The sequence below is a fragment of the Coffea arabica genome, chromosome 2c (genome assembly GCF_036785885.1).
Source record: "Coffea arabica cultivar ET-39 chromosome 2c, Coffea Arabica ET-39 HiFi, whole genome shotgun sequence".
Classification (NCBI taxonomy): domain Eukaryota; kingdom Viridiplantae; phylum Streptophyta; class Magnoliopsida; order Gentianales; family Rubiaceae; genus Coffea; species Coffea arabica.
In genome coordinates this window covers 32,639,609-32,783,787 of record NC_092312.1, presented here as the reverse complement: position 1 = coordinate 32,783,787, position 144,179 = coordinate 32,639,609, and the positions used below count along the sequence as shown (strand labels likewise).

The following is a 144,179-nucleotide window of genomic DNA, read 5'->3' as shown; positions in this document are numbered from 1 at the left end:
AACGGCTATGGAAATGAGATGATTTTATGTTTGACTTTGGGATTGACTGAGGAAAAGAATGAAGCTATAAATGGCTGGAAAATAGGTAAATACAAAGGGCGTGCTGCCCAAATTTACGCTCGAGAGTTAGGTAGATTTACTTGCGACTCGAGTAAGGCTTGAGAGCAAATACCACATGAACCATCTAGGATATTTGCGTCTTCTTTTATCGAGATATATAAATGAGAACTTGACTGAACTTGTACCCTTGGAAAAATGAAATTTACGACTAATAGAAATACGTTTTCTCCATTTCTTTGACTCAAATGGTATTTCAAAGTATAATTGATTCAAAGTTTCAAAGTTTTAAGAGAGAGCATGACCTTTTCGGAATTTGATCAGTATTTTGAATACTACTTAAACGAGTCGCATTTACTTGATTTTCTTGAAGCGAAACCCTTATGTGTCGAACTCTAGAGAGTTTTACATTCACAAATGATATTTTATCGTAGATTTGGAGTCCAACCAAGGAGTTGGACCTGAACGTGACTTTTGAGAGGCATTAGACCTTTGGTGAGTGCTTCCAAATACCTGATTGAACTGGACACTTGTTTTCAATACTTGACCAATATGATTTAATGATATGTAATCTGTTTGATCGAGTCGAGCCAGCAAGGGTTTGGTCGATTGGGTAACGAACCCTGGGTCTTTTGTTTTGTCGAGTGGAGTGATATCTCCTCGACTAATCGGTATACTCGAGTATTACCACCAGTGTATATTGAGGATTTTGGGCCCAGTAGGGGGTTTGGATGGTGGACGGAAAGTAGTTTAACTAATGCTCTACTGGATTGGTTACTTACTTGAAAGTTGACAGAGTGTCAACTATTACTTGATCAAGCTCTGGTGATGCAATGGAAATTTGGCTCCTGAGAGCCATCCATATCCTTATACTTTGGAATGATTAGTACTTATTGTGTTATTGCTTCATGTTAAAAAGAAAAACTTTACACTCGCTCAGTTTGAGATTTGCTACTTGAAGTGTTATTGCTCACTTTTATGAACTTTTCATACTCACTACTTTGCCACGTGATACTTACATGTTTAAATAATGGTCAATTTGCTATTTAGAATCTCACTAGGCTTTTAGCTCATTCCATGTCATTTGTTTTCCTTATAGGGGGTACGAGCGAGGCGTGAGACGTGTACAGACTAGCGTAATTTAGTTGTTTTGAATTTTGAATTTGTACTCGCGCTAGTACCCGACTAGGGTTGATTGTTACTCGAATTGTAAACACTTTGAAGTATTTTGGTGTGTAGAAGTTTTGTATCTGGATTTGAGCATCAATGTATATATTAAGTTGAAGTGGATGTGTTATTTATTGTCTATGGATATACGTTATTTTTCTTAAGTTATGAGTGAGTGAGTCCTGGCGAGAGTTGGGTAGGCGGTCTGCCGAACCCTTTGGTTCCCTTTAGGGAAAGGTAGGGTCGTCACAGAAATTGGTCTCAGATACTGGGTTGGTCATTGCAAATGCAAGCCTTAATCAATGGAAAGGAAACAATCGTGCAAAGAAGACCATTACACAAGTTTCAGTGAGTCAAGAACACCAACTTTCAAGAAAAAAGGGCTAATACATCTGTTATTTACTGCACAAGAATAATGGTACCAGATAGGTAAAACCAAATGTAATAACTTTAGAGCTTCATAGGCAGTAACAAGCATCTAGCAGCTTATATTTACACTGGAAATACTTCATGCAATAATTAACTCCTTCACTTTACCAACTAATTTCACATGCATAATTAAAGTCATGAATCTATTGACTGTTTTCTCTCTCTATTATATGTATTTATTTATTTATGGTTGGTTGCATGTACATAATTTGAGGTTTCATAGTGTTTCAAACAAAAATCGAGATCTATTTCCTCTCTGCAAATTGAGCTCAATAATTTTCTCTTACCTCTCTCCACATTGATCTCTAATTGTTTGAAATGTTTCTGCCAACCCCTTTTATTTAAGGATGGATTTCTCTTTTCATGCCATGAGAACATTTTTTAAAAGAGATCATGATACATCAGGAGTAAATCCACTTTAAAAGCACTATTTCTCACTTCTACATATATACCATAAAAAAAGGAACAACAAAGCAGTTAAAGACGACTTTGTATGCAGTATGGGAATGAGAGCCTATTGTCAATTTTCAAAAGAGATACAAAGAACAACAATCATTGTTAACTTCAATTAACTTCAAAGTCATGGAAAAAAAAAAACACAGCCTCTGAAGATTTTCATCACAATAAAGGTGAGTAAAAAGATAGTCTGCTATGGCACAAAAAGGTAAGAATTAGTTTCTTCATCTAAATTATAACTAAAAATTCACTTGTTCACTACACTATTACCCCATATGTTAAACCTTACACATTGACAAGCACAAATTGGAAACAGTGACAGATTTTCAAATGCATCAGTGACATCTAGTGTATCAGATGAAATTCATCAATGGTGTTCATCAAGCAAAGATAAAACCATCTGTAAGATACTGCCACAATTTGAACATCAGATGGACATTCAACACATGAATCTTACAATAAATGCCATCATGTAGACAAATGCAGTGTAAAATTGAGAATGATGTCAGAAACAAACAACCTGATACCCATTCCATTCAGCATTTGAAGGCACGCCTAGGGCTAGCAAAAATATTAATGATGCCGAAGAGCAGGGTGAAACACTTGTCTAGGCAGCACCATGCAATTGAGCAGGTCCATCGGTAACAAAACCCGAAGTATGGTCATTTCCTGCTACAAAAATAGGATCAGGATTAGATGTACCCCAATAATAACATATTCATACAAAGAAAAGAACCTTTAAAGTTGCTTAGAAGTAAGAAGAATTCATAAAGAAAAAATGGTGATAATAGAAACAAGAGAAGAAATCTACTGAGAGAGTATAAAAGCAAGTCTTACCAACAAAAATCAAACAATAAAAATAATGTCACTGATGAAATTTCCCCAAAGGGAACAAAATACTGTATATTTATGGAAGCAAATTCTAGAGAAGTTTCTATGCATTATTTTTCAATTTTTCTTTTTTTCTAAAAATGCAAAATTGGGTCCAACATCAAAGGTCAATACTGTGAAGCATAGGGATACTGTTTTCTGAACATATTTTTTCCAGGCAAAGATCAAGCCAAGTTTCTTTAATAATTTAAAAGAGGAAAGATGGTATCTTCATAGTAGATTACATGGATTTTGCTTTTGAAACTTCATTTACCTAATTTAAATAACTACATATCTTATGAATCATGAACCGATGAAAACATCTTTAATAATGATTTCACTTTGCACGTTTAGACCACAGAAGTAGAAAAATCAACTATGAAATAAAGATTTCATCATACAACTTCCCAAATCTTGACATTACCAAGAATACCAGGTACTTTAAATAATAGATTCATAATGTTCACCAACCAAGGAAAAAGAAGAAGATAGAGAAGAAAAAGATACTCATATCTAATTTACTTTGACAAACACAATAAAACCCAAAACACAAAACACTGGAAGAAATCTGCTCATTCTTCCAATCACTTTTACCTTTATCCTTTCTCTGACAAAAACCTCAATAAACAAAAATAGACTAAATTAGGTGAGAGAAACTGTTTATGGAAAAAGACTATGGTTTATAGTATAAATAGTAGAACAGAAATAAATATTACCAGCTTTAACTACTTCTTAGAGACGTCAAGTTCAAGTCTTCATATTTCTTCCTGTAACAACAACTAATAATATACTCAGAAAAGTAATACCAAAAGAACAAAAAAAAGGGGAAAAAAACATCGTCCATCAAATCCTAATCGGGAGTGGAGGGGAAAAAATTAAATTAGAATGATACAACAAAACTTATGTTTTTCCTTATCAGTTGTTTTTCACGGGTGGCCATTTTTCCTCCTAGCTCCAGAACAATCCAAGGAAGACAAGAACAAAAAATGGAACAACAAAACACTAAGTAAATAAATATCTAAAAGCTAGCTAATCATCAATTATTAAAATTTTTTCTTCTAATTAAAAAAAATCAATGATAAAATAGAAATGAAACGAAGACATTAATCATGGAAAGAAAGGGGAAGAAAAACAACATATCTGCATTCTAGAAATTCACATTAGATAGCGGAGATGAAATATTGACCTTTCCCTTCCTCATTGTTTCACAAAAGGACACGAAGGAGATGGGAAAAAAATTGGCTGCTTTTAGCCAAGAAAATAGAACAAAAAATCTAGCTAATCAAAAAATGGAATGGAACAACAAAACACTAAGTAAATAAATATCTAAAAGCTAGCTAATCATCAATTATTAAAATTTTTTCTTCTAATTAAAAAAAATCAATGATAAAATAGAAATGAAACGGAGACATTAATCATGGAAAGAAAGGGGAAGAAAAGCAACATATCTGCATTCTAGAAATTCACATTAGATAGCGGAGATGAAATATTGACCTTTCCCTTCCTCATTGTTTCACAAAAGGACACGAAGGAGATGGGAAAAAAATTGGCTGCTTTTAGCCAAGAAAATAGAACAAAAAATCTAGCTAATCAAAAAATGGAATGGAACAACAAAACACTAAGTAAATAAATATCTAAAAGCTAGCTAATCATCAATTATTAAAATTTTTTCTTCTAATTAAAAAAAATCAATGATAAAATAGAAATGAAACGGAGACATTAATCATGGAAAGAAAGGGGAAGAAAAGCAACATATCTGCATTCTAGAAATTCACATTAGATAGCGGAGATGAAATATTGACCTTTCCCTTCCTCATTGTTTCACAAAAGGACACGAAGGAGATGGGAAAAAAATTGGCTGCTTTTAGCCAAGAAAATAGAAAATGTCAGAAAAACAGAAAAAATTAGCCCTAACTACTTGAAGGATGGAGCTAATCAAGAACAAAAAATGGAACAACAAAACACTAAGTAAATAAATATCTAAAAGCTAGCTAATCATCAATTATTAAAATTTTTTCTTCTAATAAAAAAAATCAATGATAAAATAGAAATGAAACGGAGACATTAATCATGGAAAGAAAGGGGAAGAAAAGCAACATATCTGCATTCTAGAAATTCACATTAGATAGCGGAGATGAAATATTGACCTTTCCCTTCCTCATTGTTTCACAAAAGGACACGAAGGAGATGGGAAAAAAATTGGCTGCTTTTAGCCAAGAAAATAGAAAATGTCAGAAAAACAGAAAAAATTAGCCCTAACTACTTGAAGGATGGAGGAAGATGAAGAAAAACAAGAGGGAGAACCGGAAGTGGAAGGGGAAGAAAATTGCCAATCATTTTTTGTCTCGAGCCCATCGTCTATCAAATCCTAAGCACCCACTCCTTAGAAGAAGAAAAAAATCTAGACCCCCCAATTGAGATTGGAATCTCATCCAAGTACAATCAAATGCCAGAAATTGAGGGGAGACCTCAGGGTCTCATGGAAAAAATGGAGTTTTGTCTAGAGGACAAAATGGAGTTTTGTCTGGGAACCGGTCTTCAAGAGATCTTGTCATTGATTGATGCTGCTACGTTTTGAAAGACAGAAACAAAGAAGAAGGAAGAGAGGACATCGTTTGGTTTATCTTATCGGGGGAAAGAAGAAGAAAAGCCCTCAAACAAGTACACAAGAGGGAGGACAACCAAGTGCCATATCACCTCCGGCCAATTGCCAGCCGCTACGTAGATGGACGACCAAAGCTCGGACAACAACCAAAATTCCACTTCTTCTCCTGGCGGAAGCACGCGACTCCCACGTGAATGACGACCACCCTCCAGCCAATAAAACACAGCCACATCAGCACAACAGCCACCATCTTAACAAACCCATGTTTTAGCTCAATAGATTGTTTGAGGATTAATACTCCATTGTTTATCTTAACAAAACAGAATGATGTTGTATCATTCTAATATGGAATAAACAATGTATTGAGGTTAATATTTGATCATCTTTTAATTTCCATTTTTATACAAATTAGTTTGAACATTTATTTGTGGTGTATTATAAACATTGTTTATTCCTAATTTTGATGTATAAAATGTTAAGCATGTAAAGAAAGGAAAATCAAACTTTTGTTTATTTATTTCATTTTTCCATTCTATAATTAATTTTTCTTTATATTGTGATTCCAGTTGAAAAAATCAAATTCTTTTTTCAGTATTTTGTTCATCATCAAAATCTTCTTGTAAATATTTATGATTTATTTTATATGGTCTATCTATAACATTTATTTCTCCTTTCATTTGTGAATGAGTGGGGAATACTCTGATTGATTCTGATTTATAACTTCTGGAACAGGAGTTTTATATTTAAAAGTTGAAGTATTTTCTACCGGAAAATTTATTTCAGTAGATTCATAATTAGAATGTCTAGCGGGTAACCATGAATAACTTGAACTAGGTCTTTCTCTTAATGAAGCAAATCTTATTAAAGTATTTCCATCAGGTTTTTCTATAATATCTTCAGCAGTAGTTTGTTCTATATTTCTTGCTATTTGTGGATTTTTAATTTCAAATTCACTTTGTATAGTTATTTCATTCCACTTTAATCTTTTTGGAGTGTAAGTTGTAGGTTTATCTGCATCTACTTGTAATAAAGTTGTTTCTTCTTTAAGAGTTGGAGTCATTATAAATTTTGGATTTAAATGTGAAGATAAAGGTCTGTAATATATCCTGTATATTATAGCAAAATTTTTTGTATGTTTTTCAAATTCATTTCCTTGTAAATGAATATCTAATATAACTGAATTTAGAATATGTGGGTCTGTTAAGTCTATTGAAAAATTTGGAGCACAGTTAAAATATATAGGTCCATTACAAACATTTGTTTGAATCATAGAAAGTAAAGAAGTTTTATATCTTTTGAGTCTAGTATCTCTTAATGCTAAATATATAGGAGCATCTACTCCTAGATGAAATAAAGGTTTTACAGCAATTTGTATTAAACCTATATGAATATATCTATATCCTTTACTTAAATATTTTTGAATTGTACTATGATTTAATAATGGAATTGATTGATATTCTTCTTGAATGGATATTGTTTCTTCATGAGTTTTAACTGATAATGCTGTTTTGAAATCTAACGGGCCTATTCTATAAATATGTTCTATTTTTTCTTCTGGAATAGTCCAATCTGAATTATTTATAGGCATATGATATTCATGACTTTGTACTATATTAGCTTGTTTTGAATTAGATCCTATTTTAAATTGTCTAAGAAATGCAGCCATGTTTAATATTTAATTAAAATTTTTACCTAATCGGGAACAACCGAGCACTATGCCTGGAACATCCTATTCTGAACTTACCAACGGTCTTACAAGGCATCAAGTCTTACCAACGATTTTAGCAAAAGTTTAATGAAATATGTAAACATAAATGCATGAATTAGCAAATTCAAAATAAAAGCGTAATTCAAACCAAATAATAGTAGTTCAAAATCTTAAATATGCAGGTGCGTATAAATTTGGGTATGGCTCTGATACCACTTCTACCCAGGCAATACAACATAAGCAATTATCTGATCAACTTAAAGATATTGTTTATTAATATTGCAGGATTATGGATTCAAAAGCAGGAAATTCCAGGCCAAAGACTCCTCAAGATTATGAGATGAGTCTAACTCCTGTTACTCAAAACAGATTCCAACTTTTATCAGATTTCCCAGCACTGACTTATAGTCAAGCTGCTTGTACTCCAACTTCCTCTCAAATTAGACCACTTCAACAACTACCAAAATCCCCAGAAAAATCCACAGAAAATACCTATTTTACAAAATCATTTACTCAACATATCACTCTAACCAAATTCCAAGAGATACCTTTATACTCTACCCTCAATCAGATTACTCAAAGAATCTTTCCTCAAAAGTGTTTTTGGCAACCAGATGATCTTTCAAAAAATTTGGATTATTATGAATTAATTCTTACAGATACTCAATCTGTAGAAATATTCCCGATCCCAGACCGAAAAAATCCAAATATAATTAGCCACTCAAAATGCATAATAAAGAAAGTTTGTTCTCCAAACGAATGGACTTCTCTTTATTCTAAAAAGTCCTTTTCAGTAAGGTTCATTCCAGATGGATTCACATACCAAGATTACAAAATGACATGGTATCGTGCATTCCTTTTTAGACCATTCAATCATTTATGGTTCTTCACATTCAAAGAAAATTGCAGCAGAGAATTTCCAATTTGGTTCAATCACTGGTGGAAATGGTTTGGACCACAACCAGAAATACTACCTCCAAATGTGCTTATGGGATTTCAAACATATCTAAAAAGAGAAAGGGGGGAAGAATATACAAGACCAATTTTATTTCATATGAAGTTCAAAGTTCCGTGGATATTTTGCTGGAGTTTCAAAATTCATCAAGAACTTGAAAAACCCCTTCCAATGTCATTAGTCAGAGAATTCAAAGTTAAATGGTGGACAGGATTCAACCAAGAATTCGAAGATCAAGTAAATGTTATCAGATTTCTAACTACCGGAGATAAACTCAAATGGAGCAAACCAACATCTACTCAAACAACTTTTGTACCTACTACAACAAAGTCTTCACCAACTCCAACCACTACGGCACCAACTCTAACCACTACTCCAATAAAGAAAGAAAAAGATACCGAGATGGTATCCGAGGCAACTTCAAATGACTTTTTGATGAAAAAGATGATGCAAGATCCAAGACTACTCAAAGAATATCTGGATTATTTACAAAAGTCAGATAAGAAAGAAGAAACCGACAAAATTGACGAGTCAGCAGAATTATCCGAATCAACTTTTGATCCATTCGGGGGACCATGCGGACAAGATCCAAACGACTTTTGAAAAAGATGATTGAAAAAGATGTCGGCCACAAGACTTTTGAAAAAGAGGATTGAAAAAGAGGTCGGCTACAAATAAAAAGTAAATGAAACTCAAATGAAGAAGAAATGAAATTCAAATGACAAAGTCCCGAGCCTCTATAAATTGAAAGAAGATTGCAGAATGAAGGCATCGGCGAAAATTAGCAGACTAGTTCTTGTAAAGCCTTAGAAAAATCTCTCAACCACTTTCTCTTATTTTCAACTTCATCTCAACCACTCTCAACCACCCTTGACTTCAAGGAATTGTAAGAAGATTCAATTTGTCAAACCTTCCGTGTGTAACTCAAGATCAAAATTTCATTGTAAGTCCATATCTTTAATTTCATTATAAGTCCAAATCTTTTGCTTATTACAAGCTTATATCCTCATTGCAAATTATTGCATGCTTATATTGTATTGCCTGGGTAGAAGTGGTATCAGAGCCATACCCAAATTTATACGCACCTGCATATTTAAGATTTTGAACTACTATTATTTGGTTTGAATTACGTTTTTATTTTGAATTTGCTAATTCATGCATTTATGTTTACATATTTTATTAAACTTTTGCTAAAATCGTTGGTAAGACTTGATGCCTTGTAAGACCGTTGGTAAGTCTAGGATAGGATGTTCCAGGCATAGTGCTCGGTTGTTCCCGATTAGGTAAAAATTTTAATTAAATATTAAACATAGCTGCATTTCTTAGACAATTTAAAATAGGATCTAATTCAAAACAAGCTAATATAGTACAAAGTCATGAATATCATATGCCTATAAATAATTCAGATTGGACTATTCCAGAAGAAAAAATAGAACATATTTATAGAATAGGCCCGTTAGATTTCAAAACAGCATTATCAGTTAAAACTCATGAAGAAACAATATCCATTCAAGAAGAATATCAATCAATTCCATTATTAAATCATAGTACAATTCAAAAATATTTAAGTAAAGGATATAGATATATTCATATAGGTTTAATACAAATTGCTGTAAAACCTTTATTCCATCTAGGAGTAGATGCTCCTATATATTTAGCATTAAGAGATACTAGACTCAAAAGATATAAAACTTCTTTACTTTCTATGATTCAAACAAATGTTTGTAATGGACCTATATATTTTAACTGTGCTCCAAATTTTTCAATAGACTTAACAGACCCACATATTCTAAATTCAGTTATATTAGAGGCAATACAATATAAGCATGCAATAGTTTGCAATGAGGATATAAGCTTGTAATAAGCAAAAGATTTGGACTTATAATGAAATTAAAGATATGGACTTACAATGAAATTTTGATCTTGAGTTACACACGGAAGCTTTGACAAATTGAATCTTCTTACAATTCCTTGAAGTCAAGGGTGGTTGAGAGTGGTTGAGATGAAGTTGAAAATAAGAGAGAGTGGTTGAGAGATTTTTCTAAGGCTTTACAAGAACTAGTCTGCTAATTTTCACCGATGCCTTCATTCTGCAATCTTCTTTCAATTTATAGAGGCTCGGGACTTTGTCATTTGAATTTCATTTCTTCTTCATTTGAGTTTCATTTGCTTTTTATTTGTGGCCGACCTCTTTTTCAATCCTCTTTTTCAAAAGTCTTGTGGCCGACATCTTTTTCAATCCTCTTTTTCAAAAGTCGTTTGGATCTTGTCCGCATGGTCCCCCGAATGGATCAAAAGTTGATTCGGATGATTCTGCTGACTCGTCAATTTTGTCGGTTTCTTCTTTCTTATCTGACTTTTGTAAATAATCCAGATATTCTTTGAGTAGCCTTGGATCTTGCATCATCTTTTTCATCAAAAAGTCATTTGAAATTGCCTCGGATACCATCTCGGTATCTTTTTCTTTCTTTATTGGAGTAGTGATTGGAGTTGGTGCCGTAGTGGTTGGAGTTGGTGAAGACTTTGTTGTAGTAGGTACAAAAGTTGTTTGAGTAGATGTTGGTTTGGTCCATTTGAGTTTATCTCCGGTAGTTAGCAATCTGATAACATTTACTTGATCTTCGAATTCTTGGTTGAATCCTGTCCACCATTTAACTTTGAATTCTCTGACTAATGACATTGGAAGGGATTTTTCAAGTTCTTGATGAATTTTGAAACTCCATCAAAATATCCACGGAATTTTGAACTCCATATGAAATAAAATTGGTCTTGTATATTCTTCCCCCCTTGCTCTTTTTAGATATGTTTGAAATCCCATAAGCACATTTGGAGGTAGTATTTCTGGTTGTGGTCCAAACCATTTCCACCAGTGATTGAACCAAATTGGAAATTCTCTGCTGCAATTTTCTTTGAATGTGAAGAACCATGAATGATTGAATGGTCTAAAAAGGAATGCACGATACCATGCCATTTTGTAATCTTGGTATGTGAATCCATCTGGAATGAACCTTACTGAAAAGGACTTTTTAGAATAAAGAAAAGTCCATTCGTTTGGAGAACAAACTTTCTTTATTATGCGTTTTGATTGGCTAATTATATTTGGATTTTTTCAGTCTGGGATCGGGAATATTTCTACAGATTGAGTATCTGTAAGAATTAATTTATAATAATCCAAATTTTTTGAAGGATCATCTGGCTGCCAAAAACACTTTTGAGGAAAGATTCTTTGAGTAATCTGATTGAGGGTAGAGTATAAAGGTATCTCTTGGAATTTGGTTAGAGTGATATGTTGAGTAAATGATTTTGTAAAATAGGTATTTTCTGTGAATTTTTCTGGGGATTTTGGTAGTTGTTGAAGTGGTCTAATTTGAGAGGAAGTTGGAGTACAAGCAGCTTGATTATAAGTCAGTGCTGGGAAATCTGATAAAAGTTGGAATCTGTTTTGAGTAACAGGAGTTAGACTCATCTCATAATCTTGAGGAGTCTTTGGCCTGGAATTTCCTGCTTTTGAATCCATAATCCTGCAATATTAATAAACAATATCTTTAAGTTGATCAGATAATTGCTTATTTTGTTTTCTGTGATATTGAATAAATTCCTCACTTCTCTCAATTCTTTTCATAACTTTGATTCGAATGGTGTTTCTCTGAATCTCTCTTTGAATAAGAAAGGCTTTTTCTTGAGGAGTGATAGTAGTGTAAGGGCTTTTTCGAATGTGTATGGTGTCATATTTAGGAATTTGATGAGTTGGAATAGTTTGTCTTCCATAGCTGGTTTGGGCAAAATATTGATATCCTCTGGATTGAATATCTTTTTCTTTGTTTTGGAGTGTGGGAGAATCCCTTTGAGCTCTCAAATAATTGGTATATTCTCGTTCTTCTCTTTGAGCCATCATTTCACGATCCATGTCCTTGTAGAAATTCTCTAGTAAGAAAATCTGGTAAAGAATTATTTTCTCCTTTGATAAATTCTATGTCAAAATCGAATACAGATAAAATAGCTTGCCATCTAGCAAATATTTGCTTTGAAACTATATTTTGAACATCTTTTTGTAAATTTTCTTTGGCAGATTTACAATCTATTCTAATTAAAATTTTTTTATTATATAAATCATTTTGAAATTTTGATATGCACAAAACTATGGATAATATTTCTTTTTTAATTGTTGAATAATTTTTCTGAGGATCAGACCATGTTCCTGAATGAAATCTAACTAATTCTTCTTTTGAATTATCTATTCTCTATTTTAATATTCCACCATATCCTAATTCTGATGCGTCTGTTTCAACTATCATGAATGCTTTAGGATGAGATAAACATAAACATGATAAGGATTCAATTTTTTCCTTTAAATATTTTATTTTTTGAGTATGTTCTTCTGTCCAAGGTTTTGGATTTTTCTTTAATCTATTAAATAATATAGAACATTCTTGTCTTAATTTAGGAAAGAAATCTGATATATAATTTAAACATCCTAGAAATCTTTGTAGTTGATTTTTATCTTTTATTTCATTTGGAAATTTAGTAGCAAATTCTAAAGCTCTATTAATTGGTTTTATTGTTCCTTGATATATATTATGTCCTAAAAATCTTACTTTTGTTTGAAATAATTTCATTTTTGGAGCAGAAACAACTAATCCATTTTTCTTAACTACTTTTAAAAATATACTTAAATGTTTAAAATGTTGTTCTATTGATTCTGAAAATATTAATACATCATCTATATAGACTATACTGAATGAACTGTAAGGATTAAAAATATCATTCATTATATTTTGAAATTCTGATGGTGCATTTTTTAATCCAAATGGCATAACTTTCCATTCATAATGTCCAAAAGGTGTTGTAAATGTTGTTTTATATCTATCTTTTGGTTTTATTAGTATTTGCCAATATCCTGATTTTAAATCAAACTTGGAAAATATCTTGGCATTAAACAATCTATTGAGCAAATCTTTTTTATTAGGAATAGGATATCTAATCCATTGTAATACTTTATTTAAAGGTTTATAATTTATTACTAATCTTGGAACTCCTCTTTCTTTTTCACCTTGATTCATAACATAAAATGCAGCACAACTCCAAGGTGATTTTGAAGGGGTTATTAATCCTTTATCTATTAATATTTTTATTTCCTTCTTACAAAATTCAAGTAGCTCAGAATTCATTTGTATTGGTCTAGCTTTTGTTGGAATATTCTTTTCGTCAAAGTCTTTTTCATAAGGTAATTCTATCATATGTTGTTTCCTATCCCAAAAAGCATTAGGAATATCTGCACAAATTTCTTTTTGTAATAATTCTTCTAATTCTGATATTCTTTTTTGTATTTTAATATCATTTAATTGTTTTTCAATTTTTAAATAAGATTTTTCTTCTTTAATATAACTTATTTGTTGTTGTACTTTAGTAATAGTATTTATTGTTTTATATATTGAAAATGTTTGTAATTCCTTTTGTCTTATAGGGGTTAGGAATTTAAAGATAACAATTTTCCCATTATATTTACTGAAATTCCTTCATTACTTACTGAAAATGGGTATATTTGAATTAAAAAGGGTGTTCCTAATATTACATCATGATTTATATTATTTACAATTATAAAATTATGTCTAATACAATATTCATTATTACATATTGATCCTTTTGTAAATTTATATTTTACTTCTAAATCTTCTCCATTTGCAGCCATTAGTTTTTCTTTTGTTCTTTCACAATATTTAGTGGGGATTATTTCTTCTTTAATACAACTTGTATCAGTTCTACTATCTATTAGAGCTACAAAGGTTTCTTTGAAATCTTCTACTGTGATGGTTACTAAAGCAAACCATTTTTGAAAAGTCATTTTCTCTATAGTATTTAAGTATTGTTCTTCTTTTACTGGGTTTTCTGCTATTGACATTTCGTTTGTTTTATTAGAAGTTGAAGGTTGATTGTTATCTTTTAATGTTATTTTGGCTTCTATTTCTAAGTCTTTTGTCTTTAACTCTATAATCTCTTGTTGTAATTGTTTTACTTGTATTTTAAGATTATTAATTTCTGATTGAAGATCTTTAGTAGTTTCCTTTTTCATTATATTTATATTAGGATATTTATCTATTAATTTAGAAATGCTAAAGGGTTCTATTATCTTTGGCATTTTATCTTCTTGAATAATTAAGCTTTTTAATCTTTCTAAATATTCTTTTTTAGCTATTGGATCTTCAATTTTGTCTATTATGTCTAATAAAAATTCTTTATCTTCTTTTTTAGTTATAACATTTATATATTTTGGAGTACAATTACAATCTTCTTCGCTTTCAGAACTAGATATATCATCATAATATTCGTTTTCAGAATGGTTATTTTGCTCATTTATTAATAAATTTATTAGCTTGTTTTTAATTTCTTCGTCGTTTTCACAGATTTCTGTAATTTTTTCTTTTAATTTACATTTGTTTGCTTTATGACCTATTTTTCCACATTTATAACAAACAATTTTCTTTCTAATAAATTTTTTCTTCTTAGTTGGTTCATTTTCCTTAGAGGTTTTATATCTTATTTTCTTAGAATATTTTTTCTCTTTCTTTTTGTATGCTGATGGTGACTTAATTCTTTTAATTCCAAATGCATCACAGAATGATCCTACTTCTTTTCTTTTTGATCCATATTTTATTTGTAATCTTAATTCTGAACATAACATTAATCCGTCTTTTTTCACAAAAACAAATAATTGTCCAAAAGTAATATTCTCGAATGAAATGACATCTGTTCCCATTTCTTTTTGTAAATTATCCATTATTCTTTGTGAAAATAAACTTGGTAATCCAGTTATGAATCTTTCTTTCCAGAATGAAGCATTACAATCTGGTCTTCTTAATACATTTGTTAAAAATATGTCTTTATACCATCTAAAGTCTGATAATGTTGGACATCTTAAATTTGTTAGAAATGTTTTATTAGAATTTAATTCTTCTTTTGGATTTCCTATAAAATACATAACTATTGTTACAATTAAAAAATCTGCAGCATCTGACTGTATTTGAATATTTCCTTGATCATCTTCTATTTCTTGTGTATGATCTAATATTGATAATTTATCTTGAAATGTTAAAGCATTATCCCACCAATTTTTTTATTGTCCAGTGAATTTTGAGACTAATAAGGTTGCAATATTTCTTTCTTGAATATTTTTAATTTTGTAGGCTAATCTAGCCATTCCCATTTCTTGCAAATTATTTAATACTTCATATTCAGCTTTACCATCTATATTCCATTCATATATTGAATCTCCATCATATTTAGTATTTCTAAATTTTGATCTTTCCTCATATTGAATATCCGGAGGACTTGGTCTAGGATAATAATTTTTTGAACTTACCATCTTCCAATTATTTCTTTTATTATAATTTTTTCTTTTTATTCTATTTATTTGATTTCCTTCTGTTTCTTCAAATTGATTTTCTATTGGTAAAATTATATCTTCCTTTTCTGTTTCTGATTCTGTTGATTTTTCAGATAAATCTTCTATTTCTTCCGTTGAGTTTTCTTCTATTATTCTGTCTAATGTATTTATTTTTGGAGTGGAAGGTTTAGATTCTGTGGTTAAATTTTGTAGGGCTTGAGATATTTTATTTAATAAATTATCTGTAGTATTTATTTTTTGACTATTAATATTTTGTACTAAGTCTTGCTCTTTTTCTCTTGTCAGGTTTCTAGGTTTAAAATGGGGTGCTGAAATATCATTTGGAAATTTTAATTCTGATTTATTTATTGTATCTATCTTAGTATTTAATACTTCCATATGTTGAGATATTGTATGAAGGATTTGATTTGTATAATTATTTTGTTGATAAACTTTTTTAATATCATCTAAATTTACATTATTATTTGTACTCGATTCAGCTTCTCTACCCTTTTTAAAAGGTGAGGCTATTATATCTCCTTGTCCTATATTAATTTTTACTTCTTGTAATGGGGGATGTATTGAGGTTAATATTTGATCATCTTTTAATTTCCATTTTTTATACAAATTAGTTTGAACATTTATTTGTGGTGTATTATAAACATTGTTTATTCCTAATTTTGATGTATAAAATGTTAACCATGTAAAGAAAGGAAAATCAAACTTTTGTTTATTTATTTCATTTTTCTATTCTATAATTAATTTTTCTTTATATTGTGATTCCGGTTGAAAAAACCAAATTCTTTTTTCAGTATTTTGTTCATCATCAAAATCTTCTTGTAAATATTTATGATTTATTTTATATGGTCTATCTATAACATTTATTTCTCCTTTCATTTGTGAATGAGTGGGGGAATACTCTGATTGATTCTGATTTATAACTTCTGGAACAGGAGTTTTATATTTAAAAGTTGAAGTATTTTCTATCGGAAAATTTATTTCAGTAGATTCATAATTAGAATGTCTAGCGGGTAACCATGAATAACTTGAACTAGGTCTTTCTCTTAATGAAGCAATTCTTATTAAAGTATTTCCATCAGGTTTTTCTATAATATTTTCAGCAGTAGTTTGTTCTATATTTCTTGCTATTTGTGGATTTTTAATTTCAAATTCACTTGGTATAGTTATTTCATTCCACTTTAATCTTTTTGGAGTGTAAGTTGTAGGTTTATCTGCATCTACTTGTAATAAAGTTATTTCTTCTTTAAGAGTTGGAGTCATTATAAATTTTGGATTTAAATGTGAAGATAAAGGTCTGTAATATATCCTGTATATTATAGCAAAATTTTTTGTATGTTTTTCAAATTCATTTCCTTGTAAATGAATATCTAATATAACTGAATTTAGAATATGTGGGTCTGTTAAGTCTATTGAAAAATTTGGAGCACAGTTAAAATATATAGGTCCATTACAAACATTTGTTTGAATCATAGAAAGTAAAGAAGTTTTATATCTTTTGAGTCTAGTATCTCTTAATGCTAAATGTATAGGAGCATCTACTCCTAGATGGAATAAAGGTTTTACAGCAATTTGTATTAAACCTATATGAATATATCTATATCCTTTACTTAAATATTTTTGAATTGTACTATGATTTAATAATGGAATTGATTGATATTCTTCTTGAATGGATATTGTTTCTTCATGAGTTTTAACTGATAATGCTGTTTTGAAATCTAACGGGCCTATTCTATAAATATGTTCTATTTTTTCTTCTGGAATAGTCCAATCTGAATTATTTATAGGCATATGATATTCATGACTTTGTACTATATTAGCTTGTTTTGAATTAGATCCTATTTTAAATTGTCTAAGAAATGCAGCCATGTTTAATATTTAATTAAAATTTTTACCTAATCGGGAACAACCGAGCACTATGCCTGGAACATCCTATTCTGAACTTACCAACGGTCTTACAAGGCATCAAGTCTTACCAACGATTTTAGCAAAAGTTTAATGAAATATGTAAACATAAATGCATGAATTAGCAAATTCAAAATAAAAGCGTAATTCAAACCAAATAATAGTAGTTCAAAATCTTAAATATGCAGGTGCGTATAAATTTGGGTATGGCTCTGATACCACTTCTACCCAGGCAATACAATATAAGCATGCAATAGTTTGCAATGAGGATATAAGCTTGTAATAAGCAAAAGATTTGGACTTATAATGAAATTAAAGATATGGACTTACAATGAAATTTTGATCTTGAGTTACACACGAAAGCTTTGACAAATTGAATCTTCTTACAATTTCTTGAAGTCAAGGGTGGTTGAGATGAAGTTGAAAATAAGAGAGAGTGGTTGAGAGATTTTTCTAAGGCTTTACAAGAACTAGTCTGCTAATTTTCGTCGATGCTTTCATTCTGCAATCTTCTTTCAATTTATAGAGGCTCGGGACTTTGTCATTTGAATTTCATTTCTTCTTCATTTGAGTTTCATTTGCTTTTTATTTTTGGCCGACCTCTTTTTCAATCCTCTTTTTCAAAAGTCGTTTGGATCTTGTCCGCATGGTCCCCCGAATGGATCAAAAGTTGATTCGGATGATTCTGCTGACTCGTCAATTTTGTCGGTTTCTTCTTTCTTATCTGACTTTTGTAAATAATCCAGATATTCTTTGAGTAGCCTTGGATCTTGCATCATCTTTTTCATCAAAAAGTCATTTGAAGTTGCCTCGGATACCATCTCGGTATCTTTTTCTTTCTTTATTGGAGTAGTGGTTGGAGTTGGTGCCGTAGTGGTTGGAGTTGGTGAAGACTTTGTTGTAGTAGGTACAAAAGTTGTTTGAGTAGATGTTGGTTTGGTCCATTTGAGTTTATCTCCGGTAGTTAGGAATCTGATAACATTTACTTGATCTCCGAATTCTTGGTTGAATCCTGTCCACCATTTAACTTTGAATTCTCTGACTAATGACATTGGAAGGGGTTTTTCAAGTTCTTGATGAATTTTGAAACTCCAGCAAAATATCCACGGAACTTTGAACTCCATATGAAATAAAATTGGTCTTGTATATTCTTCCCCCCTTGCTCTTTTTAGATATGTTTGAAATCCCATAGCACATTTGGAGGTAGTATTTCTGGTTGTGGTCCAAACCATTTCCACCAGTGATTGAACCAAATTGGAAATTCTCTGCTGCAATTTTCTTTGATTCGAAATTCTGGAGAAATAACTCCAGTGGATTTAAAATCAGGATATTTTCCAAATATGGATTAATATTATATAATAAACAATGTATTGAGGTTATCTTTGAGCAATATTATATATTAAACAATGTATTATATAATAAACAATATGGATTAATATGGATTAATATTATATAAAAAAAAAACATCGTCCATCAAATCCTAATCGGGAGTGGAGGGGAAAAAATTAAATTAGAATGATACAACAAAACTTATGTTTTTCCTTATCAGTTGTTTTTCACGGGTGGCCATTTTTCCTCCTAGCTCCAGAACAATCCAAGGAAGACAAGAACAAAAAATGGAACAACAAAACACTAAGTAAATAAATATCTAAAAGCTAGCTAATCATCAATTATTAAAATTTTTTCTTCTAATTAAAAAAAAATCAATGATAAAATAGAAATGAAACGGAGACATTAATCATGGAAAGAAAGGGGAAGAAAAGCAACATATCTGCATTCTAGAAATTCACATTAGATAGCGGAGATGAAATATTGACCTTTCCCTTCCTCATTGTTTCACAAAAGGACACGAAGGAGATGGGAAAAAAATTGGCTGCTTTTAGCCAAGAAAATAGAACAAAAAATCTAGCTAATCAAAAAATGGAATGGAACAACAAAACACTAAGTAAATAAATATCTAAAAGCTAGCTAATCATCAATTATTAAAATTTTTTCTTCTAATTAAAAAAAATCAATGATAAAATAGAAATGAAACGGAGACATTAATCATGGAAAGAAAGGGGAAGAAAAGCAACATATCTGCATTCTAGAAATTCACATTAGATAGCGGAGATGAAATATTGACCTTTCCCTTCCTCATTGTTTCACAAAAGGACACGAAGGAGATGGGAAAAAAATTGGCTGCTTTTAGCCAAGAAAATAGAAAATGTCAGAAAAACAGAAAAAATTAGCCCTAACTACTTGAAGGATGGAGCTAATCAAGAACAAAAAATGGAACAACAAAACACTAAGTAAATAAATATCTAAAAGCTAGCTAATCATCAATTATTAAAATTTTTTCTTCTAATAAAAAAAATCAATGATAAAATAGAAATGAAACGGAGACATTAATCATGGAAAGAAAGGGGAAGAAAAGCAACATATCTGCATTCTAGAAATTCACATTAGATAGCGGAGATGAAATATTGACCTTTCCCTTCCTCATTGTTTCACAAAAGGACACGAAGGAGATGGGAAAAAAATTGGCTGCTTTTAGCCAAGAAAATAGAAAATGTCAGAAAAACAGAAAAAATTAGCCCTAACTACTTGAAGGATGGAGCTAATCAAGAACAAAAAATGGAACAACAAAACACTAAGTAAATAAATATCTAAAAGCTAGCTAATCATCAATTATTAAAATTTTTTCTTCTAATAAAAAAAATCAATGATAAAATAGAAATGAAACGGAGACATTAATCATGGAAAGAAAGGGGAAGAAAAGCAACATATCTGCATTCTAGAAATTCACATTAGATAGCGGAGATGAAATATTGACCTTTCCCTTCCTCATTGTTTCACAAAAGGACACGAAGGAGATGGGAAAAAAATTGGCTGCTTTTAGCCAAGAAAATAGAAAATGTCAGAAAAACAGAAAAAATTAGCCCTAACTACTTGAAGGATGGAGGAAGATGAAGAAAAACAAGAGGGAGAACCGGAAGTGGAAGGGGAAGAAAATTGCCAACCATTTTTTGTCTCGAGCCCATTGTCTATCAAATCCTAAGCACCCACTCCTTAGAAGAAGAAAAAAATCTAGACCCCCCAATTGAGATTGGAATCTCATCCAAGTACAATCAAATGCCAGAAATTGAGGGGAGACCTCAAGGTCTCATGGAAAAAATGGAGTTTTGTCTAGAGGACAAAATGGAGTTTTGTCTGGGAACCGGTCTTCAAGAGATCTTGTCATTGATTGATGCTACTACGTTTTGAAAGACAGAAACAAAGAAGAAGGAAGAGAGGACATCGTTTGGTTTATCTTATCGGGGGAAAGAAGAAGAAAAGCCCTCAAACAAGTACACAAGAGGGAGGACAACCAAGTGCCATATCACCTCCGGCCAATTGCCAGCCGCTACGTAGATGGACGACCAAAGCTCGGACAACAACCAAAATTCCACTTCTTCTCCTGGCGGAAGCACGCAACTCCCACGTGAATGACGACCACCCTCCAGCCAATAAAACACAGCCACATCAGCACAACAACCACCATCTTAACAAACCCATTCGTGCTTTTACTCTATAGGTAGACTAGGTGGTGGCAGTGTGGTGGTATATATGCCTAGTTAATGCTTAGTTCATAATGTTGGTGAGAATGAAAATTAGTGAAATGGAATACAATCAAATGGAACCATAAAATGGAACTATATTATAAAGGCATATTAGTAAAAATTAGTAATGTTAGAAAGAAGTTTTAATTATACAGGCATTCTAAATATGAAAATCAAACAAGTTTAATTTTAATCTCGAATGTTTAGGTTGTGGAAGTTAAGCTGATGAACGCCTAGAAGATCATCCAAAAAGTACGAAGTTATAGTGTTTAACGCAATTGCTCGAGACAGCTTGAATGTTGAAGAACAAGGTTGAATGCAGCAAATAAGTGTTCTTCCGTGCAAATTTGGTGCAATGAGGTTGACAATATTAAGATTCTGTTTGACAGTCAAAGAAGAATGAATAATGTTAATACTTAGAATGAAAAAGGAGGGTAAAAATTTTGTGCGTAAATAAAGGGAATAAATAATTACTTGTTGGCTTGCATAATAAAGTTCACATGTTGAATATCTAACCAATTTTTTACCTTCAATATCCATGGCAGCTGCATATTAGAAATCTAAGAGAACATCATGTTTTGTAAATACATACTTAAGTAAACCAAAACTGATTTTTCTAATAAGAATTTCCAAACTATTAAACATCACAATCTATCATTAAAGAGGCAAAACTACAGTTATGCAACAATTTAATTCTTTTTTCAATCGAGGAATAGAAAATTTAAGGTGTTTAATTAAAATAGCAACTTACTCACAATCTCAAGTGGGTGCTTAGAATCTAATATTTGAGATATAGAAAGGGACCAAAAAGTACTCAAAGTGCTGAACTAAGACCAGAGGTTTTCTGGATTATTATGAAATGAAGGGCTAAATGGATACCTAAACCCACTTGAAGTAATTGACTGTAACACCTCCGGAATTTGCCTATATGTCTGGGAGTATAACAACTCCCTTCTTTGTTAATATCTGTAAAGTAAAGCCAAGGTTAGTTAAGTTGCTTCCCTGCACAATTTATAAGTGATTTTATTGTAAAGCAATTACATAAAAAAGTTGGAAAAAGGGAATGGGTACTACTTTTGGCATTTTTTCATTTTTCAAATTGTCCTCTATGCCTTGAATCATGACAATATGTTATAAGATAGCTTTCTACTCAACTCATATTTACCCACTAATTCTTCATAATCTATTTATTTCACACATAGAATTCCCTTTTTCACAGTACATAAAAATGAAGAACATCGATCCATCTGTCGGTGACTTCTTATCTCCAATCTTAAACATCTACAAGTTTTCATATCAACCACCAAGTTTATATTCACAACCACCTCATGTCACAAATATGGTATCTAATGAAAAATTACTTTATACCAGCAACCAGTCATAGATAATTATATTTACTAAATCACATAAAAAGTAACCTTAAATGCTGAGTTGAACCAGGAGACTAACTGGGATAAAGAACAAGCAGGATGTCCTCAAAATGAAGACCAAATTAGAGAACGAGGCATAATTTGCTGTTCATTATTACCAAAAGAGGGATCAGTACCTCTTCATCCCGGTGCATGAAGTTCATGAAATCATCATAGTGATTGTTGTGATGAGCACACTTGGGAGCATTTACTGGAAGCTGCATATAGTTCAGGCCAAGACGGTGACGTTGGGTATCACCATATGCGAATATACAAGTCTAGAGCAGCTTGTCCTCTGAATAATATATTCCAGGTACAACAAAGGCAGGGTTAAATGCAAGCTACTCGGTCTTGGCAAAGTAGTTGTCAATATTCTTGTTCAATACTTGGATGAATGGTCTTGACGGAGAGTATGCATCCTACTGGGAAATCTTCATTACTGTTATGAGCTTCCATGGATTTAGGCTTCTTTTCTTTTCGGCCTGTATTTCACCTGATTTGAGGTTTTTGTAATGGAGCATCAGTTTTTGAAGAGAAAAGACAGAAGAGAGGGAAAAAATGGGGGAGAGAATGTACGGAAGCTCAAAAGATAAGACTAAAGCCATCGACCAAAAGAAAAATCGTGTGGTTTGGAAAAGGGAAAAGTACAAAAAAAGGAAAAGAAAATGAAGGACAAAGAAGATAGACCACAATCGGTGCTCTACAAAGGTACAACCACTCCTCTCAGCTCACATGCTCTCTGACAACAAAGGAACAAGCAAGAAACAAAGAGGAATAGAAGAGCAAAATTGAAGATGAAGTGAAGGCAACCAAACTTGCCACCAATCTCTCAGTGAGGACGTCTGGAACTGAAATGGGTAGCGTTGGTGGAGCAGTTGCTCGTTTCAGCAGAAGTTGCTAAGCAGACTGGATGTGACAAAACGTACATTACCAACACACCCTTCAAAGGACAAAGGAACTCAAAAATACAACAAAAGGTCGGGATGTAAATAGCTGAGACCAAAGGGCTAAAATCGTAATATCAACAAACCTCCGAGCCCAACAAAGAGAAGAAGACAAGACATTACGAAACAACTGCCTGACTGTTTGACCAGGAACCGGGCCACCACATCAACAAACGAAAGGAAAGGCTAAGGGAAAAAGTTCAGACTAATCACATCATGTCACGTCACCAGGAAGCCAATCCCCTCTCGCCACGTGGATGACAACCACGTCCGACGTGGATCCCTTGCATTCACCTTTAGTTCTATATGGTTAATAAACTCATTTCACATATCACATGCATATTTTGTTGGAACAACAACAAAGAGAACACTATGAAATAGCTTAAAAATAACAAGAAAAAGGCTTCAAATCATGATTACAAATCACTTTTCTTAAAGCTTTATTCATTCACTATATTGTGCAAAAGATCAAGAATGAATATGCTTCAGGATAAAAAGAAATTTGGTTACAAAATTCTACACTAAGTTGTTACAACCCCTAAAGAACAAAGTAGAGCAGAGTAGAAATTTTTCTAGAATTTATCGATCATTTTGTTTGCAGCCAAAAGACCACAAATTGATCCATATAAATAGGAGTATGCAAAATCGAAAAATTCTGATTTACAGACCGAATTCGAAATTTTCGAAATCGGTAATTTAGAATTCGGCACTGGAATTGAAATTTTCGATTTCGAATAAGCGAATTTGGTTCGAATTTGGTAATGGAGTTTTTAAAATTGGAATTTTTTATTTCAATTTCATTTTATAATATATATATTAATATACATTTATTTATATATATAATAATATTTTTTATTTCAATTTCGTTTTATAATATATAGATTAATATATATTTATATATAATAATAATATTTTTTATAATATATGTAATATAAAATTTATGTTATATAACAATACATCTAACAAAAAAGAAAAAAAAGGAAAAAAAGGTTTCCGAATTCGGTGAATTCAGAATTTACCGAATTCCAAATTGAATTCGGAATCGGAATCGAAATCGGAACTGGTGAATTCGATATCGAAATCGATTGGTAATTCCTATTGCAAAATTCCAAAAAAATTTGAATTCAAACTTCTGAATTACCGAATTCCAATTCGTTGCACACCTCTACATATAAATAAGATTTCATGTCCCCTAAACAGTTATTAACCGTTAGAAATATGTCTAGAGTTGTATCTTTTCAAATGATGGTTGAAACCTGAAAGGTAATGAAATGCAGAAAACTACTTCTAGAATTCTGTTCGGATTTTCAATATTTGAAAATATTCTAGCAATCCCCAGTCATTTTCAACATATTGAAAATTTCTTTATAGATCACTGAAAAATTATGATAATCTATGCATAAATAATGGTATCTTTCAATTGAACCTCCATCTTAGTGCTAATTAAAAATAACTTGTTAATACTACTTGGTAGACAAGCTTTGAATCAAGAGTTTATGCAACAAGCCACATTAATTAAACACACAGATTCACTTCTTTTCAATTTGTTTATACAAGTAATACATTAGGTCTTGTATCCCTATTCTTTTATGAATGTGTTCAAAGTTAAGTCCTAAAGTTTGTGGATGCCATCAATCTAGCATTCATATAGGCAAGCTCTTAATGCCCCCACCATTTGTATCATTTTACAAGACTTTTTAAGAACTTTAAGTTCAACCTTCCAATTTCAAGCGGGAAAAATCACACTACTCCTTTTAGGATGTTTTGTAGTGTTCAAACAAACCACAATATCAATGTACTTGTACTCATTGAATTCAAGGTTAGTTGTTATAACTAGCATTAAATCAAGGTTCCATTGTTAGTGATTCATGGATTGGACTTCAACCCATCCCTTTAGATGTTTTAACCATCACTTTCTTTGTTAATCATTTGCTTAAAGAATAGACTAGGTTCTCTTTTGATCTTACAAAATCTATGGTTATCATACCATTTGTGATCAAATCTCTTATTAGATTGTCTTAATGCAATAACGAGCGCGGGGTATGCATATAATAATTAAACTCAATCAACAATCAAGTTGTACATTTATAAAATCCTAAATATCGCACACATGATTTTTTGCGAGTATACAGATTGAGATTGAATATAAGGTATTAAGGGTCGAACCCACAAGGAAAATTGTCAATTACCGACGGTTTTTTAACTCTTTTATTATTTACACTATCACAAGTGCAAGCAATTAACTTTACCTTATAATATGAAATAAAAGTAATACAAATAACTATAGAAAGCTTCTAGAGGTATGAAATTCCTAACTACTCTTACAAGTGAAACCACCGGTTAATTGAATGTTACTATTTTGGCTACTTATGACGTAATTTTCTAATGTACGTGAAATCTCTCTCGTAGTGAATCAACTATATTTGTAACTAAACCATACCTACTCTCCTGGTTATAAAATTAACTATAAATTCATTTCTTCTATGAAATTTTATGGAATGAATCACCAAAATCACATAGGTGCACCTCTACTTTCGTGAGTGTACTCTCTAGATTTATCACTTTTTGAACTAGTACTAAATTCGAATTCTCATTGCAAAATTAACATCTTAAGAATATCACAATTAATGGCTGGTTAATCATGATTTTTTTTCCAAAAGCGGCAAAAGGTATTTCATTCAACAAACTGGTACTACATCAGCTTGAGCGACTGCCCACCATATCTTCCCTGGCTGCATTCATCAGCCAAACAGGGAAGATATCTCTGCATTCATTATGATTAAATAAGCAAAAATGATAAATCCAGAGAAATGCAATTTTTGACACTTAAACCACAAAATGTCAATCTTCACTAGAAACCTAATTCATTAGCTATAAAAATGACTAAAATATAGCAAAACCAAACAATAAAACATACTTAAAGTAGTTAAAATACTCACTTATCAAATTTTCCAATATTTGAACGGTTGCTTGTTCTCAAGCAATTAAGAATTACAAACCAACATTTGAAAATTAAACATATGTGCACAATTCAAATTTATTTCCTCAAAACAAGGTAAATAACTATTATACAATCACTCAATTAAACTGAAGTACTTATAATATCAAGTAAAAGAGAGCCAATTATACCGTAATTTTAACTAATTCATTTCAATTTCTCATTTTCGTCCAATTTCACAAGCAAGTAGTTCGTATGGTCAATAAAATATTTCCTAAATCCATGATCATCTCTTTATCAAATTTAAAGAGGGATTTATTCATACAATATAGCTAAATGTTTACTTAAATTGTGAAAGTGTCTTTTGCCATGAAAATCTACATTTTTAGATGAATATCACCAGTTTTTCAACACTTCACATTCTCAAATTACCTTGCATACTCTAAATTCAAGTATCGTTTTACGTGAAAGTCGATATTTGTAAATGAAGACTTACGGTTACTAAGTATAAGAACCATTGGAGTAAAACAACTCTTATTCTCTTTTTCTTCTTTTTTCTTTTTTTCCTTTTTTTCTCTTATCTTTTTTTTTGAAAGAAAAGTAATAAACATTCTGGCAAAAGAATAATCATGAGAAGAATAATGCAATTAGTGATCATATTTATCACTTAACTTTGTAAAATCAAATAAAGAGAAGAAATTTCATCAAATTTACAAAATTTAGACATAATTTTCTCCACTTTTCAAGATATACTTTCCTATAAAGATAAAAATCCTAATTGCATAATAGTTATTTTCAAGTTAAATAAAAAATGAAGTTTTCAAAATCACATATATTTTTCTTAAAAGTGGAAGAAATTTGAGTTACTAATGGAATGGAACTTGTTGCCCTTGGATAAAATTAAAAAAAAATAAAAACCTTTTAGGGTAACTTTGCAATTTTGCACAAGATTTTAAAAATTTTTAGCAGAGTTTCCCCTTATAAATGGATGAAATTCCCTGCCAATAAACCCAAGTTTGAAAAATTTCTAAGCACAATAACATTTTCAACTACAAGTCCAATATTTTCAACCAATAAATCAATCATATACAATGCATATAATCTCAATTCTCCCCTCACACTTAAAATATACGTTGTCATTACTGTGTAAAAAAGAAAATCAAGATAAAAAAAAAGGAATACTTCTCTTTTGATGTGATTGAAGTTTGCAAAGATGAAGTTCCACAATCTATCATAAAGTTTATGATCCATGTGCCGCAATTCTATAAAAAGGAAATTTCATGAGTTCTATCTGTAAACATTAGTAATAGAAATGTAAGAAGTGAAAATAAGAAACAAACTACTATGGATCAAGAAATGCAAAGGTAATAACAAAGACATTAATAAACATAAAATGACGATCCATAACTTTATGCCTTTGTCTTGGTGACGTACCCATATAAAATTGACAAGAAACCTCTCAAGGTACAATGAAACACTTCACTTCACACAATTTATCCTTCACATATTCAAATTTCTTCACATATTCAAAATTCATCATCTAATCATGCTTTATATGAAGATTAAGCAATAAACTTTCATTTAAGTGTATCATTTTATCTAACTACATAAACTAGCCATTCTTTAGAATTTACATATTCAAATTGTCTAAAATGTCATCATATAATGAATGTATATATGTAAGTATCAGATACAAGTCATATTTTGGCAATTTGAACCATCCAATTATACGTAACAAAATTTCAAGACCAATTATCACATTGATCATAAAATAGGAATATGCATAAAATTAAACATCTCATAGGTCATCACATTCCCATATTTGATCATATAAACACGCTTAAAAATGTTAAATAAGTATAATGGAACTCCTAAATATAAACAAACATCATCAATTCATCATTTGAAAATTCTCAAAAATTTCAAAAAATGAGAAACTTCAATCTACTAAATCATGTTTAAGAACTTATCTCAAATTGGTAGAGTGATATTTAGTTATGCAAATGATGCAAAAATATCTTATGAAAATCGACCTCCAATTGATGGAATTAGAAACTATGAACCCTAACCTTCAATCTCTTGAAAACTGATTTTTGAGGGGTTTTCTTGAATTCTAATCTGTTAGAATGGTTGTATGAAGGTCAAAAGATGTTTGGTTGATGATTTTTTGTAACAAAATGGGGTAGAAGAGAAGATTTGTGAAGTGTGTGTTTGTGTGGTTGAAAACATGAGTTTGAATAAAGAAAAGGAAGAAAGAAAATGAGGCCGCATTTTGTATCTTGAATCAGAAATTCGAATACATGAATTGAATACATGAGTTGGAGCTCATGTATTCAGCTTGTGTATTCTATTTTAAAATTATGGATCACAATACGTGACCTATGAAAAATGAGTTGGAGCTTGCGTTTTTTGTATTAAAATTATAGAATACAAAATGTGACTTGGTAAAAACATGGCATGAAGCCACGTACTCTGAGCCTGCATTTTTATGTTGCAATTTTTCTATAGAAATTTTTAACTTTTTCAAAATTACGCCTTTTACCCTAATTGCTCAAATGCATTATACATCATTTTTTTGTCAAAATAATCAATACGTGCACATGTAAAATAATCAAAAACAATAATTATTCAAATCAAGGGATTGAGTTCTTTGATAAAAATGAACTTTGATCAAACTTCACTTTTTTCATTTCATTTGGCCGTTTTTGCTTCCATTTCCTAAACCTACAAAACAAACATAACAAAATAATATCAATACATAATCTACACCCTAAAATCACACTAAATTAACATAAAATATCAAAATATTAGGTTGCCTCTCAGCAAGCGCTTCTTTGTAGTCATTAATTTGACTATTTCACCTCACTTTTCAAGAAGGTTTAATCCATCATTTTAGGTTGTGGTGGATCCACAAATGGTGACTTCATAGCAAAAGCAACATGTTCTAATAATAAGAGGAATGAAAGAAACTTACCTATCTTAAGTAATTCATAAATATTATCTTAAATGTATGTCACTTGAATACTCATCAAAGAAATGTCCGCATGGCTTTCTTGGGCTATTATAACCTTGGAACTTTCATTTGCAACACATTCCTCAAGAGGAATTATATATACATCATTCATGCTTGAGGTTCAAACTTCATTCCAAAGGCATTATCATGTGAAATAGGCATTTCTTCATTGAAACTCAAATTAGATTTATCATTTTGATCAAAATACAATCGATTTTCACATACAACATTCCCACCATTCACAATAAGGTCAACTTGCATGCATATCATTAGAAAAAATAACTTCACACAAAATATGTAATTGATCTTGTATTCTACCAAAGTGAGAAGTTAATGCATCTAACTTATCTTCAACCCAAGCAAAATGATCGGAGGTTGCATTAACTAGTTTTTCTATAACTAAATCAAATTGATTAGAAAATTTTTCTATGGCTAGCTCCTAAGATAGTTTAGAATCATTAGCTAATGTTTCATTGTCTAGCTCCCAAGGTAATGATGCATTGACTAACTTTTCTATTACTAATTTCCAAGATAGTTTAGATTCATATTGGACAAATTCGGGTTGGTAACCATAAAAATATGGAGAGTCACTATAATTACATTGACTATTCTAACCACAAGTATAAGAATTACCCCAATTAGACTATATTGGTCAAAATAAGGAGTGCAATGCCCAATTTTATCATAATAATTCAAATTTTGTGCTTGTCTACATTCATAAGTAGCATGATAAATTCCACATAAGTCACAAATTATATGATTAGAATTAAAAGTATTGTTATTCCTCTTTTGCTTAATCACATGCATCATATTGTCCAAACAAGTATTTAATGCACTAATACCATCATTTTCATACATATATGCAGATTTTCTTTAGTTACCTCTATTGTAGAAGTATTGGAAGTAGTTGGGGTCGATTGTCAAGCTTCCTTCTCTTAAGTCTTGATCTTTCTTTTTGAATATCTTTTTTAAAACCTAAAAATACTTTCAAATACTCAAAAAGTAAAAATTGGTCGAGAAGAATAGCTTTAATAGCCACATATAAAAACAAAAAATAAACAACTCAACAAGACACTAAAAATAGCAATTTAGACACTAGACAAAACAAAAATAAGAAAATAAAATAAAAATGTCTAAACTAATAAAGTTGTTCTTAACACCGATATTGAACCAAATCTTTTCCGGCAACAATGTCAAAAACTTGATAAGTTCGGGGTATGCATATAACAATTAAACTCAATCTACAGTCAAATTTTATATTTATAAAATTTTAAATACCCCACACGCGATTTTCTACAAGTATACGAGTTGAGATTGAGTATAGGGTATTACGGATTGAACCCACAAGAAAGACTGTCAATTACCGATATTTTTTGAACTTCTTTATTATTTAAACTATCACAAGTGCAAAAAATTAACTCTACACTATAAACATGAGAAAAAAGTAACATAAATAACAATACAAATCTCCTAAACTTATGGAATCACTAACTACTCTTGCAAGTGAAATCACCGATTAATTGAATGTTATTATTTTGATTAGTTATGATGTAATTTTCTAATGTATGTAAAACCTACTTTCACAATAAATCAACTATACTTGTAACTAAGTCATTATGCTCTTGTGGTTATGAAATTAACTACAAATTCATTTTTTTATGAAATTTTATGAAATAAATCATCAAAGCCATATAGGTGCACCTCTACTCTCGTGAATGTACTCCATAAATTTATCACTTCTTGAACTAGTGCTAAATTTCAATTCTTATGCAAACTTAACATGTTAAAATTATCACAATTAATGGTCGATTAATTATGATTAGATAAGTAAAAGTAATAAATAACTTGCTCTAAATAATATCACTAAATAATCAAATAAACATCACAAATAAGATATAGAATGTGAGAACCCTGGAATTTTCATATTTTATTAGCCTATTGTTTATTCTCATTTTCCCTCATAAGTGAAAATTTGTTAACTAGTCGTTTAAAACAAAGGAAGGCCTTGTTGTTAGGTGTATTTGTGTGTGAGATATGTATATATGTGCATGTGTTAGAAGTACGAATGAGCGCAGCGTTTGAACTTGAAAAAGAAGAAGAAAAAAATTTTGCAAAAAGTGAAAGGGCCAAATCCGGCCGAAAATCCGGCCAGATCTTGGCCGGATTGTTGGCCGGACTGCTTGAGATTTTTGAAAAAAATGGTTTTCGTCTCTGGTCTGAATCCGGCCAGATTCCGGCCGGATTTTGACGTGGCACCGGCGGCCACCAACTTTGACCGCCTGTTTCCTTCCATTTTATATACCTTTTGGCCCAAAAATATCTTCATTTCCTCCTTGCTCAACCGTGAGTCTTGAGAGAAGAAAAAAAAGCTCTTCATTTTCCAACTTTAATTTTTACTTGAATCTTGATATTTCACCGTTGGATTTTCAAACCGCTCCGTACAAGTGCTAGCTAGGGTGGACTAGAGGTCTTGGTGGAGTTATTTTTGGAAGAGAAGCCCTAAGTTTCTACCTTTGTTGAGCTCATAAGGTGAGTTGTTGAGAAATTCCCTTTTTGATTCTAATATTGGTTAATTAGTGACTTGTAAAGGCTAGAGGTGCTATATTGTGGATGATTTTATGGTTTTAAGGCAAGTTGGTTCAATTTCTGATTTATTGGGTATTTTTCCGATTTTATATGAAAGTCATGGATTGGTCTTGGATTGATGGATTGAAATGGGGTTAAATGGAACCTTTGTGCGTTAATTTCGTTTGTTTGCGGAAAATTTACGCTTGTGGGATAATTTCCGGTTTTAGGGTTTCAATTTGGGGGTTTTCTTATAGTTGGCTCTTAAGTTTCTAATTGGCTTTGATTAAAAGGTATTGTGGCCTAATTGAGTGTGTTTTATTGCTTGTTAATTGTATATGTGATAATGGTTAATTGCTATGAGTAATGGGTTTTTGATTGTTGGGTGAAAGTGAAGAAAATTAGGGGAAATGCTATCCGTTTCTTTTCTTGTCTTGTAAATGAGTTAAAGTGGTTTTTGCAAATGTGTTTTGTGTCGAGTTGAATGTATTTCCTTGAAAATTGCATCGATTCTTTCAAAAGGTGTTCGAGGGCTAAGTTTCTATTTGAACTTGTATATATCCGTTTGGCAAATAATGTGACCGTTTTACCCTTCCAAAACATGATACCTCTTCGATTTGAAACGCCAAATGTTTACTTACTCCGTACCCAAAATATAGAGGTATGAGTTAGGGTTTTATCGGCCACAAGTGAATTACTTTTAAGCGAGGTTTTAAGTGTGGAAGTTAACGTATTTTTGTCCTCCTTTTCATATGATTTTCGTCAAGGCACTGGTCATATAATGCCCACTTGAATATATATTGCTTTTGAGTCATATAAACGATTCCGAAACAATATCTCTTAGCTGATCCAGTTGGATTTCGATTTGACGTTGGTCCAAGTGTTTCCCGCCGGAAATTTTATAACGCTTTTGAGTTTGGTTTTGCACTTGGTTTATGAAACCTTAGTTATTTCCGTCCTCCGAACCAAATACTCTCTTTTCACTAGAAGTCGTCTTTATACGTTTTACTTGTTATTTGTCGGATTTTCTTCGATTCACTTGTTTTGCTAGATGAACTGTAATATTCTTTCTCGTTGAATCTTAGGTTTTCTCGGTGACCGAGGGTAATATCCGTTAGGACATTTTGGACGTTATTTTGCATAATTAGGTGAGTGTTCTTTGTTTGCTATATTTTCCTTGGCTTCATGGCTGGTGTTATTGTTTGACAATGTGTTAAGTGCTTTCAAGGATTTCCAAAACGAGTTTTTTTTAGGCGAGTGTGTACTTTATCGCACTCGATCTAAATGAAATGTGAAATTTTCAATGATTTAATGATTGAAACGTTACGTGTGCATGATGTAAGCCTTTTGGCTGAACTGGGCCCTGCCCTTCGTTACCGATCGACTCAAACCAGAAGCGGACTCGGTCAGGCGATATGGTGACCCTGGGTGTAATTTGGTATGCTCGAGTATTACCTTGAATTCTGGTGGAGCTTGGCCAACGTCCAGAAGGGGGTGAATGAAATGAACGAATGAACGAGGGTTTTATTTACAAAAATGCATTTTCAAATGATTGGAGGAATAAGGGGAAATGACAGGAGAACGAACGAATGTCCGTATCCTTTTAATAAATGTGTTATTATCGCTTTCCATTATAAATGTTTCTTGAATTATTGATACTCTATGTTTAATGTATTTGATTGATTGTTTGATTATGTGTTCGGAACCTCACTGAGCTTTTAGCTCATCCCTTTAGTTTTGTTTTCCTTAACAGGGGAAGGCGAGCCAAGACGGGAGCTCGGTATAGACTAGTTTAGTCTAGCTTTTTGATTTTTGTAATGGTTCTCGCCCTAGCGCTTGGCATGAGCTGGTTGTATGAAGAATTGAGAATCTTTGTATATTCGAGGTTATACTTCCTCTTGAGAGAGCAATATATATAAGTTCCGCTTTAAGTTTTGGATTCTCGTGTTATTTATTTCTGTGGTTGTATTCTAGTTTTGATTGAAGACTGTAATGAACGACTGAGTCCCGGCGAGAGCTGGGCAAGCGGTCCGCCGAACCCTTTGGTTCGCCTTAGGGGGAGGTGGGGCTGTCACATAGAATGTTAAAACTCTAGACATAAACTTTAGATAAACATAAAGAGAATGAAAAAAAAGACCATACTTGTATTGTAACTAAACATCAGATTCAAATATAAGAGTTGATGAATTAAAGAGATGGAAGCCTTTGTCACTTGTGAGCAACATCTTCTCTATCTTCAAATCTCAATCATTATCCTTGTTTAGCATGATACAAGATAGAATAAAACTATACTAACCTACCTAAGCTAATGTACTAAACTAATGAACTAAAAAAAACTAGTGAAAACTATATTTTGATAGTGTTTCTAGCCTTCCAAAGTTGTTAAATAAGCTCTACAAAGGCTCTATGTATAGAGGAATTCAAGTTACAAATGAGTTATTTCTAGTTGACAAAGTTGGCTCTTCAAACTCTCAAAAGTTACTTCTTGAAGTTTCCACAATTTTCTTTATAGCTATAGCCAAAATTCTGAGTTGGGGGATAGTTGGAAAAGCTGTGTAAATACAAAACAAATTGATGTGAAAGTTGCATCTATAGAAGAGAAAACATGACTATTGAAAATGTGGGCTCAAGTCGTGCATTTACCCTATGTTTTCCTTTTTGCGGGTTTTCTTATTTTTGGTCAATCTCCAACTTTACTTTGTTTTTGTACCAACTTTAACCGATATTTTTTTAATGATAAAGGTCAAACCAGTTCTTGTGAAAAACATGAAAGTTGTATTCCTTTGAAAATACCTTTCCAATACTTTAAGAATCATCTAATTTGAATCTCTGTAGGCTAAGAAATGATCAAAATACCATTGAATGGTTAGAACTCTATTCTAGCTTTTGACAATAAAAATGACCGATTGTATTTTGATTTTATGACTAGGAAAACTCATAAACTAGATTTCAATTTCTCATATGAAATGTAGAGCTATATGCTAGATTCAAAATGACTCAAGAATCACCTCAATCTGATACTTGTACTTCAAGATATAGTCGAAATACCAACCGGTATCAAAGCTAGAAAACTCCTAGTCTTTAGAACTTGATTGCATTTCCTTTTTGCACATCATATTCTCTTTAAATCACTTCAAATTATCAAAAATCATTCAGTTATCTTCTCAACTCACTCTATTTGATGAGTGAATCATTAAATCTACAAAAATACGAAGTTTTCACTATTAAAATCCATAGAAATGCAATTTTCGACACTTAAACTACAAAATGTTAATTGTCACTAGAAACCTAATTCATTAGTTATAAAAATGACTAAAACACATCAAAATTAAATAATAAAGCATACTTAAAGTAGTCAAAATACACACTTATCATCCAACATATCTAAATTTGTCATTGTATATTTGGCTATAAGTTTTAGCAAGGGTAGCAGCACTATCACAATGTATGGAGATTGGTGAAATTGGCTTTGGCCACATTGGTATCTCGTGTAGCAAATTTCGTAACCAATCAGTTTCTTTGCTAGCTGAAGCCCAGGTTATAAATTCAACAGCCATGATGGAGTCAGTTATGCATGTTTGCTTCTTAGATGCCCAAGAAATTGCTCCTCCACCTAATATAAAGACCAAATCACTCATAGAAGAATGATCATCTTTATTTGTTATCCATGGACTTGCTCAATGGTCCCTCTTCAACCATGTTCACTTTGTTTGTAGGATTTGCAGCCTTTTTTTCCTCCTTCGATTGAACATCTTTGTTCTCTTGCATTCTAAACTCTTTCTCAACATGAAAAGAGTTAGCAAGTCTTTCAAGAGTGATCTCTTCCTTTTTGTGTTTGAGATCTCTTTTGAAATCCTTCCAAAAGGGTGGTAGTTTATCAATTATAAAACTAATAACAATTGTTTCATCCATAAACATATTGTGTTGGAAAAAATTATTAAGCATCTTTTCAAGTTTAGCAAATTGATCCATAACAGGCCTCTTGTCTGCCATTTTATAGTTAAAGAAACTAGAGACAAGAAATTTATTACTTGTTGCATTCTCCCTCATGTATCTTGATTCTAACTTGTGACAGCCCCACCTCACCCTAAGGTGAACCAAAGGGGTCGGCGGACCGCCTGCCCAACTCTCGCCAGGACTACGGAGTCGAATCACGCAAACCCGATATAGCGCACAAACGAATCCCCAAGAGAACAATCAATCGAAGACTACTAAGTTGAGAAGCATGAGTTCTACACCGTAAGGTACCATCTCAAATGAATACACTTAATATACATGATAAAACACTTATATACATACATCGAAAACTTTACAATTAAAAGCGGAATACTTCATTAAAAGACAATTAGGGTTTTGATTACACAAGAGCTAACAAAAGAACATTTTACACCAGTTCAATCCTTTTTTCAAAATCATGGCTCAAAGTATAGTTCCCTGTAAGGAAAACAAAGATAACGGGAAGGAGGTGAGCTTACGCTCAATGAGGTACCAAAATAATAGCAAGTAAGAATCATGGAACTTCATATTCAATTAGTCACATATGCAAATCAAATAAAGAAATGAACAAACACCATAGATAGAAAGGATACAGGTGGCTCTCAGGAGCCAAATTCTCACTTGCTTCACCGAAGCTTAATCGAAATAATAGTTGACACTCCGTCAACTTCCAAATAAAGTAACCAGTCCCGTCCAGTAGAGCACCACTTTACACCAAAATCCGTCCACCAAACTTACCCCTACCGGGCCCGATTTCCAAACAGAAATAGAAGTGGTAATACTCGAGTATACCGGAATTAAGAATTTCAATACCCAAAGATTCCTGAAACAGACTACTGTGGGTCGTTATCTAATCAACCAGGCCCTTGCCAGCCCGACCCGAATAACTTGCCACAGGTGTTGAGCTCAGAGGTCACAGAAAGGTCGTTGGATACAAGCTTCCAAACGACGTCAGAACAGATACAAATACAGATAACAGATTCAAATTCGCACAGTAAATTGGCATATGAACAGACAAGAGAACGAGTGTGATAAAGTACACCCTCGTCTCAAACAGAATAAACAGATAGTACATTCGTTCATATCACAGATTGCATATATAGATCCCAAGTTAAACAACAAGTAAGGGGAGTGGTACACTCACCAGTTCAAGTAAAATAATTTCAAACGTTCCCCCCCGAAGTACTTCCAGGATCACCAGCACGTCCTAAAATATTCAAAGTAAACAATTATAGTTCCTATGGGAACGACATTCACAAATGAAACTCAACTATGAATCGTATGCCTAACCCAACAAACTACAAATGCAAGGGTGCAAAAGCGTGATTTTGGAAACAAAAGTAATGAGAGGACCTAGGGTTTGAACGATCCAAAAGCCCTTCATTTCTTTCAAAAGGCAACTCAAACCTAAAGAGACTAAACGGCCTAGAAAATTGGACAGCATTTTCCCTAAATTTGCTTACTTTTCCAGCCATCATGGCTTCATTTTTCCTCAAATCAGCCCCAATGTCACACACAAAATAATCTCATTTCAATAGCCGTTCAATAGGTTCAAAGTGGTACAAGTACAAATTCAAACTAGGAAAATGTCCGGAAAGGAAAGCAGGTTTGACGTTGTTTTGTGTAACGGACACAACGGAGGCTACGCTTATCGGATTGGAATGCAATTTATACCGTTTCGAAACTAAGACAAAGTCCTATAATTTTGATGAAGACCACTTAGTCCAGTTCACAGTGTAGCTAGGTCAAAAGTGCAATATACGAAATCAGAATCTCACAAATGGGTTAGCTAATCGCACTATGGTTAAACGACAATAACTCAGGCTACCGAAGTCCGATTGAGGTGTATCTTATGAAGTTTTGAAGCCAAGACATATACCTACATTTCTTATGAAGATCTCCAAAGCCAAATCATGCATTTTCATGATCAAAAATGGAAGTTCCCACGAAAACAGAAATCTGGGCGCGAAACAGGATTCATGGACAGTCAAGGGTATTTCGATCATTTCACAAGCTATAGTCCTAGGATTGAGCTGAAATTTTTCAGGAAACTAGTTTATACCATTGGCTACAACTTTCATGTTTTGGCTAACATATAATTCAATAAGGATCAGGGTAAAAAGTCACGGTCAGATTGGGTGAAATGACAACCCTGTTCGCTGAACTCCTACCTAGGCCAGTCTGGGTATTTCCGACTTTTCACAAGTTACCGAGCTCAAATTGGGTTGAAATTTTACAGAAAACTATAAAATATCATTCTCTACAACTTTCATGTTTTAACCTAAGGCTAATTTGGCCTCTAACATGCTCAAAAAAAATCCGGACAGAACAGGCCTGCTTGGAACCCTAATCTGGAATTTTAGTTTCAAACCAACAATTTTTTCACAACCAATCATTTCCACCACATACCAACTCCATCTTACACTATAACAAACCATTAATCCATGACTAAACAATAATTTATATATTAAAACAGAAAATCCTCAATAAATAGGAAAATTTGCACATCTCAACCATAAGTCATGAAATAATCCACAAACTAACATATTCAACCTTTGTAAACCTCCAATTCCACATTATTAAGGACAAAAGAGAATTTCCTTGACAACTTACCTTTGTAACTCCAAGAAGCAAGACAACTAGAGCTTGTTCTTCACAAATGGCTCCACTCAACACCTTAAACTAGCTTAGCAACTCACTTTTGTGGAGAAATTTGGAATTTAACCGGTAGGTTTGCAAGATTCAAGCTAGAAATGGAGGAAAATTGAAGAAGCTCTCTCTCTCTTTTCTCTCCTCAATGGCCGGCCAAGATGAGCAAATGAAGATGATGTTTTGGGTCAATTTTAGTATTTAGTAAAGTTGGTGAATAGTGGTCAAATCCAAGGTTGAATCATAAAGTGACACATGTCACCTTTTTGAGTTACACTTATCCTTTTGTGTCTCCAACTCTCATCCATTTGGGTAACCTCTAATCATCTCTTAACACCTAGTAAATTAATCCCTGAATACCAAATTTAACCTAATCGGCCGAATTTTACCGAACTTTTCGCACTAGCAGGTCCCGCGTCCGGTATACGTTCTTAATTCCTCAAAGACTAACCGATACTAGAAAAATAATTTAAAAACTATATTTACTCATAAAAATTATTTTTAAAATTTTTCGTATAAATAAAATGTAGAAAAGTGTGCAATTAAAAGAAAATAAAACCTAGTAATTAAGAAAATTACGGGTTCTCACATAACTTGTCACGAAGTTCCTTGGCTGGTGTCACCAAATGATAGACATTAAAAATCCCGTCACTCATTGCATTGACAATATGTCCCCTACAAATCTTATCATCCATGTCCCATTTGTGCTTATTGCAGATGTCATCCAACATCTCTTCTTCATCATTTGTTGCAAGTCTTGAAGTAGTTAAAACATATACCACTTTGAGGGCCACAAGAAGGAAATGCACTTGCTTCTTCCAACGAATGAAATTCCATCCATCAAAATGGCCAAGTTTAACAATATTGGAAGCCAAATCTTTTATAGTGCTTGCCATTTCAAGGGAGGAATAAAGTCTTAAAATTGTTGGAACAAAAAGAACTCTATAAAATAGCTACAAAACTAACTATAAAATGCTTCAAATCGTGATTACAATTCACTTTCCTTGAAGTTTTATTCATCCACTATATTGTGCAAAAGATCAAGAATGAATACCCTCTATGATAAGATGAAGTTTAGTGGCAAAATTCTTCACTAAGTTGTTACAACCCCTAAAGAACAAAGAAGAGAAGAACAGAAATTTTGCTAGAATTTGTAGATCATTTTGTCTTGTTTGCAACCAAAAGACTTCATGTCCCCTAAATAGTTATTAACTATTAGAAATATGTCTGGAGTTGTATCTCTTCAAATGATGGTTGAAATATGCAAGGTTGCAAATGAAACGTAGAAAACTACTTCTAAAATTATGTCCGGATTTTCAATATTTGAAAATATTCCAACATATTTCTTTCATTTCATAAAAGTATGCCACTCAATTCATATTTCATAGCCTAACATCAAATAAGTATACATGATCCATTTGTCATATAACAAAGTAAGATTTTCAAGTTAAAAAAAACTCATATTTAACATTACAGAAAATACAGAGAAGTAAGCATTATCTACCTCAGATTGATCGCTTAAAAAGATCTTAACGTACCTTAAAATTGCCTCAAATCTATTGTTAATAACATGTATACCATAGTTAGTTCACTTATCTTATCCCTAACGCATGCAAACCTACCTTAAATAACCCTAGAAAACATAATTGAGCCTTCTATAAAAAGTATTTGAAAAGGTTTATAAAATGGAAGTATTCTCTTTTGAGATAGTTTCTAAATTTAGAAACCTTCCCATTTTTGGAAAGTGCCTCAATTCAATTATCTTTGATAGTAAATGTTATTTATTTATCTATCTAATTATTTATGTACTTTTATAGAAATGGGCTCCTTATTAGTTTGGACTGGATTTGGATTTAGGTTTGGCCCTAAAACTAAGCTCATATGTGATATAGACTCTTTTTTATTTAAATTTTGATTAACAAATATATTTGGACTTTTAAAACTATTCTTGAGTTCGTTTACCCAAAATTTGTTAATGTAATAATATTGGGTTTGATTATACTATGATTATCATAACTGAGTCCGTGCTTAAAATTTTGATCTTATATCATAAAATCAATTCATTATTGGGCTATCGAATAAATATACAAACTTCAAATTTTATAACTCATTATAGGTAACTTTATCTTAATTTTAGTTATGAAGATCTTTCACATAACTAGTTAATTTTGAATGTGCATGGGGGCTTCCTATCTTCTCCCCAAGATTTGTGAAATTGGCCTAACAAAAAAAATATTAAAGAAAGATAGCCTTAATTTGTGACCCAAATCCAATTAATTCTAAAACAGAGATACAATACATTAATTCAATAAATCCTTTAAACTTCATCTTCTAATACCCCATAACTACTGATAGTCCACTCCATAAAATTCTTTTTCCGTATTCAACAAAATTTCATTTTAATCAAACAAAAGTCTAGGTCACCTATAAAACTAAACAATACATGAAGAAATCTTGCACAAAGCTTTCTCAAAGTAACTGATACGAACCCGCCCGGAGGTATGAACTCGTATCTCACGTAGCTCCCGGATCTAGACGAAGAAACCAAGTTGGTGCGCGGAGTAACACTCAGATCCCTAACTCTATTAAGCAAACCTTGGACTTAACCTCAACCCACAAACACTCGAGAAGGTAAAAGGAAGTTACAAGTAGAAGAACGCTACAATTAAGGTGTGTACTTGATTGATAAGTTCAAGAATACTCTCGAGCAGATCTCAAGTATTCAAAGCGAATTCTCTTAGACAAGAGAAAAGTGTAAACACTCAAATTTCTGATTTCTTATTCAATGACTAAAACCGTTGGAAGTGTGGGCTATTTATAGCCTGACATAGAGTTGAAAAACTAAAGTAATGTGGAACTAGTCTAGAAATCCTAATGTGAATCGAAATTACTTATTCCCTAAGGCTAAGAAACTAATTTCGGCCCCTTTGTCCTTTGTGGGCTTGACCGAACCTTATGAGGTCATCCCACAAGTAAATAAAGCAAGGCTATGGACCATTAAACCCTTATTACAAAACAACTTAACTAAAACAACAAACGTGACACTTAAACAACTTCGGATGGAGCTCCCCACTCTACCTTGCTTGGCTCAAGAACTTGAATGAGAGTATAACGGATTGTTTTGTATTGATCAAGTTCGGTTTTGACTTGTGAATGGTCAACTCCCTTGTAGGTGGTATAAATTAGTGCTTGCATGGATTCTTTGAGCTTCTTGGCACGTGCCCTTGTCATTGGTCCACTTAACTCCATTTGGTCCATCGTCATAGATTCATGGTTAGCTATCCCTCCTCTTGAAGGTGATTTATCCCCAAATCAAGTTCATCATCTGCAAGAAAAAGACTTAAGTCGGCCACATTAAAGGTAGCATGGACACCGTACTCACCTGGCAAGTCTAATTTGCATTATCATTGATGTGCTTCACCACTTGGAAAGGTCCATCTCCCCTAGGCAAGAGTTTGTTGCGTCATTATATAGGGAACCTCTCCTTGCGCATGTGAATACACACCCAATCACCTAGCTCAAAAATCATCTTTCGACGATGCTTGTTAACATGATGAATTAATTGAAATATGCGTTTCTCAATGTTATCTCTTACCTTTTGGTGCAAGGCATACACTTGCTCAGCTCGTTTCAACCCATCCATGTTAGCTCGCTCAGTTATAGGTAAAGGTGATAAATCCAAGGGTGTGAAAGGGTTAAAACCATAAACCACTTCAAATGGTGAGTAGTGTGTGGTGCTATGGACTGTGCGGTTATAGGCAAACTCAACATGTGGCAAGTAATCTTCCCATGACTTTAGATTCTTTTTAATAATCGCATGTAACAAAGTAGAAAGTGTCCTATTAACTACTTCAATTTGACCATCGGTTTGGGGGTGACTAGAAGTAGAGAATAAGAGTTTAGTTCCTAGTTTACCCCATAAAGATTTCCAAAAATAACTAAGGAATTTGACATCTCTATCACTAACGATGGTGCATGGCATACCATGTAATCCAACAATTTTCTTAAAGAACAAGTCAGCAACATGTTTAGCATTGTCAGTTTTATGACATGGGATAAAATATGCCATTTTTTAGAATTGGTCAACAACTACGTAAACAGAGTCATGGCCATAACTAGTTCTAGGTAGTGTTGAAGTTCCACGACGTCTGCAATTTCGACCTTTGATCCCCTAATGAATCGAGCCATAGTTGCCTCTTTATCTTCACGAACATCAGCCCTCATCATTGCCATCTCCATCTCCTTGAAGTAGTTTTCGACGGTCACACTACCTTGAGTGAGGGTTTGCAATTTATGGTGCAAATTCCTATGGTAGTAACTTGGTACGAAGCGCTTTCGCATGATCCTCTTCAACTCCCCCCAAATTTGGATGGTTGGCTCCTTATTTCTCCTTTGTTTGATGCGTAGTTGATCCCACCAAACGGCTGCGTAGTTGGTGAATTCGATGGCTGCCAATTTCACCTTTTGAAGTTCCGTGTAATGGTTGCAATCAAAAATCAATTCAATCTTTCCTTCCCAATCCAAGTATGCCTCGAGGTCCGATTTACCTTGGATCGTGGAAATTTTAAGTTTGATGCCTTTGAGTTGATCATCTCCATGTTGGTTTCGACGTAGCTCCTCCTTTAGTCCTAGCTCTTCGTCCTTGAACTCCCTCTCGGAATTGCAGTCACTTAGTTCGTTTAGGGTCAGCTTTCTTCTACTTTTCTTAGAGGACCTTTTTGATGTTTCCAATTGTTCAATTTGTTCTTGCATGGATTCTAACTTGCGGTCAAACCTCCTTTGCATTTCAATCCACATAGCATCCATTTTTAATGCTAGTTGTGCAATGGTAAGGTCATTTTTGTGAGCCAAGATGAACCTGCAAAACTTAACAAACGTTAGTAGTAAATGCCTCACCTCTCTCCCTTATGTGTTTCTCTCGCGCTCGTGTATCACTCGAGTGTATAAGTCACTCTAGCAATCTCACCAACATTTCTCAAGCCACCGGTTGTCCCTCTTGAAGAAGTAGAATTACTCAATGCGCATTATTCAAACTCCTCCCCAAGTCACACCAAGAATGTAGCGTTTAATTGACAGAAGTTTGGAAGATAATAATTAATTTTGGTTAGCTCAAAAGGACTCAAACAAGCTGGAAAATTTGACTTGCATAGGCTGGAAAATTTGACTTGACTTGGACAGACAATTAGATTTCAAATGACTTAAACAGGTTGAAAAATTTGATTTGAACAGGTTGAAAAATTTGACTTGACTTGGGGCCTCTTAGACATAAATATTTCCTGGATAGAGATTCAAAAACACCTTTACAACCCCAAGTTTGTGGCTGGACTGCTTGCAAAAATTTACACAAGAGTACGGCAGAATTTTGGAAACTTAGAAATACTCTACCCACTTGCACTTGTCTGATTTGTTTTTGGAAAGTTCCTACAAATTTCCTTGGAATATGATGGCGGCTGTCTTGGGAGAGTTCTAACGGCTGCAACTAATTGAAAAAAGTCAGATTTGTTAGTCTTTGATAGTGGCTAGAATTTTTTTTTTTTTTGTCAAACCCAAAACCAAAACACCTTTCTTGACCTAGATCTGTTTTCTTTTTCTTGCGTAGGAGAGTTCTAAGGCTGCAACTAATTGGGAAAAAATCAGATTTTGCTAGTCTTTAATGGTGACCAGAATTGTTTTTGTCAAACCCAAAATCAACTGGGATTCCCAAGCCAAGACACCTTTCTTGACCCAAATCTATTTGCTTTTTCTTGCGTTTCTTTCTTTTTTTTTTCAAACGCAAACAGATTTGTTCTTTTATTCCTTTGTCTATTCAGATCAAACTCAAAGTTTCAAGAACAGGTTGGGTTATGCACACCACAGCGGCTATTTTGGTTTCAAGAAACAAGAACTTGTATCAAGAAACCTTGCTTCAAGAATTCAAGAAACCCTTGTCAGCAATCCCAGTATCCCAAGATATGTCAAGAATTCCAAGAATAAGATAAGTTTGACAAGAACTCCAAGAAAATCAAGGCAAACAGTTTCAGCCTTTTTAGAACAGGTTCAACCTTTGTCTATTTGGATCAAACTCAAAGTTTCAAGAATAGGTTGGGTTATGCACACCACAGCCGCTATTTTGGTTTCAAGAAACAAGAACTTGTATCAAGAATCCTTGCTTCAAAAATTCAAGAAACCCTTGTCAGCAATCCCAGTATCCCAAGATATGTCAAGAATTCCGAGAACAATTTAAGTTTGACTAGAACTTTAATAAAATCAAGGCAAACAGTTTCAGCCTTTTTAGAATAAAATACCAAAAAAAACCTAACCCCCTTTGTCAAGAAAACCCACGGATCTTCAAGACAAGTAGCAACTATGTTCCTCTCTTTTTTTTTTTGCGGATGAACAGTACTATGAACAGTATCGTCGATTTTTTTTTTACTGCTACAAGAACAAGAACGACAAGGAGACCCAACAAGATCAAACACGATGCAACGAAGGAAGACTTCAGACAGCCACAAAATGATGACAACAAGTATAATATGGATTAAACTAGTATACACGACAAAGACAATCTAGTGATACAACTAACTAGAGCAAGCGACCAGATTTGGAAAACACAAGGAAAAACTTACAAGACTCAATGAGATATATTTGATAACGTCAACTAGCTCTGATTACCAGCTGATACGAACCCGTCCAAAGGTATGAACTCGTATCCCATGTAACTCCCGAATCTAGATGAAGAAAACAATTTGGTACGCGGAGTAACACTCGGATCCCTAACTCTATGAAGCGAACCTTGGACTTAACCTCAACCTACAAACACTCGAGAAGGTGAAACGAAATTACAAGTAGAAGAACGCGACAATCAAGGTGTGTACTTGATTGATAAGTTCAAGAATACTCTCGAGCAATTCTCAAGTATTCAAAGGGGATTCTCTTAGACAAGAGAAAAGTGTAAACACTCAAATTTCTAATTTCTTATTCAATGACTAAAATCGTTATAAGTGTGGGTTATTTATAGCCTTACATAGAGTTGAAAAACTAAAGTAATGTGGAACTAGTCTAGAAATCCTAATGTGAATTGAAATTACTTATTCCCTAAGGCTAAGAAACTGATTTCAACCCTTTTGTCCTTTGTGGGTTTAATCGAACCTTATGAGGTCATCTCACAAGTAAATAAAACAAGGCTATGGACCATTAAACCCTCATTACAAACGACTTAACTAAAACAGCAAACGTGACACTTAAACAACTTCGGATGGAGCTCCCCACTCCACCTCGCTTGGCTCAAGAACTTGAATGAGAGTATAGCAGATTGTTTTGTCTTGCTCAAGTTTGGTTTTGACTTGTGAATGGTCAACTCCCTTGTAGGTGGTACAAAATAGTGCTTGCATGGATTCTTTGAGCTTCTTGGTACGTGCCCTTATCATTGGTTCACTTAACTCCACTTGGTCCATTGTCACAGATTCATGGTCGGCCGTCCCTTCTCTTGCATCATTTTCAAAGTAACGGTCTTAGTATTCAGGGAATAATGCACTTTTCATCCTCATTGTTTGGGGTGCTGGATAATTTCATCCATAAATTTTCAATTAAAACACATTTCATGCTAATAATTATATAATTTTGATCAATTCCGTTCCTAAAGTTTCATGCAAATACATTTCATCCTCATAGTTTCATAAATTTGATTAATTAAGGACAATTGATGAATTGTCGAGCAATTTGAATGGAATATCCTCAATTGGTCATAGCATGCCAGTTAGTAAAATACAAAAAACATTAGATCAACAAAACCTCAAAAATCATTTTCTAATTTGCTTTCTTATTTTAAAAAAAATCTCTTATCCGAACATACTCGTTATTATTTATGTAATCTAAACAATGATCGAATTAATTATTAAGAATACAATTATTAACAGGACATGCTAGAATGTAATTTAAACAATGATCGAATTAATTATTAAGAATACAATTATTAACAGGACATGCTAGAAATGTTATGATATACAGTCCAAATTAGTTATCAATCATTCAATTGTCCTTAATTGTTCAAATTTATGAAATTATGAGAATGAAATGTGTTTGCACGAAACTTTAGGGATGAAATTGATCCAAATTACAAAACTACATGGATGAAATGTATTTTAACTGAAACTTTAGGGATAAAATTGCCTAACATTCCAAACATTGGGATGAAAAGTGCATTTTTCCCTAGTATTCACCCCAAAAGCAGATATACTCCTATGCGCATAATAGGTAAAGGTTCAAATCTTAAGATTTGATTCATATGTCTAGGCAAACTAAGGAAGAATGATTCTTTTTTTTTTTGCCTTTGTATTCTTGAAATCTTATGTTCCTATACAAATCCCACATCCTTGACTGAACTTGTCATCTATCAAGCTTTTGGTTTTTAGGTTATATTTTACCAAGGAAAATACCATCTCATCAGTTCCACCATTTTACGCCTCAAAACCAAAGTTTACTTACCAAGCTAATTTCAGTCATGGATGTCGTCAATATGTCCAGTGAAAACAATCAAGACTTTTTATTACATAATACCCAATTTCATCCTAAGTCCAAACATCTATCTAAGAAAATTCCTACCCAAATTCGAAGCCTAAGGAAGAAAAATTGTAGGAAAATTATTAAGGGTTCAAGTCCTACATGCATCAATCCCAAGCTCTCATGTTTGAGTCATCCCTTCACATGCTTTACCTTGTTTTCTGTCGTCCTGCAGATAACCCCTTTCTTTCACTCTCTTCTGCTATTTATTTTTTCATGTTAATTTGTGTATTGAGTTTCGGAGAGTAGTCTTATAAACAAAGAATTTAGTCGCTACTAGTAGGAGAAGGAATTTAATTAACGTATCCCTCAACTTCGATGTTTTTGTTTCTGGATAAGATCTAACAATTAAGAATAACTAAACCAACTTCAAAATTTTTGTTCTTGGATAAATGATCACTGAATTCCTACAAGAGTACTGGGTAAATCATAGTAATAATTAACCTGGAGTATTCCAGGGTCGAACCCACAGGGATAAGTTAATTTTTCACTATAATTATTCTAACAAAATAAAAAAAATTTAAATTCAAGAAGTTGTATTTTTTTTAACTGAGCAATAAAATAATAATCAATGCAAATAAAGTAGTGGTAAGAAAACAATAGCTAAAAATCTAGGGTTTCAGTTTTTAATCCAGAATTTGAATCAATTAGCTAGTTAATTTCTTAACAAACTATGAACGCATCACACAATTGTATTTTAGATTATCTCTCGATACATCTAAAGTGTGTCTAATTAAATCTTACATCTCTTTTGAAATCGCAAGTATTCAATTAAATCCTTTAAGAACTTTGGTAATATAAGCGCGTCATATAAATTTTAACCTACTCTTATGATTAGGCTGAGTATGTTAATCTATCTGGTGCTCAACTACATTTTCTTTCTCAATTCAATACAAATTCTAAGAGTATGTCTATGGTGGCCAAGTATAAACATGTAATTAAATTAAGATAAACAAATCATAGCAAAAAACAAGAGATTAAACTATAGAAATGAATCAAATTCCTTCATAAAAACCTTAACCCTAGCAATAATTTAGTTCAACATGATTTGAAAATTAAACCATAAATTCAAAGAATTGCTATAAATATAAGGAAACGAGTAAGAAAACTTCTCAGTTGCTTGCTCCAATCTTCTTCTTGTACGCTCCTTGATTTGCCTCTATTTAATCTTGATCTCTCAAAAATAAACTATGAAAAGATATTAAAACTAACATAGACTAATATTTTCCACCCCTATAAACGTCCTACATAACCTCTATTTATAGTTTCTTAAAGTAGTATCCGAAACGGGGTAGGATTGGGCTTATTGAGCTAAAAAAATGACAATTTTGTGCATTTTCTAGATGAACACCGATGCAAACACCGGCTTAAACTCCGATGCCGGAGTTCCATCGAATGACTTGACCAGAACAACTTCGGCGTGAACATCAGCGCAGGTTATTGAATATATCCGCAGATAGATCACTTCGGATCCATTCATTCTCCAATTTTTTGGCGTGAACATCGGCGCAAGTTATTGAATATCCGCAGATAGATCACTTTGGATCTGTTCATTGCTCCAATTTAAGACCAAAAATCTCTATCAAAGAGATCGAATCAACTCTTACTCAAAACATAAAAAATGTAGCCCGTTGAAGAAGATTTCCAATGCCTCAATAATCATGTCATTTGGAGGTTTGGATACTAGGATATGCCCAAAATATTGAAAACTGGTTAGAAGAATTTTGCAGCTCAACTATACTTTAGTAGTTTGAATATTGGGCTATGAAAACATCAGAACCGGACTTCAAATTGTATAACATTCTCTTAGCTTCAAATTGAATCAAGAATCATCCCAATCCGATTTGTGTAATTCAAATTATCATCAAAACTCTGAAACGTGCCAATCCCGCCAAAACTCTGAAATATGCCAATCCTGCCAAACCTCTTCATGCTTTGTTATTTCATTGCTTCTTCACGCCACTTTTTGGTCTGTTTCTTGTCCAATTGAACTTTTGACCTATTAGAACAATATAAGAGCAAAATTAAGATAAAGTTCAAATAACGTAGTTAACAAGCAACTTATACCTATAAATGTATTACAATTTACACCTTACCAATAAAGTATGAGAAATAAGAATTACTAAACCATTATTGGTTTTCACATTCATCCCTAATTTTTCTCCTGTAATATCTTCATTGATAGTTCATGTTTCATCCTACCTCTTCTCCTGTATTATCTATTAACTTTGCATTTTTGGATATTGTTAGATGGAATAAGTAAGACATGCTAGGTCAGTCACTTGGGCCATATAAAAAGTGAGTTGGTTATCAACTCTTACCATCATTTAGTGGTTAAGATAAGATGAGACATTAAATCAACCTCTATAAAAATAAATTAATTGAGTAAATTACCAGTAAGATAATTAATAATATTATTTATGAAAATTCAGGGTTAAACAAATTTAGACTATTAAGCATTTTCTAATATCCATCAATTCTCCTATTATGAAAGCTTAGGGAACCACAATTAATTTTTGCCAACTAAAATTGGTTGTATATGGAAATAGATTCATATCTCCTACAAGAGTTTTCTACATAATTTTATACCTTTTGTTTTAGAATGTCAAATAATTTTGTCAAATATTTTTTTGTGTTCTTTTTATTAGTTTATGAAACATGTTGATTGAGTTTTAAAAGTTTAAAATTACACTACAACTATGAATCAAGCAAAAGAGGGTGGTAGGAGTTATTGACTAGTGTACAATTTTTATAACAAGCTAATCACTTGTATAAGCTATTTAAAAACAATATTATAATATAATTCATTAGTCTATCACTTGGCGTTGAAAATGATGTACAAAATGTTAATTGAATCGTACATTTTTTGCAACATAAAACATGATTAATCATGGCATTATATCGAGGCAACTCATATTGTGATGACCCTACCTCCTCCTGGGACGTATCCTAAGTTTTTGCGGACCACCTGCCCAATTCTCACCAGGTCTCACGTACAAGTCCTAATACAAAACAAGAACCTCGATAACAAGAGCAATAGCAATTTCAAAACTAAGATATGTACATTCGTGGTTATCAATTACTGTACAGACCCAAAATATAACAAGAATTTCAAATTCAAGTCAAACCACTAAAACTAGAAGAACACTACAACAAAAGACAAGGAATCTTGACCAAAACGCTATAAAGATCGAACACAATCTAAGAGGGGAGTGAATTAGGTAAATTAAAAACTAACCAAGTTATGAGATACTTTTTGATTAAATATGAAATTTACCTTCTTTTCTAGATGACCACACAATGGAACAAATAATGAGAAAACACAAATGCTCGTGAGTAGAAGAGATGAACAATTTATATTGAAAGATAGTAAATAAAAGATATAGAATAGCAAACCAAATTCCAAACTCCTCTTGAATTTGAATATCACTTTATAGAGCAAACTTCTTCAAGTTGATCAATTACAACCAACCTTTGTGTACAAAGGAAGGATCACTTCCTCCTTAGCCTAAGTCATACTTGGTCAAATTAGGAAGTTTTACTATCACTCGGATAACCCTCACAAAAGTACACTATTGAAGTAATTTTCTCACACAAGAAAAGCTTATACGAAATCTACACAACTAAGAGTATAAATCTTCTTTGAAGAGAATTTTCTCACTAAAATTGCTCTAGATCTTTTGTAATCTTAATGTACAAAAGTGTTTTAGAAGTTGTTGGTCATGCCCTATTTATATAAGATCAAAAAGTGTCCCATGAATACTTCCAATGGATAGAAGGCAGTTGAAGAGTCAACTAGCCGTTGGGTGTGTCGGACATCTGGTACACTCGCTTTTCGCGTCCAATAGTAGACAATAAATTTGAGGGAACTTCTTTGATTCTTTCGAACATCCGGTGTCTATGATGCTTCCGTCCGAAGACAGTTGAGAAATCTTCCTTAGTTCTTTCGGACGTTCAGAGCTTCCAAAGTTTTGCTTTCGAAGTGCTGCAAAGGTTATCGGACGTCCGGTGCTCTGATGCTCTGTGTCCAATCAAGATTAGTGAATTAGATGAAATGTTTTAATTCTTTCGGACGTTCGATGGTGGGGTTTTTCATGGGTCCGAAGTTGCGCAATGGTTATCGAACATCCGATTCAGTCCTCTTGTACGTCCGACAGCTTTTAGCACACTTTGTCTCTTTCAATTGCTCCTAATCTTTGAACCTGATTTGCTCTGTTGTTGAAAAGATTTTGAAGAGATATTAGTAAAATCCATTTGTTTTGTAATCATCAAAAGTTAGAGATTAAGATTAACAATCTCTCCCTTTTTGATGATGACAAAACAATGAATGGAGAAAAATAATTGAGTCAAAACTCCCCCTCATTTAATGCATTCCAGAGTTTAACTCCCCCTCAGGATAACTCCCCCTCACTCATTTATCAGATTACACTTCCAACATAATTTTAATATTAATATCTATTTCTCCCTATTTTTGTCATTAGCATCCAATGGCATCAAATCTAATATCAGAAATTAAATTCAAAAATATCAAAGATAATATCAGAAATTTAGTATCAGAAATCCAACATTCAATAAGAGAAATCATTATACCACAGCATACCAGAAATTCAACATCAGTATCATCAATAATATATTGATGATTCAGCATTATCAATAACATTCAACATCATCAACTTCAGCAATCAATATCCAATGTCCAACAATGTACCAAAAATAGCAGAAATGCAATCGATATTAGAAATCAGCAATCACACGTATACCAACCAATAGCCCAAAAATGAACAGAATTAGCTAGATAAAGATTAACCAACAGAAGTAACTAGAAACCATCAAGTTTATATATCAAAACATAAAAGTTAACCAAATAAACTACAAACCAACAAAGTTAACCAGAATTCATGAGTATAGAGCACTTGAAATGTCAAAATACAAAAGATGCAAGTGTCTATGGTGGAGTGCCATCTTAAATGGAGTGCAAGAGCTTAGAAGTGCCTAAATTGTGATCTTAGATGATCCAAGCCTTCGCTTTGCTAGGAGAAATTGAGTAGGATCCACTTCTTCCTCTTCAGTTTCTTCATCATCATCACTGTCTTCATTTGCTGGAGCCTTTTCCTTGTCTTGTGGCTGAGAACTGGAAGCACGAACCTCTGGAGTAGATTCAGTACGTGGAGTTTACTCAATTGGCTTAGTCCTAAGCTCCTTTTGATGTACATTCTCATCTTCTTGAGGGATAGAAGGCACAAGTAGGTTCCTTTTGTCAATGAAGATGGCTTGTTATTCAGGTGACATGGTCATCATCAGACCATTCTCAAGAAGTAGGATGTATTGTTTGAGGTCCTCAAGTAAGGAAATGACCTCAAGAGTGGATGAGGAAGGTAGAGTGGATGATTTTCTGGGATGAATGGTAAAGGGTAAAACATACTGAGACTGATCTCAAGACATTCTAGGGGTGACATAAGTTTCATGATGACTCTTTGTCCCAGACTTCAAAACAATTTCCTTGTAGCACCATTTACCATAAAAAAAATCTCAGATATTTCTTTTAAAATAAGCTTTTGAAAAGACAATGAATGCACTCTCTTTTGGGGACACCTCACCGAAACGAATCTTAAAGTGAGCAAAAATTGGAGTAAAAAATTTTTCATAGGACAGTTTCTTACGGCTATCAGTGCTGATTTTGAGTAGAAATTTACATATTGCAAAATCAAAATCAATGCGAATTTTTTCAAGAAAGCAGTAAAATAAGTAAAGTTTCATTTTGTTAGCATCAGTCCTATGACCATCTGTGGGAACCAACAAGTTTGAAATGATTGTGAAAATGATCAAATTTTGACAATTGACATCCTCCAACCTTGCTTCAGCAAGTTTCTTAAAGTGCGTTTGGAAATAGGTCATCAATTTTGCAACATGAAAATGATGATAGGTAGAGGGAAACTCTTCATATGAGAAAAAGTTTACAACTTTATCTTTAAAATCATCTTCAATTTTGGTTTTTAAAACAGCATTAACAATGTCAGGATTGAAAGTAATATCAACTAAATTGACTCATGAGACAAGATCAGTGTGTGAACTACCCTTCTTAAGATTAGCAAAGAATTGATGAAGCATATCAGGATAGTAAGTGTTTAGAATGGTCAGATGTGAGTCCATTTTTGAAATTTAAAATGTTTAAGAACAGGTTCAAGGTCAAGTTTACGGAATTCATACGAAACAATGGTCCTTTGAGTGATGAAACCTTTTTGTAAGATCAGTTCAAACCCATCCCTGACATCATCATCAATGAATTTGGGTAATGGAGTAGGTTCTTTTTCAGGTTGAGCCTCAGGCTGTGCTTTGATAAGACGTTTCCTCTTTTCACTACGTTGAGTAGTTGGTACATCAACCCATACCTCAGACCTTGTTCTTGGTGATTTTCTGATGGAAGGTTCAGCAATTTGCTGTTGCACAATAATTTGCTCAGCAGTTTGCTGTTTATCAGATTGCTCAACAGAAGGCTCAGTGGTTGGCGATTTCTTTCTGGCAGATTGTTTCCTTTTTCCACCACGAGTTCCAGTTCCCTTTTTAGGTGATTTGATGGAAGGTTCGACAACTTCAACATCTTCATCAATAAGTCGGGTAGTGCGTCTGTCACTAGCAGATCCTCTCCTCACTCTTGCCATGATGAAATGCAGAGTGTTTTTGTTGTAGAGTATGATACAAATGTGTATGAGATTGACTAAAAGTGCATTATGAACTGCAATGTAGGCTTGAATCGTCCAAAGAGTGAATTTTAAGTGACTAGGGTTTCGAGTGATAATTGAGATTTATAGAATAGTTGGCAGTTAGAGAAAGTTATGAGGAATAATGATCGGGCAAAAAGAGTGTAATGATTTTGGACAAATTAATTTCTTGAAACTTGTTAAGAAGAGAGACGAATTTTGAAATTTGAAAGTATAAGAAGATGAAGAGCTACGTCTGAGAAAACAGTTAAAAAAATGAACTGAATGAAGGAGAGAACTAACTTATAACAAGCATTTTTTGAGTGTCAGACGACCAAACGAAATGAAACGTCCGACATACCATCCGAAACAAGATTTTCTTAAAAAAATGACCAAGAACACTGTCGGACGTTCATTCTGATGCATTGGACGTCCGATAAAGTGTGACATGAGAACTTTTTAGAGAATCTTTTCTAAGACACCCAATTTTGTTCTCAAAAATATAAATTAGTCTAATGGTTAGACTTTTGTAAGAATATCAGCGATTTGATCTTTTGAACAAATATATTGAATACAAATTTCATCCTTTTAGACAAGATCACGAATGAAATGATACTTTATGTCTATGTGTTTTGTCCTAGAATATTGAATGGAATTTTTTATCAAATTTATGTCACTTGTATTATCACAAAATACAGGCATACAGTCATACTCCAATCCAAAATCATTTAAGGTACTTTTAATCCACATCAATTGAGCACAACATGCACCGGCGACAACATATTCCACTTCAACCGTAAACAAGGAGATAGCGTTTTATTTCTTATTAAGCCATGACACTAAACAATTATCAGGAAAATGATATGTACCGCTTGTACTTTTTCTATCTATCTTACATCCACCAAAATCAGCATCCGAGAAATCACATAGAAAAAATTCACGACATCTAGGATACCAAAAATCATAGTTCAAAATTCCTTTCAAATATCTAAAAATTCTTTTCACAAAAATTAAATGAGATTCTTTTGGACAAGATTGGAACCGAGCACACAAGCAAATAGCAAACATAATATCAGGTCTACTTGCAGTTAAATAAAATAAGTTGCCAATCATATCTCTATATTTCTTTTCATCAACATTTATACCTTTTTCATCCTTGTCAATCTTGGTAGATGTGCGCATTGGTGTTCCAACTTGTTTTGAATCCTCCATTCTGAATTTTTTGAGCAGTTTCTTGGTGTATTTAGCTTGATTGATGAACGTACCTTCTTGGATTTGAACCACTTGGAGCCCAAGAAAATTCAATTCTCCCATCATACTCATCTCAAACTCTTTTTGCATAATAGAGAAAAAATCCTTGCACAAACACTCATTAGTAGCACCAAACATAATATTATCAACATATATTTGTACAATTAAGAGATCATTGAAACTTTATTTAGTGAAAAGAGTGGTGTTCATAATGGCCCTTTTAAAACCATTCTCGATCAAAAAATCACTTAACTGTCCATACCAAACTCTTGGAACTTGTTTTAATTCATACAAAACTTTTGAAATTTTAAACACATGATTTGCAAATGTTTCATTCTCAAAACCGAGAGGTTGGTCAACATAAACCTCTTGATCAATAAAACCATTTAAGAAAGCACTTTTAACATTCATTTGAAATAATATAAAATCCTTGAAACATGCAAATATCAAAAACATTCTAATTGACTCTAATTTAGTTACAGGAGCAAATGTTTCATCAAAGTCTATTCGTTTTTCTTGAGCATACCCTTAACTACAAGTCTAACCTTATTCTCACAACTTCACCTTTATCATTAATTTTGTTTCTACAAATTCATTTTGTACCAATAATAGGATGATTTTGAGTTCTTTCAACTAGTGTCCAAACCTTATTCCTTTTAAATTGATTTAATTCCTTTTCCATGGTCAAAATCCAGTTTTCATCATTCAAGGCATCAAAAATATTTTTGGGGTTCAAAATGTGAGACTAAGGCAAAATTATCCATCAATTGCTTAATAGAGGAACGAGTTCTAACCTTCTCGTATGGATTACCAATGATATGCTCCTTGAGATGATTTTGAGCAAATTTTCAAACTCTTGAAAGATTCTTAGATGTACCATCATCCTTGACATTTTCTTCCAAAGTTTAATCATCCTTTGAATTGTTTTCTAGTGGAACACTATCTTGATTATGAATTGTGAGTTTCTTGAGTCTCTTTTGAACACCTACATCATCATTTTCACAACAATTTTTTGAAAATATCATCATTAGATTCATCAAATGTGACATATATGGCTTCCTCTATGACAAGAGTTCTTCTATTATAGATTCTAAAGCCCCTTTTGTTTTTACAATAACCCAAGAAGATCCCTTCATCAGATTTGTTATCAAATTTTTCAAGGTGTTCCTTGATATTTAAAATAAAACATTTGCAACCAAAAATTTTGAAATATCCAACAATTGGCTTTTAATCAAACATTAACTCATAAGAGATTTTGTTCAAAATTGGTCTCAAAAGAACTGTATTCATAGCATAACAAACCGTATTTATGGTTTCGACCCAAAAATATTTTGATAAATTGCATTCACTTAACATGGTTCTTGTGATTTCTTGAAAAGTTCTATTTTTTCTTTCAACAACACCATTTTGTTATGGAGTTCTTGCAATAGAAAATTCATGAGTGATTCCATTATGATCACAAAATTTTGAAAAATTGCAAAATTTAAAATCCGAGCAATTGTCACTTCTAATTTTAATAATTTTCAACCCAATCAGATTTTAAACTCTTGCAAATAGGAAACAAAATTTTTGAAAGTATCATCTTTGTGGGCAAGAAACATCACCCAAGTGTATTTAGAATTATCATCAACGATAACCAAACAATATCTTTTACCACCTAAATTAGTAATTTGAGTAGGACTAAACAAATCAAGATGTAAAAGTTCCAAAAGTTTTGAAATAGAAACACATTTTTTAGGTTTAAAGAAAACTTTTACTTACTTCCCAAATTAACAAGCATCACAAATTTTGTTCTTTTCAAATTTAATTTTTGGTAAATCTCTAACAAATTCCTTTTTAAAAATTTCTTTTAACAAATCCATATTGAAATGACAAAGTTTTTTATATCACAACCAAGGGTCTTCATTCTCAATTTTAAGACATTTAAAGTTAGATGAATCGACATTTTCAAGAATAACTACATAGATATCATTTATCTTTTTTCCCTTGAAGATAGTATTAAACATAGAGTCAAGAACAAGACACTCATACTTTTTGAATAACATAAACAGATTTCTATCACACAATTGACTAACACTTAATAAGTTATAGCTCAGATTATCAATAAGAAAGACATTATGAATAAAAGTTTGACCATTCTTACCAATATCTCCTATTCCAACAGTTTTGGCATTATTATCATCCCCAAATGTTATTTTTTCACTTGATTTGGACTTGAGTTTGATGAATTGTGATGGACCACCGGTCATATGCCTTGAACAGCCACTATCAATGAACCATTTTGATTCCTTAATGATGCTCACTAAGTTCACCTACACAAAAGTTCACAAAATAATATTTGGTACCCTTTACTTTTTGGGTTCTTGAGAATTAATATTATGTCTAACTATCCACATGTATTTCATGTCATTTCTCATATTTTTTCTTACGTAGTAATTGCTTTTCATGTGATCAATTTGGTAACAAAAACTACACATAGTCAGCGAATTACTTATATGGACAAGTTTAACAAATCTAACTTGCTTTCTCCTGTAAATGATAAATTCTTTTGCACTAGAGTTTAGCCTTTTTTCATGAATGTCAAAATGAGATATTGATTTATTCCTTTGAAAACAGTTTTGTTTCTTATGTTGAAGCAAATCATTTAGACAATCCATTCTTTTTTTTAAGCCATTTTGTTCCTTTTTCAACAATTCACAAAGCTTTATTTTTCTGTCAAACTCAAAAAGTAAAACAATTTCATTCTTTTTGAAGTCATCATTTTCATCTTTCAGATTCTTGTTTTGTCGAAAAAGGTTTGCATTGTCTTGAATAAGAAAATTGATCTTTTGTTTTAGTTACTTGTTTCTAGCACAGAATTCTTTCAAGCTATCATGCAGTCTCTCAATGAAGAAATTAATATCTTCATCAGATTCATCATCACTATTAAGTTGAGAATTGCAAGTAGTTACCACATCATCGCCAATGGCCATGAAAGTCATTTAAACAGATTCTTCTTCCTCTTCAACATCACCGTCCAAGTTACAATCATTTTAGGTGATTTGAAAATTGTTGAATCTAGGTTTTCATTCAACATTTCCTTCTCTCTTCTTCTTCATTGGGTATTCATTCATGTAGTGTCCCAATTGGCCACACTTAAAGCACTTGGCAGTTTGCTTTTTATTAGTCTCTTACTTTCCTTTGTTTCTTGCATTGTTGAACTGATTTGAAGATGTATTGTTGGGTCCTCCCTTTCTGAATCACCTCTTGTTGAAAATTCTTTTGAAACTTCTTGTGATAATAGCAAGATCATTGTCGTCAACTTTTGCATCATCTCCATTCAAGGAGGTCGAGTCATTTTCATCTTGAGATGCTTTTAGAGCAATGCTCCTTCTCACCTTTGCATCTTCTTCCTCTTGAATCTTGGATTTAAGATTCAACTCATAAGAGGTTAGAAAATTAATAAAAGATTCAATAGGCATAGAGTTTAGATCTTTAGTTTCTTCAATAGCAGTCACCTTACTCTCCCAATCTTTGGTCAAGGCATTCAAGATTTTTCTATTTTTCTCACCTAAAGAATATTACTTTTCTAGCACCTCTAAATCCTTAATGAGATCATTGAATTTACAATACATCTTGTCAATATTTTCATGAAGTTCCATCTTAAATGATTCATATTTGGTAACTAAAATTGATTTCTTTTGTTCTCTTACATTCTCACTCCCTTCATGAATTTCTCTCAGTTTATCCCAAATTTCTTTAGCAGATTTACAACCCTTGACCCTAATAGACTCATTTGAATCTAAAACACCATACAACACATTCATACCTTTGACATTCAAAGTAAGGTAGGTTCTATCTTCACCAATTAACTCATTTCTGGTTTTTAATCTTAGTCTATGAGTGACTTCATCAATTATAGAGGTATCATATGGACTTTCATTAACAATAAACCACAGTTCAATATCAATAGATTGCAAGAAAATAATCATTCTTTCCTTCCAACTCACATAATTTGATCCATTAAATATGGGTGGTCTAGTGATAGATTGTCCTTCAAAAAATATGACATTATTGGTTATCATTTTACTCCAAAGTCGTTTGAATTTAATCTCTAGGAAACCAAACTCTGATACCAATTGTAAGGATCAAAGACAACCTAAGGGGGGTGAATTAGGTAAATTAAAAACTAACCAAATTATGAGACACTTTTTGATTAAATATGAAATTTACCCTCTTTTCTAGATAACCAACAATGGAGCAAATAATAAGAAAGCACAAATACTCGTGAGTAGAAGAGATGAATAATTTATATTGCAAGATAGTAAATGAAAGAGATAGAGTAGCAAACCAAATTTCAAACTCTTCTTGAGTTTGAATATCGCTTTATAGAGCAAGTTTCGTTAAGTTAATCAATTACAACCAATCTTTGTGTACAAAGGAATGATCACTTCCTCCTTACCCCAAGTCACACTTGGTCAAGTTAGAAAATTTTACTATCACTCGAATAACCTTCACAAATCTACAATATTGAAATAATTTTTTCATACAAGAAAAGTTTATACGAAATCTACACAACTAAGAGTACAATCTTTTTTGAAGAGAATTTTCTCACTAAAATTGCTCTAGATCTTTTGTAGTCTTAATATACAAAAGCGTTTTAGAAATTGTTGGCCATGCACTATTTATATGAGATCAAAAAGTGCCTCATTAATATTTCTAACAGATAGAAGGCAGCTGAAAAGTCAACTAACCGTTGGGTGTGTCGGACATCCGGTACACCAGTTTTTCGCGTCCGATAGTAGGCAGTAAACTTGAGAAAACTTCTTTGATTCTTTCAGACATCCGATGTCTATGATGCTTCTGCTTGAAGGCAGTTGAAAAATCTTCCTTAGTTCTTTCAGACGTCCGGAGCTTCCAAAACTTTGCGTCCGAAGTGCAGCAAAGGTTATCGGACGTCCAGTGCTCGATGCTCTGCGTCCGATCGAGGTTAGTGAGTTAGATGAAATGTTTTAATTCTTTCAGACATCCGGTGGTGGGATTCTTCATGCGTCCAAAGTTGCGCAATAGTTATCGAAAGTCCGATTTAGTCCTCTTGTGCGTCCAACAGCTTTCAGCACACTTTGTCTCTTTCAATTGCCCCTAATCTTTGAACCTGATTTGCTCTGTTGCTGAAAAGATCTTTGAGAAGATATTAGTAATATCCATTTATTTTGTAATCATCAAAAATTAGGGATTAAGATTAACAAACGCCAGGCTTCTCCAACTCACACGCCCACGATTTCGCCTCTTGTAAGGAAAACAAACTAATGGAATGAGTTAACGCCCAGTGAGGTACCAAGACAACATGCAAATGTATTAGCAAGTTGACAGTTACATATATCATAAGATAAGTCATTTATACATCACCTAAACAAGTCAGATAAGCAATTATGTGACGACCCCATCTCTCCTGATAGGGTACGATTTTGTTATTTATTTTATTATTAATTTTTCCTATTACCTGATCCGATGTGGATTAATTATTAGATTCTAGTCACTTTTCGTAGTTTACATTTATTTCAGGGAGTAGAACGAAAATACGATAACAAGTGCCAATTTGTCAGGAAAGGAGCCCAAATCACAGAGCTTAGCCCAAGGGCATTGTTGGCAAAGAAAAAGAGATCTTTCGCCCTTTCTTTTGGCAACGGCTAAATGGAAGGGGGGTTGTTCCTTTCCCTTGGGGAGCCGCCGCACAAGGCAGGAGCAATAGATAGGAACTAGAATAAGAGTTGCAGAGGGGAAGCACTATCTTTTCGTCTTCTTAGTTTTTCGTCTTTAGCTTAGCATGAATTTTGACTTTTCCCTTGGACTTACTTTTTGGCTTTTGGGGACTTACGAATGTCAGGAGTTTAGCCATTCTTAGCTTTGACTTTTCCTTCCTTTGCTTCTTAGTAGTAGTTGCCTCTCGGATGTCAGGAGCAATTGAAGCATCGAATCATTTCCCTGTAGCTTTTTCGTTTGATTTTTCCTTGTGGTCTGTAGTGGATTCCTCCTGCCACGTAATGGCCGCAACTATCACTTCAGTTCTACATGGGTTTTTCTCATCAACAATGAGTTAAACCCCTTTTTCTAGTCAAGGGACAACAAATGCTTTGGGTCACCTAAAATTGTGAGATCGATTTAATTTTATCTTTTTCTTTTATTTGTTGGTATTTGCATACTCCCTGGTTGCAATGCTTATGGTTGTTTAATTAATTGATTGTCTTGGATTCGGATAATTAGTTAATTTAATAATCTATTGTCAATTGAGGCATTAAATCCGTAATTATTTAATTACCTCAAAATAGTGACAACTGACATGATTAGATTTGTGTCAGGAGAATACACTGGCTAATCTAAAATAACCCTGGTAGTGCGTTATTTGGTTAGAATAGGGCTCCTCTAATACGTAAGGCAATTGGGAAATTAAATCTTATGGGCGTACCTAGGATTATTTCCTAATTAGAGCAGTGATTAACGGGCGTACCTTAATCACCGACATAATAAGGAGGGGTTGACTGTCATCGCTTGTTTGGTAGTTATAACCTATTTATTGATAAATAATTGGGATTGCCTTTGCTTCGATGATCAACTTGGTGCACCAATGCTGAAGTTATTCCTTGGCTAGATTCTTAATTATCACTCATTTGATTTTAGTAAATTGTTATTTAATTTCTAGTTGGTTATTTTATTTTTATTATTTTACTTTTAGTTAAATTGCTTAAATTGTCACCCCTGAGATAAAAACACTCCCTGTCACTGTGAATTTGAAAAGAAACAATTACTCCCAGTGCCTGTGGATTTGACCCTACTTACCACAATCTACAGAAATTTACTTTAGTTGAGCAGATTTTTATTATTGCACAGGTTTCGACAACCTGTCAATTTTTGGCGCCGTTGCTGGGGACTGGTGCCAGATTAATTTGTTTCTTTTTGAGTTCATCTTGTTTTTATTTTTTTATTTATTTTTCTCTTATTTTTTTATATAATTTATGACTTCTAACACTCCATATTTTGGTGATAAACTGGATTTTGTTTCCAGGGAAGACAATAAGGCTTGTTTTTTTTCTATGTTTGTATATTCAGAGGCACTAAACTCTCTTAGAGAAAGAATGGCTGTTGCAACCTGTGAAATTTGTTATGTTAGGGATCATTCAACAGGTATGTGCCCCGAATATCAAGACTACCTGAGTGACTATCTCAAAAAAAAATTTGGAAATTCTTCACCTCGATCTCAAACGTGGTATGACCCTTATTCAAACCGGTATAATCAAGGATGGTGGGATAGCTCCAACGTTAATTATGAAAAGGGACCAATGAGTTTTCAACAGCAAAAGTCTCAACAATCGTTATTCATGTCAGAATTGTCCTCACAGATCATCAATGACTCTAAGGAAGTTGAGAGTGCAATTATCCTGATAAGTGATATGGAACTGCAAGAGTCTCAAGAAGGAGGATCCAAAGATGCAGTTGAAAAGGAAATTGAAGTGGAAGACATGAGACTCCAACATTAAATTACCCTAGTGAACGAATCCAGTGAGCAATTACTAAATGCGATGACACCCACTCCATCCCTTAATCTATATTCCCCTGACTTTTATTCTATAACTTCTGTTAATGAGATTGATTTTGTTATACCGGAAGTGTTTGAGTCTCATTGCAGAAATGAGTTAAGAGTAGCTATGGTCAAATATCTTGAACCGTTGAATGCTCTTGATGGAGGAGTGGATGAAGAATGGAGATCACTGCTTGATTATTTGGCGCCATCAATTAATCCATGAAAGACAGTAGCTGGTGTGCTCAAGGATTACTCTATTTACGAGGATTATCAGGACTAAAGGATGAAACACTGAAACGAGCCACAAGATTTTATCCTCCCTGAACAAACAGGATAATGTCTAGCCAAAGACATTAAAGAAAGGCGCTCATTGGGAGGCAACCCAAATTCTTTTAGTGGTTTGTTCATTTTTGTTCGTTAGTTTAAATATATTTTTCCTTGGATTTGACTGATTTATGGTTTCAATTTTCGTTTTTGATGATTTGTAGGTGTCCTTCTGTCATGACGCGCCCGCGTCATGACGTATGGAGAGTTCATGATCAGAATCGCTAGAAGGAGTTCTTACCCTCATGACGTGCCCGCGTCAAGTAACCTGGAGAGTTCTAGATTCCGTGCCTTCATGATGTGCCCGCATCATGTTCGCGGGAAAGGTAAATATTCAAAAAACTCAAGAACGATTATTGATTTTCTGTTAATCTTTACTTTTGAATTTTAAAAATAAATTTTGTCAATAATAAAAAAAAAGTTATATATAAAAAAAATTTCAAAAAAAAAATTTTAGTAATTAAAAAAAAAAGGGAGAGTCTTCCTGTAAAAAAAATTTTTTTTAAAAGAGAACAAAAATAATGGAAAAGCAAAAAAAAAAAAAAACACAAATACTATTTTCTTTTTCTTTTTCTTTTTCTTTCTTCCCTATTCTTTCTTTCTTCTTCCTTTCTTTCTTTCTTTCTTCTTTTTTCTTCTTTCTTTCTTTCTTCTCTTTTGTTTCTTCCTCCTGCTCGACCGAAGCCTAGCCGCCCACCGCCACACCCCAAGTCTTCAGCCTCCCTCGCGCCGCCACCATAGTCGCTCGCCAGCCCACCTCCGCCTGCGAGCGCTGCCTTTCCACCGGCCACATCGCACGCCCAAGCAAATGACCTGCTTGCGCGCCGCCGTTGCCACTATAGGGCAACCCGCCACAGCGCCGCACAGCCACGTAGCCGCGGCCCTCCAACTCCTCTCTCTCCGCCCTTCACCCTCCACCAGCGACTACCACTTCACCTCGCCGACGCTTGCCTCCCGTCGCTACCCACGGTTTCCGCTGCCCAAATATTGCCTGGAACTGTCGCTCAAAGACAATGTGACGGTATTTATCTGTCTCAATTCCCTAGCAAACTTTTGCAGTAGTATTGTTCCAATCGCGTTTTGGGCCTCGTTGTGATTTGTTTTGCCGCTGCTTTATATTGAATTGCTGGAGTTGCTAATTGCACTGCTTTGGGGGTTTGTTTTGCTGCCTTGGGTGTTGACTGGATTTATGTTAACAAGTTGGAGAATGCTTTGCCTATTGGTTTCGTTTGTTGACATTTTTTGTGGCATGGTGACACTTGAATCTACTTGTTGACGTTGGCAGAATTTAATTGATTAGTCGGCGACAAATTGGCTACTGACTTAGGTTGCTATTTGGGTGACTGTTTGATTGAAAGCTCTGTGTTTTTTTTATTGCGTTGTTACTGTCTAATTTCTGCACTGCTATTGCTGATTTTGAGTTCAAACGGTAACTGGCCAACTGGAGCCATTTGTTGAGATTTTGGGTGGACAGAGTTTTGCATTTGCTGGTTGAATTGAGTTGAGATGTCTCAGACCTTGGCAGCGTACTTCTATCACATCGATTTCCGTGCACCGTTCCCGTCTACCCTTTCGCCACTCGTGAGGGAAGTTTCGTTGCCCTCTTCGCTTTAATTGCTTTAATCCCTCCATTGAGGACAATGTAGGATTTAGGTGTGGGGGGGACAACTATACTAATTTTTCTATTTTTTTTCTAATTTTTAGATTTTTTTTTCTTTCTTTATTTTTAGTTTGTTATTTGTCCACCTCTCGTTCATTTTCTTTCTTTCTAGTGATTGGCCAAGGTTTGATGTTTGATTATTGCCTCTATTTCTACTTTTGCCAAGTTTTAATAATAAAAGGATATCAAGTTAATGTGGTTGAATCCAAAAACATCTCTTTGGTGAATATCGATGATTGTTTTACGCTTATAATTTTTGGTTAACTTTCCTAGGCATAGGAATGATTGTTGGCATTTTCATGTGAATTGGTCCAGTTATTAACTTTAGTTTTCCATGTTTGAAAATGAGGCTAGTTGATGCAAATTTTCTTTTGGTTCTTGTGTTATATTGAGTTTTTGTGATTTTTAGTTATGAATAAACTTGACTGTACTCCGCTATTAGTTACTACTGAGTAACCGGGGATCTGCACCTAAAAGTGTTGATTCTCGCGTCAAAAGGTAGTAATTCCTATGAGTACGTGGTCGTATGCGATAGGAGCTGAGTAACCGGACTCCTTCATCTGGCAAATGTTGGAGTTCGCATCCAAAGGCTCTAATGGCTAGCGACTAAGTCTTTTGTTACTATTGAGAAAAGCCAAAAAAAAAAGGAGAGAAAAAATAGAAAAATAGAAAAACATGAAAAAAAGGAGTGAAAGTTGTGTTAGTGCGTAATAAAAGTCAACTTGCTGGTTTATGAATTTAATGTTGAAATTTTGGTTAATAGTTGGACCATTTGCTGATAAATGTTGAACGATCATTCCTTTTTCTTAAATTAGTTAACCTGAAATTAGAGGAGTTTGTGGTTTAAAGGCTAACCGGGGTGATATTTCTTAAATTTTGATCACTGATACTTGGTCTATATTTTTCTTGGTATCTTGGCAATATAGTAGATAGAGCAATAGTCATTGTCAAATATTGGTATTTGTTTGCTGTTCTCATGCTTGAGGACAAGCATGGTTTAGGTGTGGGAGAATTGATATGGTACGATTTTGTCATTTATTTTATTATTAATTTTCCCTATTATCTGACCCGATGTGAATTAATTATTAGATTTTACTCACTTTTCGTAGTTTACATTTATTTCAGGGAGTAGAACGAAAATACGATAACAAGTGCCAATTTGTCAGGAAAGGGGCCCAAGTCACAGAGCTTAGCCCAAGGGCATTGTTGGCAAAGAAAAAGAGATCTTTTGCCCTTTCTTTTGGCAACGGCTAAACGGAAGGGGGTTGTTCCTTTCCCTTGGGGTGCCGCCGCACAAGGCAGGAGCATTAGATAGGAACTAGAATAAGAGTTGCAGAGGGGAAGCACTATCTTTTCGTCTTCTTAGTTTTTCGTCTTTAGCTTAGCATGAATTTTGACTTTTCCCTTGGACTTACTTTTTGGCTTTTGGGGACTTACGAATGTCAGGAGCTTAGCCATTCTTAGCTTTGACTTTTCCTTCCTTTGCTTCTTAATAGTAGTTGCCTCTCGGATGTCAGGAGCAATTGAAGCATTGAATCATTTCCCTGTAACTTTTTCGTTTGATTTTTCCTTGTGGTCTGTAGTGGATTCCTCTTGCCACATAATGGCCGCAACTATCACTTCAGTTCTGCATGAATTTTTCTCATCAACAATGAGTTAAACCCCTTTTTCTAGTCAAGGGACAACAGATGCTTTGGGTCGCCTAAAATTGTGAGATCGATTTAATTTTATCTTTTTCTTTTATTTGTTGGTATTTACATACTCCCTGGTTGCAATGTTTATGGTTGTTTAATTAATTGATTGTCTTGGATCCGGATAATTAGTTAATTTAATAATCTATTGTCAATTGAGGCATTAATTCCATAATTGTTTAATTACCTCAAAATAGTGACAACTGACATGATTAGATTTGTGTCAGGGGAATACATGGGCTAATCTAAAATAACCCTGGTAGTGCGTTATTTGGTTAGAATAGGGCTCCTCTAATACGTAAGGCAATTGGAAAATTAAATCTTATGGGCATACCTAGGATTATTTCCTAATTAGAGCAGTGATTAACGGGTGTACCTTAATCACCGACACAGTAAGGAGGGGTTGACTGTCATCGCTTGTTTGGTAGTTATAACCTATTTATTGATAAATAATTGGGATTGCCTTTGCTTCGATGATCAATTAGGTGCACCAATGCTGAAGTTATTCCTTGGCTAGATTCTTAATTATCACTCATTTGATTTTAGTAAATTGTTATTTAATTTCTAGTTGGCTATTTTATTTTTATTATTTTACTTTTAGTTGAATTGCTTAAATTGTCACCCCTGAGATAAAAACACCCCCTTGTCACTGTAAATTTGAAAAGAAACAATTACTTCCAATCCCTGTGGATTCAACCCTGCTTACCACTATCTACAGAAATTTACTTTAGTTGAGCAGGTTTTTATTATTGCACAGGTTCCGACAACCTGTCATCTCCCTAGGACGTACCCCAGGATTTAGCGAACCGCCTGCCCAAATCTCGTCAGGACTCACTCACACATTTCAAGAAAATAAGTTACAATTTCGAAAGTAAAGGAAACAACAATTCTCAAGTATAGAAAGTACATTTATACTCATTTCTATATCAAACGTTCATACATTTCCAAATATAACAAAAAATCCAAGTTCCAGCTAACTTTCAACCCTAATCAAGCACTAGTATGAGTAAAATTCACAAAAATTAAAAAACTAGATAATGTTAGCTTGTACCAGTTTCATGCCCACATTCGTACCCACTGTAGGAAAAAAAAAACTAATAAGGTGAGCCAAATCTCAGTGAGGTTCCAAAATATCGTGCAGATTCAAGTAGCAAGTTGACCACTATGTAAAACTTGAAATATCAAAGTAGCGAGCATAAGATGTCATAAAAGTGGGTAATAACAATTCAAATAATAAATCATTAGATATCCAACATTTCCAGATAAAAGGATACAGTAGTTTTTAAGAGTCAACTCCGCCATAACTTCACCAAGTAGTAGTTGACACTTCGTCAACTTTCAAGTAGAGTAACCAGCCCAGTAGATCACTACTTAACTCCAATCTCCATCCACCAATCAACCCCCTACCGGGCCCAAACTCCACAATAATAGTGTGGTAATATTCGAGTATACTGAATCCAGTGGACCATATCCAAAGGATTACACAATAAATAATAAACAATACACAGTACTTATAGTTTGTCAGTCTCCTCGACCAAGTCCTTAATGGCTCGATTCGACTGACTAACCACTAGGGTTAGGATCTTAGGCAGTATTCAAGTCATGCATATCTATATCTATCAAACCATTTGTAACCAATACACAATAATAAGTCATATTAGGGCAAGTGCGATAAAATACACCCTTACCCTATCAAACAAAGTGATTCGTTCAAGTAATAAGTTCAAACATGCATTTGAAAACACTTACCAATGATTTATTGCCTTCCAAAACCAAGTTTAGGTTCATCTCCCTGACTGAAATCCAAATCTGCGATAAAATATCGTTTAAAAATTTGCAATCAACTAGGGTTTCAAAATATTGGAGTTTCGCTTAAAGAAAATCAAGTAAATAGAACACATTTAAGTGGTGCTCATTTTATTTATCAAATTTTAGAAAATTCATGCTCGCTCTTTTGGTTTCGATGAAAAAGCGATTAAAACTCGTAAGTTCGCAACTTGGTATAAGAGACGAGAAAGTCTTGTTTAAATGGTTGCTACGTTGTCTTTGAAAAATATGCACTTTTGAGCAAAATTTTCGCTTATAAGTCACCCAGAAGTCAACTTAACCATCTCTACATAACTAAGTCTCAAATCAAATCCAAGTCACATCCTTATTTCCGTTTCACTCACTTATACACGAAAGAAAATCGATCAGCATTTCCCTTGTGTTTACCAATTTTTTCAGCCATTCAAGACTTCATTTTCTTCTCAAATCAGCCCCAAATCAACACACAAGTAAGAATATAAAGACAGCTCTTAATCTAGTCCATAAACCATCCAATTGTAACTCATTTTTAGCAATAATCATCACAATACCAAAACTGGAATTTTGAAACCCTAAACTAGAAATTTGCAATTAAAGCTGAAAAATTCTACTTTGAAGCTAACGATTTACACTGAAGATATAAATCTTCATATTAACACTCTCAAGTCTATATCAAAATTAGATACTATCATTTCATGGATGAAAAATACAAACCAAAGCTCAAAAATTACACCAACTTCACAAATCCATGATATCATCCATAAAACTTACATATTTAAGTCATCTATCCAATAAAATGCAAGATAAAAGAGATAAGAAGAGTTTCTTAGCTGAATACCTTAAAACCTCAAGGAAAAACACAAAACCAAAGATGTCTATGCAAGATCACTCCACCCCAAGCTTCCTTGTCATATTGTTGCAAGTTTGTTCGTTTATTTTTGTGATTTCAACTCAAACAAAGCAAGAATCAATATGAAAATTGAAACTCTCTCACTCTCTTTTTTTCTCTCCAAGTTTCGGCCAACACAAGAAAAAAATGAAGAAAAATGGGCCAAGAAGAAAGAAAACTCTTTTGGTCAACTATCTTGGATTGCCAACACTTGGCAACCAAGTTTTCCTTCCTTTTTTTCTTTTCCTCTTGTTTTTGGTCAACAATTTCGGCTGACTTAAGGGTTAATTTAGTGAGGATTAACTGAAATAAAAACAAGGAGATTAGGGTAAGAAAGTATTAATCAAGTGGTATACTCAACCGGTAACAAACAGCACATGTCAGTTCAAGCCTATTTTCCTTAATTCTCTTGTACTTTTGTTTTAACTTATGATTCACTAACTTATCATTAGCACTTCTAATCACACACTACTTCTTACCTAATGCTCACTCTTATCCACCAAATTCGGTACACACATTTCACCAAGTGATCACACTACCAAAATGCGCAAAAACCTTAACTTACTTTAACTATAAAAGTAAAAGTAAAACTCTCGATTCTATTATTTATGACAATTTTTTAGGGAGTAATTTTAGTAGTAAAAGGAATTATAAATTAACTTGTTCAAAATAAGAGATAATTATAAGAAAATATAAGTAAATTTTCAAGTCATCACAAATTAACACTTTCATGCATAAGGATACAGTTTGCTCTTACTAGCTATTTCGACGGCAGTTTAACCAGGATCCGTTGACACTCCGTCAACCATGGATATATAGTAACAAGCCAGTAGAGTACCGCTTATCTCTAATCTCCGTCTACCGATCAACCCCTCTACCGAGCCCAAACTTCAAAGATAACAGTAGAGGTAATACTCGAATATATCAATTCCAGATGACGTATCCAGTGAAATAAATAATAAACACTATCCATGATTCGTCAATTTCTTCAACCAAATCTCTTGTTGGTTCGATTTGACTAACTAGCCGATGGAATTTGGGATCCCAGGTAGTTACTTTCAAGTCATGCACATGAATATCAATTCACTTGCAAACAGTGCATAGTACTTTAGTCAAATTAGGATAAGTGCGATAAAGTATACACTCGTCCAACCAAACAAGTCAAGTGCATAGCAATAATATTCACTCAATTACGATCTCATGTCAAGTATTGTTCATTCACATCAAAAGGTCATTTCAATCAAGTAGCGAGTTCTACCATACAATTGGTACACCCACCAATTAATTAAGGTCTATTAATCAAATTCAAGTGTTGCTTCTTGACCACTCTCCAAATCTGCCATTAGATATCATATAATCAAGAAGGCATCACACTTCCAACATAATGGTTCAAAATTACGCCTTTTACTTGTGAAAATCTTGAAAGCTCAATGCTTCAAGCATAATATTGAGCAAAACTATGTGAAGTATAGATAAGAATTTTGAAAAAAAGTAATAACTATCTTGAAGTTCAAAACTGAAATTTCCAACTATAAAATTTGGAAGAAACATCATTTGCCTCCCTCCTCTTAAATTGTTTTATTTTGGTTCAAAATCAACAAATATATGAAAATCAAGATGTTCTCAAGTAACTCAAGTAAAGTAGGTCCAAATCATCCTAAACTTACCCCCTCAACTCTCACTTTTGCACACTTAACTAATAAAAGAAAAAATTCAGCTACTTGTCCCCTAAATTCCTCAAGTTAACCTTTCAAATTTCAACTCTATTTTCATGGCAAACCACTCACAATCAAGAAAACATATCATAAGGTGTATAATATATATTCTAAGCAAGGAAATCTAGTAAAATTTCACATATATCAAGCTCTAAATTCGACTATATATATATTGCATCAAAACTGAAAATTTCAATAAAACTTAACAAAACCATGAAATCTTCCATAAGCATGCTTTTTTTTTAGCTTTTTTTACTTCATATATCGAATAACTCCATGATAAGAGTAGAAAGAGATGGTTCCTAGCACTTTTACCTCAAACCTTAAGATGGAAAGCAAATCAAGAACTTTCTTTCTCCAAGACTTTACCAAGAGTTCCTTTCCGCACTTGTCTCTAAGTTCTATGGAGTGGATTAGGGTTTTTCTTTGGATTTCTCACCAAATAAGCAAAAATAAAGGCTTGAAATTGACTTGGTTTTCTCTCCTTTTCCTCTCTCAAATTTCAGCCAATAAGAAGAAAAAATGAATGGTTTTTGGTGATAAAATGGTAGAAAAACGAAGCTAGTCTTGGTCAAAAAATGTTTGGATCATCGACACTTGGCAGAGTTTAACTCAACCCTATCATTTTGTCTCTAATCACTAATATATCTTGTGCTCCTCCAATTAACTTAATCTCCTTTGCACAAAACTCTTTCTTGTTTACCAAATTTATTACACACAACTCACTAATTGGTCACACTAGCATATTGCACTACGAAACTCAATATGCACCAAATTAATTGAAGAAAAAGGATAAAATCATGACTCAACAATTAAAGCAACTAAGAAAATAAGACAAGTAAATTAAAATAAAGAAAATATAGATTAACTTAATAAAAATACAAGAATATATAAAATAACTTTCGAGTCCTCACACATATCATTTTGTCAAACACTTCTTTCTTTCTTTTATGTTTTTGTAAGTTTTATTAGCCTATACACATGTTTATATATTGATGGTTGGTTTTTGAACCCTTTCAATTATACTACAACTATGTTAAAGACTTGTATCGAGTTGGTGTATGCAACAATCTCATCTAATTAGAAAAAATATGCATCTCCTCTAGTCAAATTTAGGAAAGCAATAAAGAAAGAGTAGAGAGATGGGAAAAGAACATAGACAGTGAGAGAGGAAGGGAAGCAAGAGATTGGGAGAAACTAAATCTTGATTATTCTGTTTAATGATCAATTAGAATTGGTACCACTAGCTTAAGTACCAAAAAATGATAGAAAGATGCTAACTCAGCAATCATAGCTAATAACTACCTATAAGAACTATGACTAACTAAAATGACAATGTTTTGGTACAATATCCTCCTTTCCAGTAGAAAACTACTTGATGAAATTGGGATCCTTCAAAGTGGATTCCTTTAGATTTAGATTCAGTGCCCATTAATTTTTGTTTAAAAAAATATTTTTAGATTTTAATAGTATTTTGGAGATATTTGGTAAATATCATACTATAAAATCAAGAGTGGAGCTTTTGGTATTAAAAATACTTTTAACAAAAGCTCAAATTTGGTATTTTTAGAATAGTTTTTGCATTTTAAAAATAAATACTTTAATTTAATCATTTTATACTATATTATGAATGAACTAAATAAATAGATAAATACATTAAAAAATTTTAATTTACTTATTATCCAATGCAATAAGGATTTATTAAACAATGTATCTAAACACTATACTTAAAAGTATTTAAGCGCTTAATAAGTACTTCTATTAAAAGTTCTATTAGATGAAATACTTTTCAATAAACTAACACAACTCCAAAATAGAATAAATCAACTAATGAATACTTGAATAATAGATAAATTATTTCTCAAAATCACTTCTCTTTAAGCACGGGCTCTAGTTCAACTAGACTTGTTTATCAAATTTTAATAAAAGAAATGGAGGCATAGATAATGTAGTCATAGGTACTTAAGTTGGCCCTAGCTTTTTTTTTCAAGAATGAAAGAATACAAAAAGAATATTTGGTGGCAACACCTTGTATGCTACTTTTTCAACTCTTGCAATGATAGCAAAAAGGCCATAAAATTCAAAAGATAGATTCAACTACTTTCTCAATTTGACTGATATTGTCTATAAGGTTGTAAGTGCAAATAAACCAAGTCATTTGCAACAAACGCTTTTTATGTATGATTTTGATCTGTTAGAGTGAGTTGTTTGTTGTTGGGTCTTAAAGATTGATTAGTGTTGGTTGGTGATTGTTACTAACTTTTTTTTTTAATGTATATCAATTAATGATAGCCATTATTTAAAAAATCATCTAGATTCATTGTATCATATCCTCTTATAAATCTATATGTAGGTCTTATACTATTATAATATTTGTGTGTATAAATATAGAGAAAATATTTGCCCCTAAAACTTTTTCTTAAAATGGTATTAGAGCAAGATTTAGAATCTCTACTCAAGTGTTTACTCTGATATAAACTTGAATCAAAAGTCATGGAAGAATCATCTGAAATGGTGAACATAGTGAAACTGCTTCCATTTTAGAAGATGCAACTGCATGAATAACAGAAGTCTTGATTAGGAGTTAAAAGACCCAACTAGATAGTTATTCATCCACGACAAATATTGGCATCAAGATGGACAACATCATCTATGTCTGTGGTCTCAAGTTATTGAGTTATATATCTCAAGCAAGGACAAATTGGGAGATACTAACGGTAAAATTTCTCAACCTTTACCGACAAATCATCCATACCAACAATAATGAACTGAAGACTCAATTGTAAAAGGGTTGCTGATGAACAACATGAATCCATCCGTGATCGACAATTTCATTTATTTTTCTAACATGAAAGCAGTATGAGATGCAATTGCTACAACATACTTTGATGGAATTGATACATCCCAATTGTATAATCCGTGGTAGAGGGCAACCAGGATAAGGCAAGTTAGAGGATTGATTGAGAAAGTATTACAATGACCTTAAAACTTGTGGGGAGAGATCGATTTTCATCAGATAATTCCAATAGAGTATGTTGCTGATATTGGCAATGTATAACTCTCTCACACAGGAAGATAGGGTATACGTTTTTTTGATGGGTTAAATGATTGATTGGATAAGATTCGCAATGATGTGCTATGAGTGAAACCATTATGTTCAACACAAGGACATCATGCAATTGATCGAGAAAAATAACATAGTTAGCTCTGCCATAATGTCTAAATAATTAAAAGGTAGGCCAATTATATTGTTCTAAACTCAGGTGCCAATTGACGAAACAGTTATACTCATTGCAATAACAAATGGCATACTCATGATTTGTGTTTCAAGTTGCATGGATATCCAACTTAGTGGAAGAAGCGTAAAAAATAAAATCGACAAAATGATCGATTCAATGCTGCTGATCAGAACGAAAACTCTTGAAGAGTGACCATTACAACTGCTAATTTAGTGGCATCAGTCGCAGCTCTAAATTTTGCACTGCTATCTTCTATCCTTTTTATCGATGTTTCAAAAGTTAGTCAGCATTAAGATAATTGTAGCTCTAATCAGCATGATGGTAATTGGTTTATCAGTTCAAATGCCATCAATCATTTGATTCGAATAATTTCTCATGTGTTACTTAACCAAAAGGATCAATAATCTCTAATGTCAACGGTGTTCAACATCCAGTTACAGGAATTGAAACTATTATTTTATCATTATCTCTTTCTCTACCTGATACCTTATTAATTTTCTTTCTGTTAAATAAATTATTATTTGTGAGTCAAATAACAATCAATATTAACTATGTAGCACTCATATACCTAATTTTTTATTTTCTTTAGGATATTTTCACCAAAGAAATAATTGATCATAAATAGGTTTATTTTACATAAATGATTTCAATCTAAATAGAGGAAATTAAAATAGAAGTACTGTAATACTATAGAGCGAGAGGTTCTATTATGACATTGTCAACTAGAGCACCATCTTTTAAATATATAAAACACTTATTTTAAACTTATATTATAATATTAATACTACTGATATGAAATATGAGACTTTATTTTGGTTAAAAGTTATAGAATCTCATATCCAATCGGTCTTAATAAATATGATATTTCTTTTGATTTAGTGTATTATAATGTTTGGAGATTTTTACCGATTATTTTATTTACAAATATTTGTTGGTTCATTATATTTTGTGAATTACCGTACTAGAATGACTTAGTTGTACTTTTTGAAACATAAGAATAAAGTATTGAATATTTTGAAATCATTTTGTTCAATAACTCATACACAATTTTCAATTACAATCAAGGTCCTCTAGTCTGATAATGGTAGTAAGTATAATAATCGACTATTTTAATATTTTTTTATTTTAATGACCACATATATGAAATTTCTTGTACTCAAACTCTACAACAAAATGGAGTGGTTGAGAGAAAAAATTAGCACATATTAAAAACAACGCGTGCTTCTTATTGACTTATGTGAATATTCTACATCACTATTGACCTAATACAGTAACCCTTCAAAACTGTAGACTTTCAAATTTTATAGTGGGCTCTCTCTCAATACTTTACTATAAATATTAATGATTTCAACATAAATGTTTGGATGTGTGGTCTTTCTACATTTGTATAAGGATCAATATAGTAAATTAAATTCTTGTGCTGTTTGATGTGTTTTTTGAGAAATGCTATGCATAATAAGAATTATGAGTAATGTGATTCAACCATTAAGAAGTTGTACAAAACAATAGATGTTACCTTCTTAAAGTCAAAAATAATTTTTTTATCATCAATATCCAATTTTTCACTTTAGTGGAAAATAGTACAAAAAAGAGCATAATTAGTTTAAATTGGCATGGTCATCATGGCCAAGTACTAATATGGTCAATGTTAATTTATATGTCAATACTACTACTAATGTAGCAAATACTGATACCAATCAGCTAGGGGTCGATATGCCTACAATCAATGATGATAATACTAATTTATCTGTGATTAAGGATGAAAAGTGTTAGGAAATTGATTTAATTTTTTTTAGGTAGATTTCTTATTTTTTGTGGAAGTAACCAGTTTTCTAATTGGTTTTAGTTACCTGAAATAGTAGTCAAGGAATATTCTATTTAGTTTAGAATTAAAAGTTATTTTCTATTCTATACAAGTCTAGGAATTAGAATTAGTTTTCTATTGTTATTTGAGTTTTGGTCAAATAATATTATTTATAAATAGGTGGGTTGGCATACTATACAAAAGATGGACAAGGGCACACAAAAGACGAAATATAGCTTTATACATAGGGTGACAGAGGGTTCTTGAGAGATGAGAGATGGTATACAAGTGTTGAATTTAGGTTCAAGTTGTATTCTTGTATAAGGTTTTTCTATAAAGAATTGGTTTTTCTCTATAGACGTACGCTTAATGATGGAGTCGAACCACGTTAATAACGTGTGTCATCTATCTTTCATGCTTGTGACTTGTTTATCATTAAATTGTTATATACTTGATATTTCAATATTTGTTTGTTCCGCGCTTAGATCCTAACAAGTGGAATCAGAACTTGGTTGCAAAATTGGGCTGTTCAGAAGCATTTGAATCCCAACAAATTGAATGGTTGGATCAAGAGTTTGATTGTTCAAGATTGGATCCTGATTAACTATTGAGATCAAGTAGGTTGGTGGCTATTATCAATTGAACAATTTAATGAATGGTATACTTGGTTCAATGGCCTGACAAAAAGTATTGATGGTGAAGGATGGGAAGTCGAAAAGTATGCAGATACTTGACGGTGAATCTAAATAGGTGATTCATAAGTCAAGAAAAAGGTGGAGTTTAATGTTGATTTTAGACGTGAATTGGTGGAAACTTTCTTACACCTCAAACGGTTGATATTTCATCCCAATGAACTTTAGATTTTGGTTATGTTCTTTGGGTAGTGTGGCGCATGTTCCAAAGAAACAAAAAGATCTAATTTTCATGTGCCAGAAGACTCTGACAGTTACGAGTTTTTCATTTTAGGTGAAATCTGAAAAATCGCACATGACGAGACAGTCTTGAGGATGTGAAGAAGTATGGTGATTTTACCACTTGGTTGTCTCAATAATTAGGGTTAGAACTCACAGAAAGGGATCCCGGATTGTAAGTGGAAGTAATAAGAAATTTTGCAAATGGAAATGGTGAATTGAGGCACCTTTTCATGAGTCAACTGGAGGTTGGATTTGGAATAACTACACATGTTCATTTGCCGATTGAATCAATTTGGTGTCAGGACTGTATTGATTCGGGTGTGTAGTTTGGTACTATATTATTTGATAGTTGAAAGCATATGGTTGCTAAAAGAAATTTTTGCCAAGGTGGAGATTTATTAGGAAATCGACTTAATTTCTTTTAGATAGATTTCTTGTTTTGTGTGGAAGTAATTAGTTTCTTAATTCATTTTAGTTACTTGAAGTAGTAGTCAAGGAATATTCTATTTAATTTAGAATTAGAAATTATCCTATTATGTACAAGTTTAGGAATTAGAATTAGTTTCCTATTGTTATTTGGATTTTGAACGAATAATATTATCTATAAATAAGTGAATTGACATACTACACAAGAGACATACAAGGGCACACAAAAGGCAACATATAACCTTATATGTGGGGTGAGAGAGGTCTTGAGAGATGAGAGATGGTATACAAGTGTTGGGTTTGGGTTCAAGTTGTATTCTTATGCAGGGTTTTCCTCTCATAATAAAAAATTGGTTTCTCTCCGTAGACGTAAACTCAATGATAAAGTCGAACCACGTTAAATATTGTGTGTCATCTATCTTTCATACTTGTGGCTTGTTTATTATTAAATTATTATGTACTTGATATCTCAATAGTTGTTTGTTCCACGCTTGGATTCTAATAAAGAAATCCCTAAAGTTGATGATACTCTTAGTCATTTCCACGAAATTATTAGTGATATGTCTTTTGAAAAAACTAATGTAATTGATATAACTCCTCTTTCCTCAATATTTGATCATTTCTCTTATGAGAAATTCTTGAAACTAGTATATCTACTATCATTTATCTACTACTGATTTGGATGCAACTAGTAGGTATATATTACCTGACAAATCTAATCGTAACAAGTCACTAAATCAATACTCTCCAGAAACTCATGTAAAATAATCTAAATATTTTATTGCCAATAGTGCATCAACTGACAGACTGTCTAAACCTCTAGACATTTTTGTATATAATATATCATCATCTGATATTTTAAATAGAATGTATGCCGCTTTGATAAATCCAATTAGAGTATATGCCACTTTCATGGAATGCATGCCCTTTTTATAAAAATGAAATGTCAACATTACAGAAAAATAACACATAAATTTTAATGTCACCACCAAAAGAAAAAAAGACCATGGGATGCAAATTGATTTTTTCAATAAAATATAAGACTAACGAATTAATGAACTAATTTAAGAATTGGTTTATAGTTAAAGGATACAAATAGACTTATCGCATCAACTATCAAAAGATATTCTCACTAATGAAAAAACTAAATACAATCAAAATTCTGTTATCTCTTGCAATCAATTTAGATTAACTGTTATATCAGTTCAATATGATAAATGCTTTCTTGTATAGTGACTTTAAGAAAGATGTATATATGGATATTTCATGATTCTAAAGGTAAATATTGTCTACCGATTGTAAAAAAATTTGTGTATATTCAAAGAATTGCCGTATGTTTAATTTAGCCAATTTACTTTAACTTTGAAAAAAAAATATGATTTTCAGTATAGTAATTTTGACCACATTTTATTCTTGAAACATCGATTTGAAAAAGTGATAGAAATTTATGTTATTGAAATGATTGTCATAGATGATGATGTTGAAAAGATTTTCAAGTTATAAGACAAATTATTAGGTGAATTTAAGATAAAGAGTTTGAAAAACATAAAATATTTTTTGAGTATTAAAGTGGCAAGAATCCAAATAAGGAATCTTCCTATCTCAATGGAAATATGTACCTGATTTTCTAATTAAAAGAGAATTATTGGAATGCAAACTAGTAGGCACGTTGATTATCCAAAGTTACAAATTCCAAAAATAACCTAATCAAATGCCGACTTATAAAGAGAGCTATCAGAGGTTAATTAATAAATTGATTTATTGATTCCATTACTCGTTCTAATATAGCAAACGCTATTCGTATTATTAGCCGATTCATGCATTCTTCTAGTAATTAGCATATGAAAATTGTGATATGAATTTTTTAATATTTGAAGGGTTCAATTGAAAAATGCTATTTCAATATTGATGACTACAATGAAATCGATTAGGCGGTAAACACTGCCAATAGAAAATCGATTTCAAGTTATTTCTTCTTTATTAAAGATAATTTAGTTATTTGAAAGAATAAGAGATAAAATATGATGACGTTATCCAGTGTGAAAATCGAGTTCAGAGGACTGGTTAAAGGTATATGTGAACTTTTATGATTTAAGAGAATAATGACTAATACTGGTTTTATTCTAAAGTTAGAAATGAATATATTTTGTGATAATAGAACAACTAACGATATCAATCATTATCCCATTTAGCATGATCACACTAAATATATTGAAATGGATCAGTGCTTTATCAAAGAAAATCTTGAAGATAAAGTGAAACAGTTCCCATTTTTGAAGTTTGAAAATTAACTAGCTGGTATAATCAAGATGTTGTGTCAGCTAAAAGATTTCACATCTCGCTTGGCAAATTAATCATGGATAATATCTAAAGACCAATTTGAGAGAGGGTATTAGAGTAAGTTATTAGTTGTTCAATATTGGGTGTTGATTAGTGTTGGTTGTTGGTTGTTAATATCTGTTTTTTTTAATGTATAACAATTAATGATAGTTATTAGTTAGAAAATTGTCTACGTTCATTGCATTATACCTTGTTGTAAACCTATATGTACGTCTCATATCATTGAAATATTTGTGTGTGTGAAATATAGAGAAAATATTTCCTCTCAAAACTCCTTCTTCTTAACATGATCTACGTAAATTTTATCGAATTTTATATTTTAATTAGATGATCATCAAGAATTTGAATCATAGCTTATTTGTTTCTTAGAAAAGTATCAACAAGAAGAGTAACATAACTCAAATAATGACCAATAAAAAAATGTTAGCTTGATAACTATATAATGCCTCAAATCAAGTCATACTGATGCAGGAATGAAAATTAGTGTTATACCATCATTCAATAAGACTCACCAAAGGCTCTCACAGTGAGGTCTATCAATAGTCATGTACCCTAAATAGTATTTTGGGTATTGATTAAGTCTTCTAATTCCATCTGTCTAGAAATGATAAGTGCTCATGAGGTGCATTATTTTAAGCACTAACTAAGTTTTTCAATTCCTCTATCTATCTAGCGCTAGTGAGTACTATTGAGTTATAATTGTGATCCTATGCTAATTAACTTGAATAATCCTTGCCAAATCAAGCTGCTAAATAGTTTGTCTCAATTAAAAGTAATAAAATTTGGTAAATCATGAAGTTCAAAGACATTATCCACATAAGGGTGTTTTACATTAAGAAAGTAACCAAATTCAGTTAATCTATCAATAATCATTATGATAGTGCCATAATTATGAGATATAGATAACTTTTTTAAAAATTTATACTAATTCATAACCAAACTTGAAGAAGAATGGATAGTGGTTATAGTAATATACACGCTTCCTACAAATCCAATGACATCTATCTTTATTGAGCAAATAGAACACTATTATTATTCTGTTGAAGTTATATTATTGGCTTAAATGATCACCCAAAAATAAACTATACAGAGTTTGAAGTACATAAGATTTGAGGAGTCTTCATTTTTGCACATAAAATTTTCATTTTTGCTTGCAAGAGTTCATCTTGCTACTAATAGTTAGGTTCATTGCTAGGCCAAATATTCAACTGTTCAAGCAAGTGCTACACCTCTTCCTTCTTGTTATTATTATTAGACATATTCTAAATCCATTGAGGTATTACAAAAGATATAGCTATGGGTATAGAAACTTCACTCTCTTTGTAGAATTCCCTACTAGATAATGCATCTTCCATCCTATTTTCTATTCCTTTTTATGTTACATTTTATAATCCAATTCTAGCAGTCAATCGATCCATTTATGTTGTAAACTGATAGTCAATTTCTAGTCCAATAGGTTTTCTAAACTCTAATTATATGCGAAAATAAAAACATAGTAGTCAATCAAGTGATGCGTCCACTTATTACGTACCATTACTACAATCATAACCGCTCTTTCTTATAAACAGTGAGCCCCAAGCTTTATGACCCCAAAGACTTGCTAAGAATAGCCAAGAGCTAAATGTCTTGCATTAGTATAAAACTAACTCTCTTTGAACATGCATTTATCTCAATAATAAAAAATTTTGAGAAGTCAATTAATCTTAAAATGAAGTGCATTGCTCTGTGCTAGATTTAGTACCCAAAATATTTGATCTGCTTTATTGTTCCATTTGATGTTACCTTTCCAAAATAGAATAGTTAGAGCTGGTTGAACACATCATGTACCATGATCAATCTCTTGAAGTAGTAATAGCTCAAACTAAAACTAGAGTTAGGCAACTAAAATCATGTGCTCAATTTTCATAACATATATCTATACACCTTATAATATGATCAAGGCATTCTACTTTTATATGAGCAAAAGAGCATTTTTGATATAGGACAAAGCTAATGCTATCTTAGCATAGATAGAATAGTTTCTAAATGTTTGAAACATCTGGAATATATATAAGGATGTCATAAAAAATGCTAGCACAAAATTTCTAAAATAGGGTTTGAAGGTATTTTTTATTATAAATTGAAAAGTAATCAGGCATTTGTGATCCCAAAAGACATCATTAAAAATTCAAAATGACCATGATGTGTTTGGCAAGCGGCCTTGTATGTATTACAAGATTTCATCCTTATTTTGGTGATAACTTGCTCTTAAATCAATTTTGATAAATAGTTTGAAATTGTGAAGTATGTTTATCTCAAATTCATATCTTTTGATGATTACAAAACAATTGGATGTTTCTAATACTTTTTGTAAAGATCCTTTTCAGAAATAAACCAAACAGGTATGTAGAGTTAAAGCAGAAAAAGAAGATCAGAAAGGAATGAAGTATGCTGAGGATGATGTCGGACGCACAAAAGGAAAGTATCGGACGTCCGACATTCTTTGAGCATCTTCGGACGAGTAGAGAACTCAGACTCGGACGTCCGAAGAAGACAAGCCAGGAGTTACTCCATTACTAATTTGGTTCGGACGCTCAACACCTGTGTATCGGACGTCCGACAAATGTTGCTGATTTTCGGACACAACACTTTGGATGCATCGGCCGTCCGAAGGAATTGAAGAAGAAAAGACCAAGTATTCATCCTACCCTCGGACGCATGATCGGACGTCCTAAGAGACTCGAGAAAACTTCCAGAACTCAGTTATATCGTTCGGACGCATAAAAACCAAGCATCGGACGTCCGACAGCACCAACGGCTAGTTGACTCTTCAGCTGCCTTCTATCCGTTGACAGCATTAATTGAAGAATTCTCTGGTCTCCTATAAAAGGAACTAAGTCAACCACCTCAGGATAATTTTGTACATCAAGCCTACATCAGATTGTGAGTGATTCAAGTGCTAGAATACTCAAAAGAAACATTTGTATTCCTTGTATGTGCAATCTTCGTGTGGCTGTTTTTCAAGTGTGACATAGCTTCTTCAATAGTGTAGCAAAGAGAGGGTTTGCGACTGTGTGTAAAACTTCCTTGCTTGACCAAGTGTGTTTTGGGGCAAGAAGGAAGTGATCCCTTCCTTGTACACATAAGATTGGTTGCAAGTCTATTCAGCTTGAAGTAACTTGGTATATAATAGAGGGTGTCAAACATCAGTTGTGTTTGAAGCCTGGTTTGGTTCTTTACTCTCATTTACTGCTTTTCTATATAAACTGCTTTTCTCCTCATCTCACTAATACCTGTGCTACTATATTATCTTGTTCATTGAGAAGCATCTTGAAAAAGAAGGGCTGTCTGTCAAAAAAGGTTGAATATATTCTAGCAGGTTTTTGAAAGCCTAATTCACCCCCCCTCTTAGGTTGTCCTCGATCCTAATAATTGGTATCAGAGCTTGGTCTCCTAGAGATTAAGCTCAAGCGGCTTGGAGTAAGATGACAACCAGTCATGCTATGTTTGTTGAGGGGCAATCTGTTACTAGGCCTCCCATGTTTACTGGTTCCAATTATGTTAGCTGGAAAGAAAGAATGATTATCTTCTTGCAATCCATTGATATTGAGCTATGGTTTATTGTGAATGAAGGACCGCATGATGCTAACTTTCTTGATGCAGAAACAGGTTTGTTGCGGCCAAAAACGAGAGCTGAGATGAATGCTCAAGACAGAACCAATCTCACATTGAATGCCAAAGCCATGAATGTTCTTTACAGTGCCTTAGACTCAAATGAGTCAATTAGAGTAAAAGGGTGTAAATCTGCCAAAGAAATGTGGGATAAGTTAAGAGAAATTCATGAGGGCAGTGACAACGTAAGAGAACAGAAAAAGTCCATTCTGGTCACCAAATATGAATCTTTTAAGATGGAGCCTCATGAGAACATCGACAAAATGTATTGTAGATTCAATGATCTGATCAAGGATTTAGAGGTACTCGAGAAGGAATACTCTCTAGGTGAAAAGAACAGAAAAATTCTGAATGCTCTATCAAAGGATTGGGAAAGCAAAGTAACTGCTATAGAGGAAGCTAAGGATTTAAATTCCTTATCCATTGAATCTCTGATTAACTCTCTAACTTCCTATGAACTGAAGCTTAAATCTAAGTTGCAGGAAGAAGAAGACACAAAAGGAAGGAAGAGTATTGCTCTGAAAACTTCACAAGATGAAGATGAAACAGCCTCACTGGATGAAAATGACTTGGAAGGTGATGATAGTGACATTGCACTCATCACAAGAGGCTTCAAAAGATTTCTTAATAAGAGAAGATTCAGGAAAGGCGGATCCAGCAATTCCTTCCAGAATCAGACTAATGACTTCAGGAATAGAGGGAAACTAGAGTTCAACAAGAAGCAGAATGATAAATGCTTTGAATGTGGCCAACCTGGACACTATGCAAATGAGTGTCCAATGAAGAAAAAGAAGGAAAACAAGATTGAACGAAAACCAAAGTTCAACAATTTCCAGATTACCTGGAATGATTGCAACTCAGAAGGCGAAGTTGAAGAAGAAGAGGAATCTGCTCAAGTAGCTTTCATGGCCATTGGAGATGAAGAGGTGAACCAGGATTACAGTGCTAAAGGATCAAAATGGTTCATTGATAGTGGATGTTCAAGACATATGACTGGTGATGCGTCACAATTTATTAAACTCAAGCAAAAAGCAAGTGGAAAGGTAACTTTTGGAGATGATAACAAAGCCAAAACTGTTGGCATTGGCGATGTTGGTAAGAATGATCAAACTTTTATTCACAATGTTCTTCTTGTTGATAATTTGAGCTACAATCTGTTAAGTGTTAGCCAATTGTGTGATAGGAATCTGTTTGTATTATTCAAAAAGCTTGAATGTCTTATATTTGACTCAAAGTTCAACATTATTTTCAAAGGAAAAAGAGTTAATGATGTCTACGTTGTGTATCTTGAAAATTTTGATTCCTCATATCTCAAATGTCTCAAAGTAGCAAATGAGGACTCATGGTTATGGCATAGAAGGTTGTGTCATTTCAATATGGACTTGCTGAAAGAAATTTCTAAAAAGGAACTTGTTAGAGGTCTTCCAAAAATCAGATTTGAAAAAGACAGAATCTGTGATGCATGCCAATTTGGAAAACAAGTCAAGGTCTCTTTTAAACCTAAGAAATGTGTTTCCACTTCAAAACCACTTGAACTTCTGCACCTTGATCTATTTGGCCCTACACAGACTGCAAGCCTTGGTGGTAAGAGATATTGTTTTGTGATTGTTGATGACTTCTCTCGATACACTTGGGTAATATTTCTTGCTCATAAAGATGATGCCTTTAAGAATTTTACCTCATTATTTGCTAAAGTACAAAATCTGCTTGGCTTGAAAATTGTTAGAATTAGAAGTGATAATGGGACAGAATTTAAGTTCTGTGGTTTTCCAGAATTTTGTGATCACAATGGTATTACCCATGAATTCTCTATTGCTAGAGTTCCTCAACAGAATGGAGTTGTAGAAAGAAAAAATAGAACTCTCCAAGAGGCTGCTAGAACCATGCTTAGTGAATGCAATTTACCAAAATATTTTTGGGCTGAAGCCATAAACACAGCTTGTTATACCATGAATAGAATTCTTCTAAGACCAATTTTGAACAAAACTTCCTATGAGCTCATGTATGATAAAAAGCCAGTAGTCAGCTACTTCAAAGTATTTGGTTGTAAGTGTTTCATTTTGAATATCAAGGAACATCTTGGAAAGTTTGACAAGAAATCTGATGAAGGAATTTTCTTGGGATATTGTGAAAACAAAAGAGGTTTCAGAGTTTATAATCGTAGAACATTGATTATAGAGGAGGCTATACATATTACTTTTGATGAATCTAATGGTGACATTTCTATGAGTTGTGGTGATGATGATGACACAGGTGTTCAAGAAGGACTAAAGAAACTAGCAATCAATGACCATGACTCTGCTTCACCAGAAACTGATTCAAAGGATAATGATGCTCAGATCAGTCCAGCTGAAGAAGTGAATAATAGAGATACCACTACTCCTAATGATCTTCCAAGAGCCTGGAAATTTGTTCATAATCATCCCAGGGAGCTCATAATTGGTGATCCTTCTGAAAAGGTCAGGACTCGTTCCTCTAGACACCTGGTAGATAATCTTGCTTTTGTATCACATATTGAACCAAAAAATGTTGTTGATGCTTTGAATGATGAGCACTGGAATTTAGCTATGGAAGAAGAGTTAATCCAATTTGAAAGAAACAAAGTCTGGACTCTGGTTGCCAGACCACAAGGCCATCCTATCATTGGCACAAAATGGGTGTTTAGAAACAAATTGAATGATAAAGGGGAGATTGTTAGAAACAAGGCTAGACTGGTGGCTAAAGGATATACTCAAGAAGAGGGAATAGACTTTGATGAGTCTTTTGCACCAGTAGCCAGGCTGGAATCCATAAGAATGTTTTTAGCATTTGCATGTTTCAAGAATTTTAAATTATTTCAAATGGATGTTAAGAGTGCTTTCTTAAATGGATTTATAGATCAAGAAGTCTATGTTGACCAACCACCTGGCTTTGAAAATGTATCTTATCCAAATCACGTGTTTAAACTCTCAAAAGCTTTATATGGATTAAAGCAAGCTCCTAGAGCATGGTATGAACGTCTGAGTGGATTTCTGATTGAAAATGGTTTTAAAAGAGGCATTGTAGACACTACACTTTTTACAAAACAAAGCTCACAAGATCTTTTAATAGTGCAAATATATGTGGATGATATCATATTTGGTGCTACTAATGAAAATTTGTGCAAGGATTTTTCCATCATCATGCAAAAAGAATTTGAAATGAGCATGATGGGAGAACTGAATTTCTTCCTTGGACTCCAAGTGATTCAAACCCATGATGGAACATTTATAAATCAAACAAAATACACCATGGAGTTGCTGAAAAGATTCAAAATGGAGGATTCAAAGCCTGTTGGGACACCTATGTGCACCTCTACCAAACTAGACAAAGATGAGGAAGGTATTAAAGTTGAGGAGAAGAAGTACAGAGGTATGATTGGAAGTTTACTTTATTTAACTGCTAGTAAGCCTGACATCATGTTTGCTGTGTGTTTATGTGCTCGATTTCAATCCTGTCCAAAGGAATCACACTTGAATGCAGTAAAAAGAATCTTGAGATATCTTAAAGGAACCTTAAACTTTGGCTTGTGGTATTCAAAATGTTATGAACTTCCTTTGTGTGGATTTTCTGATGCTGATTTTGGAGGTTGTAAAATAGATAGAAAAAGTACTACTGGTATATGCAACTTTCTTGGAAATTGCTTGGTCTCTTGGTTTAGTAAAAAACAAAATGCTATCTCACTGTCCACTACTGAAGCTGAGTATGTTGCTGCTGGTGCTTGTTGTGCTCAATTGTTGTGGATGAAAAACACACTAAATGATTTCGGTTTAGTGTATGAATGTGTACCCATGTACTGTGACAACACCAGTGCAATTAATCTAACAAAAAATCCCATTCAACACTCTAGGACTAAGCACATTGATATTAAGCATCATTTCATTCGCGATCTTGTCTCAAAGGGGATAATCCGTGTTGAGTTTGTTTGTTCTAAAGAACAGATCGCTGATATACTCACAAAAGCTCTTCCGCTAGATCAATTTGTGTTTTTGAGGACTAAATTGGGTGTTACAGAAAAAAAGTTCTGAGTCTTATTTCCAGACAATCCTTATCGGACGTCCGATGAATTGGAACGGACGTCCGACAGTGTTCTTCATCCAAGGTCCAGAAAATCCCTGGCTCGGACGGTCGTGTCGGACGCATCACTTCGTTCGGACGTCCGACACTAAAAAAAAGAGTCCTATAAGACAGTTATCCACTCTTCTCAATTCATTTTCCTTCATAACTCTCGGACGCGACCTTTCAGTTTCTCTAAAATTTGAAATTCAAATTCCTCTCTCCTCAAACCAAGTTTCAAAAAATTAACTCAACCAACTCCATTACACCTCTCCTGCTCATTAATCATTCATAAAAGGCACTCCTAACACCCAACTACCCCAACATTCCTAATTTACATACGAAACCCTAAAATCATATAACCCTCTCCTTGCGGCTTCTCAGTATTCATCAGTTAGTTCCTACTGCACTCTTTCTTTGTACACCACACTTCTTATCCAAAAATATATCCACATTGCATCATGGTTAGAATGAGAGGAGGATCTTCTAGTGTCGGACGATCCTTTAGGCTTAGGGATGAAGATATTGAAATTTTAGAACCACCTCCTGTGGCACCCAAAAAGAAAACTATAACCCGTAGTGGTAAGGTGAAGCAGACTGCCCAAAGGAAACTGGATATCCAAACTGCTGAATCATCTGATGAACAGTTGGATGGGCAGAACTCTGAAGAGAACATTGTTGGTAGAAATGAGGAACCAGAACAGGCTGACCAGGGAGATAAAACTGTCACAAGATTCTCTGCTAAAAGAAAGAGATCCGTTAAGAGGAAGAACACTCCTCAATCCAAGAAAAAACAGTCTGCTGATCCCACTGATGATCAGCAGAATGAAGAGAACACTACTGGGAATAAGAAGACTCCTGAACCTTCCACCAGGAAGTCTCCAAGGACTAGATCTGTGGCTCAAAATGTGGAAGCATCTGCCACACAAACTTCAAGCAAGAAACGCTCTGAAAGGGATCCTGTGTCTCAACCAGTTGAAGAACCCACTCCTCTTCCGAAATTCATTGATGATGAAGCCAGAGACAGATTTGAGTTGGTCTCTCAAAAAGGTTTTATCACCCAAAGACTTATCATTCCCTATGAATTCCGTAAACTTGATCTTGAATCTGTTGTCAAATTGTTTGAGTTCCAGAAATGGACCCATATTCTGACCATTCCTAATGTCTTTTACCCTGACATGCTATATCAATTCTTTGCTAATCTTAGAAAGGGTAAATCACACACTGAACTCATCTCTAGGGTCAATTCTGTGGACATCATGTTAACTCCTGACATTGTGAACTCCATTTTGAAAACCAACATTGAACCCAGTTTCAAAGGAAAAATTGCAAACTTCTTTTCATATGAGGAATTTCCTTCTGCCTATCATCACTTTTACAATGCTAAACTCATGACTTATTTTCAATCCAAATTCAACACTCCTGCTGAGGCAAGATTGGATGATCTCAGTCCTCAGAATCTGATCATCTTCACTATCATCTCGAATCTGTTGGTGCCAACTGATGGCCACAGAACAGATGCAAATAAAATGGAACTATATCTTTTCTACTGCTTTGTTGAAAAAATCCGCATTGACTTTGGATTTGTAATGTGCAAATTCCTGCTCAAAATCAGCACTGACAGTCGTAGGAAGCTTTCCTATGGCAGATTTCTGACCCCCATTTTTGCTCATTTTGACATACCCTTTTCTGGCAAATCTCCAAAAGAAAGTGCTTCTTCAGTTTTCTCCAAAGCTTATTTTGAAAGAAAGAATCTAAAATTTTTTGAGGGTCATTGGTGCTACAAGGAAACTGTGGCCGAGTCTAGAAGAAAAAATTTGCATGAAACCCCTGTCACTCCTAGAACTCCCCATGATCAGTCAGGATATGTGTCTCCTTTCACCATTCATCCCAGAAAGTCTGCCAGTAAGTCCTTCCCTTCCAATTCTGAGGTCATCTCCCTGCTTGAAGACCTCAAACAGCATGTTCTGCTTCTTGAAGATGGTCTCATGATGACCATGACCTCTGCCCAACAATCCTCCTTTCTTGAAAAAAGGAATCTTCTTGTGCCCCCTATACCTGAAACAAATGAAGCTGCTCATCAGAAAGAACCAAGATCTGAGCCCACAAGGCCAATCACTGGTGATGAGACTACTCCAGCTTCTAGTTCTCAGCCCAAGGACAAAGGCAAGGCTCCAATTACTGAGGAAGAAGTTGAAGATGATGATGAAGAAACTGAGGAAGAGGAGGACCCTGAACAGTATCGTCTGACCAGGAGGAGGCCTGGATCATCTAAAATCACTATCTAGGCACTTCTAGGTCACTGCACCAAAATCTAGGACTTTAGTTTATCTTTTGTTTTAAGTGCTGGACACATGGTCTGTAAAACTGGATAGTTTCTTTACTGTTTATGAATGCTTTAACTAAGTATTGTGTTATGAATGTTTTTATGTGTGCTGGTTGAATGAATGTTTCTGATTGACATCTGCTCGATGATTAACTCCAAACTGTGATGAATATTTATACTGATTTGCTGGTTGTGATGACAAAAAGGGGGAGAATTGGAATTGGATTTGGTTTATAACTGATGGTATGGAGCATCTAGTTAGGGGGAGTCAGTTTTAGGGGGAGTAATATACTACTCATGCACTTCGTCAGGGGGAGCTGCCATATTTTGTGTTGTATCCAATTGTTTTGTCATCATCAAAAAGGGGGAGATTGTTTATCTCAAATTCATATCTTTTGATGATTACAAAACAATTGGATGTTTCTAATACTTTTTGTAAAGATCCTTTTCAGAAATAAACCAAACAGGTATGTAGAGTTAAAGCAGAAAAAGAAGATCAGAAAGGAATGAAGTATGCTGAGGATGATGTCGGACGCACAAAAGGAAAGTATCGGACGTCCGACATTCTTTGAGCATCTTCGGACGAGTAGAGAACTCAGACTCGGACGTCCGAAGAAGACAAGCCAGGAGTTACTCCATTACTAATTTGGTTCGGACGCTCAACACCTGTGTATCGGACGTCCGACAAATGTTGCTGATTTTCGGACACAACACTTTGGATGCATCGGCCGTCCGAAGGAATTGAAGAAGAAAAGACCAAGTATTCATCCTACCCTCGGACGCATGATCGGACGTCCTAAGAGACTCGAGAAAACTTCCAGAACTCAGTTATATCGTTCGGACGCATAAAAACCAAGCATCGGACGTCCGACAGCACCAACGGCTAGTTGACTCTTCAGCTGCCTTCTATCCGTTGACAGCATTAATTGAAGAATTCTCTGGTCTCCTATAAAAGGAACTAAGTCAACCACCTCAGGATAATTTTGTACATCAAGCCTACATCAGATTGTGAGTGATTCAAGTGCTAGAATACTCAAAAGAAACATTTGTATTCCTTGTATGTGCAATCTTCGTGTGGCTGTTTTTCAAGTGTGACATAGCTTCTTCAATAGTGTAGCAAAGAGAGGGTTTGCGACTGTGTGTAAAACTTCCTTGCTTGACCAAGTGTGTTTTGGGGCAAGAAGGAAGTGATCCCTTCCTTGTACACATAAGATTGGTTGCAAGTCTATTCAGCTTGAAGTAACTTGGTATATAATAGAGGGTGTCAAACATCAGTTGTGTTTGAAGCCTGGTTTGGTTCTTTACTCTCATTTACTGCTTTTCTATATAAACTGCTTTTCTCCTCATCTCACTAATACCTGTGCTACTATATTATCTTGTTCATTGAGAAGCATCTTGAAAAAGAAGGGCTGTCTGTCAAAAAAGGTTGAATATATTCTAGCAGGTTTTTGAAAGCCTAATTCACCCCCCCCTCTTAGGTTGTCCTCGATCCTAACAAAGTATATCATATATGGAATTGGATATATATATCTTTAATAGTAAGTTCATTTAAATGCATATAGTCTACATAACTGTGCAATTATTTTATTTTCCTAACTATTAAAATTGGAGAAACAAAAGGATTGTCTGTGGTTATGGCTATTTATCATGTCAATATCTTTCAAATGTAACTTTCAATTAATTTGAGATTCCAAAAATAGGAGTATCTGTAAGGCTTGAGTAGAGGTGGTAATATGAATAAATAGTTCATAATTGATTTTGACTTAATGGATGGTGGATGAAATTTATCCAATCCATTTAGATCCATTTAATAAATGGATCTAAATCGATTAAATAAAAACCAATTATTCATTTGTAATCCATTTAGATATTTTGATTACTTTTTTTTTGTTTTACCATTTCTTGTAATATGAAGATACTTTTTTATGTACTTGTAAATTTTAGGTATATTTGGATGAGAAAGATGACAAAATACTTAGGATTTTATATAAAAAAAACCCCAAACTCATAATGGTAGCTTTCTATACAAATCAAATATATGTGCATTAACGGGTTTTTAATATAAGTACAAATTTAAATCCAATTTATACCTATTTCGACTGCAAGTATACAGGTCAACTAGTAGTTTAAGGCATATATCGGGTCGATCCCACAAGGAAGATTGGATAATTATCGGCAGTACTAAATCTTCTTTATTATTTAGATGATCAATGAATTAAAAGAAATAAAAATATACTAAACTTATGCAAGAAAATAGTAAATAAAAGCTCCTTAGGTTATGGTATCCCTACTACTTAAGCAAATGATGCTTTTATATCATTGAGTACTACCATCTTGGTTAGTTATGGCGTAATTTCCTTATGCATGTAAACCTACTTTCGTAGTGAATCAACTATACTTATAACTAATCCATACCTACTCTCGTGGTTGTGAAATTAGCTATAAGTTCATTTCTTCTATGAAATTATATGAAATGAATCACTAAAGCCACAAAGGTGCTCTTTTACTCTCGTGAGTGAACTCCCTAAATTTATCACTTCTTGAATTAGTGTTAAAACTCAATTTTCATTGAAGATACAACACCTTTAGATAATGACAATTAATTATACCAAGTTAATCATGATTTAAAGAGCTAAAGTACTAAATAACTTGTTTAAAATAATAACATCAAATAGCCAAATAATAAATACTAACAATCATATAAAGTTCAACAAAACCCAAGGCATAAAATTTAGAAACACCTAATAAACATAGAATCCAAACTTGTATATTAACTAACCAACAGAATCAAGTACAAAAGATAAAGAGTTAGGAAAGAAATGTAACCCTTCTCACATGAGTTCATCTCCTTCTTCATCTTTGCCAAACTAATAAACAAGAAGGATAAACTAACTAACTAGACTAACCTATACTATATTAATCTAACACTAAGAAATATAAGTACATTTTTGTGGTATATCTTGCACTCTCCAGCCTCTTTTTATCCTTGCAAGTCCATGGCTATTTATAGATGAATGTAGCCAAAAAATGAGGCATCAAACATCCCTTTTACAGCTATTAAGTAGTTGTCACACATCCATCTATAGCTGTAAATTATTGGAGGAGGAAACAAGTTGTACAAGTGGAGAGTAGCCATTTCTGACCCGAATCTAGCTGGATTTTTGTCCTGATTGCTCCCCTACCTTTCTCTGCAATTTCTGTCCAGTCTTCAATGTTGCTCCAATTTTTCCTCAATTTCAACTGAACTTTGTTTGAGGATAGAAACTGAATTAACTCTTGACCAAAACATAAAACTCATAGCCTTTGAGTTAACTTTCCAATGCATTAGGAATCACCTCATTTGGATTTATGTAGACTGAGAAATGACTGAAATATCCTTCACTACTCAATGCCTCATTTCAGCTTTGACCATAGAAATTGGCTACCGTAATTCGATCATGGAAGCTGAATTAACTCTTGACCAAAGTATAAAAATTGTATCCTTTTGAGTTAGATTTCCAATGCATTAAGAATCACCTCATTTAGATTTGTGTAGGCTGAGAAATGATTGAAATATCCTTCACCGCTCAGTGCCTCATTTCAGCTTTGACTATAGAAATTGGCTACTGTAATTCAGCTTTTTGACCTGAAAAACCTTTAAATTGAATTTCAATGTCTTCACGTGAATTGTAGATCTATCTTTTATCTTGAAAATGGTTCAAGAATCATCTAAATCCGATCATTGTAACTCAAGTTATAGCCAAAATACGAAATGTGTCAAAGCTATCAATTTGCTTCTTCATCCAAATGAAGTGTATTTCTAACTCCTATACAAATTATAGACAAAATGCAAGTGAAAAGTGACAAAAACATTATTTAACCACTTAAGAGCATTTTAAACTAATTATAGCCAAAATAATCCATTTTCTTCCTATAATATTGCCAAAGTGACTAAAAATAGTATAAAATATCATTCAAATATAGCTCAAATTAGTAACTTATCATACATACTTATATATATATATATATATATATATATATATTCTTTATTACTCGTCAGATATTACATTTTTCATTCCATAAAGTAAGTATACATCAGTATTTTGGGGATTTACAAACGTTGTCATATTTTTAATGTTATATTCTTTATACTATGTAATAGAGTGATACATGTTCTTTTATTTTATGTAACGATGGCCACGGATCATGTAAGAATAGTTGGTGCATGATGTCTTTTGACTTATATTAAGTCAAAAGGCACTAGCTCATGAAATTCATTTTCACAAGAAAAGTCTAATGGCTGAGTTTATTCATGAGAAACCAACTCATGAAATTCTTTTTCACAAATGACCACATGGATTCTCAAATCCTGCAGAGATTATAAAGCTAAAACTACCAGGTGTATACACACAAGTACAAATAGACAAAGTCTGGAATTCATTCATGAAAATAAGAAGCCATTCACTTGTTTTACAATTAGGTTTAAAGTATGTAGGAACCTCAATTTTGATTGAGGAATTAAAATTGAGGATTTATGGGGACGAATGAGAGCTAGGTTTCAATTTTTTTAAAACAAAGGAAGGCAGAATTGACTAGAAAATAGAAATAGAGCCTCGAGAGAGTGTGACTGTGAATTGATAGTAGAACCACGGGGGAGTGAAGAGGCAAAGGAGTCAGTCTAATGTCCGCTTTTAATTATTTCTTTTTTATTTCTTTTATTTGGTCTTTAAGTAAATGGATATATATGGTTTTTATAGATAATCCATATAAATCCATTTAATTTAATGGTTTTACTTTGGCCAATCATTTAAAACCAATACTATAAATGGATAATCCAAATCCATTTAATTATGGATTATATGGATGGATAAATGTATCTCAATCCAAATTGCCACCTCTAGGCTTGAGTTTGATGGATTAGGTTTCTAACTTCAAAGGATTGAAAAGTAGTGAGACCTTATGGACATAGTTCATTAGGAGTAGAAAATGCACTTGGAAACAGTCGTAACAATTTAGAGATAGAGTTAAAATACCATCCATGACAAGATCTGAGTCGACAAATGAAGTTACATTCTCTTGCAATTTTTACTATGCAAATTCTTTATTTTCTACCCCTTTACTAGTTTCATAGATGGTTTATTCATTCTTTCCTCCAAAACCATTTCCTCATCACCATTTGACAACTCAATCTATAACTATTGTAATAAGGCTATAACTATACATCAAGTCTACCCCAAAAATCATACCCCAAGTCCCAATTTATATGACATGCAAATTACAATGGAAATCGTACCCTTATATATGCCATTTAACATTTGGAACTATAACATAACTAGTCACAGTACTATTAAGATGTAAGGGTTTGGTATTTTAAGTCATCAAATTCAATTTGCTTGCCAACTAATAATTCAATAAGATATTGGAACCTCTAGTATCAATCAAAATAGATATAATTGTGTTTTCAAGAATTCTTGAAAGGATATGATTTTTCTAACTAGTTAGGAAGGGAGCATAAGGAGAGAAACTTCCACTAGCTTCCTTTGGTTTTGCATTGCATCCTTAAATTACACTTCCTCTTCTTTTACTACTAAAATGAAGTATGGTGGCTAGGACTATATACCTAGCCCCACATCTAAAGCAGGGATTATTATTTCTCCAATATTAAATTCTTACAGAGTTATTAGCATATGTATAAAAGAGGGAATGCCATGCCTCAAGAGTGTGTATTATATTGGTGATGTGGCAAAATATGATTGGGTGGATGTTCGTCCAAAATTTTTTAATCCCATGGTTTTGTTTATCATCATCATCATCATCACGTGTTCTGCAGGTGACTTCTTTTAAACCACAGATTCGATTGATTTGATTGGGCAAATTAGGTTACTTGCTCCCGACTTTTTCAGTGAGAGGTTACGTGTTTCCGGCTATTTCAGTGACAATCATAGTGGGAATGGGCTCGAGATACTTGTGACAGACGTCAAAAAATTTTCTCCTCTTTCTGCAACATTTCTTCCAGACTTCTACGCTTCCATCTCCCCGAGTCCTTCTACCTCTCCTTCCCTGCCAGTCTCATCATCTCATTCTCGGGTAAATTGGGTTACCCACTATCATAAAAGGAAAAAAATGAAGATTGCTTCTCCTTTTAAACTCCATGTACACCCCTTCTCAGAAATTCTCGGCATCATCATCATCGGTGAGTTTTTTTTTTTAAATTACTTGATTGTACTTCTCAAAACCCCATCTACTTATATAAACCCTCCTATTCTCTCCGGCCTTTTCTCCTTCATTTCTCTCATCAAAGCTGATATTACCATCTCTCTCCCTATCTCTCTGCCATTTCAAAATTTTTGTGCTTTTTTTTTTATATGTTTCCCAAATTATAACGTTCAAATTGGGCCCAATTTTATTTTTTTCCCAAGATTTTTAGAGTTTTCTTTGAACAAGTTCTTGTTTTCCACAAATTATTTGTGTAGCATTTGTTTCCAGAAGAGGAGATAGGGATTGGGTGTGTGTTTCTGTGTGTGAAAATGGCGGAGAAAGAAAGACGCAAATTCAGGGCTTTGGATTTGTACATATGCCAATTGAAGATTCAGGTAAACTAAAGCTATTCGTTTCACTAATTTTTTGTTTTCCTTATTGAAATTCAATTCATTCTTTCTAATAAATATTTCATCAGAAATACTTGATACATGGTTGTTCTTGAATGTTTTATACAGATTTTTGGGGTTTTTACTGTATTCAGATGGGGGATCAGCTGTGCGTTTCGGCCTCTCAAAAGTGCAGCAAAAGGAAGGCGTAAATTAATGGAAATGTTAGTTGAACATTCAGGTGAATGATATCTACTGATATCTTTAATTCTTTTATTTTTCTTTTCTAAATGGTCTTTGAATTTTATCAATTTATTTTCTCAGTATTGCTAATCTTTTCTGACTAAATGATCTTTTTTCTTGCTTTTTTCCAAAGCTGAAATGGGTAACTTTTTGATTTATTTTGTTACAGATTTATGGACTTCAGAATTTTGGGAGATGGGAATTTAGTTTATTGGCATAGAATTTTTTTAGAGTAAATTTGAATTTATGAAAATTTGGGTTTAAGATTTCTATATTATAGAAAGTGATTCAGGGTTAAATCTCGATTATGGTGTTCCAGGATCTGTAACTTTGCTTGGCAGATTAGGTTTTTCGGCATAAATCTTGATTAGGTTTCCTAGGATATGTAACTTTACTTGGTGGATCAGGGTTTTAGGATTTTTATGATTTTCAGTAGCTTCAAATCCGAGATTTTTAATGTGCCCCTGATCACTTGATTTGTTTGATAATTTCGAAAACAGATGATATAGAAGGGGAAGTTATGTGCAAAATCTTTTGTTTTTAATTTTTTTATTTTTATGGTTTGTCAGTTTTGGTCATGTACTATTACATTGGAGGAGTTAGTTTTAGATTTTGACACTTTTTAGTAGCTACTGTTGTAGTGATATCTCACTTTTGCATGCTTTATTAGTAAAATGAATACTTTAAGTTGCTTGCTGTTTGTGCTCATAGTTTGAGAGTGACTAGACATTAAGCTATGCTATTTAATGACTTTAGTAGATTGTGAATTTGTGATGCTTGTGCTTTTTACATTGGCGCAATAGATCAAGTGAAGAATTTGAGGCTGCTTTTCTTTTGTGGTCATCGTTGGAGAGTGATTTTATCTTTCAAACTTCTGCTATTTAATCATCTGGGATGACTTGTAACTTTGCAGGGGTACTGTCTTTTTACTTGATTGTGATCTCTTAACCATGTTGATTATTGATCAATCACTGTCAAGAATGTTTTAGATTGCTCGCTTGTTGTGGTCATAGATTGGAAGCATCTCTGCTTTGCATCAACGTTTTTCTTGCATCATGTCCTTTTCTATTGCTATATGGCTGTTTTCTTTTCATAGCCCTTATTTAAGTCTGATGGTTCTTGGCTATTCATTCATATTGTTCCAGAGTCCTAGATGGTAGTTGTGGTTGATATAAAACGCAATTCTGTTCCATTTGTAATTTGATAAATTGGAATTTAGTTTTCCGGATAAGTTGACTTATACTCTCATGTTAGTTTAATTGTGCCACATAATAATGTCCGGAGCAGTATTTCAGTTCTCTATATGCATGAGTCATTGTTGGATTTAGTATCCTGATTTTAGTTAATAGATGAATGCTGAGTAGCTTTGCTGTGTACTCGTGAATTATTGTTAGATGTATACGCTTCAAGGAAGATGGATTCTTCCTTGTCTAACTTCTATTACATCCATCTACTTTTTTAAGTTAAACTCTGTTTTTATTAAATGTCTAATTATACGCCTTTTTGTATTTGGTTGTAGTTTTTGTGAAGACTTGTGCTTTTAATTTTCGCTAACTAATGCCTATCAGTGTACATAGTTAAGGGTGTTGACTATCGTGCTTTCTGGGGCCCATTAATTGGCTGGTTTATTTGTCTCAAGTGATTAGCAATCTAGCATCCGAGGACTAACTGATTGTGATTTTGAAAATGTATACACTGTTGCAGTTTTGTCAATTCTTTCAAATTGCTTGCGTTTGTTTAGGTCTCAATTTGAGAGTGCTTCTTGCTTTGAGTTTTTTTCATGGGGATACTTGTTATTTTTGTCATCTTGTTTATGTCTCATGGGCTATAGTCATTTTGTTTTCACAATTCTAGAATTAACAGTGGTTCTAAAAATGCAGAGCTGTTTGTTTTTCATGTGAAAAGCTCTGGTTGGGTTTTATTGGTGATTAAATTGGGATGCTTTTAGATACAACTCTTCTATCAGTAGTTTTTCAAATTTGTACTTGTGCCAATGTCTTAGGACAGTTTTGGCCTGTCATGTAGAAGAAGAAGTTATTATTGAAAAGTTTACTGACTTTAGGTACTAAGTATAGAACAGAATAGACAGATGGACAAACACACTCCAGCCAATAACGATTGGCCACATCAGCAAAACAATCATCCCTTTTGAGCCATGGCATTTGTCCTTGTATATATATGTTAAAGAAATTGAAGAGAGAAAAAGCTTCTGAAATTGAAGAGAGAAAAAGTGCAGTTTTCTTTGTGAGGATGAGGAAGAAGACGAGAAGAAAGATAAAGTAAAGGGTTAGAGAGAGAGAGTCGGATGGTTAATGAAAGGAGTGGAGAAAAGGGAACCCGCTACCATCACTGAAAAGTTGGGAGCAGGTAACCTTCTCCCATCAATCACATCTGCATTTGTTTGTTTGAAAAAGAAGGTGGAAGGTTGTATGTTTCTCTAATGCTTCTCAAAGATGACTCCGGATCAGAGTGAGTGTTTTCCATGATTTTCCCCATCTTTGAGGCTCTTAATTCTTTTTCTCACCTGCCTTTGCATTTTTTATTTGTTTAACTCATGATCCCAATTTCCTTTTTATCTGTTTAATTTTGTCTTGTGTTTTTTTCTGTCTGAAACATATTTGTTTTTGTACGTCTTTCTGAAACTTTTTTTTAGGGGAAAAGAAGTAGTAAAAAGACTTGTTTGTGTGTTAGGGGGTTAAAAAGTAAATAAACTTTTGAAGTAAAATAAAAATCATAGGTAATTTGTTAAATTGATTGGTGTAGAACGCGACAAAATAAACTTCCGAAATTGATTGGTGCACTTTTTTATTTGTATATATTTTTTATTCTACGATGAGTGGTCAACTGACGAACTAATTTTTTATCTTTGATTTCTCAATTTATTCCAATTCCAATTTGCTGAGAGCCTAATCATAGCATTATTCTGGATAAGTTCTATGTGAAGAATTGTTTAAATTCACAGCTTGTTTCTTTTCGATTTTTGTCAATCTGATGCCTTTAAATGATTTTTTTCCCTCGATTCTGTTGTCTAATGTATAATTTTTTGATATTGCAGGTCCAAAATTTGGAAATTTTCTTCTGTCCTTTCCAAGAACTACTCCAGAATATAGCAGCACGACTCAATACCGTATCCAGCCTACTTTGTGTAAAATTAGTGAGTAGTTTGATTGTACCTTCTTCTGTTCATGTGTATTTTATTGCAGTTTGTACTCTAAATGTTATACCCCTTTTCCTTTGCTCTTTGCAGAAGAGGTTACATAGGACTTTATCACTTGTTGCTTTTCCATTATTACAGGTTTTTTGCTTTCCTTTTTACCATAATTTCAATTGTTATTCCTTAAGTTGTTCATTTGTGGTGACTAAAGTTAAGAGTTTCAGTGAGGAGAGTGCTACTTGTTTTCCTGAAATTATGGAATTTGAAAAAAATTTAATATTTTTACGTACTGTATTTATAGTCTATAGTCATCGAGACAAATCGTATTTACTCATTAGTGGTATTGGTATCTTATTGATTTTCAATATGAGTGAATATAGTGTAGTTTGATGATTTCTTGACAATGAATACTGAATTTTTTTCAGCTCCTGTTCAGTTGTTTGAGCTCCTATTTTGTTCCCTTTATGTTTCAGTTAGTTCTGAAATGATCAACCCTCTTGATTCTTGATCTAGCTTTCACTTGTTAAGCTATTGCGTGATCCATTTTTTTTTTCAACCTTTTTGATCATTCTTCCCATGTGATGGCTTTTAAAGCACTTACGAGTGACGCAGTTTTTCTCACAGAAAAGAAAACGGATATGACTAAGTTGTGCATGTTAGCAATTCTACCCCGCATTGTCATGTAGTTGTTTGATCAAATGTATTCAAGGGATCCACATGTTATTAACCTTCATAACTGATATGTAAAAGTTAGTACTAGAAATTTGGAATTTATACTCCTTTATTTCCTTACTAAACAATTAATAATAGTAAGTTTTCTAGCATGTATCATATAACTTGTGCTTGGTGGGTTTTCTTGCTGAGTTGTATTGCTGTGACTGTTTAATTCTAAATATGTTATCAAGTTAGACAAAAAACGTAGAATGGAACTTAATTGGCCAATAGAGTGAGATGAATCTTAACATGGAAAAGAACATGCATATAAGGCATGTTGATGATTGCAAATTGATAGAGCAACTTTGTATCTTCAACTAGATGTCACCAAAGGTACCTTTAATTTGGTAATATAACACTGTATTTTCCTAGCATTTGTCTGGTTTGTAAGACTTATTTTGGCTTTCTTGGTTCTCATTGTAGGATCCAAGTAACTAACTCTACATCAATTCTTTGGAAGTTGATGCTAAGGTATAATTTGTTTATTACCTTTCATTTACCAATCACCAAATCGCTTGAGACATTGGACCTTTCCAATCAGTCAATGTAAACATGGCAGGTCTTGGGGTCTTTGAGTTATTCGCTTTTTCTTATTTTAATTGGCTTTATTCCATATTGGTGTAAAACCTTTCTGGTAGTGAAAATATATGAAATTATAAGGTTGCTTGCACAAAAGACAAAAAGTTTTGGGAATGAATATTGATTTATTTCAAGGAAGGCAGCTTGTCAAAATTTTATGCCTCTACTCATCTTCAAAGAAATGGTTGGCCTTGCTTTAGCTGAAAAAGAGATTGTCCGTTATAATTTTGTTGCAAGATCACAAACTAAAATATTCTTCAAAAAAGATGTTTTTATAGTGATGTTGGATTGCATAAGCCCTTGCAAAAAATGGAAAAGTTAAGAAGGTTATTTTAAAGATGATGTTACTATTATTTGGGACATTTGAGAGGATTGGTCATCCTTTGAGAGAAATTTTATTGCTATGTTCTGGTCTTTAGCAACATTTTTCTCTCTGTACTATGAAAACACTTCCATCTCATTCACTTATATTTTCATGGAAGATTGATGTCATTCTTGACCTTTTGAGGACAGAAAAGGATGAAAGATGTTTAATCATGTCTTTCTATATAAGAAAGGTTTATTCTTCTAATTACCATGTTTCTTTTTATTATTATTTGATGGTGATGTATTTTTTCAAATGAAATCCACTTTTCTCCCCTATTGTGTACTTGACTCGGCAAAAAAAAAAAAAAAGAAATCAAATTCTGATTTAATTTGCACTATATGCCATGCAAAGCTTCTTTGCTTGCTATCCTTACAGTCAGAAACAATATTGCATGTCACAGAAGAGCTATTTCTATTCCCAAGGAGGTTGCTATGTCTGCTGTGCATTTTATTTTTCATTTTTCTACTATGAACAGAAACAAGTTATATGTTTCAAACTGATTTTGGCTTTTCATACTTGATTTATGTTTTCCAAAAGTCGGTAGTAATTATCATATTTATGTTATATACAACACAATTATGGGTATAATTATAATTAACTTTCAACTAATTATCTTATGAATGCTTAGATACACTTATTCATACAGCACCCCAACGGAAAAGGAAAAAAAAAGGCTTTGTGCAAGATATTTTATTTCACTGTCTCATAGGTCTTGTTTATTAATTTTTTAAAAAGTGCCCCCTCTAAGGTCATCTTAAAAACTGTCTCAATGGTTCTTATTCTTGGAACCTTGAACCCTGATTTTAAAAGGGTTGTTGATGATGATTGATCATATATATAACTAGATGATTTTTTTTTATTTTAACAAACTTTCATGATGACGAAGCAAAACGAAAAACATAGGCGTTCTGTGTATCCCTAACCATCAATGTTCATGTATGAACCATATTGTAGCTTTAATTGAAACTATAAGTTCTATGCTAAATGCAATAGCTATGGCTAAAGAACTCTATTTTAACCATAATGGTTCAGCGTTGCAGAAGCTTCTGGTTTACATCTATTACTTATTTCTTGTATAATATTTTTAAGTGGTGAATGATTAGTAAAGTTTTCTTGTTAATTGTGCAGGCATGTGTAGACTTCGTGGCAAAAGTAGTTGGAGTAACTTCGGGACCAAAAGGAAGAATTTTGGTGTTGCACATTAAATTGCATCCCAAGATTGTTAAAGATACTGAAAGTGTTTTAAACAGGTAACAAGTCTTACATGGTATATCAGTGTATTTGATATGTGCAAGCAATATTAGTGCTGAAATTGTTAACAAGTTTGTTGTTTTTTTACTAAGAAACAATCATAGCGTTTGCATCAGTTCAAGCAATCTACTTATTTCACTTTGAGGTGACCTTATGGTAGATTCCACAACATGATGTCTTAAAAATTTTCTTCTTCTTATATTTGGCTATGTCAGTTATTCTCATACTTTTAATGGAAGAAGGTGCTATTTGCTTCTTGTTTTCTTCTAAATCTTTTAGATTTATTTACTATCATTAAGTATACTACATTTGGAAAGCCATCAAATAATGATTAAGAGAAGGGGGAATAATGGATAAAAAATGCTCCAGGTATTAGAAATAATTTTGATAAATAATTTGGAGCTTTTTAATGAAGATTTGAGCCTAAAGTCCAACATCTGTATCTGTACTTTCTGTCATTCTACATTAGAGTGCATATTTTCGTATGTGGTGTAGTTTTTTGGGGCTTAAGAGAGCCTGCTAATTTGCAATCTATCATCTCAAAGAAAAGCAAAATGTTTATAGGAATATTATCTTATTCTTAGTTTAGTTATTATTTGCACTTCATGTAATTTACTTGCGCAGAACAGATTGATTGGAGGATGCTTTGGAGTATGTAGGAGTTAAATTAGTGAGGCAGGACGGTGCAAATGTTGCTGAATTTGTTCTCATCTTAGCTCCAATTTATTTTTGTCCGATCTCTAATTTGACCTATTTTTTATTGTTGTCTACATTGCTCTCTTTAATTAAAGTTATCAAAGTTAAAGGTGACTTTGCTACCGCTATCAATTGCTTTTGAAATTGCCATTATTGTGTCAAAGCAATTTAAAATGTTCCATTTTCACTTTTCATTGTGTTTTTTTTCCAGGATGAAACATATTCAGCTTTCATATGGGATTTGATAAAACTACCAAAACATGATGCATGTAGAGATGGAAGACTACGTAGATGAGATTCTGGTTCGCGCGAGTCAATAGGAACGGGGGAGCGAAGCAGCTCGACTGAAAGGAGAGGAGCGAAAAGAGGAAGGTGCCTGACTTAACGTTGAATGGTATTAGCTTGACTGAATAAAGAGATATGTGGATCACGCAATGCAAGAAAGAACTCTCTTCTATGTCGCTTCACTTCAACAGTCTATTTCTTGCCAGATGGTGTAGGTAACGTAGCCAGCTTGTAGAGGCATAATGCTTGTTTCAGAACTCAAATTGGCATCAGGGAGGTAATTTGCCATCTTTGTACTATTGCAAGAAGAAAAATCATTTTAAGTTTTAAATTTCTGATGATTGTAGGTTTGCCGCTCATGATTTTGCAAATATTGCTATTGTTAGTACAGGAAATGATTATGCAGTAGGAAACAGGACTTCTGACTTTTTTCAAAAGTAGGAAGAGAATTAAGAAGAAGTGAGACATGGAGCTATGGTAAAAATATCCTGCACATTGTAGAGGGGATGGAATTTGATCGCGGATATTTTTCTCCTTAACATGATTGGAGTTTTGGATCTCATATTTCTATCTGTTGGTGTATGGTATTTAAGAGGGGAAACTTCTGTATTCGCAATTGCTTTTGGTTGCCTAAAACATCGCATGGTTCAAGGATATTTTGAAACGATACTACGAAGTCTCCAATCGTGATAGTTGCATACAACATTGAAGAGGAAGATCAGGCTCCGTCGTTAATAGGTAGTTGCTATTAGAGGCCTTGCCTTCACTGAGTGCTACTGTCTCTTGATAGGAAATAATGAGACAAGAATGCTTGAATATGGAATTTATCACATTCTTTCATTTCGAAGGCATTTTTTTTATTGCAATTTCAATTAGTTAAATCTACCAAAGGGCAGATTATGGGGGAAAAAAGATAGATTACAATCTTGAATTTCCATTCTAGCACCAATTCTTCTTGGATTTCGAATTGTATTTCCAGTTTAAGAATTTGTCTTCTTTAATCGTAGTTATCTAATTCCAAAATGCTGTACATTATATCACTTATAAAAATTTTCCTAATATATAAACAATCAAGATAAATGTAATAAGTTATAGAACATTGTTATTGATATTGAAGTAGGCATGTATCTGCTACCTGCTTTAATATCATATTATTTAGCTTTCTCTTAGTGTTTTCCTCCTTTTATTTTGTACTAGAATAAGCTCATTCGATGGGGCATGGCAATCTCACATAACCTCACCGCGCGTCGCGCGGTGTTTACCCTCCTAGTCTTATATGAATCTGCCATAGCACTACCAGATGATTGAAATTTTTTTTTCAAGAATACCATAACTCTTATTGTTGAAAGCACGAGTTCTTCAAAAAAGCCTAATTCCATTGGCTCCTTTCCCAGACCCCAAGGTTTGAATGATGCTCTAAACCTCTGCTTTTCCTGCCTGTCAACTCTAAAGATTGCTCTTGTAATGCAACTATAGAAACTTGCAATACAGTAGTAAGTTTTATCATTCTTATGATTAGTTTGATGTCTTCTTTGACCCTAATGATGAAACTGGAATAATATATGCTGTAGTATTTTAACAAAATACTCAATTTTTAATTAATGCACATGTTACAAGAGAAAAAAAATTTGTAACAGTATTTTGGGAGTTAGTGGCATTTGACTACATTTGATTAATTAACCTTTTATTAGAAATTAAAGGTTTTCAATTATAATAAGTTTTGTAACTTACAATTCTAATTTAAATATAATGTGAATAGCTAATAACTAGAAATCATCACCAATACTTGTTCAACTACTTCTATTAATGTTTTGAAAGTTAGAAGAAAGAAACAATTTTTCTTCTCTATTTTTCTATCTCATATTTTGGCAAGTAAAAATGATATTGGTAGAGTTCCACTCTCTTAGTTGTGCAAATCAGAGAGAGCGATAACAAATGTGGCTAAACTATTGTATCTTGAAGGTGACAAGTTGGAGATTCTACTGCATCCGCATTGATTCTTTCACAAAGATTTGAATCATCTTAAAGAGAGCAAGATATCTATGTCTCAACCCACAACATTCGTACATTATTATTATATTATTATTATTATTATTGATTTTTTCTATATAACATTTGATTTTTTTTTCTTACGGAACAACAACATATGACCCACAAAGCTAGAGAAATAGAAGAAACCAAAGTTTCTCAAAACTCTCCTAATATTTTGTAAGCATTCATGTTTACTATATTTTGTCGGATTTCTCTATTAATCCTATATCCAATTTTCACCAAATCCTTACATAGGGACTTAGAGAATATGTGAGGACTTGCAAATTTCTTATATTTTTCTCAAATGCCTTTTATTTGGAATTATTTATTTATTAAAGCCCTACTACCCAATCGTTCCACAATAAGTGTAAATGAGCCTAGAAAGTAGGGTTTCACTTTTGATTTCAAGATTGGAGCAAAATTAGGGTTTTTGCGATTTTCGCCGGATGAATTTCCGGTGCGGAAAAAGGATCAAATTTGGTGATTAAAAGTGACTTTTAAGTGAGAAATAATATGTGATTAGGAGCAATGATATGAGGTTAGTGAATAGGAAGTAAAAACCCTAGTACGTGTGTTTTTAAGAAAAACGGCGCGAACCGACGTGTACCGCGTACTACCGATTGAACCACCACTTGATCACCACTTTCTTGCCATACAAGTTTATCATTAATGGAGCAAAATATCTTCCCCCTCTTAGCCCTCCTATTGGCCGAAAATTAGAGGTTAGAAATGCAACAAGAGAGAGAAAAATTTGTGGTCAAGATTAGTCCAAGTGTTAGCCAAACTTGTGGCTAGAATTAACCCTTAGCTTTCCAACCTTCTTATAACACAAGCTTAGCTTAATTTCCTTCATTAATTCTGCATCTTGGTCGAAATAAGAGAGAGAGAGAGAGACAAAGAGAGTTCATCTCATTCTCCTTCATTTCTTCTCCAAATCTTGAAAAGTTTCTTCTATTCGCGCAAATCTACTCCGATTAAGTTGTTATCTAGCACAAAGGCTACCTACCGGTGTAATTTTCTTGAGGAACAAAGGCCTTGAACACTTGTTTCTAGTCTCCTTGGAAAGGTATACATGCTGGAACCTTGACTCTCCGATTAAATTCACGATTAGTTGCTAAATATGTCACATATGGTTGAATTATTGAGGTATGTGGTGAAATAGAGGCTTGGGTCATGATTTTCCATTTTATTGGAATATTTTTCAGCTTTCCTATGATTTTTCTAGTGCTTAAAATTTGGGGCTTTGATGTTTAAAGTTTAATATGGGAAGTTAAGATGGTGAAGCAAGCCAAAAACAAAGAAGTTAGCAATTGATTATAAGAATTCCAGATTTCTGGAAATTTTTTCCCCTTTTCTGTCCGGTTTTGTAGCTTCATGTTAGAGGCCGATTTGGCCTAGGGTCAAAACATGAAAGTTGTAGAGAATGATATTTTGTAGGTGCATATAAAATTTCAACCTAATCGGAGCTATGTAGACTGTGAAAAGACGAAAATACCCTCGCTGATCTAGGTCACCTTCCAGAATTCCGCGTGGACAGTTTAGTCTTGTTGGTTGTGTTTATTCACTATAATTCGTTCAGATTTAGTCTTTTGTTAAAACATTAAAGTTTTAGTACCCTGTCTTATCTTTGTAACGCCGCCAAGAAAACCTTAAACGGATCTCGGTAGACTGAGATATGGTCACTTGAATGCAGTGCGGTTGATTAGCCGAATAGTTGAAACCAGGTTATGTGAGTTGGGAATTTGATCAGGTTACATTGAAAATTTGGCTAAGTGATCTTCATGAACATTGTAGCCCTGTGTCTTAGCTTCGAAACGGCATAAGTTGCGACTCAATCCGACAAGCGTAGCCTCGGATATGTTATTTCCCCATCCACATGTCAAATCTGTCTTTTGCTAAATCGTATTTCTGCACTTGTTATTATTGTGATTCTTATTCTTATGATATTATGAGCCTATGGAACGGCTTTTGACTTGAATTGCTGATATGTGTGACTTTGGGATTTGGTTGAGGAAAAATAATGAAGCCTAAATGGCTGGAAAATTAGGTAAACACAAAGGGCATGCTGCCCAAATTTATGCTCGAGGACTAGAAAATTATACTTGCAACCTGAGTAAGGGTTAAGAGTGATTACCACGTGAGCCATCTAGGTTGTTTATGTTTTCTTTGCCACTTCGATTCAAATAGCGATTCTTAAAGTTTTACTAGTGAGTCTAAGTTTACAAATATTTTACCTATGCCCTTTGGTTTCAACGTACTCTTTTCACTACCAAAACCATAATTATACCTTGTACTAGTACGTATTCGACTTGTACTTGACTCACTTACATCTTTGATGGTTGAAGCATAATATGTTTATTTGATTATATTAGGATACCTTGGTGATTGAGGGTGTATTCGAAAGGAAACTGTGGACGTTATTTTGCGTAAATAGGTGAGTGTTCCTGGTTTGCTATATTTTCTTGACTTCATGACTTGCATTATTGTTTGATAATGTGTTAAGTACTTTCAATGATTTCCAAAACGAGCTTTCTAGGCGAGTGTGTACTTTATCGCACTCGACCTAAGTGCATATGAACTTTTCAATGATTTAATGATTGATACATTAGTTGCGCATGATGTAAGCCTTTTTGGCTGAATTGGGCCCTGCCCTTCGTTACCAATCGACTCGAGCCAGAAGCGGACTCGGTCGGGCGATATGGTGACCCTGGGTGAACGTTTGGTATACTCGAGTATTACCTTGTAGGTTGGTGGAGCCTGGCCAACGGCCGGGAACGGGGTGAATGAACGAACGAAAGGACAAATGGGGGACTTTACTTACAAAAATGCAATTTCAGACGATTGGAGGAATAAGGGGAAATGTCAGGAGAACGAACGAACAAACAAACGAATAGCTCCATGTGAGCCGTATCCTTTTAATGAATTTGTTACTATCGCTTTCCATTGTAAATGTTTCTTGAATTATTGATACTCCATGTTTAATGTATTGAATGGATTATCTGATTATGTGTTCGGAACCTCACTGGGCTTTTAGCTCATCCCGTTAGTTTTGTTTTCCTTAGCAGGGGAAGGCGAGCAAGGACGAGAGCTCTGTATAGACTAGCTGGTCTAGCTTTTGATTTTTGTAATGGTTCTCGCCCTAGTGCTTGGCACGGGCTGGTTGTATGGTGGATTTGGAACCTTTGTATATTCGATGTTTATACTCTCTTTTGCGTTGGTAATGTATATAAGTTCCGTTTTAAGTTTTGAATCGTTGCCCTATTTATTCTTGTGAATTATCCCGATTTCTTTTAAGGATGAGTGAGTCCCGGCGAGAGTTGGGCAGGCGGCCCGCCGAACCCTTTGGTTCGCCTAAGGGGAGGTGGGGTCGTCACAGAATATCTCCCATCTTGGCTTGCTTTTCACCAATTTTAGTCCTTTACATCACGCTTTCGCCTATCATTTTCCAATAATGCTTAAGAATCTGATAAATCCAAGGAGTTCAAAATATTTCCTCAACCACTCCCTTGATTTATCACATGAGAACATCAATAACTCAATTTGGGGGTGAAGATGCACACTACTCCAATGCTAGTCCTTGTGCTACTATGGAAGTTTTCTTCTCTCTAATCTTGGCTATGGATACATTAAGAACTAGATGGCACTTTCCACGTAATCTTCAACTTCATTCCTCTCTTTACAGATTATTCTCATGCAAAATCCATCCTCAAGGGTGTTCTCTATCTAATGCCCAAACTCTTGCACTCTAGTCACCAAATCTTGCACATGAGATTCTTGTTTCTTGAATTGGTCCTTCAACATCTTGAAATTATATTCATCTGCATTTGTAAATCAAGCAGTCTTGGGGATGACTGCTCTGAAATCTTGCACATGAGATTTTTGTTTCTTGAATTGGTCCTCCAACATCTTGAAATTAGATTCATCTGCATTTGTGAATCAAGCAGCCTTGGGGATGTCTGCTCTGATACCACTTTTGTATCTATCTCAATTGACCAAGAGAAATGAATCTCCTTAGTAGGTTAGGTTAGGTTAGAGAAGCAAGAAAGAAGAATAAAAGGATAGAAGAAAAGCACAACAAGAGAGAGAAGAATTGAAAAATGGGAGAAAACTAAATTTTGACTATTCTACTCAATGATTAATTACAACAGGTATCATTGGCCTAACTACAGAGAAAGTAGTTATCATTTGGTTTCTCCAATGGTGGAGAAAGGTGGCAGAAGTAGTGAGGATAAAACTGAATGTGGATAACGCATCTAGCATGAATCTAGGAGTAGCTGGTTGAGTTGGAGTTCTCACTCCTCAGAGATGAAATGGAGTGCTAAAGAGAGGGCTTTTGTGCTGATCTAGGAATGGCAAGTAATGTGATAGCAGAGCTGTGAGCAATTATTATGGGGTTTAAATTAACTTGAAAGGAAGGATGTAAGAGAGTGATGGCGGAAACAGATTCATTAGTAAGCATGAAGTTGATATAGAAATGTCCTAAAGAAAGCTAGTATTATAATGCTATTGCTGGTATTAAAGGATGAAGTGACAAGCAATGGAAATGCAAGATGCAACATCAATAGGGAGAAGGCAGTATGCGTGTGGACCACTTGACTAAGAGTAGCTTGAGCTTACCAGAAGCAATGAATAAGTATTATAATAGCCCTCAAAATTCACACTACAACTTTCTTTCGTGGGAATCATTTGTTTTAAAAGGCGTTTTTGGGCGAGTTCTAGGACGAGACAGCTCGCAATACCTTGGGGTGTTAGAATGGGTGCAAGCAATATTCGATGTTTGTCCAACACTACTGGGCAAACACCCGGGCATTAGACGTTAGGCATTCGAGGCATTTTTTCTTTTTCTTTTTAATCTTAAACTTTGATTTTACCATTTTATCTTTGCTTCCTATTCTTATTATTATTATTATTTTATCTTTGCTTCCATTATTATTATTATTTAATAATTTTGAAGAATAATTCTTGGAAATAGCTTAGAAAAATACAAAATAAAAGCATCCATGACTTTGTTATATATATATATATATATATATATATATTCCTTTTCTTTGATCCTAAAATATAAGATGGTTAATGTACAGGTTAGAGTTATGTTATGAATTTACTAGGTAGACCAACAATAATATTTTGTAATTTTTCTTAATTTTATCAATTCTTTTTACTTATTAGTAAGTTATGTGTGTGTGAGTATATATATACACACACGCACACACACCATATATATATATATGAATATTTAATTTTGTAGTATTATTGTATATTTTATTTTTTAAATATTTAAAAAATCAAATTTTGTGGAGCATAAGGCTTTGGCCCCGCTTGGACAGAAATAATGCACTCCATCCAACGCTTTTACCTTTTAAAATATTGGTGCACATATAACTGGTGTTACATGACTAGAATAGTACCAGAGTAATGGGTTTCAACTTGGACCCTCCCTAGAACCAAGAAAAAAAAGTTTATTGTTTGCTGGCTCATCAATCACTCTAACGAATAATATCATAGTAGCGATTGTCTCTAAAAATCATGACTAACAAAAGACCACAACATTTTGATACATGTCATTCTAAATCATTTTAGAAACAATGTAGATTTGTGACATTATTTTGTGTGTCATAGGTTTACAGAAAATTACACTTTTGGTCTTTAATGTTGGTCACTTATGTGATTTTAGTCCCTAAAATTTTGGTAAAAGTAAATTTGGTCTCTAATGTTTGGTATTGGGTGCGATTTTAGTCGCTAAAATTCTGGTAAAGGTAAAATTTGTCCCTAGTGTTACCAAGTTGAAGCTGATTTATGACAATTGATGGATTTTCCTAATCATTGATGGAATTAGTCATGTGCGATCACATGTTTGTTAAATTAAATTTATAGAAAAAGAATCAAAATAGTGGACAATATTGAGAAATAAGAATAATTCATTTGATGGCACACTAATAACTAATTACTAGGAAATAAGAAAAAAAGAAAGTAAATTTGTTAAACTATACAAAAAATTAAGTATGTGTTTTTTTTTTTTTTTGCTTTAGGTGAGTAGGGATAGATTTGAATTAGTTATTAGTCCTTAGTTCTGTAGTTTATCTAAGTGCTCCAACTAGTTTCAATTTTGTTGTTTAAAATATTTCCTTTTATTTATTAGTTAATTAGTTAGCAATCTAGTTATTGAAAAAAATTCTATCAGTAAATTTTATCAGATGTAACTAAATTCTATCAGCGAGCTATTGAAAAAAATTCTATCAGTAAATTTTATCAAATGTGACTAAATTCTATCAGTGATTGAAAAAAATTTCTTTAAATGTCCTAAAATTTGCTTTAAATTGGATACACTCTTACCAAAATTTTATGGACTAAAATATATAGCACAGATACTAAACATACGTATCATATTTGCTTTTACTAAAACTTTAGAAACTAAAAGTGTACAATTGCTAAACATTGGGGGCAACAGTCACATTTTTCTCCAGATTTTAGGGAAACAAAAGTCAATTGAAACATTAAACACGATATAAATTTGTTGCCTTAAATGATTAGTTACAAAGTATTATCTCCATTAATCATTGATGGCACTAAATATTTGGAACGGTCCAATATTCTATAAATCTGAGGGGTTTAGTCCAATTCCTCTCAAATTGCGAAAAGACAATAAAGAAAAGTGACATCGTACTAAATGAATCCAATCCATATAACGTACGTGTACATATATGTATCATATTTTTTCACCACAATGCTACAAAACCGAAGTCTCCCATTTCTTCTCTCCAATGGCGGGTCTTTACACCTCTCTCAGACCCCAGCTACCGTCCTCCGCCTCTTCCGCCACATCCCTCCACTCCTTCACCTCCAAGCTCCTCCTCCTTTTGACCGTTCTACCCCTCACGCTTGCCTTTTTTGCCTTCGTCCTCCAATGGCGAGGTGGTGGAGTAGACGATCCCATCTCGAGGTGGTCGCCGGAAGAGTCCCACAAGTTCCCCGGCATGGACAGCTCGCCGTTGGCCACTGTGGGGGCCCACTCTTCTCAGTCATCAGATTGTTCCTCGCTTTTGGGACATGCTAACACGGCGTCCTTTCCTTATTACAGAGATTGGAAGTTCAATTTTCAAGCAGATCTTAAACCCAAGGTGGACTCCTTTTCTAATTTTTTTTTTCGATCTGTCAGTGGGGTTTTATGATCTTGGCTGATTTCAAATGGGTTTTGTTTATTTTTTCAATTTCAGGTGATTTTGATGTTGAATGATAGTAATGTACTACTGTTTAAGAATCCTGTTTGTTATTACTGTTTGTTATTATAGAAGTAAAATAATATGTTAAAATTCACTTCCTTTTTTCCTTTCTTTTTTTTTTTAATCCAAAGGTATTTTTGGATAGTTTAGTGTCATTAGTGATGCCATTTCTTGTTTTCTTGAACGATCTTTTTTATTTCTTGCTCATTAAATAGCTGATATATGTAAAGCTGATACTTTTTTGATGAAAGTGGAGATGGCGGACTTTGATCCTGGCCTCTCTGCAACACCTTAGGAGAACAGGCATGTAAGGAGGAGAGGAAAAGCTATGCAGTAGGACAACATCAAGACCAAGATCCATGTGAACTTTACTTTATATGCAGTCAAATTTCTAGCATAGTACTATTTATCTAATATTTTAACTTCCTCTAAAACTCCATAATCCAACAGCTGGCAAAACTCTTAGAAAGCACTGAGGTTGGTGTTCTTGGTTGACCTTGGTGTTTAGAGTGTTAGAGCTAGGAGTAATAAATGATTAGTTAAGTTTGGAAAGATTTTTCTTTTTCTCTTTAGTTTATCCTTTTTCTTCTTTCCTTGTATCTATTTCTTTTCCCACATAATCTTGCAAGCTTAGAGGAAATGATGAGACAAATTATTTAAACAATTTGAAGTGTGATTAGAGGTAGGAGATAATCAGTGGAGATAAGTTTGTTCACTCATTATAATGGAAAATATAAGAAGCCTTTTGGCTGTCTTCATGCAATATTAGTGCTTTGTCTTTCTGGATCAATGTATTTCATTAGTTGGATCTATGTGTTGTTAAATTGCATTTTATATTTGTGCATTTCTTGTTCTGAAGTCTTCTATACATTCTTAAATCTTAAAATCTGATGTCGATTTTTGGAACTTAATCAATGTTGAATGATGCAAAGCGATGTTTGAGTTCTTAAGTTGTTTTGCATTGCTATGCGCAGATATGCATTACAACTAGCACGTCTGCTGGCTTGGAGCAGATTCTGCCATGGATGTTCTACCATAAAGTTATTGGTGTTACTACTTTTTTGCTATTTGTGGAGGGGAAGGCAGCTTCTCCTGATGTATCAAAAGTCCTTGAATCAATTCCTGTGAGTTTGTGCTGCCTCTAATGTGTGGTTGCATTTTTTGCTTTTAGGTGGCAACAGGTTGTTTTCTTAACCCTTCATGTTTTCGTTGAGCCATGTCACACTCTCCACTAGTTATCACCCCCTCTTTCCCTCCCCCCCTCGCCACCCTCCCAAAAAGGGGAAAAAACTGACCATGAAATACGCGCATTAGAGAAAAATAAGATAAACTAAAGAGAGGAAGAAATGACTGGACAAGATGACTAACATTAAATTTGATGAATTGTGAACAAGTATTGGCGTTTTTATGCTTGCTTGCTTAGTTGAAGACGTGATACTTCAAGGGGTGGCCATGGCCCCAGGGTTATTAAACTGTGTTTGGACATTTCAGTCACCTTGTTCTTTGAAATTTACATTCTTGAAATATAGAAACTTGGGACTGTCCTCATAAAGGGAATTATTGCTCGCTTGTTATTCTAGTAGCCAATGCAAAATCATCTGTGTTTGATTCTAGAATGCCAAATACTGAAAAATAAAAGCCTTGAAAATTGTAATAGAAATGCCTGTGCGAGCTTTTGTTCAAGACAGCTTCTCAGCTTCACTCTTTGGTTTTCATAGGTGCTTTAAACTGTTATTCTGGCAGTGTTTTGTCAATTCATTTCTGGCCTTCCAAACTGATGTATCCTAACAAAATTCTCGTATCAGCTTCTCTATGTCCTTTTTCTACAATCCTTGGCTGTCAGGATAAGACCCTCTGAATCTGTCTAAAATGTCATAGTTGTAGACTTTGTGCTTCAGTAGGATAACCTTATTGTTCAGTACTAGGATATTTGTTCTATGTTATGACATGCTTTGCATCTTATACAGGGAGTAAAAGTAATATACAGAACTAAAGAGCTTGAAGAGCAACAAGCTAGGAGGTTAGTTGTGTCTTTCATCTATTTCAAAGACCTAAGATGTTGAATTTGAGGCTTCATTGGAATTTTTTTGAACTATCGCTGATTTTTTCTTTGCTAACACAAAAGGATGCTAAAATAATATGGAGAGCAAGTAGGACATGATTTTTTTGTTCAGCTTCCATTCATCTTTTAGTATCATTTCGTGCTGCTGATTTTCAATTTTTGTTTCTGCAATCAGATAATTGTCTTTAAGTAGATAGAAAAACAAGGAAATGTAGACATTACGGAACATAGACATCTAATCTTGTCAGATTGCATCGGATGGTGTATGCATATATACATGAGCTACTTTAGTTCCCCTGGTCTCATTCCTTTTTCATCTGATGCTTCAGCCGGATCTGGAATGAAACGTGGCTCTCCAGTTTCTTTTACAAGCCATGCAATTACGAGCTGTTTGTTAAACAATCTCTTAACATGGAGATGGCAATTGTCAAGGCCAGGGTATGCTTTCTTGTACATGAATGTAGCTTCCTATTATGTTTAAGGGAAAGATAATGCATAAATAACTATAGATTGCATATATTCCTGCATTTCTCAAGATTCATGAGATTACTCCATCAGGTCAAGTGTTTCAATTGAATTAGCACGTCTTTCAGTCAGCTAATAGTTTGCTTTGCAATCCCTGTTCATTAGGTTCTAAATCTCTTTTTGAATTTAATGAGGCAGATTAAGAAGGGATGAAATCAGATATTCTGCTAAATCACTTGGACTTCATTTTAGGACTTGAAATTGCACAATACTTCTGCCGCTTTTGCATGCTATAGATGAATGTAGAATTTGAATTAACTAAAACGTATTGCTGATTTTACATGCATATCAGAAAGACGTGTATAAAGCACATGAATTTGTTATATACCCATAAATTGCGCAAGTACAGGGTTAGTCTGGTACACTTATTTTATCTGGTTTACCAGCCACCCTTGGTAACACTGGCTGTCCAATATTCTAATTTAGGAGGATTAATGTGTCAGGTTTTAAATCGCATAGCCCATTGGGTGCAGTTAATTCTTTTGATTACTAACAATGGATTCTGTCATAAATTTCTAGGATGCTGGCATGGATTGGATAATTCATCTAGACACTGATGAATTGTTGCATCCAGCTGGTGGTCGGGAGTATTCTTTGAGGCGGTTGCTACTTGATGTACCTGGGAATGTTGACATGGTGATATTTCCAAACTATGTAAGTTATTCAATATATGAACCTATGGTTTTTTAATTCTGAGTTATTATTTCATTTTATCCACCACAAGTGACCATAGAATTAGTTTGTTACTCGGTATCATGATGGCGGCATTAGCCATTGGTTTGATCGAGCATGAAAATGAGCTGTTTTATTTATTTTTCAGGAAAGCAGTGTTGAAAGGGATGACATCAAGGAACCGTTCACTGAGGTAATGATTGCAGTTTTATTTTATACTTTGTGAGCTGATGGCCATTATTTTTTACCTGGTAACTCACATTTTCAGTCAGTTGCATATTTTACCTGATCAGGAAACACACTTCTGCTAGAATTGCCTGTTCTCATTTGCTTAAAATCATGTGATTCTGACTTTTCTAAGCTATAAACTAATTCGAGGTGCTCTAAGTTTCTTTGGAAATATGCTCTTGGTATATCTTTTATTGCTAGTTTATAAATTTATTATAAATTACTTTCCAATAAATTACTTTATTGTTAGTTTATAAAGTTATTATGTTTAGACAAGAGATAACTGCTCCAGAAAAGGTCAAGAAACAATAAAAAAAAATTTAAATCTTATTTATAGATGTATATGTATTGAGACAATATTCTGCATTTTAAATTTCTGCTGGCCACAGTAGCTGCTTAGGTCTCTTACAAATTTATTAGGTCTCATCTCAATATGAAATTCCTAGTTTGGATGGAAATTTAACATGGGAGGAGATTGAGATCTAGTGGCTGAATAATGTCTTTTTTATGCAACTTCACCTACTTGATTCAAAGATGTATCTGGGCCATATTTGTTTTTTTCTTTGATACCTTGAATACTCTTTGAAATAGGTATCTATGTTCAAGAAGAACTATGATCACCTGACAAAAGATACATATTTTGGCATGTATAAAGAGGCGACCCGTGGAAATCCAAATTACTTTTTGACGTATGGCAATGGGAAATCTGCTGCTCGAATCCAAGATCATCTTCGTCCCAACGGTGCTCATAGATGGCACAATTATATGAAAACTCCCAAGTATGCTACTGCTCTAACTGCACATTTGGTTATCTTGGTTCAGAACTTCCATTTCCTCCCAAGATGTTCTAATGTAGTTAGGTGCACTGTATTTGGTCTTTCTAAACATGTCCAATTGTGTGACATTTGACAGTGAGATCAAATTGGAAGAAGCTGCTGTTTTGCACTACACATATGCCAAGTTCTCAGACTTAACTTCTAGGCGAGATCGATGTGGTTGTAAACCAACGAAGGAGGATGTCAAGCGATGCTTTATGTTAGAATTTGATAGATCTGTAAGATCACTTCATTTTAGTTTACTTCACTTTTGATCTGTTCATTTGTCATCTTAAGATGCTCTGTGCCTTTGTTACTTGAATAAACCATGTTGGTAGGATGGTGAATTGAGGTATTACAGTTTTGTCTAATAAGGAAATAAGCAGAGCAAACATAACTGAAATTATGAGATCCTTGAGGAAATTTTTAGTAACTTAAGAAAGTCAAGTAATTGCATTTTTTTGAGGTTACATGGTTATAACAGGTTTATTTTTTCATGTGCTGTGTCATTTGCCATCTTTTTTTTATTTGATTTGTGTAAAAATAATAATAATTTACCACTCTTCAAGATGGGAAAACCTCTAGAAACTTCTTGATAAAAACTTTTCACAATATTCTGGAATGAAGAGTGCGGTAAAATGAATTTTTATAAGGACTTGTTGAGTTCAGTTCTCAACTAGATTTTTTGTCCTTTTGCACTATCAATACATTGTCATGCTTTGTGGGACAAATTGTTAGTTACTGCTAGACAAAATGTCTGCATATGGTTTACTGGAGCTGTTTCATTTGATACATTTATGGTTTCGGATGTCATTTGGATGATGTTCTGCATTAGTTTCTTGTCTAAACTAAACCATTTTCTTAGTTGTGCAATTTTTGTTGCTCAAGTTTGATTTAAGAGTCCCCAGATTTTTTCTATTCCCTTTTGTCCTTTTTTGTAGATATTGCGATCTGAATTGTCTTGCTTTGTTTCATTTTAATCATTATTTTCTTCCTTTTTCATACTTCCACAAGAAATGTATTTAAGTGAGCTTAGTTCGACCTGGTTAATTATAAAATGGGTAGTAATGCTGTGTTAAACAACTAATTGTGATGGCCAAGAAAGAGAAGTCAGGATACATTGTTCTCCAGGCTAATAGCATTCTGGATGTTAAACTTTGTAAAGTCTGTATTGTCATCTTATAAGATCCATAGAGTTTTGACATTGGCACCTTTCTTTGTCTTGTCTATCTTGGGAAAAATGTATTACTCTAGCCTATGCTTTTATGTTCAGTGACTAGTAGTTTATTATTCTTTATTCATCAGTAGCTTCCTCGAATAACATAGGAATATAAGTATTTATATAAACTTTCCTACAAGATGTAAAACTCGTATGTCCTATTCTTAATAGGAAAACTAACTACATATAGAGCTTTTCTTAACAGCTATGACTCCAATTAGTTACCTAGCACAAAAGTAATAACAAAAGACTTGACCACAGAATTGCTGGAGATTTCCTGCAAGTGAAAGACCAAAAGTACTGCTTAAGACCTAAAATTCTAGAAACTGCTAAAACATAAAGTACAGTTCCCACAATATTTGAACCATCTTTAGACCCTATGAATCACCATGGTTAGATCATTTTAGATATAACTTCTTGGGTGGAGCTGATCTTTTAGATTTATTCTTAGCGTTCCATAATGGCAATAGTTATCCAACCAGCTTGTGGCCGTGCTATCAATTTACTTTCCTATAGCTATTTTGGCTGTGCCGTCAATTTACTTTACTGTGACTTCTGGAAACAGTAGCAATTTTGATTGCCAGATGCCTGTGCCCATCAGATGTAAAACAGAGATGTATGTGCCTTTTTGTTTTTGTTTTTTTGTTGGGGGAGGGAGGGGGGGTTATTTGTTCAAGTATAATGCTGAAAGTGCTAGTCTGTATTATATCAATATGGTACTCATGTCATTTTCCACCTTCTTCGATATTTTCTTACATTTTGCCTCAATTTCTTGTATTCTGACTGTTAAACTCATTGAGCTATTGTTATTTTTGTCTATTTTGTGGAGAGAAAATGTTATATTTGAAGGAATGCAGATAGTTGATACCCAAATTTTAAGTACAATTACTTTGTAAAGATTGTTCAAAACCTCGTGTTGTCAAGGACTTCTGTTTTGTCGACTAGTTTGATTTAGGTGACAAACATGGTTTAGTATTAATAGTAGAAATTCATTGATGTGTACTCGCATATTTATCCTTAAGCTTGGTGATTTAAGATATATGTTGTTACCATGCAGGCATTTATAATTGCCTCTACGGCCACAGAAGAGGAGATGCTAACTTGGTAATATTTAAATTTCTATTTCATGTGTAACTTGTTAAGATAATATTGCATTTTCTGATGAGCAGGAGATTTTAAATGTGTATTATGTCTAAAACATTCTTGAAAAGTACTTGGGTTCCCAATGGAAGTAATACCTTTTGAGATTGAATGGTCTCACTTTGTCAGGTACCGTGAACATGTTGTGTGGGGTGACAGAACCCTGAATCTGAAGCTATTGAGGAAAGGAATTTTGACACGCATATATGCACCAATGGTAAGCTTGGACATTGTGACTTCTAGTTTTAAAATTTCCAAGACTCGTTGAATGAAAAGGATTGAAGGGTCCTCTAGTTTTACTTTTATCAGCTGGCCTTTATTTGGAGACTAGGAGTTTGGGGTATATGGTAGTCTTGCCGTTACTTCACTGTCCATGCCCATATTTTTAATTTCTTTCAAATGGAAAATCCATGTAAACCACTGATGGAGAAATGTAAGAGAATGTTGTCGCATACGTTTACCTCCTGTATAAAGGAAGAAGGATCATATATGCACAGACTATTGGAGTGAGAGTCCTAAACATAAAATACAAATTTAGATATAAAGTTACTCGCTCTTGATACTTTTGTTTTAATAGAAAGCTGAACGGGTGAAATGTGTAGCTCAATAGAAAGCTGAACGGGTGAATGTGTAGCTCACTTGAAAGACTTTTTGATGTAGGAAGGAGAATTTGAGTTTACTGTATCTAGAGTTATCAAGTTTTAGCATCTATGTTCTCCGACAAACTCAAGTTGAGAGGATTTTGGTTCTGCCCAGTTAATAGACTCAGCTTTGAATTCTTGATGCTTATAGCCCAACATATGTCTTTATAGCACTACTTTAAGCTAACGAAAGTAGATAGCCTGATTTGTAATAATGTTTTAATTCTGGAGATGCTTTTGATGGAGAAAATTTGAGTGCTGAAGAATTTTTGCTTTCAAGATGCTGATTTTAAGTGAGCATTTGACTTGTAACCTTATCTATTTTGTAGTTCCAAATTTATTGTTCTGTATGTGCCTTCTTTCAGGTCGTTATCCAAGGATTGCGGGAGGCAGGTGTATTTAGCACAGTCATAACATCTGCCCAAGCATCTCTCTCAAAGGACAAATTCTTAGCATCCATTGAGAAGAGCAATTCGACAAGGGCTGTTTCATCCCAATCACTTCCTTCCAGAAAGATTGGTAAAAATCATGATTCTCAGGCAACAGCCAGAAGAATCTTTGACACTGCAGCTGCGGCATATCATGAAGCAGCTATACCGCCACTATCTCCTCCAGTTATGGATAATGACCTAATGAACGAAGCATGATATTACTTCCTGCAGGATTGCTGGTTCTTTCTTCCCATAAACAAATTTGGCTGGAGGTTGCCCTCTCTATTTGTTAAAGAAGGAAAGATCTCAGCAAGCATATTTGCAGTGGGTACTAGTTCCTGGTTCGGTTGTTTGGCTTTTTCCCGATCATTACCCAAGCGGAGGTGTATAACTTTTTACTGAGAGGGGCTTTTTTTTGTTTTATTTTTTGGGGGAGGAGGGGGGGGGGGGGAGAAGATGTGCGAGGGGGGTTGTCTTACTGGCCCTTTTTGGGGTTTACGATATTAAGATTGACTGGTCATATATGTACAGAAGAATTATAGGGATTGACTGGCAGTATCATTTTAACTTGGTGTACTATTAGAGAATTTGATTTGTATAGTGCCATTGGAGTTTATTCTTTCAGTTGGCTCTGTTGCATTTCAATCTTGGGACAGCATGGCACAAGAGGTTATCCAGAGATGCGTACAGTATATATTTGCTGGTGTTTGTTGATTATGCAATAAGCAAATATTCTAGTGCCTTTCATGAAAAGAAAATGACCAGTTTTGTGTTAAAAAACGTGTCAACTACTTCTCCTCAGGCTTTTTCCGAAGTCAAAATGTTTATTTCTAAGCTTTTAGGTGATGAAAGGGGGTATTTATTGAATTTCCAAACTCAATAGAGTCGAGAAGATGCAAAGGAAAAAGTCTGCACGATTTGTGTTTGTGATGCGCATGAAATTTTTTGGGAGGGGTTTAATCCATGTGTCATATATCAGTACCTGTTAATATAAAGTCTTTGCCTGTCAATGTATACACTATCACCGTTAAATATATAACACGTGTGCATTTAAAATTTTGCTCACGTTAATTTACAATATATAAAATTTACTTCATTAGGATTAATCTTAAATTTTAAACCCGTTAGTTTACAATATTCATTTATTAATGTCATGGACAAGCTGCGAGTTTAGAACAGAAGCTTGTGGATTTATCCGCTCTCGTAAACTTATGCTATATCTTATCTTATCTTATCTTATCTTAAATTACATAAAGCGGCGAGGCAGCAGCTACAGTTAATTGTCTTGGTTTCCATGTGATTTCGCAGCACATTTCATCCTTTTTTGTCTTTTGGCAGGCTTCATGCAGCGGCTTTGCCCGTTGTTTCTCTTTTCCTCATTTTTGTTTTGGTTGCCTTATTCCGATCGTGCCCTTTTCTTCTGGTTTCTTTGTAATTTTGTAGCCAATTTTGTCCTTTTGTTTCTTCTATCTTCTAACGCTACAATTGCTATCTTCTGCCATTTTCTTTGTGTGCGTTTTTATGATTTAAAAAAGGATTCGTTTTTATGTTTATAATTTTCCCTGCTCTTCTATATTTATCCTCTTATTTATTAACTTTCTCCAAAATGTGTGTATTGACAAAATATTGATTTTCTGATATGTTTATAATTTTCCGTACTCTTTTATATTTATTAACTTTCTCCAAAATGTGTATATTAACAAAAATATTGATTTTCTAAAAATATGCAAATCGATAAAAATTCCGTGTGCATACAAATACGAATATATATTCTTTTTTGGGCTATACAAATCTATATATCTATTCATATTTGCATCCTATTTGTATATTCATATATATATATATTCATACACAAATCTATACAAATATATATATTCTTTTTTGCATCCTATTTGTGTGCCTTTTTATATATATTCATTTTCTCCAAAAGTTATATGTCGACAAGAATAATGATTTTCTAGAAAATACACATATATATATATTGACAGAAAATTTTGTGTATATCTAATAAATATAAATCAATTGTGCCACTTTGTATTAGCTTCCATTAATACGACCAATTGTTTTTAACAATATAGGATAATTTCCCTCTATTTCAAAAATGTTACTTCGATAATATTTGTTAACTACTGAATTATTAACCTAAAGCTTTTGCATTTTAATATTGAGCAACATCACATAAATGCGGTCAATACAAAGTGATGATTAATTGTGTGCCTTTATATATATATATATATATATATATATATATATATATATATATATATATATATATATATATATATATTCATTTTTTGCAAAATATATATATCGACAGAAATATTGATTTTTTGAAAAATATATATATTGATGAAAATTTTGTGTGTATCTAATAAATATAAATCAATTGTGCCAATTTGTATTAGCTTGCATTAATAGACTAATTTTTTTAAAAATATAGGATAATTTCCCTCTATTGCAAAAATGTTACTTCGATAATATTTCAAAAATTTAAAAATTGGAAAATATACCATTGAAGACCAAAATAAAAAAAAGACAAACTTTTCTCTAAAACTGTAACAAACCCTTATATATACAGACAGAATATACATGATGCAACTAAAAAAAATATATCATTTTGACACAAGAATCACAAGACAAATAGGAACGCTACAAATATAACGAACAAACAAAACTAGAAAAGATAGACATGCTGCAACAATACTAAACAATCATACAAACTCAAATAAAATATTAAATATACATATATACACACACACATATATAAATAAGTAAATAATAAAAATATAACAAACAAACAGAACCACAAAAAATATAAACACTTAAAAAGTTAAACCTTATATCACCTAAAATAAAATACTAAACACACACACACACATATGCGCATACATACATATTACAAAATATATTGTGTACTTATATCTATATATTAATACAAAATTCACTACAACTTTAAGTAACATAAAACAAGTCACATAAACATCAAACAATAAATATTTAAAAATTCTACGGCAAATTACAATGATTAAATTCTATAATTTTCATGTGCAATTATTTCAATTTCTTATAAAAAAATTTTTACACATCACCTTACTTTCAGTAATATCCATTTATCAATAAACTATTAATATATAAAATCTCTCAGCTCTCAAAATTAATATTATCCTTTACTTATTCAGATTCTATTAATTAAAAAAAATACAATTTCCATCTATTTCAATCACATTCATTCATAACTAAATCAATATCATCTTTACTTATCGAAAAAAATCTACTTAATTGATAAACACATTTTTTACCAAGCTATAACATCAAATTATTCCAAATTATTAATTTATCTCATCACACAACACCCAAACTATATCAAACTTTGCCAAAAAAAAAATGTATTATCCATTTATTTTTCAACAAACTTTCCTTTCTTTTATATTCTTTCCATAGACTTTTCCACTGCAACAATGCACACTTTCTCATCCTAGCTATCCAAATTATCATCATTCTAAAATACATAAACTACCAACGCCCAAAGTACAATAAATTATAACACTCTCAATGTAATTCTCGACCTAATTTTTCATCCTGTCAAAAAATAATATATATTCCATTAATTTAAATAATATTTACTTATCACTAAATTAAAATAAAAAAACAAAAGTTTTTGAAACCAATATTATCCATCAAATCTTTAGATCATATTAATTTTAAAAAACAAAATACAAATCACATCAATTTAATTATATCTATTTATAAATAAATCAATCCAATATATCACTCTTCTATCCACTATTCCAACTCCATTATTATACAAAATACTTTAAATCTATGTTATTATATAAATCTTACGTTACCTTAAGACAATCAATAATGGACACCCCGCGGAACCCACGGGGCACCAAGTCTAGTAATAACCTGTGCCACGAGCTCTAATGTAGGCTTTTGCTCAATAAGGACTACCACTTTTGCAATGGAGAAGATAGCAGGGGGAATGGGTAGCAATGAGATCGAGCCTTTCACAATTATTTGCGCTAGAACCACTCAAGGGATCCTATGGAGCCAGTTACAGAAACAGTTACGAGAATGAACCCTTCAAAATGAATTGTGGATTTCAAGGGTCAACTTTTTGGAAGATTCTTTACTTGAGTTTGGCTCAGTTAGGATTCGTTCGAATTTGATTAGCCAATTAATCAAAGAGAATGTGTTTTTGTTAAACTTTCAATCTCAGCTCGATTAGCATAAAATTTGAAATTTACATGTAAAAAATTCAAAGTTACTTGAATTCAATTCGATAAAAAATCTATAGGATTTTGACTTAATAAAAAAATAAATAAAGTTTGAACAAAATTTTTGTTAAATAAATTAACAAATTTAAACACTAAAATTTTTGACTTGATTAGACTCGTTTACAATTTATAGTTTATATGCAAATATAGTAATTATGTATGATTATACGATACCAATAGGTATCCATTGAATCCAACTTAGAAAAAATCCTAAAAACCGAGTAGAAGTAGCAAAGACCATCAAATGTAACTTTCTTTTATAATAACAACCACACAAACCAAAACCAGAAAAGCCACTCATGGCCAGTATAACATTTATCTCCAACTACCTTTCTTCGTCTTCTTCTTCTTCTACGTCTTGTTCTTCCACTCATCACCTCACTCAGACTTACAAACCATTCTCGTCCCCGTCAACCTTACCCTTTATCCATGGCAACAAGAAAAGCAGCAGAGGCTTATCAGTGGTAACAAAGGGGGGAGGTCCCAGCAGCACCAGCTACATTTTTGCCTTTATTTTCCCAATTTCTCTTGTTGCTGTCACCATCTTCACTGCTATGAGAATTACTGATGAGCTTGACCAGAAATTCCTTGAAGAGGTAAAGCTTCATTGCCTCACTCATTCATCCATTGATGGGGCTTTTTTGCTAAATTCTGCTGATGTTTTTGTCTGATTGTATTCAATTTTTGAATTGATTTTAAAATTAAAGTTGTGGGTTTATTTGCATCTTTGTTTTCTAATTTGGATTTTCATTTTCATTTTTTGTTGGTTTGGTTGAGTTTGATAAGTGGTAATTTTTCTGAGTCTTATAAGTTAGAGTTATTGGCAGAATTGTTGGAATTTCTGCCTGTAGCAATGTTGAATATTTATATATAATTATGCAAATGCGTAAACAGTTAAAATGTAAATGACACAATTTTTTCGCTACCTTAGTTTGTAAAAGCTGTGTCCTCTTACTATAATAGAAGTAGGGAGGAGAACAAAAGTTTGGGGCTTGATAATTAGGAGTATAATGGCAAAGAAGAAATATTAAAAAACAAAAGAACAAAATCATAATTAAAAGGTAAAACAGATTTCTAACACTGCTACAAACTACTAATGAACAAAGCAATTCTGCCTAAATGGATATTAGAGAAATGTCTGTACCTGGCAGCAAGGAAAACTTGAACAGAAAATTTGCTATAAATTAATAACTTCTTTGTTGTAACAAGGATCTTATGTCAGAAATTATTAACAAACAAAAAATAAGTTGGTAACTAGTGTCCCAATAGAGGAGTTGGCCACCCTCAAGCCTTTAAGGCTTGGTGGGGTGGGAGGCAAGGGTCCAAATCCAGATGGGTGTGTAGTGCACCCGTCTGGTCCGATAGTGGTTTAGTCCCCGTCGGCCCTCCAATAGGTCTAGTTGGGTCCCCCCTTAGAAATAGGTAGAGTAGGAGTAGGATAGAAAAATACCGAGTGTCGAAAAAAAAAAAAACTAGTGTCCTTGCAAATTGTCCAATGCCTATGTCCTTCAAAGGTGATAAGGCGTTTCTTGGTCTTGGTGCGTAGTAAGATATCGATAGAGAAGGGGAAAAACAAGTACCAAAAAAAAAAGAAAAAAAATTTGTCCATCTCATCCCAGATATGTTGTTGTCTTTTCCATATGCATGTGTTGTACTTGTATTAGAATCATGTTTCTCCTTCATCTTCATAGTTTGTAGTGGTATTGTTAATCCAGTCTAAGCTTAGCTAGGTTAAAGAATGGGATCTTACTGACCGCTCTGTCAGGTATAGTAGTATCACATATTTAGAAGAACGTAATCTGTGAGAATTGGCTAAACTCTGTCAGCTGCTTATTGCTACTGCCTGAAGGCACACTGTTTCTATTTTTCCCCATGAGAATAACAAAATATTGACAATGGTGTTCAGTGGTGAACATATCCAGAATCATGTGGCTTCGTGAAGGCACTTTAGTTACTTCCATAATACGAAACCGCAATATAAGTTCCACCAACTTTTGGGTCTCCAATCTGAAATGTAGACCAAGTTATCTACTTAAAAGTAGTGATAACCTGAAACACTAAACAGTAATGTTCAGAAACAATCAAGTTAGTATGAGCTCATTCATTAATCTGAAAAGTGCTATTTGGCTGGTGCAGTGTGATGGGTCCGAGTCTTTACAATGGTTTTTATGTGGAGAAACTTGTTTGTTGAAGGAATGATTTTTATTGTGTATAGAACTAAGGTGTTCTAATCTAAAACGTACCACATTCGCTGAATGTTTTGTCACCAAAAGTATGTGTATGTGTCTGTTAGAATTTAGGTTGTCTTTTTTCTATGTATTATTTGACATGAAGCATGGAATGAGACATCAATGTGATTGCTCTAGCTTGAATTCATGCATGATTGTCCATTTCAAGAAATTTAGGGAATGTTTTAATTAAGAGGAATTAATCAAAATTGACATAATCTATGTTAACATCATATGCTGGGAAAATATATTTCTTCCCCCTCTTTTTTCTCGGGCTTCTGGCACTATTTATGTGCCCAAATGTTCTTGTATCTTTATGACATATATTTACTAAAATTATATATATGTATGTATGTAATCTTCTATCCAAACACACCCATCGTTCTTCCAGTTTTCATCAAATAAAGGGCAGAATCATATGAAGAATATCTTTTTACCATGGCCAACTGAAAGTATGTAATCAATTGATGTTGTTCCATGAACCAGCTTGCAGTTAATCAGGAAATATTGGAGGCAGGAGAGGAGGATGGCGACCGCATTTCCTCAGAGGAAAAACCAGCAGTTCCACGTAAACGTAACAGGCCAAAAAGAGAAGTTGAACCATCTTCCAAGTAGCGTTCTATTGAACAGGTAGAGGAATACTGATGTGAGAAACAAATTCAAGGAAAAAGATCTGCCGAATTTACTAGCTGGTCATACTCATACAGGAAACAGTCACTATTGCAGAGATTTACATCTGTGACTTCTGAAAGCTACTTCTGGAGGTGTAGCAAAGCTTGAGCTCCTACACATATTCCTTCTAAAATATGCCACCAGTTTATAAGAAGATTTTAAGTTGATCTATTTCTTTTAGAATATGTTAGCATTATGTAATAAGATTGTTAGTTAACATTCAGGTTCTGTTATCGTTATGAGCAGCCAGCATTTTTGACATTCTATACATGTGTTTTCAATTTCATAACATTAAGGTGAGTAATGTGCAGAAAGGAAACAAAAGAAATAAAAAAGGGTAGTCAAAGGTTTAAATACTAGCTTGAAAATGTTTTAATTGCTCCTCTGCTGTAGACGATGGTAGAATGGTATTAATTTTGTTGAGGGACCCTGATTTTGAATATTAAGAATAGAGTAAATGGTCAAAAAAGTCACCAAACTATTTAAAATTGCACCGTTTGTTCATCCAACACCTTTTTTTTCAGCCAAAAAGATCACTTATCTCTTTAATAGGAGCCTTTTGAATCATTCTAGCAAGTTTAGTTGCTAATCCAAACTGAAAGATACTGACTGACTTGCATGTGTAAGTTTCAGGGGTCCAAAAAAGTTTTGAGATCGATCACCTTTTAAAAGGAATGGTATTTGGATGTCGGTATATAATCTGGAATTAGTGTAATTAGTATTATGAGTTAAACTTCTACAGACTACTCGTTTCTTAAAAGCCCATCCCCTTTATTCATATTCTTTACCCATTTCACTGATAAATGTTGAGCTGACAGCTGGCATTTTATGAGGATGAAAAAAAAAAAAAAAATGCTGTCGGCCACCTTATTGCTTTATTTCATCTAATTTCCTCATCCTTCTTTTTCATTTCTTACCATTACAATATAATAAGTATGATGAGTCTTGACTTCAGGGAGTGTAAGAGTGTAAGTATATTTTTATCTTAAATTTTGTTAAGACTAAATTACTTTCATGTCTTTTATTTAGAGTTATTGCATTTCAATCATGATAGTAATAAAAAAAATGAAAAGTTTCAATAAATTACATCTTAAAAATGTTAGTAATTAAAATTAAAAACTGTCCATTCACATTCACTAATCATTTCTCTCATCTTGAATTATTGTATGTGTTAAAATTATCTCCAATTATTATATTGTTACTAGTGATAATTAAAGTTAAGTATATTTTATCTACATATTGGTTTAGAAAAAAATCACGATTAATAAGAAGACAAAAGGTTATAAGCAGTTAATGAGAAGACAAAAGGTTATAAACAATTAATGAGACAAAAGGTTAAATTGACGATTAAATTCACTATATTATGCCATATTGATTAAGAAAAATCCAAAATATATTACTGAAAATTACAAAAAAAAGTATAATAGAAAAGGCTACAACTATTGAAATTGATAAAAAAAAAAATGTTGAATTCAAATCGGAATGTTTTAGAACCCCTTGTGATTCGCGAAAAGACACCTTACCCCCTATTGTTTAGAAACCTCCGCATAAACACTCTAAATTTAATAACTAAAATGAAAATTACCTTCTGAACAGGCTAAGTTACCGACAGCAGGTCGAATACCCAAAATACTCTCATTTATAATAGAGAATGAGAGATTGGGAGAGGGCTCTATACGAGCGTCTGTGTATACCATGCAGTTACCTTTGTACGGAATCATACCTAGTTGGTTTTCAGCCTGTCTGTGACATGATTGGAAGCACCAGAACTTAATGGCAAGGGGTTCCACAATGGATCTGAGGAGAAATTCACAGGCAAGTTCATGTGAAAGGCTTTCTTGCTGCCTTTTCTTTAGTGGAAAGCAGAAGCGGTGATAGCGGTTAAGGGCATCTTACGAGCACCTTTCTTTCTTTGCCAAGAGAGGTGGCCCTGTAGACAATGGAATTTTAATTAAATTCTAAAAATTATCATTGGCTTATAAATTATTTTATGGCTTATTTTATCCAATTGAATATTGCCATATGCCATGTACACCTGAAAAAATTGGTTATTAAATGACCAATTATATTTCACCACGTGTCAAGTTGAGGTATTTCAAATCAATTCAAATTGCAGGGATATCTCCACCAATCAAATCATATCATGTCACATGTCTATTGAATAAATATCTAAATATTTATTTCTTATTAAAGGAATAATATTTAGAGTTGTTTAATCCAAGTATATTTCTTATATACTGCAATAGTTTGTCCAGTCAAACGGCGCCACGTCACGTGTCCCCACGAGTTTGGCCAATCGAAAAATTACTTATCTCTTTATTAATAAATATAAAATGAAGAGATAATATTTAACTGGCACAGTCCTAATATGACTGCACGTCTTGCAAGACAAGTAGAGTGGTATACATGTTTTCAACCTCAACCTCTTACTATGGCTATAAATAGGGGTCTCTCTACCAAGTCAAGGACAGAGAGACATCCAGAGGCATCTCATAAGCTCAAGCATTGAAGCTCCAAACTACGAAAGGTCTGGGTTTTCAAGTTCTTTAAGTCTCCCATATATCAAGACTTGAGTCTTCAAAATATCTTTCAAGTTCTTCAAATCTTCCATCTCAAAATTTGAAAGAACCGGTGGTGGATCCAAGAACAAGCTGCGCAGCCCTTGGATTGGCGTTCGGGGAGGAGAATCGAGAGAAACTCTCTACAAGTTCGAGAAAACCCCAGAGATTGTATTCATATATTTTTTCTAAATTTATATATTACATATTTGTCGTGTGTTTTTCTTGTCGTTTTGCAGACTTGAAATTTTATCGCGTACAAATTTTTGGCACGCTCGGTGGGACATCTCTACCTTCCATCTCTTCTCCTCAAATATTCAACTACATATATCACTAATAGCACCAAAAAATAACAAGTCCATGACTGCTCATTCCAAAGCTACTAATGTCTAGGGCTGTGCATCGAAATCGAAATCGGTAAATCGGAAGTTTGAAATCGGAATTTTTCGAATTTTTGACTTGAATTTTCCAGACCGAATTCGATTTCGAAATGGTCAATTCCGATTTCAAATTCGTACCGAATTGATTTCGGAATTCGGTGAACTCCGAATTCACCGAATTTTTTTTTTTTTTTCCTCTCTTGCTCAAAAACGGAAAAACCTCTTCTGCTCACCACAACCATAACCTCCACCGCCACTGCCAAGGCCATTGAATCTTACAAGCAATACCCTCTTGCTCTTCTTCCACCCATCTTCTCCGATAAAAGTCCCATCTTTAATCCTGTTGACTATAAAAAATGTCAATTTCCTCTCGGAAACTCCTGTTTTCAATCAATATTTATATACCAATCGAATCTTTCTTCTTGAAAGATTGCGAATGGTGATGGGCTCCGATACTTTCAACCCCAGAAGCCTCTGCTTCCTCAAACAATCATGGGGTGGAAAGTTTAAGGCAGAGAAATTAGTGGAAATATGAAGAAATGATGTCATGGCAGCTGCTACCGCATTAATTTAAGGTGATTCCTACACAGTCGACACCTCCAAGCTCCAGCAACCCAGAAAAGAAAAAAAGGGGGCGGAAGAGTTTGATGCAGGAACAAAAAGGGGGCGCATACATCAATTTGTCCTTGAAGATGAAGACTGACGATGGCTTGAAGATAAAGAGTGAAGATGTCTGTCGGGCTTGAAGGTGAGAGACGATGATGGCGGAGGAAGGCAGAGGAGGGCGTGAAGATGGCTTGAAGGTGAGACGGAGTCAGGCGGTGGAGGCGGTGGAGGCGGTGGTGGCGGAGGAATGAAGGTGAGAGACAATGAGGAAGAGGCGGCGGAAGAATACAAAAGTGTTAACAGATTAGGATTTTTGTAATTACAATTGTTAGATATATTATTGTTATTAACTTATTATGTTATATAATATATATTATATATGTATTGTTAAAAAATAAAAACTATTATATTATATATAAATATTATTATTCGAAATCGAAATACCATTTCCGTTTTCGAATTCCTATTTCGAATTTCCCAATTTGAATTCGGTAATTCCGATTTCAAAAAATATATTTTCGAATTCGACCCGATTTCGACTAATTCGAAATCGGAAATACCGAATTCAGTTCCGAATTACCGAAATTCCGAATTCAATTCGAAATCGGTCTCGAAATCGAAATTTTTCGACTTTGCACACCCCTACTAATGTCAGACCTGTTTAGAAAACTGCACATGTTGTCACTAATACTCGCGTTATTGGTCCTGTGACAAGGAGTATGACGAGAACTTCCACCCAAGGTAGTATGGAAGCTCCGTCGGCGCCAACTCCCGTTTTTGGTTCAACATCACCGATGAGCTATTCTTCCACGATGGGGATCAAAGACGTTCCTACCTCAATTCAGAAGGTTCTTACCATGCTCGAATTTGGATCCGGATCCAAATTTTCTAAGCATGATGATGATTCATCGAGCACTGGATCAGCCTCTTCGCATGAAATTCTTCAATCGAGGTTCTCTATTGAAGATTCTACTGCTTTTTCTGCTGCAATGCCTGCTATGATGACAAACACTTTAAGTCTCGAAGAACAAGTTTCGAACATGTCCAAAATGATGGAAACCATGATGAAACACATCAAGGGTCAAGATGCTCATATCGCTCAACTGCTCACCCAAAAAGATCATACTCCTGAAGTAAGCCATATGAACCCTAAGGAGCACCAAAATCGTGAAATTCCCCCATCTAAAGGCAAGGACAAGGTGAACGAAGTATATGTGACCGTCGAGGGAACTATCCTTGTAGAACAACTGAAGGAACTTGTTAAAGACATGATTAAAGACAAAAATGAGGGTGACTCAAAGTCAAGTTTTACCTACTCCAAGCCTTACACTGCTAGAATTGACAACCTAGTAATGCCTGCTGGATATCAACCACCTAAGTTTTAACAGTTTGATGAAAAAAGCAGTTCAAAACAACATGTGACCCATTTCATCGAGACCTGCAATAATGTTGGAACCTATGGTGATCTGCTAGTCAAACAATTTGTTTGGTCCTTGAAGGGCAACGCATTTGATTGGTACACTGATCTCACACCGGGGTCCATCGACAGTTGGGAACAATTGGAGCAAGAGTTCTTAAATCGCTTCTACAGCACTAGCAGAACCGTTAAAATGTTGGAGTTGACTAATACTCGCCAATGGAAGGATGAACCCGTGGTCAACTATATCGATAGGTGGAGAAGTTTGAGTCTTAACTGCAAAGATAGACTGCCTGAACCCTCTGCCATAGAAATGTGCATCCGAAGAATGCATTGGAGCTTAAATTACATTCTACAAGGTATACATCCAAACACATTTGAAGAATTAGCTACTCGTGCTCATGATATGGAGTTAAGCATCACGGCCAATGCGATTGATGGGCTTCCTATTCAAGTTCTGCAAGTGCAGCCACCTCGTCAAAACAATGAAAGACAAGAAAATAAAAAAGGGGTAATCCTCCTTCAAGATTCAGTAAGAAGGAGTCCATGGCAATAAACACAGCTCCCATGAAGATTGCTACCAAAGTGAGCCGAAAGACCACTGAGAAGTTAGATTCCTCCCAAAATAGGTCAGTAAGAAGACCTACTTTAAAAGAAATGCAAGAAAAGGAGTACCCTTTCCTTGAGTCTGACTTACAAGGGATGTTTGATCGTCTTTTCAAAGAGAAGCTCCTTGGACTTCCCGACATGATGCGCCTAGAGGGAAGCCGGTCAAGTCAATGATCCAAATTATTGCTGTTATCACCACTTGATTGGCCACCCTCTCACTAAATGTTTCGTCTTTAAAGACAAAATTATAGAATTAGCCCGTCAAGAAAAAATTCTTCTTGAGGAGGATAAAGTATCGGCAAACCAAACAGCAATAATGTTTGGGTCTGTGTGTTGCCCAATAGAAGTTTTATCCACATCAAACAGTGCTTTGTCTAAGAACTTTGGAAAATTTTCAATTGAAAATGTTATTGAAGATGACAATGAAAGATGGACTTTAGTCGCTCGAAAAGGGATTTGCAAGCCAAAAATAAGGAAGTACACCTTTTCGAAAAGCATTCATTCGACAAAAGTTGAAGTGACAATGAAACAACAAAATGCAACAAAGAAACGAAAAGAAATGGCCATAACACTAGTCTCTTCAAATCATCTACTCCTTCAAGAGGTTCGACAGCCTGTGACACTGAGAGAATTTATACTCGAGGGGTATTTAAGTGACGATGATGATAATTCTACTTCTTGTAATGTCGTCAAAGCTGAAAATTCTCAAGTTGCACAAATTAGCATTGAAGTTGAGAAAAAACTCAAAGTCGATGATAAATCACCGGTGGATTACGCAACGGCTATCATTTTTTATGATGACGATTTAATAGTTGATTTCAAAACCCACAATCGACCCTTGTTTGTTAGTGCATATGTCTGAAAACAGAAGATGAATCGGATACTCATTGATGGGGGATTTGCTATTAATATCATATCCGTATGTTCTATGAAAGAACTAGGAATATTAAGCGATGAACTTTCCCAGAACCGCCTCATGATCCAAGGATTCAACCAAGAGAGGCAAAGAGCGATTGGCCCCATAAGGCTTGAATTGCTCATTGGTGAGTTGTGTTCGAGTGCGTTATTTCATATTATGTTAGTGCATATGCCCGAGAACAGAAGATGAATCGGATACTTATTGATGGGGGATCTACTGTCAATATCATATCCGTACGTGCTATGAAAGAACTAGGAATATCAAGTGATGAATTCTCCCAGAGCCGCCTCATGATCTAAGGATTCAACCAAGAGGGGCAAAGAGCGATTTGCCTCATAAGGCTTGAATTGCTCATTGGTGAGTTGTGTTCGAGTGCGTTAGTTCATATTGTTGACGCCAGAACCTCTTATAACATGCTCTTGTGAAGACCGTGGATTCATAAGAATGAAATTATACCGTCTACTCTTCATCAATGTTTCAAATATTGTCGAGATGGTATAGTTAGAAAAGTTACTGTCGATAATAAATCTTTCACGGAGGCCGAGACTCACTTTACCGGCGCCAAATTTTATCTTCAAAAAGAAGCAAAAGGAAAAGAGTCAGCAAGGAAAGAAAGTCAAGATTCCAAAGTATCCATTTTGTGTTATATTTCAAGATCAAAGAGAGAAGAAAATCAATCTTCTTTTATCAGAAATGACACATTAAATGTTCCACTCACCAAAATAGAGTCTGTTAAAAGTGAGAGCTTGCAAGAGTTTGTCTGTCCCAAAAAAGAACCGGCAGTGAAACATTACTCACTACCAACTAATCGGATTCAAGAAAGTTTTGATCCAAACTTGTATAGACTTCTTGTTAATGCGGGTTATAATTCAAGTGGGAAGAATGCGTTGGGCAAACTCCTTCCAGAAATAACTGGCGAGAAGACTCACGGATTAACGCTTACGCAAAAAATGTTCAAAGAAAGAGGTTATAACATTGAAAGTTCATCAATGGGTCTTGGTTATCAACCGCCCTCTCCTGTGTGCATAATGACCAAAAGGGTATGTTGTAACTATGTGAACGAAGAAATGGAAGTCACGAGCCGAAAGAGGTCAGTTTTCGATAGATTAGGGAATAAGTCAAAGCGTACTTCTATATTTGATAGGCTTGGTCCGCAATCGAAAAATTTGAAACCGCCTGTCTACGAGAGACTAGGTTACAAAAAAAAGAGTACCAAGTTGGCAAGAAAGAAAGTTTTACTCCAATAAAGAAGAACGGACCAAGAAAGTGAATCTCCAATTTCTTCAAGCACTATGGAGACTTGTGTAATGTAAGAATTGAAACCATTTTTGAAGAACATGATCAACAAAGTATAGCTTCCTGCCATCATATTACGATTAGTGACCCTGAAGAAGAAGAAGAAGAAAAAGCAGATGATGCTCCCCCTGAACTTGAACAATGAGTAAAAAATACAGTCGATATACTAAAAGAGATTAACCTTGGCATAAGTGACGACTCTCGCCCAATTTACATAAGTTCTTGTATGACTTCTAAAGAAGAGAAAGAGTATGTTGATTTTCTGCTCGAATATCGGGATGTCTTTGCCTAAAATAACTCGAAAATGCCTGATTTGGATCCCAAGGTCGCTGTTCATAACTTGTCCGTCAAGTGAGGAACAAAACCTGTCAAGCAAACTCAAAAACGTTTTCGACCCGAATTGATTCCTTTGATAGAAAATGAGATAAATAAATTGATTGAATCTCGATTCATACGAGAAGTAAAATATCCAACATGAATTTCAAGCATCGTACCTGTAAGGAAGAAGAATGGACAAATTCGAATTTATGTTGATTTTCGAGACTTAAATGAGGCTTGCCCCAAAGATAATTTTTTACTCCCCATCACGGAATTGACAGTAGATACTACAACAGGATATGAAGTACTATCGTTTCTCGATGGATCGTCTCGCTATAATCAAATCTGCATGGCAGCTGAAGATGAGGAGTTCACTGCCTTCTGCACTCCCAAGAGAATTAATTGCTATAAAGTAATGTTGTTTGGCTTGAAAAATGCAGGAGCGACATATCAAAGGGCAATGCAAAGAATTTTTTATGATATGCTCCATAAAAATGTGGAGTGCTACGTTGATGATCTTGTGGTGAAATCAAAGAAGCGAGAAGATCATATTCAAGACTTTCGAAAAGTTTTTCAATGCCTTCGGAGATACCAACTGAAGATGAATCCTTTGAAGTGCGTGTTCGGAGTCACTTCTGGCAAGTTTCTCGATTTCATCGTTCATCAACGGGAGATAGAGGTTGATCGATCTAAAATTGATGCCATTGTAAACATGTCTGAATCGCGAAATATTCATGAATTGAAGAGTCTTCAAGAGAAGTTGGCTTATATCCAGAGATTTATTTCTAATTTGGCCTGACAATACCAACCCTTCAGTCGATTGATTAAAAAAGGGGTACCATTCTAGTGGAATGAAACATGTAGAAATGCTTTCATAAGCATTAAAACGTATCTTATGAATCCCCCTGTATTAGCTGCACCAATTCCAGGGAAACCATTGATCCTCTATATTTCCGCGCAAAAGCGATCGGTTGGGGCCTTATTTGCTCAAGAAAATGATGAAGGTAAGGAAAACGCGTTGTACTACTTGAGTCAGATGATGACAACTAATGAGTTGAATTACTTACCCATTGAAAAATTGTGTTTGGCGTTTATATTTGCCATTCAGAAGTTGAAACATTATTTTCAAGTACACACTGTTCGACTCATATCCAAGTCTAATCCCATTAAGTATGTCATGGCAAAACCTGTACTGTCTGACCTGCTCGCTAGATGGTACGTTCAGTTTCAACAATTCGAAATTATTTATGTACCTGTAAAGGCTATCAAAGGACAAATATTGGTAGACTTTCTAGCCGATCATCCCATGCCTGCTGAGTAGGAGTTGACTGATGAACTCCCCGATGAAGAAGTGTTCATGATCGAATCTCCGTGGTCGATGTAGTTTGATGGAACTGCTCACTGTGATGGAGCTAGTGCGAGAGTTGTCTTTTATACTCCTGAAGCAGATATATTGTCGTACTCCTTCACTTTAACACGTCGGTGTTCAAATAATGTGGTCGAATATCAGACATTAACTCTCGATCTTGAAACAGCTATAGACATGAAGCAGTTGCATCTTAGAGTCTATGGTGATTCAAAATTAGTGGTATATCAACTTCTTGGCATTTATGATGTCAAAAAACCTGAATTGATCCCATATTATAAGTATGCAAGATAACTCATGGGATATTTAGACAATGTCACTATAGAACATATTCTTAGGAATTTCAACCAACAAGCTGACTCTTTGGCTAGGTTGGCGTCCATGATCACTCTACTTTCTCATCAAAATCAAATTTCAATATGTCAAAATTGGGTTATACCTCCGAAGTTTGATGAAGAAAATAACGGTGGAGGAGAAAATACTTATCATATTTTCGTCCATGAGATTGAAAAGGAGGATTGGTGTCACCTCATCATTGACTACTTTAATCATGAAAAGTTACCAGAAGATCCCAAAAAAGGGGTCGATATACGTCGTCGAGTGCCACGTTTCATTTACTATAAAGGGACGCTTTACCGAAAATCATTTGATGGAGTGTTGCTACGATATCTTGGAGAAGATGAAGCCATGCAAGTAATGGAAGAGGTTCACTCTGGGATATGTGGTGCTCATCAATCTGGTCCGAAGTTACACTTTCGCATAAAATAATGGGATACTGCTGGCCAACGATGGTGAAGAACTGCATCGACTTTGCTAGAAAATATCAAGTTTGTCAATTCCATGACAATTTCATTCATCAACCTCCTGAATCGTTGCACACAACTGTGGTTTCTTGGCCGTTCGATGCATGGGGTTTGGATATAGTTAGACCACTTCCAAAATCTTCTGGCGGGCACATTTTTATTTTGGCAGCAACAGATTACTTCTCAAAGTGGGTTGAAGCAGTTCTTCTAAGAGAGGTCAAAAAGGAGAATGTAATGGATTTCATTCGTTTGCACATTATTTATCGGTATAGAGTTCCATGCTATATTATCACTGATAATGGTAAGCCTTTTTGCAATGTAGTAATGAATAAATTTTGCGAAAAGTTTCATTTCAAACAATACAATTCTTCCATGTACTATGCTACTGCAAATGGACTCGCTGAAACATTCAACAAGACATTATGCAATCTGTTGAAGAAAATTATGGATAAATCGAACTACTTTTTGAACTCCCACGCAAGCAACCCCGTACGCGCTTGTTTACGATGTTGAAGTTGTTCTTCCACTGGAGTGTCAAATACCTTCACTAAGAATTGCGATCCAGGAAGAGCTCAGTAAAGAAGATAATGTTCGTCTTCGCCTCGAGGAGTTAGAAGCACTCGACGAAAAGAGATTAGAAACTTAACAACGGATTGAGTGCTATCAAACTTGCCTTTCAAAAGCATTCAATAAGAACATTCGACCTCGCTCTTTTCAAATTGGAGAGTTAGTACTCGCTGTTCGAAGACTGATCATTTTCACTCATGATAGACAAAGGAAGTTTACACCTAAGTGGGATGGTCCGTATGTTATTCGAGAGGTGTATACGAATGGTTCATATAAATTGGTTGTTGAGGATGGATTAAGGGTTGGTCCCATCAACGGCAAATACCTAAAAAGGTACTATGCGTAATCGAAACTGCATGGTGCTCCTGACTCGCATGAGCTAAAACTGTGGATGGCAACCACTAATAGTGTAGTATATGGTTAAACTGCTGAAACACTCCACCAAGTCTAGGGTGGTAAACAAATAGATACTCCTGACCCGCATAAGATTAAAATGTGAACGGCAGAAATTACGTGTGATTTGATTCCCTCTGGGGATACGTAGACAGGTTAGAGGGTAATTTCTAAATTCAGTTACATCTCCTAAACCAAACCCTCTTTCTTTGCAAAAAAAAAAAAAATCTTCTCTTTTTCTTTGAAATAAAATGCTGAATTTAAAAGTTCTCTTCTCTTAGAAAAAAAACAAGAGATAAGAAATGAAAAGCATTTTATTATTAAAAAAAACTCATTACATGAAAAAAATGATAAAAAAAATTTAGGAAAAAGAAGGATATGGTGGAAAGTCTAAATATCAAATTTGTATTTCACTACAGCTATTTTATATGATTCAAGTGCAGACTTCATGTCTTCGAGTTCCTTCACTGCGTCATCAGTCAAGATGTTGGTATTTTCAATAGAAGAGAGCTCATCATGTATTTGGGTTATTTCGGTCTGAATCTCTTTGAAAGTTTCATACTTTTGATCGATAGTTGAGCTGATTTCCAGGTCTTGTTTCTCCAAATTGATAAGTTCCTGTTGCAAAACCTTCTTCCTGTCTTCAATGGATTGCAACTTTTCTTCAAGACTTTGCCGATGACAAGTTAGTTCTTCTTCCTTTGCCTTAACTCTCCCGAGTTGGACGGTCGCTTTGGAAAGAATTTTTGCATGTGTTTCTTTGCTCATCCTTTCCCACGATGAAGATACCAAAACATCATATGCCTCCGCCTTGACAAACAATTCTATCAAGTGGTCTTTTAAAGGGAGATCATTGGTGGGATCCGTTCTTGTGATTTCCTCAATGATTTCTTCTGCACACTCTTTTAAAGAAGAGATCTGCTCAATTGGAGTGTCAAGAATCTGTCCACAAAAATCCATCCACAAACTCTGCAAGTACTTTCTTCGATGCACCTGGATCAATTTTTGACCATGAAATTCTGAAACCAATGCTACCTTAGGTCTTTTTCGGATTTCATACGAACTAATCAGCTCCTTCTTATGCATTGACGAGGTACCTCCACTGGGGGCAAGCTGTTTTGGAATGCTGATAACGACTTCGTCACTTTTCTTGTTTGAAATTGTAGTATCATTTTCAAGTTCAATTGGTGAATTGGTACCGACATTTTCTTGGTGAAATTCAAGAAATCGGGATTGAGGGAAAAAATGTTACGAGAGTTAAATAAAAGGAGGGGATGAAAAAAAAGAGAGGAAAAAAAGAGGTTACAAAAATAAATAAATAAAAATGGAGAGATGATTACCTTAAGTGGCGATACTCCAACCGACGGTGGTGAAAAGGAAATCTCTTCCAAATCAGAAGATGTCCTCTTCTTTGATCGGTTCCAATGACGGTCTTGACTGCTACTGCCGCTTGCCAATGAATGGGTTTCTCCTTGGGCAGAACTGGTGCCCTAGGCTTGAGCCCCTTCCTTTTCAATAGCCTTGATAGAGTCGTAATCATCCAACATTTCAATTTCGACGTCTTCTCTCATGGAAGTCATGGTTAAAGATTTTGGAATTGTGGATGGCGCTTTCTTTATTGGAGTTGCTAGATTCGTCTCTTTGAGGGCCAGTTGAGAATTCTTTGAAAGTTTATTTTTTGTGACAACACTTTCAGGTGAGTGCCCGTCATTTTGTTTTCCTGCAAGGTAGATGCAATAAGACCTGTTCCAGTCTCTGTAGCTCCATTGTGATGTATCGGTTCATTGATAAAAGTAACCTTGCCCTTCTTTGATGGCTGCTGGGAGATCTTAATCGTGAATTTAAAGGAAGTGGAAGAGACACTATTTGACCGAATTGACCACCTGGCATCATAGTCTTTTGTAATCAACAGATGTTTCCTATGCATAGGTATAGTCATGCGAGATCGCGTCTGCGTTCGAACTGAGGAATCCCATAGTTGAATAGTCTCACCCAAAGTATAAGTGTGAGTGATCTCTTTCAAATTGTTTGGGATGTCCTGACAGAAGCCAAATTGTCTACTAAACCTACAAGAATTATATTTTTCAATAATGAAAGTATTGTCCTCACGTAGAGTCAGGTGGCAAGAGCGTTGACTAATAAAGTAACTCCTGAATCTTGATGATAAGGATCCATCGTCGATCAACACCTTTTCTTCATTCTCAGTCCAGCACAGTTTGGGAAGCATTAAAGGATTCACTTCTTTGAGCATTTCTTCAGCTTCTGATTTACCGTAAAATATTGCCATCTTCTCACCGCTAAATCTCGTCATGTGCACATGGTGGCTACTCACTTGGTTATTCTCATAATATACGTCAAAATATTGGCCAATCCAAGCATAGACGTAATGGATTGGAAAAGTTATCTCGCATTCTCCAAGGTTAGGGGTGTGGACGATCTCTCTCAACCCATAATATATGCTCGCAAGAACTGGAATTGCAAGGTAAAATATTTTCCCTGTGACCATTAAGCATGCAACCTTGAAAACACTTGGGCGAATGCGATCGACCTTTTTACTTGGCAAAAGGAACTTGCAAATCCAACACGCTATGAGTGTCGCAATATAGGTTTTCTTTCTTAAATACTCTGGGATATCCAGTGTGTCAAAAGGGACGTTGAAATCCTTCGTATCAGCAAGATCGTGAGGCTCTACGTTTCCAGAAGGATTGTAAGTCATTTTCAGTTTAGATGTGGTCTTTCTTCTATTCGCCCTGTTCGGAGGGGCTCTATACCTAGCATCTCTTTTGAACTAGAAATGGATCCAGTCTTTCATCCACACTCCTTGGTTATTCGTCCAAAGGTGGTTGTAAGTCGAAAAGAGATGCCTGCAACTCTCAGGGAGAAGTGGCTTCCCTTTTTTGTCACCAGTGAGGAGCTCCTGCACCGAAGGAACAACTTCATCAAAGAACGAGCCATCGATTGAAAGGCCGCCAAGTCGATAAAGGTCCCAAAGTATGATGGACAATTCCCCAACGGGCGTGTGAAGTGTATTTGTCGAGGGACACCAATACTTGAAGAAAGCTCGCAATATATTTTCGCAACGGTCGTAGGAGAATCTCGACGCGTAGACGGCTTCAAATATGTCAGCACGTGTGAGTACTTCTTTATATCTTCCAAGAATGTCCTCGACCCACTCCCAATAATAAGAGGTGAAGCATGCCTCACCAAAGAAGGACGAAAGAATCTTCCATGTAGTTTTGTCAATATTAAATCATACGAACGGAAGCGTGAATTTGGCTATTTCTGGGTCTCCATTGTGAAGTGACGAGTTTAATACAATCACTTCTTCTTCCCTCGATGTAGTGAAGAAAGTCGAGGGTGCCACCACTTCCTTAGTCCACTTGCTAGTCCAATCTTCGATATGAAAGCATCCTTTAAGGGGTATGAAAGATTCAGCGAACGGGCCGATTGCTGGTTGATGAACATGTAGTGACAAGCTCTTTGATTGAGGTCCACCCCATTCGTCCGTCAATGAAATATGTGGCAATGGCGTGGCGTAGTCCTTAATTTGCATGTTTGCTGAAATTTTGTAAAAGAAAGTATTAGACGATGAAGGGAACTTCTTACAAAATTTTGGTAATTAAATTACCTAATTGATTGCTTTCTTCAAATCCCCAAAATTGTTTCAAGCTCTTTTTCAAGCACGAGGTGGGTTGTCTACAAGAGAGCAAGTTAGTAAAGTTGAGATATTGACATAGACTAGTGCAAAAAGAAAAAAAAAACAATTAAGGTCGGAATTCTAGCAAAAAGAAGGGAAAATATTTTTGCTCAAATATCATATTTGGTATTATCCTAATAGATGAGCAAAAAAAAAAGGGTCTTAAATATCATATTTGGTATTGTCCTAATAGATGAATCAAATGGCCAGGCTATCTTGTGATGCGAGTCGATGCAATTATACAAGTCTAAAATACGTGCCCAGTAGACATGCAAGTTTCGGACAATAATCATATTCATGGCACCCAAGGAACTACCTAGACCTAAGTCTCTTCTAACAATCAAATATTATTGTAAGTAAAAGGAAAGTCTTAAGTACCTGGTAGGCAAGACGGAGGAAAAGGGCGATGTTGTTGAGGAGCACTAGCAAGAGACACCAATTTAACAGCGGTACCGATGACCGAGACTAGCAGCAATGACAATACGGCTAGAGAAAAGAGAAATCAAATTTGTCCAAGGAACTGTGGCCTCGGCTTGGCCATATATATAGTGGAAGGGTTGCTCTCACTAAAAGTAAGTCATTTTCCATATGAGTTTGGAAGAAGGTTGACTTCTTTTTGGAACAACTTTACAGATCCGAAGCCGGCTTGTAAAAAAGGTCTCGTGGACTACGGTGGTAATAGCTGGCTAAGTTATTTGCTGGGCAAAGAATCCCAATTCAATTTGGAATTGAGCAATCATAGTCGATATAGGAAAAGACTTGTAATTAGTGGGCCATTAAAGAAACGTATTGGAAATTGAAATCGTTGGCTTTATCAACCTATTGCATGGAATATGGCTACGGGATAGTTATTTCATGGTACTTGTAGTATGGCCACGGTATAGATACTGCATGGAAAGGTTTTGGTCTTGGAAATTGAAACTGTTGGCCCCCACCAAGCCACGCATTCATTTAATGTTTAGCGGTGGTGAAAGTACTATGCATGGCCATCTTATATCCATTCAGAAGCTATGGACATTTGGTTTGCAAAACTTCAAGTTTTAGTCCGTTTTCTTTAGAACTCCAACGGCATACGAATCAAATTGAAGGAAAAATGTTGAAACTCGTTCACTCAAATCCCGCTTTAATTTTATTCACGAACAAGTTTCGATGGGGCATTTGTAGACAATGGAATTTTAATTAAATTCTAAAAATTACCATTGGCCTATAAATTATTTTATGGCTTATTTTATCCAATTGGATATTGCCATATGCCATGTACACCTGGAAAGATTGGTTATTAAATGGCCAATTATATTTCGCCACGTGTCAAGTTGAGGTGTTCCAAATCAATTCAAATTGTAGGGATATATCCACCAATCAAATCATATCATGTCACATGTCTATTGGATAAATATCTAAATATTTATTTCTTATTAAAGGGATAATATTTAGAGTTGTTTAATCCAAGTATATTTCTTATATACTGCAATAGTTTGTCCAGTCAAATGATGCCATGTCACGTGTCCCCATGAGTTTGGCCAATTGAGGAATTACTTATCTCTTTATTAATAAATATAAAATGAAGAGATAATATTTAACTAACACAGTTCTAATATGACTGCACGTCTTGCAAGACAAGTAGAGTGGTATATATGTTTTTAACCTCTACCTCTTACTACAGTTATAAATAGGGGTCTTT

At 33.9% G+C, this 144,179-nt stretch overlaps 2 protein-coding genes and 2 long non-coding RNA genes across 9 annotated transcripts; 3 read left to right on the top strand and 1 right to left on the bottom strand.

The window, feature by feature from the left end:
- Positions 1-2,517: 2,517 nt before the first annotated feature.
- On the bottom strand, positions 2,518-5,726 carry LOC140035911 (uncharacterized). The gene is made up of 2 exons (XR_011839807.1): positions 3,696-5,726; positions 2,518-2,778 (listed from the first exon to the last, which is right to left on the bottom strand). It is a non-coding gene; the product is annotated as an uncharacterized lncRNA (long non-coding RNA).
- An 89,757-nt stretch (positions 5,727-95,483) lies between these two features.
- LOC113727221 (uncharacterized) lies at positions 95,484-104,245 on the top strand. Of its 6 annotated transcripts, XR_003457728.2 has the most exons (8): positions 95,484-95,722; positions 96,003-96,122; positions 96,246-96,357; positions 96,529-98,828; positions 99,415-99,513; positions 99,607-99,654; positions 100,651-100,698; positions 102,302-102,352. XR_003457728.2 is itself a non-coding variant. In XM_072075775.1 (6 exons), exons 1-5 carry the CDS (start codon positions 95,681-95,683, stop codon positions 100,659-100,661), a joined length of 384 nt encoding a protein of 127 aa, XP_071931876.1. In that variant the 5' UTR covers positions 95,484-95,680; the 3' UTR covers positions 100,662-100,698; positions 102,302-102,352. The 6 variants fall into 6 exon arrangements, 2 of the variants coding, with proteins under 2 accessions (XP_071931876.1, XP_027103000.1); XR_011839354.1 differs by lacking the exon at positions 96,529-98,828; XM_072075775.1 differs by lacking the exons at positions 96,529-98,828; positions 99,607-99,654.
- A 7,896-nt stretch (positions 104,246-112,141) lies between these two features.
- LOC113727220 (glycosyltransferase-like KOBITO 1) lies at positions 112,142-121,013 on the top strand. Its single transcript, XM_027251254.2, has 11 exons — positions 112,142-112,554; positions 113,631-113,780; positions 114,624-114,676; positions 115,048-115,156; positions 115,763-115,897; positions 116,064-116,108; positions 116,735-116,922; positions 117,056-117,197; positions 119,235-119,281; positions 119,447-119,534; positions 120,324-121,013. The coding sequence occupies exons 1-11, from the start codon at positions 112,198-112,200 to the stop codon at positions 120,603-120,605; spliced, it is 1,596 nt and encodes a 531-aa protein (XP_027107055.1). The 5' UTR covers positions 112,142-112,197; the 3' UTR covers positions 120,606-121,013.
- A 3,920-nt stretch (positions 121,014-124,933) lies between these two features.
- On the top strand, positions 124,934-127,833 carry LOC113727219 (uncharacterized). The gene is made up of 2 exons (XR_011839353.1): positions 124,934-125,265; positions 127,384-127,833. It is a non-coding gene; the product is annotated as an uncharacterized lncRNA (long non-coding RNA).
- The last annotated feature ends 16,346 nt before the right edge of the window (positions 127,834-144,179 follow it).

Bases quoted from the DNA above. Each gene is read 5' to 3' on its own strand.
- LOC113727221 (XM_072075775.1), top strand. From the start codon at position 95,681: ATGTACACCCCTTCTCAGAAATTCTCGGCATCATCATCATCG. The intron at 95,723-96,002 runs GTGAGTTTTTTT...TTATTTGTGTAG, and splicing joins TCTCGGCATCATCATCATCG to CATTTGTTTCCAGAAGAGGA. The intron at 96,358-99,414 runs GTGAATGATATC...TTGATATTGCAG, and splicing joins AATGTTAGTTGAACATTCAG to GTCCAAAATTTGGAAATTTT.
- LOC113727220 (XM_027251254.2), top strand. From the start codon at position 112,198: ATGGCGGGTCTTTACACCTCTCTCAGACCCCAGCTACCGTCCTCCGCC. The intron at 113,781-114,623 runs GTGAGTTTGTGC...CATCTTATACAG, and splicing joins AAGTCCTTGAATCAATTCCT to GGAGTAAAAGTAATATACAG. The intron at 116,923-117,055 runs GTATGCTACTGC...GACATTTGACAG, and splicing joins AATTATATGAAAACTCCCAA to TGAGATCAAATTGGAAGAAG.